The sequence below is a fragment of the Primulina huaijiensis genome, chromosome 13 (assembly GCF_012295235.1).
Source record: "Primulina huaijiensis isolate GDHJ02 chromosome 13, ASM1229523v2, whole genome shotgun sequence".
Lineage (NCBI taxonomy): Eukaryota > Viridiplantae > Streptophyta > Magnoliopsida > Lamiales > Gesneriaceae > Primulina > Primulina huaijiensis.
The window spans coordinates 7,474,682-7,618,860 of NC_133318.1; the positions used below are offsets into that span (position 1 = coordinate 7,474,682).

The 144,179-nt window shown below is 37.7% G+C and overlaps 1 protein-coding gene across 2 annotated transcripts; it reads left to right on the top strand.

Moving 5' to 3' along the window:
- The first annotated feature begins 18,926 nt into the window (after window positions 1-18,926).
- Window positions 18,927-20,905, top strand: LOC140956301 (reticulon-like protein B5). 2 transcript variants are annotated; one of them, XM_073413016.1, is made up of 6 exons: window positions 18,927-19,019; window positions 19,195-19,344; window positions 19,732-19,912; window positions 20,089-20,230; window positions 20,306-20,375; window positions 20,595-20,905. In XM_073413016.1, exons 2-6 carry the CDS (start codon window positions 19,221-19,223, stop codon window positions 20,765-20,767), a joined length of 690 nt encoding a protein of 229 aa, XP_073269117.1. In that variant the 5' UTR covers window positions 18,927-19,019; window positions 19,195-19,220; the 3' UTR covers window positions 20,768-20,905. The 2 variants fall into 2 exon arrangements, with proteins under 2 accessions (XP_073269117.1, XP_073269116.1); XM_073413015.1 differs by having other exon boundaries at window positions 18,997-19,058; window positions 19,186-19,344.
- The last annotated feature ends 123,274 nt before the right edge of the window (window positions 20,906-144,179 follow it).

Below are 144,179 nucleotides of genomic sequence, written 5' to 3' on the forward strand. Positions count from 1 at the left end.
ACAACACTTAAAATTTTTCTCTCTTATACGATTTTAGTAATTTTTTCGCTTCAATTTTTTGTAAAATTTTAAGTGTTATTTAGGATCACGAATATTGTTACCATTATCATATTGTAATTATTTTTTTTAGATTTATTAAATTATAAAAGCTAATTGTTTTTATTATCTTGAAAATATTAGCTACGGATTAAGTTTGTATACCGTCGCTAAATTAGCGACGGATTTTAAAACTATCGCTAATTTTAGCGACCATCACTAATTAGCGACGACATACAATTAGCGAGGGTTTTGGAAAATCCGTCGTTAATTAGCGACGGTTTTGGAAAATCCGTCGCAAATAAAACCTGCGACAACTGTGAAAAACCATTGTCTTCGAGCGCACTTTTTAACCACAGGGCCTTATACAACAGTTTTACTAGACCTACGACAACGGTTTTTCATCGTCGTCTTTAGACGTCTACCCGTTGTCTTTGAACGCAACATTTAACCACAGAGCCTTTAACAACGGTTTTACAAGACTTACGATAACGGTTTTTCACCGTTGTCTTTAGTCTTTTTTTGTAGTGGTTATAAATAAACTATAGATTTAATAAAATATATTTTTATCATATTTTTTCATTATATGACTAAAGCTATAGGTGTATTTTCGGTTTATAAAAAATTACACCATGACTCAAAAATGGTTATTTTAAGCATCTTATGTTTTATAATATTGTATAAATAGTTATATAGTATAGATAATATAAATTTTACATCCAAAAAATTATAAATCAAGTTTTTCTAAGGTCAACGAATTTTTTAAATCAAATATGAGTTTGATTGAAAATATGTTTTTATTGATCCACCGATAAATCCTGATCTGACTCGGATCCGAGTGTTGTATCCCATTAATCAAAGTGACATGCCGATATTAAACAACATAAGGACCAAGAAAGAAGGCTCGATAACCTACGTGGTGTCCAACTCACTTCTATCTCTGCTCGGGATATTTCTGACAAGTAAGGTTTAGGCATCTGAGCAAATTGTTGTTAAATAACTCATCACATGGCTACCAAGCATTTGAATTAAGAGCTCTCCGACCCGGATAGATGCCTGAATAAATATGAATAAAGTCCTATTTGTATAAAACCCTTAAACAAATCTTTCGTTGTAAAGTCCTGGGCCTGCCACTTATGGGCCGTGAAATCACAGTCCCTGGACCCGGATGGTACCAGGTTTCAATGATCAATGTACTTGTCCTGGAGGTCATTGGATCAAAACCTGGGAAGACACGTATACCACTGCAAGGGGTGGTGAGTTCTATGAGTAAAGTAAGCTAGGATGGGTCCAAGGACTGTGATTGCAGGGCTCATAAGTGGCAGGCCCAGGACTTTACAATAAAATACACTAGCTCAATTGGTACCGGATTTCAATGATTAACGTACTTATCATGGAGGTCATTGGATCGAAACCTGGGAAGGCATGGACTCCACTGCCAGGGTTGGAGAGTTATGTGAGTAAAGTAAGCTGGGCCGGGTCCAGGAACTGTGATTGCAGGGTCCATAAGTGGCAGGCCCAGGACTTTACAATAAAAGGCATCTTTTATTGTAAAGTCCAGGTCCTGCCATTTATGGACCGTGCAATCACAGTTCCTGGACCCGTCCGGCCCATCTTGCACTTAGCTTTTTATTGTAAGGTCCTGGTCCTGCCACTTATGGACTCTGTAATCACAGTTCCTGGACCCGGCCCAGCTTGCACTTACTCATAGGAGTCCTCCCCCCTAGCAGGGAAGTCTATGTCTCCCTAGGTTTCGATTCCATGATCTCTAGGCTAAGTACATAGATCATAGAAACCTGGTACCAATTACATAGATCATTGAAACCTTGTACTAATTGAGCCTGGAGGTCATGGGATCGAAACATGTGGAGGCACAGACTTCACTGCCAGGGGGGAAGAGTCCTGTGAGTAAGTGCAAGCCGGGTCGGGTCAAGGAACTGTGATTGAAGGGTCCATAAGTGGCAGGCCCTGAACTTTACAATAGTAGCTCAATTGGTACCAAGTTTCAAAGATATATGTACTTAGCCTGGAGGTCATAGGATCGAAACCTGGGGAGGCACAGACTTCTCTGCCAGGAGGGAGAAGTCCTGTGAGTAAGTGCAAGCTAGGTCGGGTCCAGGGACTGTGATTGCAGGGCCTATAAGTTGCAGGCCCAGGGCCTTACAATAAAAGGCGCCTTTTGTAGCTCAATTGGTACCAAGTTTCAATGATCAATGTACTTAGACTGGACGTCATGCGATCGAAACCTGGGGAGTCACAGACTACCCTGCTAGGGATTAGTCCTATGAGTAAGTGCAAGCTGGGCCGGGTACAAGGCCTTACATTCGTGATAAGAAAAGAATCCCAAAAGACAGGGATATGATATTTGAAATTATGGATAAGGAAACATCAGACACAATCTAATATTCAGGGTACCTCACCATGCTAGAAAACTTTTCATACTAGATTTCTTTTCCTTATAGAATTCTTACCATACAAGATACATAGTTTAGACTCAATATATATTAGGTTCTATTTGAACTTACATTCATTACTGACACAAGCACTATTATATTCACAGTCTTAAGTTTTCTCTCCGGACTGACTTAAGCATTAGAGGGGCTATACTAGAAGCACTTCTGTTGCCCTCTAACATTTATTCGTCCGCACAAGACCTAGCTCGGTTACAGTTAGGTTGGACATTTTCAGGTAAAACTCATCCTGACCCAGACATATCTGCTCGGATAACATGTAAACTACAAGGAACATTGAAGTATTTGGCTCACCAGACCGAAACCAAGGTACGTGAGATTTTTTTATCATCAATTGTCGTCGTCTGTGAGAAACTAAATAAACAAGAGATAAGATGATGAGAGGTAGAGAAAGACGAAATGTCAAAAGATTCTGTGACACAAATATAGAAAGTGAAAATGAAGAAAGCATTAATCAAACTCAGAGTGGAAAAAATAATGTTCCACTGCCTCCTTCGCCTTATTTGATATGGCTTAGATCACTCAGTTGGTCATTACCACTATAGATCAATTGATGGCACAAAGACAAGCCAATAACCCTCCCCCAGGCCAGAATGATGTTACGGAGGATATTAGAAGACTATGGGAAGAAGTGCAACAACTACAAGAGGCTTGGGGAGGACCTATCCACCTCCGCCCCGAGCTATCATTTTTTAAACTGAAGAACTTACAGATGCGCTCCCTATAAATTTCCGATTTCCTAGCATCAGTGAATACAATGGAAAAGGTGATCTCAACGAGCATCTAGCTCGGTTTGGTAATTTTACCTTACTAGACCAATATACAGATCCCATCAAGTGACGGGTATTTCTCATCACCATAACAGTTGTAACTTAGCAATGGTTCAATCTGATTGAGCCCAGAAGCATTAAGACATTCCAAGACTTCAGAAGGTTTTTCTTGCATATATTTTCTAGTAGCAAAAGACAACAGCTCAATACAGTGAGTTTATTCAACATGAATCAACAAGAGCAGGAGAGTTTTTCAGCATATCTCCTGAGATTCAGTGTAAAAGTGGTGGAAGTTCCCTCAGCTACGCTAGATTTACTAATCAGCATCTTTATACAAAGTTTGAGGCCAGGGGACCTCTTCAATTCACTGGTGAAAAAACCTCCTATTAAATTTTAAAGATTATTGGCCAAGTCTGAAAAATACATCAAAATGGAGGAAGCACAGAATCTCGGGAGGAAGAGCCAAAAACGTCTCCCGGCCACAGAGAGAGGCCCGTTTAGAAATCTTCGTGTAACGTACCGTACTTTTAAACTATTTAAAATTTGCGAAAAATTTTAAAATTTGCTTAAATAACTTGTGAACCTTCAAAATACGATTAAATAAACTGTACGTATCAACAGTGGACAAGAAATCTAAAAATAAAGTTTGACAAAATATTTGTTTGAATGCTTCATGACCAGTAACGTGAAATCATAGTATTTGACATTTCATAAAAACTTAAAATCTTGGGCGGTCCTCGGGTCTAGCCTTCAACTCAGTCCAAGCCAGCTCCTTGGTCCCCACCTCCAGCTTTCTCAACATACTCATCACCTGCATCGATCAAGTCTAGTGAATCTAAAGACTCAACACGTATAAACTGGAAAGTAACGAATAATACGTAATAAAACCACATGCAACTTTAAAATAAGGAGTACATACATGAAACTTGAACTTGCATAACAAAACTTGAACATACGTATATACATACATAGACGTGCCATCAATATAAAACTTTTCTTAAAACATGCTTGCATACTTGAACATACTTGAACGTACATAACTTCATCATTTTGCGTAGAGACATGTTTCAAAGCAAGTGACCCATACATAATAAATGCCTGATCAGACAAACCACAGTACTGGGCTGACAGGGACGTATCCACTGCCACATACATGAGATCCCCGTTCATGCTTTAACGCTTTCCAATCCTGATCTAAACCCGTTCATGCTTTAACGGGGTGGAGAGGTCCTCGGCCACGTTCACCGACTTCCAAACTCATTCATAATTTGGTCACAAGACATTTAGCATACCTCAAAAACTTGAAATATTTTCTTTTGCACGTCAACATACTTACTTGGCGTTGAGGGATTCGTTGGATCTCGTTTGGGGCCGTTGCCGCACTTACTAACATGAATTCCAATGCTTAATCTTGCATAAATTAGACGTAAATATCATGCTTACTTACGAGCTCTATCAAGTGCCTATCGACACCAACCGGTAACCCAAATGCCAACTCAACATCATACTAAGCATACCTATATGCAGCAACGATCGCCCGTCGATCTCCAACGAAGCCTGCAACAATAAAACTTCAAGAACGCATCAATACATAATTTTTTCGAAAAACGCTGTTTGAGCAGTCTCACAAAAAACTCCATATCTCACTCAATTTTTGTCCAAAAATTTTGAATCTTATATCAAATCGAATGTATCAAAAAGTTCTACAATTTTTATGTTAAAAGTTTCTCAGAATCACGAACAAAAAATCGCAGTATTTAAAATGACAGAAAAAACGTAAATTTATGATCCAAAATCGTTTCAAAATTGATCTAAACATGATTGCTCAAATTTCTACTCATCTCACATGAATTTTTACGCATAAATATCAACACAACGCATAATATGACGAGATCGATACAGGAACGAAAGAAGATACGTGCCTTTTTATATTCAAAATACCGTGACGACGATACCGAAGCGGGGAGCGATGCGAGGTTGATCCGGGATGATCGTGGCGCTAAAATCTTGCAACGAAATTAAAGAAAATTTGCTGGAAGGTTTGGAGGAGAGGGGCAGCCGCTTCTTAGATGAAAACTCTAGGTTTTGCACTCTCAAAAAAAAGAAAAATCTGAATTGTGATAGTGTGTGTGTGTTTTACGGTTTCGGTGTGTGTAAAAGTGTGTAAATCGTGTAGTGTGTGTGTTTGGCTAGATTAGGGGATTAAAATATTTCTTAATTAAATAATTAGTCACCAATTAAAACACTAACTTAACTAGCCAATCTAAAAAGAATACTAAGTCTCCCCTAATTAAAGTAAAATACACATTAATTTTAAATAAACTCCTTGATTCAAATAACACCCAAGAATGCAAAATTTTAAAAGTTTTAAACTCTTAAAATTACTAACTAAATGTTTTAAGCTTAAAAGAACACTAAAACTCAATAAATCATTAAATCGCCCCATCCTTAACTAAAAATAAAAATACCGCATTTTAATTTGCCAAGATCGTCACCGGTCTTTTCCTCGATTCCGCCTCGAATAATCGCCTGAAACATGAAACTTGAAAAACATTTTAACGTGCATCATATAACATAAGTAATTTAAAATAATGCATTTAAATAAATCATTCATGGTAAAAAAATCAATTAATCAAATGATTTAACAATTAAATAAATGAATGGGTTATACGTGTACAGAATTTGGGCGCTACACTTCGCAACTTGGCCTACACAGCCAACCCAACTGCCTTACTCGGAAAATTTGCTACATATACTCAGTTGAAAATGAGCAAGTCTCGAGCTCTGGTAATTTGTGAAGAGAGGAACCTCGTTCAAATACCACGAGGAATTGATAAGGGTCCTCGAGCACTGCCCTCAGACAAGTATTGTGATTTCCACAGTGATTATGTTCATACTATTGAAGAACACACACATTTGGCAAAGAAAATTGAGTGCATAATTCAAAGGGATTTGAACATGAAAGCCATATTGGCCCGCACCGAAGAAGATAATCGGCCGCCCAAGTGAGACAAGGAAGAAAGGAACTATTGCAATTGGAGAGGGAAACATAATTCTCGAGGCAGAGAATTCAAAGCCTCACTCTAAACAATCCTAGGGCACCACCCCACGCTCCACCTACCCATCGAAGAGTTATAAATATGATTTCTGGAGGACCTACTGATGGCGACTCTAACTGAGCAAGGAAGAGTAGCACCCAGATGATGAATAACCTAAAGATTGATGAGAGAAAGGTCTGAACTAGGGGTATCCAAACCCCACAACGATGCTTTAGTTATCCAAGCTATAGTAGCCAATTATGATATTGCTCATATATTTGTAGATTCGGATAACTTCGTAAACATTTTATTCAAAGAAGCCACTGACCAAATGGACTTGGGAAACTCTAAAGTAGAGCCGGTGGTGACTGCTCTGTTCGAATTAGCATGGACGCTTTTGAACACATTGGAATTATAAACTTGCTCCACTCCATAGGTGAAGTACGCAAAGTACATGCAAGGAAGACCTGAATAATCAATTTTCTCATAGTCGAAGCCCCTTCTGCATACAATGTTATATTACGTTATCCCGCTATGGCAACCTTTATGGCGGTAGCCTCGACTCTCCACCAAAAAATTAAGTTTCAGGTGCGGAACACTATCGAGAAAGTTAAGGCCGATCAAATAGTAGCTCGAAAATGCTATGTGAAAGAAGTCCGAGTGGAGTAAAAAGTGGCAAGGATTGAGCACCCGAGCCAACAGAAGCTACGTGGATATGATCACCTCAATCTAGTTGAAGAGGCTACCCAAGTAACTACTGAGGAAGAATGTGAGGAAACAATTATATTCGCTCCATCTGGTGCTGTTTGAACAAACAAAACATTAGTCGAGCCCTTGAAAGGTCCTCTACTCATCGCTTTCAAATAAACAAAGATATCTTCGCATGGTCGGCCTCTGAACTCATTGGGGTCAGACCAAATACTATAGAACATCACTTAAATGTCCTGACCGAATCCTGACCTATAATACAAAAAAAATACATTTTGGGTTGGAAATAGACGTAGTCTTACGAGATCAGTTGGAAGATTTATTGAAGGCCAATCACATAAAAGAGGTACTATCTATGAGTTGGCTATCAAATGTGGTACTCGTGCCTAACACTTCAGGAAAATGGAGAATGTACATGGATTTCCGAGATCTTATTCAAGCTTGTCCGAAATATTGTTACCCCTTATCTCGAATCAATCAACTTGTCAATTCCACTGTCGGGCATTAATTGATGTGTTTTTTTTATGCTTTCCTAGGGTACAATCAAATCCCTTTAACTGAGCAGGACAGAGCTAAATTAAATTTCATTACACCAGATTAAACTTTATGTTATGTTGTCGTCCCCTTCAGGCTCAAAAATGTTGGGGCCACATATCAAAGGCTCATGGACAAAGTCTTTACATATCAAATCGGCCGCAATGTGGAGGTATATGTGGATGACATTATGGTCAAGGAAAGAGTAGCCGAGGAGCTTATCGCTGATTTGGAATAAACCTTCGGTAATTTTTGAAGTTACCGACTGAAATTGAATTCAAACAAATGCAATTTTGGCGTTTAAACGGGAAAATTCTTGGGCTACATGATTACTTGAAGGGGTATTGAAGCTAATCCGGAGAAAATCCAAGCCCTGGACATTATGGGAAATGCCTCGAAATATTAATGAACTACAAAATCTAATGGGGCGGATTAAAGCATTGTCTACATTTATTTCTTTATCGGCTGATTGGGCATTTACTTTCTTAAAAATCCTCTTAAAAGCCTCTAATTTTTTTGGAACCTAGAAATTCAACGAGCTTTCCAAGATTTAAAGTCTTATCTAGGTGAGCTATCTATCCTGAACAAGCGTACTCGGGGAGAAGTGTTATATGTTTATTTGGCTGTCACATCCTGAGAGGTCAGCTCGGTCCTAGTATGAATAGAAGGTTTTGATCACAAATCAATCTATTTCGTTAGTCATGATCTAAAGAGAGCTGAGCTCAATTACACTACCACAGAAATTTTGGCTCTATATGTTGTCATTACGACTCGGAGATTAAGTCCATATTTCTCATCACACCATATCCTTGTGCTTACCAACAGCAATTTTGGAAATATTGTATAAAATCCAGATGCTTCAGGAAGACTGATAAAGTGGGTAACTGAACTCAGTGAGTACGATGTGAAGTTCGAGCCTCGAACAGCTATTAAGACCCAAGCATTGGCCGACTTCATAGAGGAAACTATTCAAGTAGATGAAGAGAAGTATACGAAAAGTTATGTGACGGTTCTTTTTGTCAGGTGGGCAGTGGGTTCGAAATTCAATGGGACATCAAGATAAGGGCTCTCTGTTTTGTCCTTCTAGACAACGCTTTGTACAAGAGGTATTTTTCCCGACCTCTCTTAAAATGTATGAGAGATGATGAGGTCAATTATGTGTTATGATAAATCCATGAGGTTTGTCGTGGGAATCATCTGGGCAGCATGACGCTGGCCGAAAATGCCTTGTTGTCATGGTTTCTCTGGCATACTATGAAGAAAGATGTCATGGACACAGTGAAGAAGTGTCAAAATTGTCAACAACATGCTATTTGTAGTGAAAACAAGTCGAGCTCATGAAGGTTGTGGTGTCGCGGTACCTTTTGATCAATTTGGTTTGGACATTGTAGGATCTTTTCTTACAGAGACATGGAAAAAAAAAATTTTTATTAGTAGCATTCGATTTCTTTTCCAAGTGGTAGCTGTTGAACCGTTAGATCGTATCACAAAAAGAAAAGTGTTAAGATTCATGTGTAAAAACATTGTATGTCACTTTCGCATACCAAGAAGACTTATCCCGGACAATGGAAAGCAGTTCTATGGGTCAAAAGTACAAGCGTAGTGTAGGGAAATGAAGGTTGAGTAGGTTTTCACGGTAAGTAGCCTACCCACAATGCAAAGGGCAATTAGAAGTTATCAACAGATCAATTGCTCAAGCACTTAAGATTTGGTAAGCTCGAGTAGGCCAAAGGCAAGTGGGTAAAGGAACTCCGTAGCCTCTTATGGTCTACGCACTACAGAGAGAACCGCCACAAGAGAAATTAGGTATAGCATGATTTAAGGTTTGGAATCCATCCTGCCTGTAGAGATCAGCCAAGATAGTGTTCTTCTAATAAATTATGGATTGGACAATGAAGACCTGCGAGCCATGGATATTGGTTTAACATAAGGGAGAAATAGTAGAGCAACTGTATGTCTCAACACCTATAAGAAAAGAATGGATTGAGTTTATAATAAAAGGTTTGAACTCGCGCATTTGAATAGGGAGATTTAGTTATGAAGAAAATTCAATGGCAAGGAGAAAGAGGAAAGTTGTATGTTAAGCATGAGGACCATTCTTGTAACGTCCCGAAAATTTGAAAGTCCACGGGAACCACATGCATGCAAGTTATTAAATTTCTTTGGTATTTTATTTAAAGCAGTAAATGCATGTTTATTTCATTAATTATGTGTTTAATTATTTTTATGTATTTTATGCATTATAATTGCATGATATAATTTATTTCATGAAATTTTAGAGGTTCATGCATTAATGATTTTTAAGTTGCATTTCGTGCTCGAACGAAGAACGGAAACCGGAGAATTATCAGAAAAATTATTTTATTACATGGTTTATTTTTATTAATTAATTTAAGGTGTTTTTAAGTGGTTTTTCAAAAATGGAATTTTATTGGGTATTTTTAACCGCAAAATTTTATTTTTAACGGTACGCAAATTTTATCGAATCGGGGGACGTTTTGAGAATTCGGCTAATATTTTCAAAATCTTTCCAACACGAAATATTTTTCGGGAGTATGTTTGGGTTTAATGGGCTTACTTTTAAACTTATTAGGCTTAAATATCTTTTTAAACTTTTGNATGTTTGGGTTTAATGAGCTTACTTTTAAACTTATTAGGCTTAAATATCTTTTTAAACTTTTGATTAACATTTAGGGGCCCATTATTTTTTAATTAACTATTTAAATAATACCCTAAGCTACCCTAAACCCAGCCCTACTGATATCAGCCGCCCCACCCACTCTCCAGCAGCCATATTGACGTGAAAACCAGCAGCAAAGTTTTTCCTCCATTGTTCTTTCAAGAAAGGTTCACTCCCCGCTCCTCCAGCGCCTCCCCGACGCGAAATTCTTCAAGTTTTCGAGCATAAATCATCAAGGCACGTTTGTATCTTCCGCTTTCTCTTCATACACGCCACTATATGCTGGAATTACTGTTTGTGGTCGAAAAATTCAGAGATCCTACTTGTGGTTGCTTTTTTGGCTTCATATTGTCATGAACAAGCATGCTTTTAAATTGTTGCTCACGTTTTTCATGAACTTGTGCAAGGGGCTGCATTTTTGGTTGTTAAGGGGCTGAATATGGTGACATGTTGTTCTTTTGGGGATTAAAAACGTTGCTGGTGGCTACAGGTGGAAGGGCCGAGAGGTTGTGTTCTTAGGCGATAAGGGTTTCGAGAGGTATGGTGCAAGGTAGAGTAAACTCAGCTGAGAAAGGGACTAAACCAGGCCAAGGTGCGGTCCATGAGGGTCCAACCGAGTTCCAGGGGAAGCCCCAATACAGCTGGTCACGTAGTGGAAGAAGGTATCCGAGGATAGAAGCCATCACGTCTTATGCGAGGCGTGGCCTCGTGTTTTCTTTGGTTCGAGAGGTGCGCTTCGCTGGGGCTGGGGCCGGGAGTCCAGTGTGTTCAGAGGGGTCCTAGAGTGGTCTAGGAGGGGCTGAGTCGGGGGTGGTCTCATCGGTTGTGGTGAAGGGACGGTAGAAGCTTTCTAGGGTCACGGCTAGAGTTGGGTGACGGCTTGCTGGATTTTCCAGCAGCTGTCCAGGGAGTTGTTCGAAGGTCTAAGGGGTTGGGATCGTGGTTTTAGGGCCTTTTTAGTGTTTATAAAGTGTGGTAAAAAGTTGGGAGAAATTCGGTTAAGTTTCGAGTCGATTCGGGTTAAAACTGAGACACCGGTCCAAGTTTTAAAACAAATCGGTTAAGTTGTGAATTTGGCTCGAGTTTACATCTAGGAATGTTTATAAATATGTTTTGGGACATTTTAAGGAGTTTGGTAAGATTCGGGTCAATTTTAGATGTTCAGGGGTGAAACGATAATTTTTTGGTTTCTAGGGGCAAAATGGCCATTTTGCACCCGGGGTGAGATTTTGGTCATGAGAGCGCTCTGAGCACAAACTTATGATATTGTAAATGTTTATGCATCACGTTTATGATTTTTACGAAATTATGATAGATACGGTGCATCCTTGGTTTAAATGAAAAATTATGTATATGAATGATTTTATTTAAGTGATGAATATGATGACACGTTTTGAAGGAACTGATTTAGTTGTGACTAACACGATGATATGATTGGAGATGTCGTGAGGGAAAAGGCCCCAGACGGAGCTCGTTTACGGGAGAAGGCCCAGAGGGAGCCCGACGATCGTATTTCAATTGACATGATATGATGATATGATAGGCTCGGGCTCAGTTGACAGGTGAGAGTGTCGCTGATGTCCCCCGCCGCCCAGTTCCGTGGTTACACGTTGATGGATCCATCGACTGACATGATGACATGATGATACGAAATTCACAGCTAATGAACGGAATTCAAATTAAGAAATTTAACACGTATATGCTGATACGATTATACATGCTATGATTATTAACATGTTTTGACAGGACACGTTTACGCATTCGATATGATAACATGATGGGACAGGTTTTGACACATTATGATCGTAACAAGTTACGCTCATGTTCATGTTTTTTTTAAGATTCATGAAATGTATGTTGATTATGCTATTTTTCACTGCTGTGTGCTACGTATATATATTTGTTATTACTGGTACATGTGTGTTGAGTTTTTAGACTCACTAGGCGTGTGTGATGCAGGTGAGCATTTTGATCAGGAGATAGGAGGTGCCGAGGACTGAGTAGGCAGGTGGGTGTGCAGTGACATGACCCGAGGACTGCATGTTTTCCGCATAATGTTTTACGAGATTTGAGAGGAGATGAATATTTTAATACGTTGATGATTTTAAGATTTTTATATGTTTATTTTTTTGTATGAGTTTGGATAAATTTGGTTATTTTAAACTGCACTATTTTTACTGTCAAATATTTAAGATTAATTTTAAACGTTATATTTTCAGTAGAGTGCATGCATGCGAAACATTTAAATATTATTTCGAAAATGTGAGCTTTAAAAAAAATATATATTTCCGCATTTTAAAAGGGCAGACATTACAGTTGGTATCAGAGCCAGGTTACTGTTTAGGGTTGTGCCACCGCCAGGTTCTGCCGCTCAGTCTTCAAGCCTCAAGTCCGTAAGCTTTTATGATTCAAATGTTTTAAATGTTTTTAATGCTTTCACCTGCATATTTACATGATATATGCTTTGCAGTACCTGTTTATCTGTCGTTATGTTTTGAGACGAGATGCTTTAAAAAAAAATTTATGCATGTTGCGAATTGAAATGAGAAATTATTTGATTTTCATGCATACTGGTTTTGTGGTGGAATTGGACTTGATAAGAATTTTGCTATTGGGCATTAGGAAATGTTGGAAATCATTTGACTATATTAATTTTTTGGTTAGTAGTACTAATGTTCTACTAGTGGGTCATAATTTAAACTTGACAATTATGAATGCTTTTGGGACTTGTAGATTTTCTAAGAAATTCTAATGGTTCGTGGATGCTAGTTGAGTTAATTTTGAGGAATTCCATGTAAGGATTAATGATTGGAAGACTACGACGATCTCTGGAAGTATAAAACATAGAATTTATTTAGGATGCATGTTCTACCTAGTTAGATTTAAGGGTTGAATTACATGAATTGAGAATTTTAAGGACCTAACTGTATTAACCAATAATTTGAGGACGTAAGTGTAACAAATAAAATTCTAAGGGATTATTTTCGAAATTACCAAACTTTGGGATTAAATTATGAGTTTCGAGAATTTTAAGATTTAATGAGGATAAAATCGAAAATTTTGTGTGGAAAAAAATTGCAAATTTGGAAGAGTTATAGGGCCAAAAATATAATTTTTGAGAACTTTAAGTGTCATTGCAAATTCCGAAAATTTTGAGGATTTGATTCGAATTTTGAGGAACACTTGGGTTAAATCAATAATTTTTCGAGGTTATGAGTATGGATTTTGGGTTTAATAATCTTAAGATTATTGAACTCTATATTACGAGAAACCTATAAAATGGGATTAGGAACGCCAAAAACTTATGGGTAATTGTTGGATTCTTGAGATTTAGTACAAATCGGATAATTTTTGAGGAAAGTAAGAACTAATTTTGCAATTTTTAAGAAATTTGGGGGATTTGATTAGCAATAAGTGAGAAGCGAATGGTTTAAATGACCGGAATTTTTGATGATTTAGGTTTGAAGGGACATCTAGAAGCTTGAAACAATTGGATTATAATGTTATAAGGAATCGTAATCAAGGGCATTGTAGGATGAATCGATATTAGACTTGAAATCTAAGTGTTAATGGAACAATGCTGGGAAGAACTAAGAATTTAGAGTGATGACATTATAGGGTGAAGTTGATCGGTTAGCTAAGTTATAAGAGTAGACCTTGAGTTAGTAAATTTTTGGGAATTTAACTTTGTTGTGTCATAAGCTTTAGTCATGATCTTAATAGTTAGGACTATACCTTTGTTGGAATATTATTTTTCTAGAAAGTCGGGTATGATTTATGGTTAGATTACTCGATAGACGCATGTAAGAATTGAGGCAGACACATTGTCTTGAGAAATTTTTGTTAAGTCATTAATAAACTTGGGGCTAAGATTTCTTGAGTTGAACAGCATATAGGACAATGTAATAGGTTGATGAACAATATGGGTATTGTATAAGAAAAATGAAGCGCGATAAGTTTGGACATCATTTCTAGTATGAGGAATCACGAGAAAGTCAGAAATTCAAGGACATAGAAAAATAGAACTAAGTCACTGTAAGTTGTTTTAAGTTGTGATCCACAAACGAGAATTTTGATAGGCAAATTTAATTAGGATTGAGGAGACGTAAGGACATCTTAACACTTATTTTATCAGAGTAGCGCAGCGGAAGTATGGATTATTGGGATATTAGAATTAAGAATCTACACTTTTTGATTATCGAGGATAAGTGAATTTCGGGGACGAAATTCAATTTAAGGAGGGTAGATTGTAACGTCACGAAAATTTGAAAGTCCACGGGAACCACATGCATGCAAGTTATTAAATTTCTTTGGTATTTTATTTAAAGCAGTAAATGCATGTTTATTTCATTAATTATGTGTTTAATTATTTTTATGTATTTTATGCATTATTATTGCATGATAGAATTTATTTCATGAAATTTTAGAGGTTCATGCATTAATGATTTTTAAGTTGCATTTCGCGCTCGAACGAAGAACGGAGACCGGAGAATTATCATAAAAAATATTTTATTACATGGTTTATTTTTATTAATTAGTTTAAGGTGTTTTTAAGTTTTTCAAAAATAGGATTTTATTAGGTATTTTTAACCGCAGAATTTTTTTTTAACGGTACGCAAATTTTATCGAATCGGGGGACGTTTTGAGAATTGTGCTAAAATCTTTCCAACACGAAATATTTTTCGGGAGTGTGTTTGGCTTTAATGGGCCTACTTTTAAACTTATTGGGCTTAAATATGTTTTTAAACTTTTGATTAACATTTAAGGGCCCATTATTTTGTAATTAACTATTTAAATAATACCCTAAACTACCCTAAAGCCAACCCTACTGATATCAGCCGCCCCACCCACTCTCCAGCAGCCATATTGACGTGAAAACCAGCAGCAAAGTTTTTCCTCCATTGTTCTTTCAAGAAAGGTTCACTCCCCGCTCCTCCAGCGCCTCCCTGATGCGAAATTCTTCAAGTTTTCGAGCATAAATAGTCGAGGCACGTTTGTATCTTCCGCTTTCTCTTCATACACGCCACTATATGCTGGAATTACTGTGTGTGGTCGAAAAATTCAGAGATCCTACTTGTGGTTGCGTTTTTGGCTTCATATTGTCATGAACATGCATGCTTTTAAATTGTTGCTCACGTTTTTCTTGAACATGTGCAAGGGGCTGCGGTTTTTGGTTGTTAAGGGGCTGAATATGGTGACATGTTGTTTTGGGGATTAAAAACGTTGCTGGTGGCTACAGGTGGAAGGGCCGAGAGGTTGTGTTCTTAGGCGATAAGGGTTTCGAGAGGTATGGTGCAAGGTAGAGTAGACTCGGCTGAGAAAGGGACTGAACCAGACCAAGGTGCGGTCCATGAGGGTCCAACCGAGGTCGAGGGGAAGCCCCAATACAGCTGGTCACGTAGTGGAAGAAGGTTTCCTAGGATACAAGCCATCGCGTCTTATGCGAGGCGTGGCCTCATGTTTTCTTTGGTTCGAGAGGTGCGCTTCACTGGAGCTGGGGCCAGGAGCCCAGTGTGTTCAGAGGGGTCCTAGAGTGGTCTAGGAGGGGCTGAGTCGGGGCTGGTCTCATCGGTTGTGGCGAAGGGACGGTAGAAGCTTTCTAAGGTCACGGCTAGAGTTGGGTGATGGCTTGCTGGATTTTCCAGCAGCTGTCCAGGGATTTGTTCAAAGGTCTGAGGGATTAGAATCGTGGTTTTAGGGCCTTTTTAGTGTTTATAAGGTATGGTAAAAAGTTGGGATAAATTCAGTTAAGTTTCGAGTCGATTTGGGTTAAAACCGAGACCCCGGTCCAAGTTTTAAAACCATATGTTAAGTTGTGAATTTGGCTCGAGTTAACATCTACGAATGCTTATATATATGTTTTGGGACATTTTAAGGAGTTTGGTAAGATTCGGGTCAATTTTAGAGGTTCAGGGGTGAAACGATAATTCTTGGGTTTCTAAGGGCAAAATTGCCATTTTGCACCCGGGGTGATATTTTGGTCATGACAGCGTCCTGAGCACAAATTTATGATATTTTAAATGTTTATGCATCACGTTTATGATTTTTAAAAAATTATCATAAATACGGTGCATGCTTTGTTTAAATGAAAAATTATTTATATGCATGATTTTATTTAAGTGATGAATATGATGACACGTTTTGAAAGAAGTTATTTAGTTGTGACTAGCACGACGGCACGATGATATGATTGGAGATGTCGTGAGAGAAAAGTCCCCAGAGGGAGCCCGTTTACCGGAGAAGGCCCAGAGAGAGCCTGACGATCGTATTTCCATTGACATGATATGATGATATGATAGGCCCGGGCTCAGTTGACAGGTAAGAGTGTCGCTGATGTCCACCACTGCCCGGTACCGTGGTTACACGTAGATGGATCCATCGACAGACATGATGACATGATGATACGAAAGTCACAACTAATGAACGGAATTCAAATTAAGAAATTTAACATGTATATGCTGATACGATTATACATGCTATGATTATTAACATGTTTTGATAGGACACGTTTACTCATTCGATATGATAACATGATGGGACAGGTTTTGACACGTTATGATTTTTACACGATACGCTCATATTCATGTTTTTTTTAAGATTCATGAAATGTATGTTGATTATGCTATTTTTCACTGCTGTGTGCTACGTATATGTATTTGTTATTACTGGTACAGGTGTGTTGAGTCTTTAGACTCACTAAGCCTGTGTGATGCAGGTGAGCATTTTGATCAGGAGACAGGAGGTGCCGAAGACTGAGTAGGCAGGCGGGGTGTGCAGTGACATGACCCGAGGACCGCATGTTTTGCGCATAATGTTTTATGAGATTTGAGAGGAGATGAATATTATAATACGTTGATGATTTTAAGATTTTTATACTTTTATTTTTATGTATGAGTTAGAATAAATTTGGTTATTTTAAACTGCGCTATTTTTAATGTCAAATATTTAAGATTAATTTTAAATGTTATAATTTCTGTAGAGCGCATGCATGCGAAACATTTAAATATTATTTTGAAAATGTGAGCTTTTAAAAAATATATATATTTCCGCATTTTAAAAGAGCAGATGTAACAATTCAAGAATACGGAGAAAGCTAGAGCGGTTGCATATTACTTAGAGGATGTGGAAGGAACAATGACTAAACGACTCTGGAACACTTGCCATCTCAAGAAATATTACTTATTGAAGTATCGCGGGTCAATTCAATGAAATTGACCCTTTTTTTTAATATTGTTTGCATTTTTCTAAATTGAGTTTTGTTTTGAACCTTTACATTGTTCGAATTTTTCCAATAAATTATTCTGTTCAAGGGTTTTTATTAAATCTCAAAGGAAAAATAAATGTAAGTCCAACAATGGTTGACCATCTCATAAGAATTCCCATGGGAAGAAACTTGTAAAGCTCGACTAGCTCAGCACTTTAAAGCTCAGCATAGCTTGGCACATTTCGTAAGTACAATGGATCTTGGCCAACTACAAATCCCGACCAACTTGACACTTTAAAGTCCAACACAGCTTGACACATTTCGTAGGTCCAACGGAGCTGGCCGACCAAAAACCCCAATCAGTTTTTCACTTTAAAGCCCAGCACACCTGGCACATTTCATAAGTCCAATGGAGCTTGACCGACCACAAAGCCCGACCAACTTGGAACATTAAATCTCAGCACAACCTGACACATTTAGTAAGTGTAACGGAGATTGGATTATTACAAATCCCGGCCAGCTCGACACTTTAAAGCCCAGCACAGTCTATCATATTTCACAAGTACAACAGAGGTTGACTGGCGAAAAAGCCTCACTAGATCTGCACTTTTGGCACATTTCATAAATCCAATAGAGCTTGGCCAACCACAAAGCCCAATCAGCTTGTCACTTTAATGCCCAACACAACCTGACACATTTCATAAGTCGAACGAGCTTGACGGATCACAAAAGCCCGACCAACTTTGTATTTTAAATAATAGCTCTGTCTAATCTGTCAAAATTTATACTTAGTAAAAAATTTAATACTTTTTACTTGTTCTTGGCTATTCCCCGGGCAAAAGTCCTTCTCGAGTCAATGAATTTATACTTAGTAAAATCTTATTACTTTTACTTGTTCTTGGCTATTCCTTGGGCAGAGGTCCTACTCGGGTCGATGAATTTATAGTTCGTAAAAAATTTACTACTTTTTACTAGTTCTTGGCGGGCAGAGATCCTGATCGGGTCAGTCATTTACTTATCTGATCTGATCTTAGTATATTATTCACATTGTATATTGAGTTGTTCTACACTATACCAATTTAGTTTCTTTGCGTATTAAGTTTGATTGGAAAATCAACATTAGCTGTTCACACAACTTAAAGTTCGCAAAAAAGTAGCATAATATTTTAAAAGTGTTATTCACTCATTCTCTAAACACATTTTCCATCTTACCAATGCTATTTAAAATAAAAAATTATTAATTTATCAACATCTCTAAATTATAAAATTTCATTATCCCAACATTATTAACTTATAAAGGTTTTACTGTATAGTATGTGATATTGTTTTAAACTTGAGATTCTCATGCGATGAGTTATAAACCATCCTCTTCAATCACTATTTTAATCTCATGCAAAAAGAGGAAATGAAATAAAGCATACCGATAATTTCGGGAGACATATGGTTAAGAATGACTGCCACCATAAGATGCTCGTTTTTGGTTAGGCTCTTTGAATATTTCACACTCAAGAACAATATACTTTCCTTACTTAATCTGAATCAAACTGCCACACTTCTCTTACCAAATCAGATTTAAAAGTAATCAAGATTCGTACGTTCTGAATTGTCAGCATTTCAGTTTTCTATTGTAATTGAAAAGATTGATGCATTTCTTTCATGCATCTAAGTTATTGTTTTTTAGAATTAATCTATGGAGGAGCAATCTACATGCATTCTTTACTAGGGACTGTTCATGTTATTAAAGTTTCTGCAGGGTTCGAGGATAAAAACTGATATAAGATGTCGGGTTCGGATTATTCCGAAGCGTCAGACGAAAGAGCTCGAAATGAAGATGGGGATCAAGAAAAGTTTCACCTGTTTGGGAGGCAGAAACCTGTGCACAGCTCCCTTGGTGGTGGCATTCGTACGTCTCTCTTTTATCTTGCTCTTAATATTTCCAAGAATCATGCAATATTTTAGGTTTTATGTTTCCAAATATTTGATCCAATTGACATTAAATTCGTTGTTAGTGTCTTTCTCATGCGGACCCTGATCAAAAGAGAGATAGCAGCTCTTCTTTAAATGTAAAAAACTATCAAGTTTATATCAATATTATATGTATCAAATATTTTTATTATGTTATTGGTCATTCCTGCGACAAAATCATTTTGGAAAATGGATTCCTCGATCCAAAACTAGGAAAATCTTCACAAAATTAACGTGCTTACGTACGAATGATTGCAAAAAATAAGCATGTTGAAGATACAGAGACATGAATAAAATTGAAAGTTTTTTTATTTATTGATTACAGCTGCAGATGTTATACTGTGGCGTAACAAGCAAATATCAGGAGGTTTGCTAGCTGGATCAACTGTCATATGGCTCCTCTTCGAACACATTGGCTATCATTTGATTCCATTTGTTTGTCAATCTCTAATATTCTCTCTCGCCACTTTGTTCTTGTGGTCAAACCTCTCCTTTTTCGTCAAGAAGTTAGTATACTAATTCGTGCTTATCTTCGAAACCATGCATGGACAGTACTTGAACATGAAGCCTAATTGTGCCTCGCCTTGTACCTAACTAGGCTACAGCGCGGAACCCCTTCGTCTTAGTTTGTTTTGTGTCAAATCAACTTCATATATATAAACTTCATTTGTTTGTTGGATAGGTCTGCTTTTGAGTTCCCTGAGATGTCATTACCTGAGGAATTGTGCGCGAGCATTGCGCTACTGCTAAGCGACCGCTGCAACAAGGCATTTTCCTTCTTCAGGGAAGTAGCATTGGGAAAGGATTTAAAGAAATTCTTATATGTAATATTTTTCGTTTCGTCATACACTTATTGTTCATACAATATATATTTCATGTTCTAACTTTAAAAAGGACAGACAATTCTAGGATTATGGGCGGTATCTGTCATAGGAAGCTGGTTCGACTTTTTGACTCTTGTCTATATGAGTGAGTTTCTCTCCTCCTCTCCCAAATTCGTCAAGTAATCAATTATAAGTTACATAGGACCTGCTTGGGGGCCTTTTTGTGTTGTCTTTTAGTAGTCATATGGGCTAAAATAACTGCTTACCTCTTGAATTCTCTCACTCCACCACTAATGTACATTTAATGAGTGACATTAATTATATGGACTGATTAAAGTTTTCTTCATTCTGTATCCATATATAGCCTTTGTGATGCTGTTGACCATGCCTCTATTCTATGAGAAAAACGAAGATCAAGTCGATTCTTATGCTCGAAAGGCGACAGCGAAACTCAAGAGACAATACAGCACACTGGATGAAAAGGTTCTTCAGAAGTTGCCAAAAGTTCCTTTCATAGCCGGCAGTAAGCAGCAGTGAAGAAAAATGATGAGGAAGTTGTTTGTGTTTTAGAATATTATATGCTTTATTTTTATGCTACTTCTTACGACAGTATTTATCACTTGTTCATCAAAGACATCATTTCGGTTAATAATTAATTAGTTCATAAACTTGTTATTTCCTATTGTCGCTTGTTTCATCCTTGCCTGTAAGCAAATTTTTTTTTTTAATATCTTTTACTTTATATTGAACACAAGAAGCTCAATGGTATTGATGATGATAGAGGACTTAAAAGTATGTAAATGATCACTACTGAATTTAACAAGTAAAATTAGAAGGATTTTGATTAGTGTAAACATTCTTAGTGTTAGAGTAGGTGCCAACGAGCCAACTTGTGGCTTGTACTCTATTAACTCATATGTAAAATTTACAATCTTTCTTTTAATAATATTTTATAATTTTATCCATTTATGATATTTACATTATTTGCATACTCATGTAAGTTGCATACATAAAATTCTTGAATATGCAAAAGATACCACGAGGTATGCCTCTCAACGAAAGATCATGAAACTCATTAAGAAGTGTACCGTATATTCTAAACGAGTTTATACGCGAATCAGCTGCCTTGTAAAACAAAGCTAACAACAAAATTAAATTCATGATCATAAATTAAGAATTAAAGCTAAAAAATATAATCTAAATCGAAATTAAAACCGTTCGAGAGTAAAAATTGAAGTAAATATGAAGTGGTTTGAAGAAATAGCCGTGGAGGGGTATATTTATAGGAAATTTGCGCCGGAAATTTATAATTTGTCGTGATTAGTGATGGATTAATAAATATGTCGCTAATTAACGACGGGTTTTACAACTGTCGTCGATTTATTTAGCTACAGACTCTTAAAACCGTCGCTATTGGCGACGGTTAGAACTAAACCGTTGCTAATTAGCGACGGTTTATAAAATCGTCGCCGATTTTTAGCGACAGAATTTTAAAACCGTCGCTATTAGCGACGGTTAAAACAAAACTGTTGCTAATTAGCGATAGTTTATAAAACTGTCGCCGATTTATTTAGCGACGGATGTTTGAAATAGTCGCTACTAGCAACGGTTCAAACTAAACCATCGCTAATTAGCGACGGTTTACATTTTTTTTGTAAGTTTTGTTACTTCACAATTTACATTTAATAACGAAGTAGTAAATTTAAAAGACTTCATTTTTTGTGTTATAGTGAAGTATTTAATAGAGAACGACTTCACTATTATTGAGTTGTGGTGAAGTAAATTCTTTCTTTAACTTTGACACAATTTTAATATGACGAGTTAATTTGTATTTTATTACTTCATCATTTAAGGAAAATTAATTAAAATTATGGTTCATTTTTTTACTTCACTAAATATAAATTTAAAATTTTTTTTACTTTTCACTTCATCAAAACTACTGTGTCGAAGTAAAAGATTATAAAAAATTAGAAGTGAAGCCCATGTTCTTTAAATTGTGAAGTAAAAAAATAATGTTTTACTTCGCTGGTGTTATTACCGAAGTTGATTGATATATACTACTTCATAATTCATAATCGCCGAATTAACGAGTGGCAAAATAAACCAAAAATTCTACTAGTGAATGAATAGCTTAAGTCTAATTAATTAAATAAAATCTTAAAACATACACTATCATTAAAATAAATTATTCTTTGGTTTAAATTAAATTTAGGAATATTTTTTTATTATAAATTTTATCTCAATACTCCAACTCCAGTCCGACCTCGCTTATTTAACCGAAAAGATAAAACTAAACTTCTGCGTAAAATAAATGATCATGGCTTAACAAAAATTAAAAAAAAATGAATTTAAACCCTCATGCATAAAAAAATCATTTTAATTTAAATAATAGTAATTATGCATGGCTTATACGTAATCTGATTTATCGGGTTCTAAAGTAAGGATTTACAGACTCTTTATTGGTGGCCGGGCATGAAGCGAGATATTTTGCGATTCGTCTCCGAGTGTTTGACTTATCAGCAGGTTAAGACAGAACATCAGAGACCTGCAGGGAAGCTGAGACCACTCCCTATTCCCAAGTGGAAATGGGAGAATATTACTATGGATTTCGTGACAGGGCTTCCGAGAACTACTGGAGGATTTAACGCCATCTGGGTGATTGTTGATCGACTCACTAAGTCAGCTCGTTTCTTACCGATCAGAAAGACATTCACCATGACTCAGTACGCAGAGTTGTACATCAGAGAGATAATCAGACTGCATGGGATTCAAGTTTCCATTGTGTTAGACAGCGATCCAAGATTTACGTCTGCATTCTGGAATAGTCTTCACCAGGCTTTGGGTACGAAGCTATTGTTCAGTACCGCTTTTCACCCTCAGACAGATGGTCAGTCAGAGAGGGTGATTCAGATTCTGGAGGACCTCTTACGGGCATGCATGATCGACTTCCAGGGAAGCTGGGAGCCGAAGTTACCTCTTGTGGAGTTCACGTACACCAACAGTTATCAGGCATCGATAGGTATGGCTCCATACGAGGCACTGTACGGGAGGAAGTGTAGGTCGCCAGTATACTGGGATGAGGTAGGATAGCGAGCAGAGTTGGGTCCGGATATTGTCAGACAGACAGCAGATCTAGTGGTCAGGATTAGAGACAGGACAAGGACTGCGCAGAGCCGTCAGAAGAGTTATGCTGATTAGAGACGGCGAGATCTTGAGTTCGCGGTAGGGGATCATGTGTTCGTGAAGGTCGCACCGATGAAGGGTGTGATGAGGTTCGGAAAGAAGGGTAAGCTCAGCCCTAGATTCATCGGACCATTTGAGGTCTCAGAGAGGGTTGGGACACTCGCATGCAGAGTTGCTTTACCACCAAATCTGACGGGAGTTCATAATTTGTTCCACGTCTCTATGATGCGTAAGTACATGTCAAATCCATCGCATGTGCTTAATTATGAGCCACTTCAGCTGACACCGCATTTATCATTTGAGGAGAGAATGAGACTCCGGAATATGGTGATCCAGATGATCAAAGTCAAGTGGCTGAATCACTTCGAGGAGGAGGCCACGTGGGAGACAGAGACCGAGATGAGGAGTCGCTACCCGGAGTTATTCGGTACTTTCTAATTTCGAGGACGAAATTTTAATTAAGGGGGGGAGAGTTGTAAGGTCCAAGAATTTAATTCGCGTAACCTAAGTGCATGCAATCTAGGATTTTTATTTTTATTTATGTGTTTAATTATTTTTATGCATTTTATGCATAATTCATGCATGATAGGATTTAATTCATGAAGTTTTAAAAGTTCACACATTAGGGTTTTTATGTACATTTCACGTTCGGACGAGGATCGGAGACCGGAGAATTTTAAAGAAAAGTATTTTATTACATGTTTAACTCTTATTAACTAAAACAAGGTGTTTTTAAGTGTATTTTTCAAAAATAGGAATTTTTGAGTATTTTTATCGTTGGATTTTAATTTTAACGGTACGTGAATTTTATCGAATCTGAGGACTTTTTAATTGGTTCGGCTAATATTTTCAAAACTTTTCCAACACGAAATATTTTTCAGGAGAGCGTTTGGATTTAATGGGCCTAATTTTAAGTTTATTGGGCTTAAAACCCTTTTCAAACCATTAATTATTTTATTAGGACCCATTAATTATTTGATTAACTATCTAATTATTATATATTAAACCCTTAACCTCTCGTAACACCCAACCCACAGCCGATATACGTCCCATTCCCTTCAGATTTCCAGGGTTTCAGAGCTCAAAAATTTGAAGGAGTCGGTTCTCTCTTGGGTTGCTAAAGAAAATCTTCTTCCGGGTCTCCATTGCATCGTTCGTACACTCCAAATCACCAAGGCACGCTTTGTACTCTCGTTTTTGCATCTCATACGCCATATACATGCTGTCGTGTGATTTATTTGTAGCAAACTCCCGATCCCACCAAGAACATGGAAGTTTTTTTTTGGTTTTGGTTCGCATGCTGTATTTCTTTCATTGTCACCCACGTTTTTTCTGAATTTATGTGCAAGGGACTGCTGTGTGGGCTTGGAAAGGAGAGGAACAGATCGAGAGTGAGAGCTGTAGGTGCAGGAAGGGAAATTTGATCGGGTTTTGTTCTAAGCCGTGAAGGTTGTGCAGATCGGGACTTGGTGTAGTGGTTCGGTCCTTGGATGCTTGTACACCAGCCGTGTGAGGACCTTCTCCAGACCTAGACCTGGAATGGCTCAAACAACGCTGGGGTCGAAGGATCAAAAAACCGAGCCATGTTGTGGAGAGTAGTCTCGGTAGGGAGCTTAGTGTGTTTTTCTTGAATCCTAGTGGTTAGGGGCGTGCATGGGGTCGGTGTCTTGGTTTTGTTAGATGTCTTAGAGTCTGATCAAGGTCCTAAGAAGGCTGTCTCATGGATGGGAAATCGGTTAAGCATGAGCCGTGGGTTTTTTGTAGATAATGGTGCATGAGGTGGGGTATAGAGATAGGACCGATTGTTTTGGCCAAACTCTGAAATTTTCAGCAGTGCAATTAAGGGTCCAATGATATTATTTTGGGACTATTAAATGTTGGATTAATGGAGTAAAAAGTTGGGGAAAAATTTGGTTAAGTTTCGAGTCGATTCGGATTAAAACCGGGACCTCGGTTCAAGTTTTAAAATGAATAGATTAAGTTACGAATTTGGCTCGAGTTTACGTCTAGGAATGCTTTAAAAAAAATGTTTTGGGACATCAAAAAATGTTTCGGGTTTCCAGAGGCAAAATGGTCATTTTGCACCCGGGGTGAGATTTTGGTCCTGGCAGGGCCCTGAGCAGAAATATATGATATTTTAAATGTTTATGCATCATTTTTACGATTTTTACGCAATTATGATAAATACGTTGCATGCTTGTTTTAAAGGAAAAGTTACGCATATGCATGTTTTATTTAAGTGATGAAAATGATGATATTTTTGAAGGATGGGAATTGGTTGTGTAAGGTCCAAAATTAAGACGACGTAATCCAACTGCATGCAAATCTAGGAAAAATATGAAAAATGAGTAATTAATTGATTTTAATTTCTAATTGATTATGTGACATACTTGTTTATATGCTAAATGGTATATTATTATCATCATGCATAAAATTGTATTTCTAAGGAATATTTAAGTTGCGATCGAGGAACGGAGACCGAGGGCTGAAAAACGTAAAATGTTTTCATTAAATAATTATTTTTAATTATTTTAATTAAGGGTGATGCTTTTTATTATTTTTGAAAATAAGGGGTTTTGAGGTGATTTTATACGTCTGGACGTAAATTTTATCGGTGATGGTTTTTTCAACTAAAATACGAGCTTTTTGGCAACCCGGCTAATAAATTCACAAATTTATTTTAACAAAAACTTTGTTAATATTTTATTTAAATCCTAGTTACACTAATGGGCTTAAATTAATGGCTTGATAGGCCTAAGCCTAGTTAGCAAACTAATTAGCTATTTACAGTTTTTTTAATCACCAAACCCCTCACTTTTGCATCTCAAATTCACGGCCACCCACTTTTAATTTCTGAAAACTCTCTCCCAACCACTCTTATCTCACGGCACACACAAACACACTTTGGGAAGGAAAAAACTCGAAGGGTTCAAGGAGATTCAAGCCTAGGTTGCGTCCCGTTCTTCGTCGTCAACGGTTTTTCGTGCGTAAAAAACTCAAAGGCACGCCTATTCTTCCCTTCAAACCATCATCACATCATGTTATATTTTTATGAATGAAAAGTTTTGAAATATGTAACACTTTGAATTATTTTCGTATGGATGGCTTATGTCAATATTTTTGCATGAACTTTCCTTCAAAATCCATGTGTTTGTATTGCTTAAGGGCTGCCATGACTTAAGGTATGATAACACATGGTTTAACAAGAGTTTGGAAGTCTTAGAAACCAACAAAAGCACCTCGCACCCTCGTCGATCACAATCTGGTGTATAGTTGCTGTCAAGGATGCAAGGGTGCGGTTTTATGTCTTCACAGCTGGGCTTGGTGTGGCTCCTGTCCAGGGGCTAGCCAGGGTCGTGGGGGAGTCCAGGGAAGAGTCCTAGCAAGCTTGAGGGCTTGGGAGGAGTCCTTGACAGCAAGGACTCCTACCCGAGAGTTGCGGTGAGGGACGCACAGGTTCTGTAATTTACACAGACTTGTGGGCTCGGTCCAGGGGGCCTGGGCTTGGTCAGGGGGTGTCCTTAGGGTCCTAGGTAATTGCACTAGGTGCTGGTTCAGGGGCTAGGTCGGCTGGCACGGTCCTAAGATGTTATGAAGAGTCCTTGTCCAATTGGGCACGTCTCGGCCAGCTTAGGGTAGAAGAGTAGGGGCTCGATTTTATTTTTGGGGCAGTTTCCTTTGGATCTCTGTGTCCAGTAGGGTACTCTAGGGTCTTGGTCAGGGTTTGGATCAACATGGCTCGGGGGTGCCTCGATAAAATCGAAAGATGGCTCGGGGGCGAAGATAAGGTGTCATGTTAGGGTTTCTATAATAAAATAAATTGAAAAACGGTTCACGGGGGTTGAGTCGTAGTTCATGGGGGCTAAAATAATATAAAAAGGCTAAATTTTGAATTTAAGAATTTTTTTATATTAAAATTTGGGATTTTCGGAATTTAAAATTCTTACAAAACGTCAAATTACGAATTAATTAAAAAGCCTAGTTTTTAAGCTAAATAAAATTGTGGGAATTTTAATCTAGGCTTAAATAATTATTTGGGACATGTTAGAGTTAAGAAAACCAATAAAATGTCAAAACGTAAAATGTCACGTCCAGGGGTAAAACGGTCTTTTTACACCGAAAATTTAATAAACGTCATGGCAGTGCCCTATTTGCTGTTTTATATTCTAATATGATTATGTAACATGTTTATGAATTTTTATATGTTGAAAGATGATTTTTAAATGTTCATGGAATATTAAGGGTTTATTGGACATTTAAAAGATATGTTGCATTCTTGGTTTCAAAATAAAATGATATGATATACACATTTTTATTAAGTGGTGATAACATGTTGAAGAACGTGAAGGGATTGTGACTACTACATGTTGGAAATATCGTGAGGGTTATGGTCCCAATGGGAGCCCGACGATCGAGTTTCCTTGGATACGGATACGAATACGAATTTGTTAATACGTAGGCCAGGGCCTAGTCGACCGGTGAGAGTGTTGCTGGTGTCCCCCGCCACCCAGTACTGTTGTTTTCTTTAGATGGATTCATCGCCCAATACGATCAAGAATACGAGTCACAATCACGATCTGAATTCAACAAACATGAATATGAATATGAATATGAATATGGACATGGACACGAATATGGATATGATATGAATATGTTTATGCGATTAGTTTAAGATTTTTGAAAAATGTTTAAGTTTAAAGTTTATGCATTATTAAGAAAATGATATTTTAAGTACAAGTATTTTTCACTGTTATATGTTAACTGTATTACGTATTACTTGTTATCAAAGATAGGATGTGTTGAGTCTTTAGACTCACTAGGTGTGTATGATGCAGGTGATATAAATAACTATGAGATTGGAGGTCTTGACGAGTGACTTGTTGGGCTGTCGCTGCACATAACATTATGACCAGCGCTTCTATTTCCGCATTTAAGTTTATGATCTTAAGTTAAAAGATTTTTACGACATTTTATTTATGTTTTTGAGAGATTTTGAGAGATTTAGTATGGATTACAGTTTTCAACATTTATTGCTTTTTAGGTTGGTAAAACGATTTACGATTTCGTGTTTGACTATTCCCTTGGATTTTCAATTACTAGTTGGATGCTTTATTTTAAAAATTGGGGCAAAAGTATTTTTATGTAAGGGTATAGGTATGGGCCGAAAATTGAGTAAAGAAAAAAAATATATATTTTCTAGTACTTTTTAAGAAAACGAATAAGCAAACGTTTCAGGTTGTGACTGACGATGTATATGTATACGATGACATGAGATATGATGAGCTGAGGCCCGGGCTCAGTGGGCGGGTAATGCTGTCGCTGATGTCCCCCAGCGCCGGGTACCACGGTTTTTTTATAGATGGATCCATCGATAGAGCTGATACGAAAGTTACAACTAATGAACTGAAATCAATTAAAAGAAAATTTTTAAGTTTATGATGACACGATGAGCTGTTTTGACATGTATATGATGATATGAGATGACATGAGTTGGCACGACATGATTTTATACGACACGTTTACGTTATGCTTTTAAGTTCATAAAAGGTATTTTGAGTATGATATTTTTCACTGTTGTGTGCTATGTATATATAATTGTTATTCCTAGTACAGTTGTGTTGAGTCTTTAGACTCACTAGGCGTGTGTGATGCAGGTGAGCTTCATGATGAGGAGAATGGAGGTGCCGAACTCTGAGTAGGCAGTCCTGGTGCAGTGACATGAGCCGAGGACCACATGTTTTCCTCATTATGATTTATGAAATTGAGAAGAGATGAACATTTTCTTACGATGATGATTTTATGATTTTATTCGTTTATGTTTACGTATGATTTTGAATGAGTTTGATTATTTTAAACACTATTTTTATGTTAAAATAAATATGATTATTTTAAATGTTATTTCGAAAATGTGAGCTTTATAAAAAATATATGATGAGGTCGAGACCGAGGGCGGGGACAAGTGAGCCAGCTTGGGTCAGCAGTAGTAGGAACCCGAGGACCTCACATTTCATCATTTATTATTTATGTTCAAACTCAGTTTTATTATGATGAATTATTTTTAAGTTGTGTTTTGAATACAATATTTACTTCCGCTGTTACTTTAAAGTTGAATCTATTAATCAGTTTATTTTATGAATGATGCACGTTATTTATTTAAAGAGAAAAATCTTTAATAATTCCGCAAAATTACGAATACGAAATACGGGCCTCTACACATTAGTTAATTGATCGACATTGACAAACATGATTTCCGAGTTCAGTTTGTCACTAAACTGACTCATTATTCGAAAAGAGTGTAAAATTGTCAAGGGTTTATTCAATTTCCCCCCTTCTAAAACACTTATAAATCTTCCAACAGATCTTATCAAGTGGTATCAGAGCAGTTGAAACTTGTTCCTGAATATTCCTATTTACAAACTGATTACCATTTCTTCTTCCAACAAAATCCCAATGTTTTTCAGAGAAGATTTTGACGATTGGAAAATTAGAATGCAGGCTCATCTAGCTGCATAAGATGATGACATGTGGTATGTTGTCACTGAAGGACCCATGAGAATATTGAAAGCAAACACTGCTATAAAGGCTTCTAAACTCGTGCTTGAAAATTTGCGGAAAAATTTAAAAATTTTCTTTTTCATTAATTAAAATGCTTCTTTCATAAATAAACTGATAAAATAAAGTTTGATGTTCAAAATAGCAGCGGAAGTAAATGTTTGTTTGCAAAATAATAATTTAAAATAATCCAACCACGAGAAAAATATTTGAGCCTAAAAATAGTAAATGCTAAAAAAATGAGCTCCTCGGGTTCCACTACTGCCGACCCAAGCTAGCTCACTGGTCCTCGCCCTCGGTTCCGACATCATCAGTACCTACAACAATAAAGTCTAGTGAGTCTAAAGACTCAGCATGCATATATCGTAAATAACAAGTAATAATAATAAAATCGCATGCAAGGTGAAAATATCATGTCATGAGTGAATGAAATACGTGCATAACTGAACTGAAAATCGCATCATGAATAATTAATATTACGTGCATAACTGAACTGAACTGAACTGAACTTAAAGTAGTAAGTGAAATGTTTGCTCCATAGAGCCCTGTCATAAAATAACGTGTTATAATTTTATGTTGAGATTATGTTATACGCAAGTGGCCCTCTGAACTGCACTGAACTGAACTGACGACCGGGTGAAATAATGTACGTCTAATCAGACTAATGCCGCAGTATACTGGGTGGGACCGGTAAGTAGCCACCAGGATGAACTGAACTGAACCGGTAAGTGACCATCGGGTGAAGTAATAATAACAGCGAAGTGGCCCTAAGCAATATCACATAAAACTCAAAAATGAATGTTTTACATTTTTGCACGTAATATAATTAAATATAAAATTAAATATCCTGTATAAATTTTACCATAAGGGTTGGACCATACCCAGGCTCGCTGCGACCTAATTATGTCATGAAAAATATGCAAAGGATTTACTTGACAAAACTTTGTAATTGAATCCAAAAACGAGACAATTACACTCACTGACTTAGTATTTAATCATGACTCCGAGCCAACCCGAACCAACACCGAACCAACGTTTAGTCATGATTAAAATACTCTTAAAAATGATGAAATAATGCTCCTAATTTTACAATACTCGAAATTTAGTGAATGGAGGCCAAAAACGTGAAACGCTCTTTCAAAAGTCACTTTGGCACATTGTACCGTAAATTCTCGTACGACCTCTAAACTTAACCGGATCACAAACCGCCAAAAACATGACCTTCCCAACATGATGAGGTACTGTACAGTCTAAGGCCATTGGCTAAAAGCCAACCAAGAACCCGAAATTCACCTCTGAACCGCAGCACACATGCTGTCAAAATTTACAGCAGTATGCTTGCGTTTCCTTTGTGTCGTTTGCGAGGCTACTGACCATTGAGGCTTGAACCACCAGCAAGAGTCTCTTACCAACATCCTAAGGAATGGTTTGAACCATGGCTAAGGGCATTAGCCCAGCCACAATTCGAGCCACACCCGAAAAGCGACCATACTCCCCGCCGTGAGCAACAAGCTGCACGCGTGGGTCCTTGCGTTCGTTTGCTGTCATGGGTCGTCCCAGTGGCCATTTGATTGACCATGGCACAATTTAGACATCAAGGGGTATGGTATGAACCGTGGCTAAGGGCCAGAGGCCAACCAAGATCCACTCCACACCACCAAACCGAACCCAAACTCACACACCCGAAATCAGAAAACAAAGAGAACCGAAGGGGATTTGTGTTGTTGCTGTCGAAACATCTTGGGACGTGGCTCAAGCCATTTAAGGTCAACTTGACCACGTCCTAGGCTTGCTAGGGAAGGGTCCTAGCCATGGCTATCGGCCCTTGGCCAGCCATGGCTCGAACTCTACCCCAAACAAACCATTGACAGCAAAAGAGTTTTAAAAAGAGGCACTTGTTTATGCTCGCGGATTGGAGCCTTTAACTCACGGTATTGGGGCTTAAACCCTTGATCAAACTTGACCCTAACACACCCTAGGACATGACCATAAGTAGCCTTGGGAGCCTGGACATGAGCCAACACCGGAAACAAGCAACACAAGCCAAATCGTGAAGTAGCAAGGGAAGTGAACGAAAAATCTTTGCAGAATTTGTTGTAATATTTCTGTCAAATTTCAGTTTTCATAATTCATGCTCACATAATGGTTTATAAAAATATACATACAACATGATTGAAGAGCAAGGGATGGTATATGCATGCCTGGATATTTTGTTTTGAAGAAAACAAAGAAAACGACGACGCGGCGCGGAGGAGGCGGAGTGTTCTTCGCTTCATTGTTTCTACTCGATATTTCTACCTACTTTCCTCTAGCTAGAACTCGATTTTTCTCTATTGAAGGGGACTGATTTTCAAGAATATGGAGGGGGAAAATGGTTAGGGAATGAATTGAAAGTTTACTAATAGATGGGAGATCAGAAGGGTAAGATAAAATCTTTTCGATCCTAGAGTTGAGAGATTAAGGGGGTGATTGATATAAAAAGATTTTTGAGGGATGATCAAGAGTGCACATGTTCGACTTTAGGGTCTAGGTACAAGGGAAGAATTGTTTAATTATTTAGTTGGTAGAGATTTAAAAGAGGGGAGGATATCTACCTAGAACAAGATTATGGAAAGATAATAAGGAAATGAATTGTCCAACTAATAAAATCTTTTAAAATATAAAGGAGGAGCCGATTTTTATAAATAAAGTAGGGTAGGGAAATTGCTTATTTAATAATTAATGAAGATTTAAAATGGTGAAGGATTATCTCCAAGAAAAGGTTAAGGAAAGAAATAAGGAAATGATTTGTCAAAATAATCCAAATCTTCTAAATGAAGGGGCCGAAATTTGATGATTAAAAGAGGTAAAAATATTGCTTAATTATTAATTATTGATGATTTAGTGTGATGGAATTATCTCCCAACAAAATGGATAAGGAAAGATATTAAATAATTGGATTAACAACTATTCTTAAAATAAAAGAGGGGGCCGAAAATTGCATCAAAATGGAGGGGAAATATTCCTAAATGTTGTATTTTAAATCTATAGAGTTTTAAATACCCTTTAAATATTTTAATGAATTAGTAAATTGATTATGATATAACCTTATCTTGCATGCATGGCTAAATGTTTAATTTACTTAAATAATTCTTTAAACCAGCTTCTTTCACATTAATTTAACTTTTTATTTATCTTAAATAAATTTTTGGAATGTTTTCTTAATATTAAATTTTATCTCTTTACTCCAACTCCGCTCCAGCCTCACTTATTTAACTGAAAAGCTAATAATTAAACTACTGCATAAAATAAATAAATTTAAAGAAAAGAATTTAATACTCATGCGATAAAAATCATTTTAATTTAAATACTAGGAATTATGCATGGCTTATACGTAGTCTAATTTACGGGTTCTACAATCTTCCCCCCTTAAAAGAAATTTCGTCCTCGAAATTAGCACTCACTGAATAGTTCCGGATACCGACTCCTCATCCATGGCTCAGACTCCCACGTAGCTTTCTCCTCTGAATGGTTAAGCCACTTGACTTTAACTCGCTTAACCAGCTTGTTCCGAAGCTTCTTCTCATGTCTGTCTTGGATCTGCACTGGTCTCTCCTCATAAGACAGGTTCGGAGTAAGCTGCAACGGCTCAAAGTTCAGGACATGAGAAGGATTTGCCATATACTTCCTTAGCATAGAGACGTGGAAAACATTGTGTACTCCGGCCAGATTCGGTGGAAGAGCAACACGATAAGCTAGCGTCCCAACTCTGTCAAGGATCTCAAATGGTCAAATGAATCTCGGACTGAGCTTCCCTTTCTTCCCGAATCGCATGACACCTTCATAGGTGCCACTTTCACAAAGACATGGTCGGCCACGGCGAACTCTAAATCTCTCCTCCGCTGGTCCGCATAACTCTTCTACCAACTCTGAGCAGTCCTCATCCTATCACGGATCTGGGCTACTACATTGACAGTTTGCTGAATAATCTCTGGACCCAACTCTGCTCTCTCTCTTACCTCATCCCAATGAACAGGAGATCTACACTTGCGACCATACAATGCTTCATACGGAGCCATTCCTATAGACGATTGAAAGCTGTTGTTATAGGTGAACTCCACTAATGGCAAGTTTGACTCCAAACTTCCGAAAAAATCGATAACACAAGCACGGAGAAGAACCCCCAAAATCTGAATAACTCGCTCTGACTGCCATTTTGTCTGAGGGTGGAAAGCTGTGCTAAACAACAATTTCGTACCCATCGTCGAATGCAAACTCTTCCAAAATGAGGAAGTAAATCTAGGGTCTCTGTCAGATACGATAGAAACAGGAATACCATGAAGTCGGAGTATCTCTCGGATATACAACTATGCATATTGAATCATGGTGACAGTCGTCTTGATAGGTAAGAAGTGCGCCAATTTGGTAAGACGATCAACAATCACCCAGATAGCATTTGATCCTCTGACTGAATTCGGAAAACCGGTCACGAAATCCATGGTAACAATCTCCCACTTCCACTCGAGAATAGGAAGAGGCTTGAGCAACCCTGCTGGTCTCTGATGCTCCGCCTTTACTAACTAACAAGTCAGACACTCGGATACAAAACATCTGATATCCTTCTTCATTCCAGGCCACCAGTACAATAACTGCAGGTCTTTGTACATCTTCGTACTCCCTGGATGAATAGAGTACGGCAACATATGGGCCTCTGATAGAATATCTGCTCGGATACAATCACTGCTAGGAACCCATATCCTGTCCCGGTATCTCACAATACCATCACTAACTGAATACAAGACACTGCCCTTGGCCTCATCTCTCTGCTTCAATTTTGCCAACTGCTCATCTGCTGGCTGACCAATGCGAATACGGTCAATGAGAGAAGACTGGATCGTCAAGGTGGATAGACGGGGAACTCTACCTTGAGGATATGTCTCTAGATCAAACCTCTGCATCTCAGACTGAAGAGGTCTCTGAATCGTCAGATGGGCCATCACTGCAACTTTCCTGCTCAATGCATCCGCAACTACATTAGCTTTACCCGGGTGGTAGCTAATGTCACAATCATAATCTTTCACAAGCTCCAACCATCGCCTCTGACGCATATTCAGCTCTTTCTGCGTAAAGAAGTACTTGAGGCTCTTGTGGTCGGTAAAGATCTGGCACTTCTCTCCATACAAATAATGCCTCCAGATCTTCAAAGCAAAAACAACGGCTGCCAACTCTAGATCATGGGTAGGGTAATTCTTCTCATGAGTCTTCAACTGACGAGAAGCATATGCTATCACCTTCCCATGCTGCATCAATACTGCGCCGAGACCGAGCTTCGAAGCATCGGTATACAAGACAAAATCTCCAGGCCCTGATGGCATGGCCAAAACTGGTGCTGAGATAAGAGCTTGCTTCAAAGTATCGAAGCTCTTCTGNGCGATGGAAGAAAATCCCTGAATGAACTTCCAATAATATCCTGCTAAGCCAAGAAAACTGCGAATCTCAGATGCATTTTGTGGTACAACCCAATCTCTGACCGCTGCAACTTTCGCTAGGTCTACCTCAATGCCACTGCTAGAAACAATGTGGCCTAAGAACGCCACCTTCTCCAACCAGAATTCGCACTTACTGAACTTTGCGAACAATCTGTGCTTCTGCAAGGTCTGCAACACTGTGGTCAGATGTCTGCCGTGATCCTCTTGATTCTTCGAGTAGACGAGAATGTCGTCTATGAACACTATCACAAACTGTTCAAGATACGGCTGAAATACGCGATTCATGAGATCCGTGAAGATCGCTGTCGAATTCGTCAAACCGAACGGCATCACAAGGAACTCGTAGTGGCCATAACGAGTCCTAAAAGCAGTCTTCGAAACATCAGTATCTTTCACCCTCAACTGGTGATAACCGGAACGCATATCAATCTTGGAGAATACCGAAGCTCCCTGCAACTGGTCAAATAGATCTTCAATCCTCGGAAGTGGGTATTTATTCTTCACTGTAACCCTATTCAACTCACGGTAATCCATGCAAAGTCTCATAGAGCCCTCCTTCTTCTTCACAAACAAGACTGGCGCGCCCTATGGTGAAAAACTTGGACGAATGTACTTCTTGTCAAGAAGTTCTTGAATCTGCTTCTTAAGCTCTGCCATCTCTGTCGGTGCTAGTCGGTACGGTGCTTTTGAGATTGGAACCGTACCTGGCATAAGCTCAATGGAAAACTCCACCTCTCGCTCAGGTGGCATACCAGAGACGTCCTCCAGAAAAACGTCTAGAAAATCTCTGACAACTGGGACATCTGAGGCTGACTGACTGGGTGTCTCGGGGACAGATATAAAAGTTGCTAAAAACGCTCGACACCCTCTATGCATGAGCTTCCTAGCCTTGTCATAAGGAATAATGCGCGGTAAGGGAAAGTATCTGTCCGGATCAAATAAGAACTGTGTCATCCCAGGAGGTCGGACTAGAACAGATCTCCGCTGGAAGTCTATCAACACTCTATTCCGCAATAGCCAATCCATGCCTAATATGATGTCGAACTCTGGCATCGGCAAGACAATCATATCCGCATAAACAAGGTTGTCATGAAGCTCCAGATCTATGTCTCGGATCACATTGGTGGCTGCCATCTCCTCTCCCGAAGGCAGTACCACTGAGTAGGCTACATCTAGCCCAACGGTCTTAACTTTGAGAAAATTCGCAAAGACCTCAGAAATAAATGAGTGGGTAGCCCCTGAATTTATCAAGGCTTTTGTAGCTGAGCTAGCTATAAAAATTCTCTCTGTCATAAGCATGGTATCGGGGTTCGTCTCCGCTACATGGAGAGCAAATACCTTGCCTTGGGTAGGAAGGTTCCTCTGAGGGCACTGCGGTAGCACGTGGTCTGGGCTACCGCACTTGTAACACTTCCCAGAGCCATACATACATACTCCAGGATGGCGGCGTGAGCATTTAGGACATATCGGATGTTCCATAGGCTTAGGGACTGCGCGTCCCCGCAGCTGCGGCTGCTGCCGGCCCTGTTCCTGGTTGGGCCGTGGAAAGGCCTATTATTCTGCTGCTGATGCTGCTGAAGAGGAGGGCGGTGCGGTACCTTGACTGGGCGCTTGCCCTGACGGTCTCTCTCGATATCCCGCTGATCCTGCTCTACGACTAGAGCTCTGGAGACAACGACCCCATAAGTAGTAGGGTCAGATACCCTAACATCACAACGTAAGATCGGCCGTAGACCCACCAAGAAATGCATCAACTTGGCTTTAGCATCATTCGCGATCAGGGGCACAAAATGACAACCCCTCTCAAACTTACGGATGAACTCCGTAACAGTCAAATCTCCTTGCCTCAGACTCATGAATTCCGTGGTCAACCTGGTGCGCACTTCCTCAGTAAAATAATTGGAGTAGAATACCTCCGTGAAATGCACCCAACTCAGTGTAGCCAAGTTCAGGGCTACTGATCCTCCTTCCAACCATAAGTGGGCATCTCCTCCGAATAAGTAGGTGGCACAACGAACTCTATCTGCATCTCAAAGCTCCATAAACTCGAAGATAACCTCGAGAGACTTGATGTAGCCCTCGGCAATCATGGGGTCCGTCGTCCCTGAAAACTCCTTAGGACGCATCTTCATGAATCTCTCGTAGACAGCCTCAGGCCCTGTCGGCCTGGTCGCCACAGCATTGTTCCCCACAAACTGTGCCAAGAACTGCGTCATCCCAGCCAGCATCTGGGCGTTCATATCAGGTGGAGGGGGTGGAGGTCCGTGCCTCTCTTGCCTCTGATCCTCCCTGTCCTCAAGACGAGGCTCGTCGTCTCTCACTCGCTCAACAAGGTGTCTAGGAGGCATACTGTTCCATACTTATAACCCATACGTAACCAACATGCATAATTCTATAATTTATTTAAATGTAAATAAATACTGAACAATTAAAATCTGAACGTAAAAATACTTTATGAGAACATGCAGTTAAAATAATTCTGGCTTTAAATAAAATGCCTGAATGTAAATCTTACAGACCGAAGACGTGACTTCGTGAGCTTCTCGAGGTCAATAGTAGTGCAACCCTTTACAAGAATATAGGCTCCGATACCACCTGTAAAGGCCTCTAAACTCGTGCTTGAAAATTTGCGGAAAAATTTAAAAATTTTCTTTTTCATTAATTAAAATGCCTCCTTCATAAATAAACTGATAAAATAAAGTTTGATGTTCAAAATAGCAGCGGAAGTAAATGTTTGTTTGTAAAATAATATTTTAAAATAATCCAACCACGAGAAAACTGTTTGAGCCTAAAAATAGTAAATGCTAAAAAAAATGAGGTCCTCGAGTTCCACTACTGTCGACCAAAGCTAGCTCACTGGTCCCCGCCCTCGGTTCCGACATCATCAGTACCTACAACAATCAAGTCTAGTGATTCTAAAGACTCAGCATGCATATATCGTAAATAACAAGTAATAATAATAAAATCGCATGCAAGGTGAAAATATCATGTCATGAGTAAATGAAATACGTGCATAACTGAATTGAAAATCGCATCATGAATAATTAATATTACGTGCATAACTGAACTGAACTTAACTGAAAGTAGTAAGTGAAATGTTTGCTCCGTAGAGCCCTGTCATAAAATAACGTGTAATAATTTTATGTCGAGATTATGTTATACGCAAGTGGCCCCCTGAACTGCACTGAACTGAACTGACCGGTAACTGACGATCGGGTGAAATAATGTATGTCTGATCAGACTAATGCCACAGTATACTGGGTGGGACCGGTAAGTAGCCACCGGTCTACTGTGAAAAACAAGTATCCACTTATCTATGCTATTGATGTCTCTAAAAAGGAGATTTCTTTATCTGAGATTCCTGTTGCGAAAAAATTCCCGGATGTATTTCCCGATGAGATTCCTGATTTTTCTCTTCATCGAGAAGTTGAATTTAGTATTGATCTTAAGCCAGGAACTGCGCCTATATCGAAAGCTCCTTATCACATGGCACCTCTGGAATTGAAAGAATTGAAAGAACAATTACAGGATCTTCTCGATAAGGGATATATTCGATCGACTGTATCACCTTGAGGAGCTCCAGTTTTATTTGTTCGGAAAAAAGATGGTACTATGCGAATGTGTATCGATTATAGGCAATTGAATCGGGCTACTGTGAAAAACAAGTATCCACTTCCTCGTATTGATGATCTCTTTGATCAGCTTCAGGGTACTTCTGTGTACTCGAATATTGATCTTCGTTCTGGGTATCATCAAGTACGTGTTCGAGAAGAAGATGTGCCTAAAACTTATTTCCTTACCAGGTATGGCCACTATGAGTTTTTGGTTATGCCTTTCGGTCTCACGAATGCTCCTGCTGTCTTTATGCATTTAATGAATCGTGTCTTTCGTGATTATCTTAACCGATTCGTTATTGTATTTATCGATGATATTCTTGTATATTTGAAATCGAAAAAAGAGCATGTTGAACATCTGAGACTGGTACTTCAAACTCTTCGCAATGGCCATCTACATGCTAAATTGTCTAAATGCGAATTCTGGATGGATCGAGTGGTATTTTTGGGCCATGTCATCTCGATACATGGCATATCTGTTGATCTTGCTAAGGTTGAAGCTGTATTGAATTGGCCGAGACCTACAAATGTTCCTGAGATCCGTAGTTTCATGAGTTTAGCTGGTTATTATCGTCGTTTTATTGAAGGATTTTTTAAAATAGCTAAACCTATTACTCAAATGACACAGAAGAATCAGCGATTCATTTGGTCAGATGAATGTGAAGGTAGTTTTCTTGAATTGAAGACGAAATTGACCATAGCACCTGTGCTTACTATTTCCTTAGGTACCGGAGGATTTGTAGTGTGTACAGATGCGTCTGGTAAAGGTTTGGGCTGTGTTCTGATGCAACGTGGCAAGGTGGTTGCTTATGCATCTCGTCAATTGAAATCTCATGAAACTCGTTATCCTGTTCATGATCTTTAATTGGCTGCCATTGTATTCGCGTTGAAGATGTCATTATTTGTACGGAGAAAAGTTTGTTTTCTATTCAGATCATAAGAGTGTTAAATATCGCTTTTCTCAATCTGATTTGAATATGAGGCAAGGCAGGTGGATGGATCTCCTGAAGGACTTTGATTGTGAGAATCAATATCACCTTGGATCGGTGAATGTTACTGCGGATGCACTTAGTCGTAAGATTATGTTTTAGCTTTTGCTTGTGTCGCCAAGGACATGAGGATATATGTACTTCTGGTTGGACTTTCCACTCGAATTGGAATTCTGTCAATGTCTCAGCATTGCAAATTGAGCCGAACTTGATATCGAAAATACGAAAGGCTCAACGAAGTGATGCTCAGATCCAAAATTCAAAAGAATTTGTATCTACAGGACATCAGTCTGGATTTCAGATTTCTTCTGATGGTTTTTTACGACTTAATGGTTGGCTGGTAGTCCCTAATGATTCTGATTCGAGAAGCACATTGTAGTAAATACAGTATTCACCCTGGAGGTCGAAAGATGTATTTGACATTGAGACCCCAAGTCTAGTGGCGACGTATGAAGAAGGACATTGCTGAATTTATTTCGAAATGTCTTGTCTGCCAGCAAGTGAAAGCCAAGAGAATGAAACCTGGAGGATTACTCCATAGTCTTGAAATCCCGAAATGGAATTGGGAACATATTGCTATAGATTTTGTGACTCATTTACCTCGTTCGCCTAAGGGCTGTGATACTATTTGGGTTATTATTGACCGGCTTTCGAAATCTGCACATTTTATTCCATATGAGCGAACTTATCCTTATACGAGAATGACACGTTTATACATCGAGAATATTGTGAAACTGCACGGTGTGCCAGTCTCGATTATCTCAGATCGTGATCCTAGGTTTGCTTCTTAATTCTGGGGTAGTTTCCAAGAAGCGATGGGTACTCGGTTGGCTATGAGTACTGCTTATCATCCTCAAACTGATGGCCAGACTGAGCGTACAATTCAAACGTTAGAAGATATGTTACGTGCGATTGTGATGGATTTCAGAATAGGAAATTGGGTCCATGAATCTAAGAAATAGTGAGAATTCTTGATCTCTCTCAATATCTCTCTCAATTCGAAAATCTAAGATTTGAATTGTTGGCAAGATGCTTTACCATTAGTGGAATTCTCTTATAATAATAGCTTTCAAACTACTATTGGTATGGCACCGTTTGAAGCCTTATATGGGAGACGATGTAGATCACCGTTATTCTGGGATTAAATTGGTGAAAGACAATTGACTGGACCTGAAATGATATAGGAAATGAATAATAAGGTTCAGTTGATTTGACATCGGATGAAAGCTGCTCAGAAAGGTGATAAAGTGTTTGTGAAAATATCTCCCTTCCGAGGCACCGTTCGATTTGGCATGCGAGGGAAGTTAGCTCCTCGATATGTTGGTCCATACGAGATCCTTGATCGAGTTGGGGATCTTGCTTATCGGTTAGCATTGCCACCAGCTTTATCTGCCATTCATGATGTATTTCATGTGTCTGTGTTGAGAAAGTATGAACCAGATCCATCCCATGTACTTACACCTGATGAGGTTGAACTTGATCCTTCTCTTTCCTATGTTGAACAACCTGTTTGCATTATGGATCGGAAGAAGAAAGTATTGCGTAATAAATCGATTCCGCTAGTTCGAGTGCAATGGACACGACATGGTGTGGAGGAATCAACGTGAGAATTGGAAACCAAGATGCGAGAATCATATCCGCACTTATTTGATTCTATTCCACCTGTTCCATTGTATTCAATGTATAGTGATCCATTTACTGATTTTAGTTTTGATATGTACTATAACTAGTGACATATTATATGTTTGCCAATATTATGAATATAGAGATGTTTGAGATTTCGAGGACGAAATCTTTTAAGTTGGGGAGAAATGTGAGACCACGAGACTAAAATTGTATTGATGGCATTTTAATAAATAAGTTGAAAAATATATAATTTATTTTGATGGTATTTTCGCAAATAAATTGAAAAATAATGAATTAATTGTAAGGACAAAATGGTAATTAGTGACATATCTGATGATATGAAGTCCAAATGATTTGAAATTTGGATATAACGTAGAAAACTCAAAGATATAGAAGTTTCAACCTTTCAGTTTCGGAAAATGTGATCGTTTGACTGATCCAAAAGGATATACCGATGTTAAAATGTTAAATATTATATATTATATTATATTATATTATATTATTATTAATATTATTATATGAAAAATATCAAAACAAACTTACGAGAATTCAATTCAGCAGAAGCAAATTTGACAGGAAGGTGAGAGAGAAAAGAAAATAGAGTTTTGATTTTTCTTTTCAATCTTGCGACTTATCGGTTTATCCAATTGACGAACCGACTTCAGTTCTGGGATCCTTGATACGAAGTCTTCGATTTGAGGTATAAATTTTATATTTTTGGTGTTGTTTGAAATTCGTCGATTTTTTGAATAAATCCGATAAATTGTTAAATCATACAGAAATTGAAGATTATTGAATAGTGTATGCTTTTAACGAAGAAGAGATGATTATAGTGATGTTATTTTGAATTGTTCCCTATTTATCATAATTAGGGAATTTTAATCGTTGGATTGAGATTGAAAAATTATTTGTCAGTTATCATTAATTCTGATAAATATATGCGGTAGAATAACCGACAACAAACTAAGTTTTGATGTCGGAATTGAATTATGCTATGATTTGACTTTGATATGAATTTTTGAAGTTTCAAAAGATATTTGAAACTTATTTTATTGATTTTGAATTATGTTATTGATTGAAATGAATATGTTATTGATGTAAATAGATTATTATACCGAAATCATCAAACAACATCAATTGGAGACGAAGAATTGAGGTATGTTGCGACCGGGTAACATACGACAGGTATCTGTATTATATGATATATGTTAAATTGATTGGATTAAGATTACAAGTCTATATGCCTTATGTGTTGAGTTGATGTAACGTCCCGAAAATTTAAAGGTCCACGCAAACCACATGCATGCAATTATTAAATTATCTTGTATTTTAATTAAATGTTTTAGTTGCATAAATTAATTATGTTTCGCATATTTTCATGTTTAAAATATATTTTTCTACATGGTTGCATTAAAATATATTTTTAAAGGTTATTCGAGTTGCGATCGAGGAGCGGAGACCGAATGCTGAAAAATAGAAAATTTTTTTATCAAATAATTATTTTTAAAATATGGGTGATGCTTTTTCATATTTTGAAAATAAGGGGGTTTTGAGGTGAATTTATACGCCGGGACGTAAATTTTATCGGTGTTGGTTTTTCAACAAAAATATAAACTTTTTAGCAACCCGGCTATTTAATTTACAAACTATTTTTACCAAACTATTTTTAATATTCAAATTAGATCCTAATTATGACTAATGGGCCCAAATTGTTGGCTTAACAGGCCTAAAGCCTTGTTAGTGATTAATTAGTATTTAATATATGTTAAATCTCCTAAAACCCTATAAAACTACACGGCCACAATTCTGAAAGTTGCTCTCCACCCTAGCCACGAAACACACGGCACACACCATCATCAAATAAAAAAAAATCGGTGGAACTCAAGGGAATTCAAAGCCAAGGTCTTGCTCCGTTCTTCGTCGTCGTCAAAAATTAATTGTGCGTTAAATACGCAAAGGCACGCTTATTATTTCCTTCACTACATCATCACACCATATTATTTTATGCATGAAAACATGGAAAAACAAGTGTCACTTATTTTTATTTTCGTTTTTGGTATGTAACATGGAATTTCAAGCAAGGTTTTAATTCTCAAATTCATGTTTTTGTATGCTATGAGGGCTGCCATGATGTAGGTATTGATCAAGCACTGTTCTAAGTAAATTAAGACTCCTAAAATGTCACCAAAACACCACACACGAGCCACAAGACTCAAGCTGGTGCACAGGTTGTTGTCATGGGGTACACGGTTCGGTTTTGTGTCATCACGGCTTGGCTTGGTCATGGCTTTTGTCCAAGGCTAGCCAAGGTCATAGGAGGGTCAAGGGAGGAGTCCTAGCCATGCTAGGACTCGAGCTAAGGGGCTTGGGAGGAGTCCTTGACAGCAAGGACTCCTACCCGAGAACTGTCATGGGGCGCGCAGGGTTCAGAGTTTTCCCGGGGTCGTGGGGCTCGGTCTAGGGTTTGAATGCTAGGTCAGGATGCGTCCTAAGGGTACTAGGCAAGTGATGGAGAGGTTGGTTAGAGAGCCAAGTAATGGGCTAGAGTCCTAGACAACTAAACATGAGTCCTTGTCCACTTAGGAGTTCTCGGCCACTACATGGGAGGGCTATTATGGTTCGGTTAAGTGGCTAAGGATGGTTTTCATGGGTTCCTAGGTTCCAGTAGGGTACCTAAGGGTGTTTGTCAGGGTCTGGTTCATTATGACTCGATAAAATCGAAAGTTGGCTCGGGGTCGAAGATTAGGTGTCATATTAGGGTTTCTAAAATAAAATAAATCAAAAAACAGCTCACGGGGGTCGAGTTGTGGTTAATGGGGGATAAAATAATATAAAAAGACTAAATTTAGAATTTAGGAATTTTTTATTAAATTTTGAGATTTTTCGGAATTAAAACGCCTTCAAAACGATTAATTATGAATTAATTAAAAAGCCTAGTTCTTAAGATAAATAAAATTATGGAAATTTTAATTTAGTCTTAAATAATTATTTGGGACATGCTAGAGTCAAGAAAATCAAGAAAACGTCAAAAACGTAAAATGTCACGTCCAGGGGTAAAACGGTCTTTTTACAAAAGAAAATTAGTAAACGTCATGACAATATCCTATTTGCTGTTTTATATGCTGATATGGTTATGTAACATGTTTATGAATTTTTATATGTTGAAGTATGATTTTTAAATGTTCATGAATTATTAAGGATTAAATTGGACATTAAAAAGATATGTTGCATGCTTGGTTTCAAAATAAAATGATAGGATATACATGTTTTTATTAAGTGGTGATAACGTGTTGAAGGACGTGAAGGGATTGTGACTACTACATGTTGGAAATAGCGTGAGGGTTATGGTTCCAGTGGGAGCCCGACGATCGAGTTTCCTTGGATATGGATACGAATATGAATACGAATACGAATACAAATATGTTAATACGTAGGCCAGGGCCCAGTTGACCGGTGAGAGTGTTGCTGGTGTCCCCCGCCACCCTGTACTGTGGTTTTCTTTAGATGGATCCATTGCCCAATACGATCAAGAATACGAGTCACAATCACGATCTGAATTCAGCAAACTCGAACATGAATATGAAAATGGATATGGATATGAATATGAATATGTTTATGTGATATGTTTATGTTTTTTTTGAAAATGTTTAAGTTTAAAGTTTATGCATTATTAAGAAAATGATATTTTAAGTACTAGTATTTTTTCACCGTTATGTGTTAACTGTATTACGTATTACTTGTTATCAAAGATAGGACGTATTGAGTCTTTAGACTCACTAGGTGTGTATGATGCGGGTGATATAAATAACTATGATATTGGAGGTCTTGAAAAGTGACTGGCTGGAATGTCGGTGCACATAACCCGAGGACCAGCGCTTCTATTTCCGCATTTAAGTTTATGATTTTAAGTTAAAAATTTTTACGACATATTAATTATGCTTTTTGAGAGATTTTGATAGGTTTATTATGGCTACTCTTTTCAACATTTATTGTTTTTTAGGTTTGGTAAAACGATTTACGATTTCTTGTTTTGACTATTTTCCCTTTTGATTTTCAAGTACTAGTTGGAGGTTTATTTTAAAAATGGTACAAAGGTATTTTTGTATATGTATATGTATAGACCTAATATAAAAAAAAAAAATTTTAGCACGTTTTAAGAAAACGAATAAGTAGACGTTTCAGTTGGTATCAGAGCAATGGTCCTGTAAAGGGTTGTGCCACCATCAGCGCCGGAAAGATCAGTCGTCAAGCCTCAAATTGTAAGTATACATGCTTTATATGATCTATATGTTGTTACCTGCATAATTACATGAATTATATGTTTACGTCACATGTTTAATAGCTCTTTGAAGATATATGATTTATTTGCTTTGGAATTTTTATACGTGGTACGATATGAAATAAGAAATTATTTGATTTCAACGCATGTTGGTTTTGTGGTAGAATTGGACTATGTTGATTTTTGGGTTTTAGTATTGACTTTTTACTTTTTGGGCTACAAGTTAATCATGAATATTATGAATGCTTTAGGACACGTAGATTTCCTAAAAAAATATTTATGATTCATGGTTATTAGTTGAATTGATTTTTGGGGAATTACTCATAAGTAATAATTATTCGAAGCTTGCAACTACTTTGGGAGTAAGAAAATGTATAATTTGAGATTTTAAGTTTTGATGAAAGATAAGATTGGTTATAAGAATTGATTTTTGGGTAAATAAGTTTAAATTATTGAAATTACGTTATGGGAAACCTGTAGAAGGAGATTAAGAAAGATAAAAACTTACGGGTTAATTGTAAGATTTTCGAAATTTAAGGACCAATTGGATAATTTTTGAGGAAATTTAGAATTTATTTTGTAATTTTTAAGGAATTTTGGAACTAGTTTAGCAATAAGTGATAATTGAATGGTTTAAATGATAAGAATTTTCGATGATTTAGATTTTTAAGAATATTTAGATACTAGGGATATTTTGGTTATAATGTGATAAGGAATGTTAATCAAGGATTTTTAAGATTGAATCAATATTAGGCTTGAAAATCTAAGCGTTAGCGGATGCATTTGAGATTTTAAAATTGAAATTTGATAAGTTGATGAATATTTTGGGTATAAAATAAGAAAAGTAATATACAATAAGCATGATCATCCATCTTTTAATATTGAAAATTTTAAAAAAAGTTGAAATTCGAGGTTATAATAGTAATAGTACTAAGTCATTATGGGTCTTTTTAAGTTGCAATTCGAAAATAAGGATTTAGAAGGAAAAATTTAATTGGGATCAAAGAGACATAAGGACATTCTAGAACTTAAGTTTTATCAGAGTAGCGCAGCGGAAGTGTGGATTTTTAGGATATTAGAACTAAGCCTAAACTTTGGGTTAATAAGGATAAGCAAATTTTGAGAATGAAATTCAATTTAAGGGGGGAGATTGTAACGCCCCGAAAATTTAAAGGTCCACGCAAACCACATGCATGCAATAAATAAATTATCTTGTATTTTAATTAAATGTTTTAGTTGCATAAATTAATTATGTTTCGCATATTTTCATGTTTAAAATATATTTTTCTACATGGTTGCATTAAAATATATTTTTAAAGGTTATTCGAGTTGCGATCGAGGAGCGGAGACCGAAGGCTGAAAAATATGAAATGTTTTTATCAAATAATTGTTTTTAAAATATGGGTGATGCTTTTTCATATTTTGAAAATAAGAGGGTTTTGAGGTGAATTTATATTGCGGGACGTAAATTTTATCGGTGTTGGTTTTTCAACAAAAATAAGAACTTTTTAGCAACCCGGCTATTTAATTTACAAACTATTTTTACCAAAACTATTTTTAATATTCAAATTAGATCCTAATTATGACTAATGGACCCAAATTGTTGGCTTAATAGGCCTAAAGCCTTGTTAGTGATTAATTAGTATATAATATATGTTAAATCTCCTAAAACCCTACAAAACTACACGGCCACAATTCTGAAAGTTGCTCTCTACCCTAGCCACGAAAACACACGGCACACACCATCATCAATTTAAAAAAAAAAATCGGTGGAACTCAAGGGAATTTGAAGCCAAGGTCTTGCTCCGTTCTTCGTCGTCGTCAACAATTAATCGTGCGTTAAATACGCAAAGGCACGCTTATTCTTTCCTTCACTACATCATCACACCATAATATTTTATTCATGAAAACATGGAAAAACAAGTGTCACCTATTTGTATTTTCGTTTTTGGTATGTAACATGGAATTTCAAGCAAGGTTTTGATTCTCAAATTCATGTCTTTGTATGCTATGAGGGCTGCCATGATGTAGGTATTGATCAAGCACTGTTCTACGTAAATTAAGACTCCTAAAATGTCACCTAAACACCACACACGAGCCACAAGACTCAAGCTGGTGCACATGTTGCTGTCATGGGGTACACGGTTCGATTTTGTGTCATCACGGCTTGGATTGGTCATGGCTTTTGTCCAGGGCTAGCCAAGGTCATAGGAGGGTCAAGGGAAGAGTCCTAGCCATGCTAGGACTCGAGCTAAGGGGCTTGGGAGGAGTCCTTGACAGCAAGGACTCTTACCCGAGAACTGTCATGGGGCGCGCAGGGTTCAGAGTTTTCCCGGGGTCGTGGGTCTCGGTCTAGGGTTTGAAGGCTAGGTCAGGATGCGTCCTAAGGGTCCTAGGCAAGTGCTGGAGAGGTTGGTTAGAGAGCCAAGTAATGGGCTAGTGTCCTAGACATCTAAACACGAGTCCTTGTCTACTTAGGAGTTCTCGGCCACTACATGGGAGGGCTTTTATGGTTTGGTTAAGGGGCTAAGGATGGTTTCCATGGGTTTCTAGGTTCCAGTACAGTACCTAAGGGTGTTGGTCAGGGTCTGGTTCATTATGGGTCGGGGTTGACTCGATAAAATCGAAAGTTGGCTCGGGGTCGAAGATTAGGTGTCATATTAGGGTTTCTAAAATAAAATAAATCGAAAAACGGCTCACGACGGTCGAGTCGTGGTTAATGGGGGATAAAATAATATAAAAAGACTAAATTTAGAATTTAGGAATTTTATATTAAAGTTTGGGATTTTTCGGAATTACAACGCCTTCAAAACGATTAATTACGAATTAATTAAAAAGCCTAGTTTTTAAGCTAAATAAAATAATGAGAATTTTAATTTAGGCTTAAATAATTATTTGAGACATGCTAGAGTCAAGAAAATCAAGAAAACGTCAAAAACGTAAAATGTCACGTCCAGGGGTAAAACGGTCTTTTTACATAGGAAAATTAGTAAACATCATGGCAGTGCCCTATTTGCTGTTTTATATGCTGATATGATTATGTAACATGTTTATGAATTTTTATATGTTGAAATATGATTTTTAAATGTTCATGAATTATTAAGGATTAAATTGGATATTTAAAAGATATGTTGCATGCTTGGTTTCAAAATAAAATGATACGATATACATGTTTTTATTAAGTGGTGATCCAGGCCTTGAACCACTCACTCTCACACCTTTCTAAGACTCTAAAGACTCGCCCTAGCCCAGCCCTAGACCGAGTCCTTCCACCCCTGCAAGCTGCGCGAACCCTGCGCAATTCGGTACATGCTCTCGGGGAGGAGTCCTTGTAAACAAGGACTCCTCCCCGTCCTCTAGCCCGAGTCCTAGCATGACTAGGACTCTTCCCTTGACTCAACCAAGTCCCTAGCCAGGCCTTGGTCCAACCGAACCCAGCCCAAAACCCTCACTACAAGGAACCGATCCTTATGACCCTATGACAGCCGAAATTGCTTCCAGCTTGTTTTGCTTGTTTTCCTTCGACTTTTGTGATTAGAGTGTGTGTTAGGACCTTAACTCATGTATAAACATCACCCGTGCAAGACCTATGATCATGTCAGCCCCTTTTTCATAATAAAATCATGAATTTGCATCAAAAACTCAAGTTTCCCCATGTGTGCATGCAATATTCCGAAAATAATCTTAGAAACTTTATGTTTTTCATACACACGGTATTTAAAACGATAATATGATGTGATAGATGAGAAAAGAAGATGTATGGCGTGACTTTGCGTTATATACGCACGAAAAACCGTTTACGACGAAGAACGGAGCGAAACCTTGGCTTGTGTCTCCTAGAATCCTTCGAAAATCCCTTCAACTTTGAGGTGAGAGTGTGCCGTGTGTGCTGTGAGTTTTGGGGAGAGTTTTCTGAATTTTAAAAGGTGGGAGGCGTGTAAAATAGGGTAGGGTTTTAGGTGATTAGTATATTAAATAGCTAATTAGATACTAACAAGGCTTTAGGCCTATTAAGCCTCTAAATTAAGCCCATTTGTAACGCCCCGAAAATTTAAAGGTCCGCGTAAACCACATGCATGTAATTATTAAATTCTCTTGTATTTTAAGTAATTGTTTTGATTGCATTATTTAATTATGTTGTGCATATTGACATGTTTAAAATATATTTTTCTACATGGTTGGATTAAAATGTATTTTTAAAAAGATATTCGAGTTGCGATCGAGGAATGGAGACTGGGGGACCGAAAAAGAGAAAATATTTTTTTTTAAAAAAAGGATTATTTTTACTTATTTAAATTATGATGTTATAAGTTTCAAAAATAATGTTTTTACGGTACTTTTACCCGCTGAGTCGTATTTTTAACCGCTAAACGATTTTCGACAAAAATAGAAGCTTTTTGATGACCCGATTTTCGACGAAAATAGAAGCTTTTTGATAACCCGACTAATATTTTTGAAAACTTCACGACACGAAATATTTTACTTACGTGTTAATGGGCCTAATGGGCTTATCCTACCTAAGTTATTGGGCCTAACAAAATACACAATTTTTTATGTTGAATAAGAGTTTTAAAAACGTAGAAAAGGTATCATAATTCACGTCTAGGCTGATATCTTCCCTGGCAGCCGAGCATACCCCATCACACAGAATTTTAGAGGGTTTTCATGCCATTTTTGAAGAAAAATTCCAGCAAGCGTTCCCCGGCACTCCGGCTAAATTCCTACGCGTCTAAACCGGGTTTCGAGCTTGGTACACGCAAAGGCATGCCTTAATCTCCCTTTCTTCATCTCTCACATCATATTATGCGTGTTTATATGTATTTGCATGAAATATATGTTAAGCTTCTTTATATTTTTGTTTTTAAGAATTTTTATGTTTCTGTTAGAGTAGATGCCCTGTAAACCAACTGTTGGCTGGGGAATTTATTGAATCAAGTGTAATAAACAATCTTTATTTTATTATAATTTACTTTTTAATGGTTTCGTTATACTTTATCTGCATACCCATGCATGCAGCATAGATAAAGTCCTTGATTATACTTTAATACAAATGAATCGTAATTCGATGTTGAAACTCATCTGCGAACACTGCATATTCTAAATTCGTTCCTAGTCGATTCAGCCGCCTAAAACATGGATAAAGGTCGCTTGAGCTCGAGACTAGCATCTGTGATGTTGTGTACTGCGTTTCTTGGTAAGGGCATGAAGATGTCCAAACATGCATATGGGTAGTCATATTATGATTATACCGAACAACCCTCCCTCGTACTTTCCAAGTGGTTATGATTGTACACCATTAGTCCTTACGACTCGGGACAACACTGAGGCTCTATATGCTAGGGTTGTGCTTTGACTCGTTTACCAGCTCCAGGCGAGTCATCAGGTGGCGAGGTTGGGTATAGTTGCGACACATATAGGAGCCAGTGCATTGTAGTCGGGGATTCACCGCTCACCTACGGGTGTGGATATCCTATGTGATCTGAAGTAATAATAGTGCATGGAATCTCTGGCCAGAGTATGAAATGTACGTTGGAGACGGAGTTTTCCAAATAGTACACGCGATGTCACAATTATATGTGTCACATAGTTATCGAATTAATATGCAACCCTCGATGAACGAATAGTTGCAGATTCGATCGGGATATATGAGATGAAGGGACCGTACTGTACGTTAATCATAATCTACTGGTTCTTCCAGCCACTATCAGTGATACCTAGGGGATCATGGGGCGATGCTACTAGACGCTCTTACCATGATCCGATGGGTTCAATCAGAAATGAGTTCTGACATTCTTGATCAAGGTGTTGATGAAAAGAATGGGGCTAACTAGGGTAAGCCCGAATAAGAATAAATGTTATTCTGAATCACAAAGAGTTGTGAACCCACGGCTAGCTGTATCTCTGAACCATTGAGGGTCACACAAGCACCGGATCGTTTGTTCCTGTTGAGAGAATAAATTCAAGAAGTTGGATTTATATTATGATATAGTAAATTCAATGGAGTTGAATTTATAATAACTAAATTTTGAGAAAATAAATTCAAGGAGTTTGTAAGGCCCGAGGTGTTATCATTTTAATCCGAGATTATTTAATTTATGAATTTTGAAATGTTGAGTTATATTCCATGGTTTTATGATTCCATAGGAGTGAAATTGAAGTAAAAAGAGTTGTGAGGACCAAATTTCAAATAGTGAAGATTTCAGGGGCTAAAGTGCAATTAGGGATTGAGTGGGACACTTGTCATGCATTTGATATATAAAGTTATCATTTTCCCAAGACTTTTCATGGAAGAAAACCGAAAGATTCACAGCAATTCATCCAAGTTTCTCCAAGTTTAAATATTTGATTTTGCATGCACCGGTAATCCGAATTTTGATCCAAACACAATTCTGTGATTCTCTCGTCGACAGCTACTACAGGACGTAAGTTTTATTGATGTCTGATATGATTTGAAATTCATGTATTAGAGGAATTGTGATTTGATTATTATTATGTGTTCTGGTGATATCAATAATCGTATATTCGAAATCAGATCGAAGAACAAACAGTAGATGTAATTGTTATGAATTATCAGATTATATGATTGAGAATATATAGAATTGATATTGGAATTGTATTTGTTGATTGATTATGAGTTATGAGCTTGTATATGTGATGTTGAGTTGACGGGGATATCGATATTGTGCTGTTATGCCGTCAAAACATCAGTAGATTGATATTGATCAAATTGAGTATTGAATTGAGTGGAATATTGATATTGTTATTCTCGATATGACATTTAAGATTGTATTGACTGCCTTGAATTCAGAACTTCTATTTCTTCAGACCGAGACTACAAAAAGAAAGGTATAAACCAATGTTAATCGGGAGATCGACTCGAGTTAGATTTGACTTGAGTTTCCCTAAAACCACATACTTATTTGCTATTGTTTTCAAATATTTGGAATTCATTGCATTTATATGCTTATCCTATTGATTTGTAGAAAGCATGAATTAGACGATTGATTTAAGACATAGAGTCTTTGGCAGAGGTGCCAAATTGGCAGAGGTGCCAGGTCACTGGACGTTTGGTTTATATCGATGTTTCTTAGAATGCAGATCAGCTTCTATTGCAAAGATTCGATATAGTGTACTAAAGTCTGGGAATAAGAACGTACCACTATCTAGCTGAGGAGAGTAGATAAGTTGTTGCGTTCTTATTCAATCGGGATCCCTAGATTAGGCCAGATTGAGTCGAGTAAAAGAATAAGAATCAAAGTTGAATTACTAAATTGTATCGATTATGTTTCATAGATTATGTTACATGTTTTATTTATTATGTTGCAGATTATGATACATGCTGTTAACCAATGTTTATGAATATATACATTGCATGTATACATTGTTTATACTGGGAATTATATTCTCACCGGAGTTATACGGCTGTTGTTGTGTTTGTATGTGTGCATGACAACAGGTGGGACAGAATCAGGGTCAAGAAGAGGATGAGAGATCGAGATTGGAGTGGTGATTCCGGACTTTGATGTAGATTTAGTTTCTGCACTTGATGTATAGTTGTTGAACCCTAGTTTGAATGTGTTTTGTACAAGACTTGTACTTTTATGTTGACATGTATATTAGACTGATTCCATTACATTCCGCATTTGTATAACAAAAAAAAAATTAGACCCAATTTTAATTAATTGATCCATTTATTCCCAAAGAATGATTACGGAGATTATTAGCGTCCGGGTCCCCACAACATGTGGTATCAGAGCTGTAGGTTCCAGAACTGTAGGTTCCTTAGACAGAGATAGAAGCTAGTGAGCGGGGTAGATTGAGTTTTCTTCCTTTCTTTTGAATGCTAGCATGTCTTACTGCTTTGAAATATATGTTACTTGATTTATCTGATTTAATTGGTAATATGTATTGTTTGAGAATGAATCATAACCGATTCTTGATCAGAGGTAAGATGATCAGAAGAGGACTGAGACAGAATTGTCAAATTTGATTACTAATCTTTTTGATAATCAGATATGCCTCTTCGAAGAGCCCCAGAACAGGGTAGTACCTCTGCGAATCCGATGGACGTGACAGCAACACCAATGGAAACATTGCTGAAGAGATTTCAGTCATTCCATCCACCGACTCTGAAGGGTACTGAGACTTCAGTTGACTGCGAGAGCTGGCTTGATGATATTGAGATGTTATTTGATTCACTTGACTATACTGATGAGCGCAGAGTTAGACTGATTGGGCACCAGTTGCATGACGTCGCAAAGAATTGGTGGCTCGCAACAAAGAAGGCCTTGGAGCATCGAGGTACAGTGATTACTTGGAAAGTGTTTAAAACTGAATTTTACCAAAGATTCTTTCCAGTATCATACAGAAAAGACAAGGGTGCAGAGTTTGAAAACTTGAGACAGGGTCAATTGAATATTGAAGAGTATGTGGCCAAGTTCTCTACCCTGTTACGATTTGCTCCACACGTAGCTGAGAATGACGAAGCTGTTGTTGATCAGTTCATTAATGGCCCGAATTCTGAAATCTTTACATTGGTGAACACTGGGAGATCGAATAACTTTGTTGATGCCTTGAACAGAGCAAAGGGAGCCGAAGCCGGTCTGATTAGACAGAGAGGAGCTTCGTATGTCACACCAGCACCGAGACCACAGCAACCATCCTCAATGCAGTTTCCCCAGACCCCTCCCAGATTTGAGAGTGGCAGTAGCAGCAGTAGAAAGAAAGACAATTTGAAAGCCAGAGGGAAACAGTTTAAGAGATCTGGAAGCAGTTCATCCAGTTCTAGTGGCTGACGACAGGCTGCTCAGAGCCAGAGTTATACCAGAGTTTATTGCAGAACTTGTGGTGGAAGACATCCCACAGAACAATGCCGAGGAGTTTTTGGCGTTTGCAACATTTGTAAACAGCCAGGACATTTTGCCAGAGTCTGTCCACAGAGAGATTCTCAGCGATCCAAGGGTGCGGAATTATCTGGATCAGTGGCTTAGCCTGGTAGACGACCATCTGCTGTTTACTCTTTCCAGCCACAACCCTCTACCCAGTCGCAGCCGAGGTCAGGAGGAAGCCAGACTGTTAGCCAGCCTCCTAGACAACAGGATAGAGTATTTGCTTTGACTGAGGAGCAAGCACAGGACGCACCAGATGATGTTGTTGCAGGTAACTGTACTCTTTGTGGTTATCCTGCTTATGTATTGATAGATACAGGTGCATCGCATACATTCATATCTGAGCGATTTGCATTGATGCATTCCTTGCCTGTTGAGTCATTATCTACTGTAGTATCTGTCTCTTCACCTTTAGGGAGAAGTCTTATATCAGTGACATCTGTTAGATCTTGTATACTACGGTATGATGAGCATGAGATTGAGTTAGATTGTATTGTACTTGGGTTGTTCGATTTTGATTGCATTATCGGTATTGATATGCTAACCAAGTACAGAGCTACCGTTGATTGTTTCCATAAGATTGTGAGATTCAGACCTGACATGGCTGATGAGTGGAAATTCTACGGTAAGGGTTCTAGAGCTAGAATTCCTTTGATATCTGCATTATCTATGACTCGATTGTTACAGAAAAGAGCAGAGGGATTTTTTGTCTATTCAGTTGACGTACTGAAATCGAGCCCATCATTGGCTGACTTGCCAGTGGTGTGTGAGTTTGCTGACGTCTTTCCAGATGAGATTCCGGAATTGCCTCCGATTCGAGAGATAGATTTCAGCATTGAATTGGTACAAGGTACAGTTCCGATTTCTAGAGCTCCGTACAGAATGGCACCTATTGAATTGAGAGAGTTGAAGGAGCAGTTAGAAGATTTACTGGCCAAGGGATACATTGGACCAAGTGTTTCTCCTTGGGGTGCTCCAGTGTTATTTGTGAGGAAGAAGGATGGGTCAATGAGACTTTGCATTGACTATCGGCAACTGAACAAGGCTACGGTAAAGAATAAATATCCTTTTCCTCGTATTGATGATTTATTTGATCAGTTGCAGGGTTCTTCTGTTTATTCCAAGATAGATCTGAGATCTAAATACCATCAGTTGAGAGTTAGATATTCTGATATCTCGAAGACATCGTTCAGAACCAGGTATGGACATTATGAGTTTATTGTCATGCCGTTTGGTTTGACGAATGCTCTAGCTGTTTTTATGGGTCTGATGAACCGTATGTTTCTGAAGTATCTCGATGATTTCGTGATTATTTTCATTGATGATATTCTGATATATTCGAAGAATATGATTGACCATGCTGAAAATTTGAGGACTGTGTTGAGAACTCTGAGAACTGAGAAATTGTATGCAAAACTGTCAAAATGTGAATTATGGTTGAGACATGTTGTATTTCTGGGTCACATCATATCCGGAGATGGTATTTCTGTTGATCCTAGCAAAGTTGAGGCTGTGATCAGTTGGCCGAGACCGACATCAGTACCAGAGATTCGTAGTTTTATGGGTTTGGCAGGGTATTATCGACGATTCATTAAATATTTCTCAAGTATTGCTAAACCGATTAGGCAATTGACTCAGAAGAACGCTCCATTTGTATGGTCTGAAGACTGTGAGTCCAGTTTTCTTGAGTTGAAGAAAAGACTGACCAGTGCTCTGATCTTGACTATTCCATCAGGTACTGGTGATTTTGTCGTCTATTGTGATGCTTCTCACAGAGGATTGGGATGTGTTCTGATGCAGCGGGGACATGTCATTGCCTATGCCTCGAGACAGTTGAAGCCACATGAAATTCGCTATCCAAATCACTATCCAATTCATGATCTTGAATTGGCAGCTATTGTATTTGCACTGAAGATATGGCGACACTACCTCTACGGTGAGAAGTTTGAGATTTATTCTGAGCACAAAAGCTTGAAATATCTGTTTTCATAGTCTGAATTGAATATGAGGCAACTAAGATGGCTTATTTTGTTGAAAGATTTTGATTGTGAAATCAAATATTATCCGAGAAAGTCGAATGCAGCAGCTGATGCACTGAGTCGAAAGGTATGTTCTTTATCCTTATCGACTATTGGTGTTTCAAATTTGATTGAAGATTGTTGTCTTTCTGGATTAGTATTTGAGAAAGATTGTCAACATTTGAGATTGTATGCCATTCAAGCTGAGCCAGAATTGATTGTTAGAATCAAAGAAGCACAAAAAGTGGATCAGAATGTTCAGAACTCGATGTTGATGGTTAGATCAGGTCATCAATCAGAATATCAGGTTCGTGATGATGTACTGTATGTGAATAATCGTATTGTTGTGCCGGATGTTTCAGAGTTGAGACAGCAGATATTGACAGAAGCGCACAGCAGTCGATTTAGCATTCATCCTGGTGGCAGAAAAATATATAACGATTTGAAAGAACAGTTTTGGTGGAAACAGATGAAATCAGATGTCACAGATTTTGTATCTAAATGTTTGAATTGCCAACAGGTGAAAGCAGAGAGAAAGAAACCAGGAGGTCTATTGCATAGCTTATCGATTCCAGAATGGAAATAGGATCACATTTCCATGGATTTTGTGACGCAGTTACCGCGATTCTCCCGAGGTTGTGATGCGATTTGGGTCGTTACTGACAGATTGACCAAATCAGCATGTTTTATTCCGTACAGAATGACTTACATATATGACCAGATGGCAGAGATTTATGTCAGAGAATTGGTCAGATTGCATGGTGTGCCGAAGTCGATTGTATCAGATCGTGATCCTCGATTCACTTCACACTTTTGGCATAGTTTGCAGCAGGCTCTGGGTACTACATTGCATTTGAGTACTGCATATCATCCTCAGACAGACGGTCAGTCCGAGAGGACTATCCAGACATTGGAGGATATGCTTAGAGCTGTAGTGCTAGATTTTGGCACTAGTTGGCAAGATTGTTTGCCACTTTGTGAGTTCTCTTATAACAACAGCTATCAGACGAGTATAGAGATGGCACCGTTTGAAGCGTTGTATGGAAAGAAGTGCAGATCCCCTCTCTATTGGGATGATATCTCTGAGGTACCTGAGTTTGGACCCAATATGATTAGAGATATGACGGAGAAAGTGAAGCTGATCAGAAGAGAATGAAGACAGCTCAGGACAGACAGGCCAAATATGCAAATATTCGATGCCGACCACTAGAGTTTGAGCAAGGAGATAGAGTATTTTTGAAGATTTCTCCTTTCAGAGGCGTTATCAGATTTGGCAAACGACGGAAGTTGTCTCCACGTTACATTGGTCCTTATGAGATTCTAGAGAAGATTGGTACTCGTGGTTATCGACTTGCTCTTCCTCCTTCTCTATCTGTAATACATGACGCCTTTCATGTATCTATGCTGCGGATATATCTCCCTGATGATTCTCATATTATTCAGCCAGACGAGGCAGAACTTTATGAAAGTCTGAGTTATGTTGAGAAACCTATTCAGCTTCTTGATCATAAAGAAAAGCAGCTCAGAACGAAGACTATTCCGCTTGTGAAAGTCGAGTGGAGTCGTCATGGCATTGAGGAAGCTACCTGGGAGACTGAATCAGATATGAGACAGGAATTCCCAGAGTTATTTCACTGATGTGAGTCTTTTATTTTAGCATCTGCTATTTGATTTGATTACCTGCGATTTCGAGGACGAAATCATGTCTCAGAGGGGGAGAATTGTAAGGCCCGAGGTGTTATCATTTTAATCCGAGATTATTTAATTTATGAATTTTGGAATGTTGAGTTATATTCCATGGTTTTACAATTCCATAGGAGTGAAATTGAAGTAAAAAGAGTTGTGAGGACCAAATTTTAAATAGTGAAGATTTCAGGGGCTAAAGTGCAATTAAGGATTGAGTGGGACACTTGTCATGCATTTGATATATAAAGTTATCATTTCCCCAAGACTTTTCATGGAAGAAAACCGAAAGATTCACAGCAATTCCTCCAAGTTTCTCCGAGTTTAAATATTTGATCTTGCATGCACCGGTAATCCGAATTTTGATCCGAACACAATTCTGTGATTCTTTCGTCGACAGCTATTACAGGACGTAAGTTTTATTGATGTCTTATATGATTCAAAATTCATGTATTAGAGGAATTGTGATTTGATTATTATTATGTGTTCTGGTGATATCACTAATCGTATATTCGAAATCAGATCGAAGAACAGACAGTAGATGGAACTGTTATGAATTATCAGATTATATGATTGAGAATATACAGATTTGATATTGGACTTGTATTTGTTGATTGGTTATGAGTTATGAGCTTGTATATGTGATGTTGAGTTGTCGGGGATATCGATATTGTGCTGTTATGCCGTCAAAACATCAGTAGATTGATATTGATCAAATTAAGTATTGAATTGAGTGGAATATTGATATTGTTATTCTCGATATGACATTTAAGATTGTATTGACTGCCTTGAATTCAGAACTTCTATTTCTTCAGACCGAGACTACAAAAAGAAAGGTATAAACCAATGTTAACCGAGAGATCGACTAGAGTTAGATTTGACTTGAGTTTCTTTAAAACCACATATTTATTTGCTATTGTTTTCAAATATTTGGAATTCATTGCATTTATATGCTTGTTCTATTGATTTGTAGAAAGCATGAGTTAGACGATTGATTTAAGACATAGAGTCTTTGGCAGAGGTGCCAAGTTGGCAGAGGTGCCAGGTCACTGAACGTTTGGTTTATATCGATGTTGCTTAGAATGCAGATCAGATTCTATTGCAAAGATTCGATATAGTGTACCAAAGTCTTGGAATAAGAACGTACCACTATCTAGCTGAGGAGAGTAGATAAGTTGTTATGTTCTTATTCAACCGGGATCCCTAGATTAGGCCAGATTGAGTCGAGTCAAAGAATAAGAATCAGAGTTGAATTACTAAATTGTATCGATTATGTTTCATAGATTATGTTACATGTTTTATTTATTATGTTGCAGATTATGATACATGCTGTTAACCAATGTTTATGAATATATACATTGCATGTATACATTGTTTATACTGGGAATTATATTCTCATCGGAGTTATACGGCTGTTGTTGTGTTTGTATGTGTGCATGACAACAGGTGGGACTGAATCAGGGTCAAGAAGAGGATGAGAGATCGAGATTAGAGTGGTGATTCCGGACTTTGACGTAGATTTAGTTTCAGCAGTTGATGTATAGTTGTTGAACCCTAGTTTGAATGTATTTTGTACAAGACTTGTACTTTTATGTTGACATGTATATTAGACTGATTCCATTACGTTCCGCATTTGTATAAAAAAAAAATTTAGACCCAGTTTTAATTAATTGATCCAATTATTCCCAAAGAATGATTACGGAGATTATTAGCGTCCGGGTCCCCACAGAGTTGAATTTAGGAGATAGTAAATTCAAGAAGTTGAAATTTGGAGAGAATAAATTCAAGGAGTTGAATTTATAAAATTGAGAATTTAATTTATTAAACTCAAAAGTTGAGTTTATTAAATATTTAAATTTTGGAGGTGATAAATTCAAAGAGTTGAATTTATAATTTAAATATTAAATTCAAATGTTGAATTTATAATGTATTTAATTTTTTAAGCTCAAAGGTTGAGTTTATTAAATATTAAATTAAATATAGTGGAAAGTATGTTTAATGGGCTTGTAGGAGTACAAGTCCAACATACTAAATAATTAAAGTTCTTAATGGACTTTGATTAATTAATTAAACTAGTTGCACTAGTCCAATTAATTAATAAAGTTCATTAATGTTAATTATGTTTATTAGGTTTTGGCTTAATTATAAATAGGAGTGATCAAGCCATAACCCTGGCCTCCATCTTCACAATTTTCGAAAATCACAAGTTTTTCTCTTCAAAATTTCGGCCACTTCTTCTGAAGAAAAGGTTGAGCCGTCTCTCTAACTTTGATCTCCAACAAAAAATCTCTTCTACTTTTCTAGTGCAAATTAGAAGAGGATCAAACCATCTACTCGTGGACCTAATTAGAAGAAAGGAGTCCTTGAAGAAAGTTCGTAGGTTTTTCATCAAGAACTATATCCGTTAACCCCGAATTAGTTGGAGACGTGTGATTAATTCACCAAAGGTATAAAAGTTTTAAACATCCTATGTATGTTTAATTAAAATCATACGAGTGTCCAAATATATTTTGATTGGAAAAATAAAATAAAAATTTTAAAACTTCCGCTGCGTTTGGGCGTGTAGAAAACCGAGATCCAACAGTGGTATCAGAGCCAAGGTTTTTTCTAAATCGTATGGTTTTGATATTGAATAATTTGTTTCTAACCATACAAGAAAATTTTTCAGAAAATTGTAGCACCATAAAAAATATTTTTTTCTAGAAAACAAAAAAAAAATTTGAATTTGCCCGGAACTGTTCCGTGCAGTCTTACGCGCGCAAGCGGCTTCCAGCACGCCAGCGCGCGGCGTTCCTGTGACTGCCTGAGCACAGGGCGTGCACAGGCGCGCCTACCGGTGCCCGATACGATCGGGCAGCGGGCGGGACGCGTGAGCGGGCTGCCCGTGAGTGTCTCGGGAACCATGCTGGATAATGGGCCTGAATTGTTTGGGCCTAGGGTGCGATTTTCTGATTTTTCAAAATTTTCGGCAAAATTGATCTTTTTGAAACTTGGTTCAATTTTTCTTTTGGAAAATTAATTTTTGGAAAATTAATAATTTTCTTGTAAAATATATAATTAGAATATGATTTTAATTATTTATGGTAAAAATGAGTTTTACAAGAAATCAATTATTATTGATTTAATTAGAAATTAAATAAAGGTATTTATTTAATTTATTAAATGCTTTAATAATTGTGGTGGTTAGTGATAAAATTATTAGATATATGATTTATCAGTTGATTAAATTTGTTTAATTAATTAAAGTTAATATTTGATATTAAATGCATGAAGGATGATCGAGAGCTTTGACCAATGTGTTAGGTGTATGTTAGGATATTTTACCGTATTATTCATTTTGTTAATATTTGATGATATTAAAGTGGGCTTGGTTTATTGCACGTTCCCACCCATGAGATCTATCCCTTACGTGCCATGGCTATTTAAATGTAATTATTAGAAATAGTGGGAGATCAAGACTTGAAGATGGTGGACATGGATCCATGTTTAGCTGACATGGATCTAATAGTGTTGGCTATCGATCATCCTTATTTATTGTTGAATGCCATATTATGATATATGTGATATATAGTAGTATGCTTGTATGTATATTATTAAATAATATAGTTGCATGAATCCGGCAAACATACAAACTCGTGGCACTCGATTTTAAAATTAAAATGATGAGACAATTTTAAAATTAAAATCCCTCATTTTGAATATGATTCAAAATTTATATCAAACCGTAAAAGTAAAAATTAAAAGAGTTTAATTTTTCCTTGCCTTCCATCAACCGTGGTTGCATGTTGATCGCTACCCGCGGACAGTGTCTGGCTCATATTATTGGGGAGGCCAGGACGCCGGAAAGCTGTGACTTCCACTGGACATATGATGTGAATTGAGTGGAACTCCCATGACTTCGGCTCATATTATTGGGAGAACTCATGGCAACCGTCTACTACAATTCAATATTGATGGGTCGGTTTGACACGTAAAAATAAACGGCGTCATATTATTGGGTCCTTATTAAAAGTGAGGTGAAACACGAGGAAGTGGCATAGGGATGCAATTGGATTCTACCTTTTAGAAATTATAATGGGCTGATATTATTCGAGATTATAATTGGCTAATTGGACTCTACGTGCCCACTAAGGAAATGCGATTTCCCTTTTTCATCAGAGGGTGGTGGAAATGTCAAAATAGTGAGAGGAAATTTATAAAATAAAAAATCCATATTTTATATCTTAAAATTATTTAAAATAATAAGCAACTATTATTCTGTTTCCATATCAGTATATTTTCGATTTGGTCACATAATTCCTTTCTGTTATTAACAAGCTAACCGAACATAATTTTCAAGACTGGTTGAGAAATTGTTCTGAATTCGGAGAAAATGCATACACACTAATGTCAGTCCTGTTGAACTGACATAGCAGGCAAGATGGTAGGACCATAGTATGCAAGCTAAAGTGTAACATGCTCGCTTTTATATAAAATAAACTGTAGGGACAGTTTGAGGAAATGTTTAATGCTGTTGACATTCGAATGAACTTGCAAGAGTTGCATGGTGCATGAAACTCATACGATGATGCAGACCACTTTCAAGGAGCTCATGACTACACGTATGCAAGATGGGGCTTTGGCCCATGAGCGTGGTGTACGTATGACTGGGCTTATTGAGAATGTGGTGGGCCTGGAATATGTGATTCCTAACGAGTTATAGATAACATCAATTTGTTGTCTCTCTTTTCCTCATTTGACGGGGTTATGGTTGTGGGGCCCCGGGTCCGATGACTAATACTAATAATTATAATTGTAACAAACCAAATGATCAAGTAAAATACATAATTTGTGGTTCACAAATCCACATAAACATCGTCAAAATAATTTAATGGTCTCAAATTTTTGAAATATAATTTTCAACATGCCAAAATAAAGAAATCCCAACATCATAAAATAGCTCCTAAGACCCGAGAATCCCACTCTAACTTGTATCTCCTCGCATTGAGCTGGACTCTGGCATCCCAAGCCTCGCCTCACCTACCGTCAAGCACATGAAAACAAGAGGTACCGGACATGCCGGTGAGTATAAACCCAGTATGATACAATCAATAACATATGAGAATTAAAGTGACAAATATTTCATATTAAATTCATAAAGATGCAATATAATGCAATGCATGATCAGAAGCTGTGGGCTATCAATAAATCTCAAGATCAAGTGAATCATCTGGTCATAGGGTACCCAAGGAAAGAGAATCCCCCAGCAACATCCACCGACTCATCCGCTCGAGGTGGGGTGCTGTGTTCTACAATCTCAGGACTATGGTGCTCATATAGAGAGTGTTCAGGCCATAGCTGCGACCTCCACATACACTATGCCAACTCAACTATAGCCCCATACGTCCAACAAATCAATAAATCAAGGCGACCTCCGCCATATCAAATCTGAATAAACAAGTGGCTCAATATGCAATGTAATGATGCAAATCAATATCATCATTTAGATATTATAATAAACTCATCTCAAGGCCACAATCATCATCAAATCACAAATGATTCATCGAGCCATAGAATTTTCAATTTAAAATAAAAATGATACTTTTACCTCGTATGTTACCGACCGTAACATACCTCTCAAATATTACAAAAAGAAGATCGAAATGTGTAGGTGAGAAGTCTTGAACCTTTGAATTCTACTATAACTCAAGAACTTTGATCATCTATCAAAACAGAGTAGTTTCTGTTCAAAATTCATAATTAATTCAATACTGCTTCGAATCAAGATTCGTAAATTTCTTAACCGCAATATGCCATAAAAACATTTATTGAATCATTTTATCAAACACATGACATGCGTGCTAAAAAGTTAACTCTTTTCCTTTGTCATTGGCTTCAATTCCATTTTAAACTTCAAACCAACACAATTTCAACATCTCCAACATCTCAATATCTCAAATATCAACTCAAATATCAATTCTAAACTTCAACCCATTTCCAAACTTGACTAAAATATAACATACTTACACCATCTTGAAGATCTTGAAGAGAGGAGCACAAATCTAACTTCATTTCATAATTTCCTTGAACAATTCTCCCATAGATTGAAGAAGAAATGTAGAAAATGGAAGTAAGGAGGGTTTCGTTGGAAGAGAAAGAAGAAAAATGAGGAAAATTATGATACCATTCGATTTTTATGCCTTCCCAACACCAAAACACGTTTTTCAACTTGCGGCTCGCCCGGGCGGATGTCTTTTTCCGCTCGGGCGCAGAACTCTCGGCCAAAACACCATTTTTTCCGAACAAGACCCGCCCGGGCGCACATTAATTCCTGCCCGGGCGCGCACTCTGCGCACATCCACTACAAAGATCGCTTCCGAAACGCCTCTTCCCTTCATAATTTGGAAAAGTGGTAAACGGAAAAGTTGTAGCCCTATGTCTTTGCTTGCATCTCCAATTAGCCTCATGTCATTTGGAGGTCTGAGTAAAAAGTTATGTTCAATCTCCCAACATGTGTCATTGTAGGAACGACGATACGCATGACACACTTCGGTGCGCTTTTGGCTCGTCTTCCCTAATGATTTGAACAAAACTCAAAACAAGAAAGTTATAGCCTTATGTCTTATCTTTCTAATAAAAGTGGCCTCACATTAATTGGATCAATATACAAAATATTATGCTAAAAACCACAACGACTGCCACATTTTTCATACCGTTTCTGCACTTCCATTACCTGTTTAGCTCAAATTCAACCTCTGATACTACCCATCCATTATCTTTTCCATTCTATAACATTCATTACCATTCATACCATAATGTAAGGTCATAAACCATCACAACTACTGTCACATTTTCAAAATTTGAGTATTACAATTCCTCCCCTCTAAAAATAGATTTCGTCCTCGAAATCAATCATCTCTTTCAAGTCTAACATGTAATAATCAATACTGAAAATAAAACCGAGAATAGAAGCGTACTTCATTTGAATAACTCTGCATATTTTTGTCTCATTTTATCTTCTAATTCCCAAGTTGCCTCCTCGACACCGTGTCTGTTCCACTGTACTTTAATCAACGGTATCAATTTATTTCTGAGTTGCTTATCTTTTTTGTCTAGAATTTGAATCGGTCACTCAATGTAGCTCAAATTCTGATCTAGCTCAACCTCATAGGGTGGAAGTACATGAGAAGGATCTGGATGATATTTCCTCAATATAGACACATGAAAAACATCATGAACACCTGATAATGCAGGAGGAAGAGCTAATCTATAAGCCAAATCACCAACAGTTGAAACAAGCACCTGTTACTTTTCGACAATTTTCCGTCTGGTGATTTCCTCCACAGTGGCCACATTGCAGCTTTTTCCTACCAAAGCTGTGCACCCCTGCAGAACCTGAAGAAGAAAAAGATGCAGACTTCTTGAAAGATTGACCCCTCGGTCCCAAAGAACTAGAACTTTTGCTAGCTTGCATAGCCTTCCTCCTAGCAATACTGATCTCTGCTTGACGACAACGATTCACTAATCCTTCGTATGAAGTAGGATCGTCACAGACTGAAACCCGATAAAAAATCTCCTGGTTCAAACCATTCAAAAAGTGAGAATATTTTCCTGCAGAATTCTCACTGATGTGAGAAGCGTACGGCAACAGATCCGTAAAACGCTTTTGGTAATCCTCAGTGCTCGAATCTCCTTGCTTAATGGTCAAAAGTTCCATCTCTTCCGCCAGCTGAAGCACCAAATGTAGCGCCCTTACCCGAGCCACTACTAAACAGACTAATAAGCATGCAACATTAAATCTTAATAACAACAATTAAACAGCGAAAACCAAATAACTTAATCATCTTACAACCCAAATTAAAACAGAACAAACAACAGCAGTCTTAAACATTACCATATCGAAAACATAATTCTGAACAAGAAAACGATAAACCACACATAAAACCTCCACTGGATCACCACCGAAAACCCAACTGCTCTAGCCACTGCCCTGGTCGTCCGAACCGTCCAACCTAAGACCTGCCCCGTGGAATTGGGTGCCCAAGATGAAAACAAGGACGTGAGCGACAATCGCCCAATACGAGAATGTACGAGTATACAAACTGATATGATGCATGCGAAATGCAATATGCTCGGATATCAAGGATCAAGTCAAGAATCTCATGCTCAGTCTAGAGCCGCCTGAGTGTGTAGTCTCTGATCTGCCCTAGGCATGTTTTGGCTCCCACACTCATCATCAAGACGTGGACCTACAATATCCAGGTCATCAGAGCCCGCGGGTCCCGTCGGACACTGTAGCTCTCGATGCCCCATCGTACACAATACAGAATAGGGCTGNTAATACAAACAATATGAAATCACTATCAAACCAGATTCTGAATTATTAAACATGCTATAAAGTTCTTCCTAAAGGCTTTAGGTGTTAGAGTAGGTGCACGTCGAGCCAAGTGTTGGCCGAGTGTTCACAATGATACTCTATGTATAAGCAATCTTTATTTTAATAATATTTGAAATTATTGTTTTGGCACATCTTTATCTATATACCCATGCTAGTTGCATAGATAAAGCCCTTGAATATACAAATAGTAGAAAGAATATGAGATGCTCATATGATGAGTATCATGAAACTCATATATGGAATACTATATATTCTAAACGGTTCCTAGTCGATTCAGCCGCCGCTAAGAAGGATATAGGCCGCTCGAGCTTGAGACTAGTATCTGCGATGTGAGTACCATGTTTCATTGGTAAGGGACATTATGATGTCCGAGCATGCAGATAGGTGCTCCTGGTAGAGTGCACTGAACAACCCTCCATTAAAGGACATTCCAAGTGGTTCTCACTTATCGAGTGGAAAAGTCCTAGTTTATGGTTGTACACCATTAGTCCTTATGACCCGGGACAACATTGAGACTCTATGTACTAGAATTACACTTTGACTTGTTTACCGACTCTCATGGGGTCATCAGGTGGCAAGGTTGGGTGTTCTGTCGAAACATATAGGAGTCGATGCATTGTAGTCGGGGATTCACCGCTTACCTACGGGTATGGATATCCTATGTGTTTTTCATGTATATGTAGTTTGAAATCTCTGATCAGAGTATGGTGGTAATTATGAAAGGGGTTTCATAGATTACACCATCGATGCAACTACGACATGACACATAGTATCGATTCATTGACAACTCTCGATAAACCAATGGTTGTCGAATCGGTGGGGATATATGAGATGAAGGGACCGTACTGTATGCTAATCATAATTGAATGGATCTTGCAGGCACTATCATTTGATACCTAGGAAATCATGTAAGCGATGCTGCTAGGCGTTTAACATGATTGGTTGGGTACTATCAGACTTGAGTTCTGACGTTCTTATTATCAAGGAGTTGATAAATAAGAATGGAGCAATTGGGGTATGCTCATATAAGGACATGTTTAGTCCGAATCACATGGAGATGTGAACCCACGGCTAGTTGTATCAATGAACCATTGAGGGCCACACAAGTACTAGCTTTCTAGATCCCGTTGAGAAGTAAAATAGTTCAATGTGTTGAACGGCTTATAAATGAGTTTATAGGCGTAAGGAAAAATAGAAGTATGACTTCTATGAGAGAAATGTAATTTTAATTTATGAATGTGTTCTTAAATTAAAATTTGGCCAAATAAATAATGTATTTGAAAATTGTGATTTTCATAAACATTATTATGGACTAAATTAAATTAATTCAAGTGTTGAATTAATTAAACACTAGTGGACCTAGTAGAGTCCAAATAATTAAATTAATTCAAGTGTTGAATTGATTAAATCATATTGAGTCTTGTAGAGCTCAATTTAAATAAATTATTTAACTAGTGGACTTGAGTAAATTCAAGTAATGTTTAATTAGTCTAAAAAATGTTTGAGATAATTAAATTAAGTCCATGGGTTTTTAATTTGTTAAAAACCATATAATATTTGCATGTATGGGAGGTGAAAGGTTGGGAGACAACTTTTTGTATAACCAAGGCTTGGCATGCAACTTTTTTACTTTAACTTTTCCCACAACCAAAAAAATGTCTCTCCTTCTCTCCTAGCATGAATAGTGGCCGAAAATACTATTCATTCTCTCCAATTTTTTTGTTCTTCAATGGTTGGAGAAAACATTCACTTCTCAAAGAAAAATCCTCATATTTTTCTAGTGCAAAATATGAAGGGATCTACCTAGTTGGTGGTGGGCTTTATTTTAGAGCAAGGAGTGCTCTTTGGAAGCTTGTAGAAGTTCTTGCCATACAAGAGCTAAGGTGTTTACACCTTAGTTGGAGCCATACATCAATCCTTGTGATTGATAGGTACATTTCTTAACACACTATGAATGTCATTTTGTGTTTATTGTATTTGCTACACAAGAATGTTGGTGGCCGAAAATTTTATGCTAAAATAAAAATTTTTGTGCTTCCGTTGCGTTTCCGGTCACCGTAACCGATCCCCTTTCATTAGGATTATACCTGCGTCCGTCGTCAGCCCGCTGATGATGTCTCGATCTCAGTTCACCGACCCCCCCTCGAGTCGACACTAGCTCCGAAACTTCCCGACACCAAAGTGCACTAGAAACTGGCTAGAAAACCTAAGGTAAAAGACTAGAACTCTCTTTCTGAAGGATGCGGTGTAGGAAACAAAAGAATTCGGCTTCCATTTATAGGCTGCATCCGGACTATTTCAGAAATCCGAATCAATCTTATCTGCCACGTGTCAGAATATCATTCGTCTGGTTGGATTTCTCGAGATAACGTAATCAGAAGTAGATCGGGTTATCCATTTAAAATTCGGTGGATCCAACAGATTAATCCCAAATTATCAATTCGTTAATAATACTAAATTAAAAACTCTTTAATTATCTCTTAATTAATACTTAATTCAAAATAAGAATTCGGGTCATTACAATGGTGAACTTCAATTTGAATAAGATAGATGATAGACTTGAAGAGCTAGTCAATACGCTTATGACTTATGAGATCACCATAAAAGAGAAAAAAGTTGTTTTTCTAATGGGCCTCTCGTCGGACGAAAAATGGCCCACAAAGTAAGGGAAAGAAAAGTTCTGTCCCTTACAAGAAAAACAAAACCACTAAGAGGCAAACTCTGAAGGACACTTAAATGGTCTACAAAGCCCGATAAGTCAGAACATATGTATTTTACTGCAAGAAGCTCGGACATAAGAAATTATATGCGCCAGAAATGTTCTGAAAATGATAAGTGAATGTCCAAGTAAACAGGATTTCAACAACAAACAAAAGAAAGTTAGATGATCCAAATCCCGCACAAATAAGGCACGCTAGAATATGTCACATTTCCAAAGAAGGATGCACAAGCTAGTGGGAGAATGCATGTTTGACTTGTCAGACATAGATTCTCTACTTACCCGTGATTCCTGTCTAAAAGGAAAAATGACAAAGACTCCATTCAATGGAAACGTGAAACATGCGCATGGTCTATTGCATTTGATCCACTTGGACGTTTGTGGCCCGCTAAGTGTTAGCACAAAATATGGGCGATCCTACTTCATTACCTTTACTTATGACCATTCGAGGTATTGGTATGTTTATTTGATAAAACACAAATCTGAAGCATTTCAAAAGTTCAAAGAATTCAGATCTGAAGTAGAAAATCAGCTAGAAAGAAGTATTAAAGAACTTCGATCTGATCGAGGTGGAGAATACTTGAGTGCTGAATTTTTGGGTTATCTAAAAGAGAATGTGATTCTCTCACAGTGGACTCCACCAGCAATTGAATGATGTTTCTGAACGTCGTAATCGAACCTTGTTGGACATGGTTCGATCCATGATGGGATTCACTGAATTGCCTACATCGTTTTGGGGCTTTGCGCTTGAAACTGCGGCAATGTTGTTGAATAATGTCCATATTAAAGCAGTGGATAAAATACCATATGAGATATGGATGGGAAAAATCCCAAATATTCTTACATGAGAATAGGGGATATCCTGCTTACGTGAAGCAGACTGTGGGAGACAAATTGGATAGTAGATCCACTTTGTGCTACTTTGTAGGATATCCAAATAATTATGTTGAATATTATTTCTATTATCCCAATGAAGCAAAAGTGTTTGTTTCAAGAAATGCCACATTTTTGGAAAAGAAATTTCTATTAGATAGAAAAGGCAAGATGATAGAACTTGAAGAAATTCAAGATACTTCCTCAACTATAGAAGTTGAACCTATTTCCCAACAACCAGTAGTTGAAGTACAAGCTCCTAGAAGGTCTGATAGGGCTATTAGACCACCTGCTAGGTATATGTTTCTTCATGAATGAGACCATGATGAGTCTTGTGTTGGATGTGATCCAATGAACTTCAAAGAAGCAATATCTGATACTGATTATCCAAATGGCTTAAAGCCATGCAGTCTGAGATGGACTCTATGTATTCAAACCAAGTCTAGACATTAGTGGATTCACCTGAGGGAATCGTTCCCAGAGGATGCAAATGGATCTACAAAAGAAAGCTTGGGGCGGATGGGAAGATAGTGACCTTCAAAGCAAGACTGGTTGCAAAAAGTTTATACTCAAAGGCAAGGAGTTGACTATGAGGAAATTTTTTCACAAGTTGCTATGTTTAAGTCCATTAGAATACTACTAGCCATAGCAGCATGGTATGACTATGAGATATGGCAAATGGATGTAAAGACTGCATTCCTCTATGGAGATATCAAAGAAGAAATTTATATGTCTAAACCTAAGGGATACACATCAGTGGGAAGGGAGCATAAGGTAAGTAAACTTTAGAGATCAATATATGGTCTCAAGCAGGCGTCAAGGAGTTGGAACCTCATATTTTATATCACTATCAAGGAATTTGGCTTTGATAAAAATCCCGAGTAACCATGCGTGTACAAAAAGGTTAGTGGGAGTGCAATGACATTCCTAATACTTTATGTTGATGACATACTACTCATTGAGAATGATGTAGGATTACTGCAATCAACTAAAGTATGATTAGCAAGTAAATTCTCCATGAAAGACATGGGTGAAGCATCCTTTGTATTGGGAATACAAATCTATAAAAATAGATCAAAGAGGATGCTGGGACTCACCCAAGCCACTTATATCAATACCATTCTGAAGCGATTCTCTATGGAAGAGTCCAAGAGAGGATACTTACCAATGTATCATGGTGTTACTCTATCTAAAGCCATGTGTCCCAAAACTGATGAAGAGATAGAGATGATGACATGTATTCCATATGCGTCAGCCATTGGTAGTATCATGTATGGTATGATATCGACACGTCCTGATGTTGCCTACGCTCTGAGTGTTACAAGCAGATATCAGGCAAACCCTGATCTAATGCATTAGAAAGCCGTGAAAGATATTCTGAAGTACTTGAGAAGAACTAAGAACTTGTTCATGGTCTATGGGGGTGGAGAATTGAAATTGGAAGGCTACATTGATTCTAGCTTCTAATGTGACGTAGATGATTCGAAATCGACCTCTGGTTTTGTATTCATGCTTAATGGTGCGGCTGTCTCTTGGAAGAGTTCTAAGCAAGTCACCGTTACGGATTCCACCACTGAAGCTGAATACATTGCTGCATCTGCTGCAGCCAAAGAGGCAGTTTGGATAAGGAATTTTGTCCAATAGTTGGGCGTTATTCCTAATGGAGTTGATCCAATCCCGTTACTGCGACAACACTGGTGCCATTGCGCAAGCAAAGGAACCAAGGTCTCATCAGCGATCCAAACATGTACTGAGGAAATTCCACATCATACGGGAGATTGTGGGAAGAAGAGACATATCATTCAAAAGAGTCTCCTCTGCAGATAATGTTGCTGATCCACTTACATAGCCCTTGCCAGGACCATTGTTTGAAAAGCATCGCGAAGCAATGGGATTAAAGTTTATGGGTAGTTGGCTCTAGGGCAAGTGAGAGATTGTTAGAGTAGATGCCCTGTAAGCCAACTGTTGGCTGGAGAATTTATTGACTCAAGTGTAATAAACAATCTTTATTTTAATATAATTTACTTTTTAATGGTTTCGTCATACTTTATCTGTATACCCATGCAAGCAGTATAGATAAAGTCCCTGATTATGCTTTAATACAAATGAATCGTAATTCGATGTTGAAACTCATTTGTAAACACTACATATTCTAAATTCGTTCCTAGTCGATTCAGCCGCCTAAAACAGGGATAAAGGTTGCTTGAGCTCGAGACTAGCGTCTGTGATGTCGTGTACTGCGTTTCTTGGTAAGGGCATGGAGATGTCCAAACATGCATATGGATAGTCATATGATGATTATACCGAACAACCCTCACTCGGACTTTCCAAGTGGTTATCATTCATCGAGAGGATAAGTCCGTGGTTATGATTGTACACCATTAGTCCTTACGACCCGGGACAACACTGAGGCTCTATATGCTAGGGCTGTACTTTGACTCGTTTACCGCTCCAGGAGAGTCATCAGGTGGCGAGGTTGGGTATAGTTGCGACACATATAGGAGCCAGTGCATTGGAGTCAGGGATTCACCGCTCACCTACGGGTGTGGATATCCTATGTGATCTGAAGTAATAATAGTGCATGGAATCTCTGGCCAGAGTATGAGATGTACGTTGGAGAAGGAGTTTTCCAAATAGTACACGCGATGCCACAATTATATGTGTCACATAGTTATCGAATTAACATGCAACCCTCGATGAACCAATGGTTGCAGATTTGATCGGGATATATGAGATGAAGGGACCGTACTGTACGTTAATCATAATCGACTGGTTCTTGCAGACACTATCAGTGATACCTAAGAGATCATGGGACGATGCTACTAGACGCTCTTACCATGATCCGATGGGTGCAATCAGAAATGTGTTCTGACGTTCTTGATCAAGGTGTTGATGAAAAGAATAGGGCTAACTAGGGTAAGCCCGAATAAGAATAAATGTTATTCTGAATCACAAAGAGTTGTGAACCCACGGCTAGCTGTATCTCTGAACTATTGAGGGTCACACAAGCACTGGATCGTTTGTTCCCGTTGAGAGAATAAATTTAAAAGGTTGGATTTATATTATGATATAGTAAATTCAAAGGAGTTGAATTTATGATAACTAAATTTTGAGAAAATAAATTCAAGGAGTTGAATTTAAGAGATAGTAATTCAAGAAGTTGAAATTTGGAGAGAATAAATTCAAGGAGTTGAATTTATAAAATTGAGATTTTAATTTATTAAACTCAAAAGTTGAGTTTATTAAATATTTAAATTTTGGAGCTGATAAATTCAAAGAGTTGAATTTATAATTTAAATAATAAATTCAAATGTTGAATTTATAATGTATTTAATTTATTAAGCTCAAAGGTTGAGTTTATTAAATATTAAATTAAATATAGTGGAAAGTATGTTTAATGGGCTTGTATGAGTACAAATCCAACATACTAAATAATTAAAGGGCCGATCGGTTGTGGCTTAAGGATAGGGTAGGCGCAAGCTTCTTGGGTGTTCTTGCACAGGCTGTGCATGGGTGGTTGCAGCGTGGTCATGGGACGGTCTAGGGAGTCCATTAGGGTCCTGAGTGGGCTGGTATAGGTTTGGTCCTCATGGCTCGAGGCTAAGGTCGAAGAAAAAAAGAACGGCAGCATGGTTGGGCTAGTATTGGTTCGAACCCAAAAAAAATACAGCAGGGTCTAATCAATTTCGAGGGTCCTAAACATGTTGTTTTGGGTTGGAAAAGGGTTAGTTAAGTGATGGTAGTTTAGGGTTCGAATTCGGTAAAGTTTGGGCTAGTTTCAAATTTTTTCGGGTTAAAACAGGGACTTCGGTTCAAGTTTAAAACGAATTTTCGAAATTTTAGACGAGGGCATAAGTTTACGTCTAAGAGATATTTAGGGGTTTATTTTAAGGTTATATGCTAAGTTTGGAATGATTTGGGTCGTCGTTTCGAGTTCTAAGGATAAATACGAAAAATTATGCTTCTAGGGGTAAAAATGTCTTTTTACACCTAAAAATTAGTAAACGTCATGGCAGTGCCCTGAATGTTGTTTTACATTCTAATATGATTATTTCAAATGTTCATGAGTTTTTATGACATGGATTTTAAATGTTTACGATTTATTATGTCAAAATGTTATTTTATAAGGTTATGATTTAATATGTTAAAATGTTTATTTTAAATGCATATTTTGAATGTTTATGATGTCGAAATGTATATTTAAAGGATTTATGGATTTTTATATGTTAAAAATTTTCTTTTAAAATGTTTATGGATTTTTATGAGGGAACGATAACGTTAAAAGAAATGTAGCATGCTTGTTTTTAAGAGGAAAATGATATTTAATGAATAATTTTTATAAAGTGATGAAACTGAAAAACGTTGAAGGAAGTGAAGTAATTGTGACTATTGAGGATATTATTGAAGATAGGCCAAGGCTCAGTTGACGATCTTATGTCGCTGATGTCCCTGCCGCATAGTACTTTGGTTTTATGATGATGGATTCATCGACTAATGAGGATATGAGGATATGATTGAGGATAGGCCAAGGCTCAGTTGACGATCTTATGTCGATGATGTCCCAGCCGCCCAGTACTGTGGTTTCATGTAGATGGATCCATGGACTTTTTGAGGATTGAGGAAAGTCACAATTAACGATCTGAATTCAATAAAGGAAAGGAAAAATGTTTATGGTCATGAGGAAATGATACATGTTATGAAAGGAGGAAAAGAAAAATGTTGAGGTTTATGTTATGCATATTTGTATGAATATGTTGAGGATATTATGAAAAGGTTTACGAAAATGTATATGAAAAGATTATGAAAATGTTATGTTTAAAGTTTATGTATCATGAAAATGTTTACGAAAATGTTATGTTTAAAGTTTATGCATCTTCATGAAAATGATATTTTAAGTACAAGTATTTTTCACTGTTGCATGTGATCTGTATGTGTATTATTTGTTATCAAGATTATGGTATGTTGAGTCTTTAGACTCACTAGGTGTGATTGATGCATTTGATTATGATGATTATGTTAATGGAGGTCTTGATGGTTCATCTGACTGGACTGAAGGTGCACATAACCCGTGGACCGACGCTAGTTTTTCGCACTAGTTATGATTTATGATTTTAAGTGATGTAAAAGATATTTTATGACTTTTATTTATGTTATGAGAGATTTTTGAGAGGTTATAGAAGGGGCTATCTTTTTCAATTGTTATTTTTAGGTTGAGTAAAATGATGTCAAAAATATTTTATGTTTATGCCGAATGCTATGTGAGGTTTGAAAAAAATAAAAAATTTCTAGCACTTTTTAAGAAAATGAATAGCAGAAGTTTCACCATTAGTCTTAATTAGAATTTAATATAATATTATAAAGTTTTTGTTTAAATAAATTTGTGAATTTATTAGCCGGGTTGCCAAAAAGCTCGCATTTTTAATGAACAACCTATACCGATAAAATTTACGTCCCGGCGTATAAAATCACCTTAAAACCCCTTATTTTCAAAAAAATATGAAAAACCATCAACTGTATTTTAAATAATTAAAAACAACTATTTAATAAAAACATTTTTTTTTCCGTTTTTTCAGCCCTCGGTCTCCGTTCTTCGATCGCAATTTGAATATTCCTTAAAAATACAATTTTATGCATGACGATAATAAAATCATATTTAACATATAAGCATGTATGTCATATATTCAATTAGCAATTAAAATCAGTTAATTAGTCATTTTTCATGTTTCCCAGATTCGCATGCAGTTGGATTACGTCTTCTTAATTTTGGACCTTACAGCCTATGAGTTTGAGTTTCAAACAAGGGAAGGAGAACCTTCAACACCAGCAGTTACAACAGCTTCTAGTGCTGTCAAACTGGAACCAACTGGTTCAGTTGACAAAAATGCTGATCAGTTAAGCAATGACGCAATGTTATTATTTGTCAAAAAATTTGGAAGATTTATGAGAAGAAATCAAAGCTCCTTTCAAAGACAATATCAGAGAAATAACACCAAGGAAGAACCAAATGCTTGCTACAAATGTGGCAAAACTGGACACTTTAATGCTGACTGTCCAAAGCCAAAGAAGAACAGTTGAGTATCAGCTGAAAAGAGAAAGAAATCATATGAGCACAAGAGAAGATATAAGGATGATAATAAATCATTCAGAAAGAAACATGAAGTGCTTCTAGCTGAGGAAAGTAAATCCAAATAGGCAGAAACTGACAGTGATGAATCAGAATCTGAGAGCTTGAGTAGCTTCAGCCATGATGAAGAAGTCAAGTGTCTGATGGCTGATGACACAAAACTAGAATCAACCAGTGAAAAGGTATTTGATTTTAGTTCAACTGACTTTACACGTGATGAAATTATTTCTACATTACATGACATGGTCAACGAGTATTACAAGCTTGCACTCTGTTTTGAGAAAGCCAAGGCAAAGCAAACGGATACCAATGACAATAAGACTCAAACTGAAGAATCAGTTGAACTGTTGAGTCTTAAATGTGAGATTGTTGAGCTTAATGCTGAAAGAAGTAAGAATTAATCTATGATTCAGCAGTTAACGCTTGAGAATTAAAAGCAAAATGAGCTGATTAAAGAATGGAATAAATCATCAGTTACACTAACTGAAGTGCAAGATATGCAAAAATCAGTTACTGATAAAACTGGTTTATACTTTAGCAACCATGATGAAACTTCTACAAGTAATACTCAACCAAAATTGAACATAGACAAAGAAAAATACATTCACTTTGTCAAATCAGTCATGGTGCTAGAACAACCTGAGTCGAGTAGACCAGTTAAACAGCCTATTGAAAATAATAACAAGGCTAAAAGGTATAGAATTGGTTATAGCCATAAAATTTCAAATGTTTCACGGAGCTAGTCACCTAAAAGGTTGAACAATAACTCTCCAAATGGCTATTCCAATTATCATAACTGGAAGCCAGTTCATAAAAGATATCGGCTGAACAACCAGTTGAACAAAGCTAAAGCACATATTGTTTCATCTGCACTCAACACACCAAGCACACACAAGCCGGGAAAAACCATTTGGAACACATCAACTGGAAATTCAGTTAGACTAATCCAAGTCTGGGTTCCTAAAACTAATCAGTTCAGGACCCAAATAGATATGAGTACCAAAATTATTCATTGTGTGTGATTGTAGGTGGTAGGTACAGACAAAGAATCAATCTGGTATCTGGACAGTGGATGCTCGCGACATATGTCAGGGGATGCAAAATTGCTATCCCAACTGATCAAATACACTGGTCCAAACATCAGTTTTGGAGACAACTCTAAAGGTAGAACTGTGGGTAAAGGTAAGCTTATCCATGATAACTTTACTATCAAAGTTGTGTTACTAGTTGAGAATTTGAAGTATAACTTGATAAGCATCGGTTAGTTATTTGACAATAATTTCTCAGTTCAGTTCAACATACACACTTGCTCAGTTAGAAACTCAACTGATGCGATCATCTTAACTGGCAATCGTTGTGGAAATACTTACAAAGTCAGTTGGACTGATCAACCTTTTGCACCAGTTTGTTTTATAGCTTCAAAATCTTCTAAAAACTGGTTGTGACATAAAAAGTTGAACCACCTAAATTTTAAGTCTATTGCTTATCTGAGTAACCATAATCTTGTAACTGGTTTGCTCAAAATAGATTTTTCAAAAGATAAAATTTTCTTAGCATGTCAGTTAACTAAACAAGTAAGACCTTCATTTAAAAACAAGGTAGTAAATCATCCTCCAGATGCTTAGAACTGCTACATATGGATTTTTTTGGTCCTATATCAGTCATGAGTTTAGGGGGAATGAAATACACATTAGTGTTCGTTGATGATTTTTCATGATTTACTCGGGTTATCTTTCTTAAATCAAAAGACCAAGTTGCTGCACAAATGATTAAGATTTTCAAAAGATTATTAAATGAAAAATCAATTGGTATTTACAGAATAAGATCTGATCGAGGGATTGAATTCATCAATCAAAATCTTTCACAATTTTTAGAAAATACTTGGATCAAGCATGAGCTCTCAGCAATTAGAACACCTCAGCAAAATGGTGTAGCTGAGAGAAGAAATCGAACCCTTAAAGAGGCTAGTAGAACAATTCTTGCTGATTCTTGTATTTCTTAGAGGTTTTGGACAGAGGCAGTAAACACTGCATGTTACACTCAGAACATATCAATGATTAATAAAAATCATTTGAAAATGCCATATGAGATCTGGCACGGACGTAAAAGCGTGGTATCTTATTTCAAAATATTCGACTGCAGATGTTTCATTCTCGTTAATGGCAAAAAAATTTTAAAAGCTTTTGATGCTAAATTTGAAAAGAGAATATTTCTCGATTATTCATCAGTGAGTAAAGCTTATAAAGTATTTAACAAAAGCACTCTAAATATTGAAGAATCTATTCTTTTTGCATTTGATGAATTTGTATTAACTGATAAGCGAACTGATTCACTTGAGCTAGTTGCTCACTTTACAGATGTAAGTTTGAAGGATGATAATGAAGAAGAAAATCATATCAATCGAAATATACTTTAAACACCAGAATCAGAAGTGCTAGATCAATCAGTGGTACAAGAAATTGTCCTTGATAAACAGTTGGTACAACCAAATGATAATATTCAATTACCAACTGAAGCAGTAGCAACTGAAACTGAAGAGAACATTCAGTTGCCAACTGAAACAGTTGCTGAGATGGATACACCAAATGCTAAATACAGATGGAAGAAATCACATCCACCAGAATTGGTAATTGGTAATCCATCTGATCCGGTAAGAACTCGGAATCAAATGTTTAATTTATTTATTCATTTAGCTTTCGTTTCCCATCTAGAACCAAAAGAAAACTTATGAATCTCTTGCTGATTCTAAACTAGATAAATTCTATACAAGAAGAGCTAAATCAGTTTACCCATAACAATGTCTGGAACTTAGTTCCAAGACCAGTTTCTAAAACTATTATAGGTAGAAGTGGGTTTATAGAAACAAACTGAATGAAGATGGTTCAGTTGTGTGCAACAAAGCGAGGCTTGTAACACTGGAAGCAATCAGAATGTTACTTGCTTATGCCTCATTCAAAAACTTCAAAGTCTACCAAATGGACGTGAAGAGTGAATTTCTGAATGGTCAGTTGCAGGAAGAAGTATATGTTCAACAACCACCAGGTTTTGTTAATCACTTTCTACTTGATCATGTTTACCATTTGAACAAAGCTCTATATGGTCTTAAACAAGCTCCAAGAGCTTGGTATGAAACACTTTCAAAATTCCTAACTGATCATGGCTTTACTGTTGGATCAGTTGATGAGACTATGTTCCAATTTTCAAAAAATGATCATATTTTACTTGTGCAAATATATGTTGATGATATTTTTTTTGGGTCAACTAACCCTAAATTATGTGAGAAATTTTTCAAGTTAATGCTGGAAAAATTTGAGATGAGTATGATGGGTGAACTGACATTCTTTCTCGGTCTGCAAGTGAAACAACTGGAAACTTGTACTTTTATAGGTCAAACCAAATACACGAAGGAACTGCTCAAGAAATTAGGCTTGGAAACATGTTCAACCCCAAATACTCCCATGAGCTCATCGATTAAATTAGATAATGATCAAGGGGGGATATCAGTTGAGACGACACTCTACAGAGGTTTAATTGGTTCTTTGCTATACCTAACTGCTAGTCGTCCTGATATTGTATTTGCTGTATGTATGTGTGCTAGATTTCTGGCAAATCCTAAGCAATCGCACTTTTTAGCTGCCAAAAGTATATTGAAATATCTTAAAGGTACATAAAATGTGGGCTTATAGTATGCTAAGGACTCATCTTTCAATTTAGTTGGATATTAAGATGCAGATTATGCAGGATGTAAGCTTGATCGTAAAAGCACCAGTGGATCATGTCAGTTTCTAGGAGACATAATGATCTCATGGTTCAGCAAGAAGTAAACGTCCATAGCAACTTCCACAACTGAAGCAGAATATCTAGCAGCTGGAAGCTGTTGTGCCCAAATGCTGTGGATTCAGCAACAACTGAAAGACTATGGAGTTATTGCAAAAGAATCACCAATCTTTTGGGATAATACAAGCACAATCGCGATTACATATAATCCAGTTCTTCACTCTAGGACCAAGCATATTGATGTCAGACATCACTTCATCATAGATCATGCTATAAAGAAGGCAATCAGGCTGGAATACATACCAACTAAAAAACAGGCAGCTGACATCTTCACCAAACCATTACCTGAGACTAAGTTTTCTCACTTTCGCAATAATTTTGGTTTAATTGATATGTCTTGGTTATTTTTTTGAATATTGGTTTGTCAGTTATTGCCAATTAGTGTTCAGTTAGTCAATTGTCAGTTATTGAGAATTTTTATTCAGTTAGTCCATTGTCAGTTAGTCATCTGATAATTAGTTAAGTGATATCAGGTAGTATGAAGAAAAGGAAAACTGAAATGAATCGAAACAACAACTTTATTGATGATATCTTTCACACAGTACACGAGTTATTTCTCTTTCAACGGTTTCTAGCCAAAGGGACATCCAACTAAACAATTCATTACATGAAATTTTTCTGTAGCCTTCCAAAGAGACAATCTTTTCTAGGTACTCTCTGCTCTTTCAAAAGCATCAACTCTATAAGACCTTCATCAGTGGCAAGATCTGAAGTATGGATAACATCGAGATGCCTCTTACACTTGATTTCAGTTTCCTTCTGTTTATCAGTGGCAACTAATCTGTTTTGCTGAATGGTCTGGATGTCATGTATTTTAGTCCAAGTGAACATGACTTTTTCCAAGACAAGATCCTCAATAGCCTCTTTCAAACTCTCCAAACGGCGAAGCGTTGCTGAAGGAAGAGGATTGTTGGAACTACTTTCTCTATCCATCTGTACTTAATTGTTGTTGTTAATATATAATGACAGTGATCTTATTTGTAGACAGATTCAAGAAGAAGAAATAGAAGAAGACGAAGAGAATTCAGTCAAACAATTGCACTTGACTTATTCAGACCGAGTTTCCTTTACTCTTTTATTTATACGCATTTATTGAGGGGGAATGTCGAATTTAAATGGTTAACTGATAAAACAATAGCCAGTTGGTCGTCAACTGAACTGACTCAGTTTTCAACTGATGACTTAGTTACGGACCTAACTGATCTTATCCCATAAATTAACTGATTATTCGATACATATTCTATATTAAGTGATGTCACTGTTAATTACACATTAATTGAAGTCTTTCACTAACTTGAAACGTGGTCTCTTGTGGTCTATTTAACTTCTACACACATTTTCACCACATCTACACACGATCTCATTCATTTTATATTGGACTGACACGTGTCACCAAATATTGAACAGTCACGAACATATGTACTTCAACCCGCTTCATTTCAGTTTCTTCTTTTACGCGCATTACAATTCTCAGAGCAAATCGGATACATAGAGCTTCTTTTTCTCGCAGATATTCAAGCTATAATCAATGGCAAACCAAGTCCCCGCATTCATTCTCAATGCAATGGCTATTGACTTTTAATCAGTCCTATCTATCAAGGACGCAGCTGTAAAAGAAGTTTTTCTGAAGCTTGAAGCAGCCGGACTGAAGACATTTCTGGGATTTTCATCCCAAGAGATTTATCCCAAAGATATTCAGGATATTTATGCTAACAACTTTATCTCTGCTGACAGCAAAATCACTACCACCGTCAACAGTCAAATGCTAATCATTGAAGAAGACTCTTTCAGCAATATCTTCCAACTTCCGTCTGATGGCTTGGACAACATTTCTGATGTGAAGACTTCTGATGTGGAGGAGATGCAAACACTCCTATCTGCTGATGGCCGGAAAATCAAGTTTTCCGACGCCAAGAAAGAACAAAAGCCAGAAATCCAGTTACTAGCTGACATCGTGGCCAAGGGGCTATTCGCAGAAGCAGGCTCTTTTGCTGCTTTTACCTTGGAGAACTTCCAAGTGATAATTGCTATCATGGCTGGTAAAAGACTGAAGTGTTCAGCCATTATCTTCAACATACTCAAGAACATGCTTCAGTCCTCCAAATAGTCCAAGGGATTTACAGTGCTTCTCAGCTATTTGCTGAAAACAAAAGGCTTGATGGGTGATTCATCTGAGAAGTCATCCAAGGTAAAAATCTTCAATGCGAAGAATGTTCAGCTACCAAAGCTCAAGCTAGACATATCTCTTGAACAGTTCATCAAAGTGAAGAAGGATATTGGGATGCAAGAGGCTTCCAAAACAGTCAAGAAGACAGTCCAGAAGAAAACAATCAAAAGAAAACTGATTGTCAGTGAAATCGATTCTGAGAGAAGTCCATCTCCAAAGATCGCTGAGAAGCCCAGGACTCTCAAAACAAAACCAACAGCTGTTGTGGAACCATTCTAGCTAAAAGATTGAAACCAACTGGAGCTGAACAGCCTATCAAGGCTACACTTTTGAGGGCAGTTGCAGCTGAGACTTCAACTAGAGGTCAGTTACCACCTCCAACTACTCCATCCAAGAAAATTATCACCGAATCTGGTGATAAGCAAAAACAAGAAGGAGTCAAAGCCCTACTGATCTCAATTATTGCTCCAATTTCTCTACCGTTTGCAAGGCCAAAAGGCATAGTGATAAGAGAGAAAGTGGATGCAACCATATCAGGGTTGAGTATTACTCATGACCTAACTAACCCAAAAGGGAAGGGCAAGTTGATAGAAGAGCCCCGACCAACCAATCCAATTCAAACTCATATCGACCTAATATGGAAAGAGGTGAATGAGTTATCTGAATCTAAGTTCAAAACTTACAATGAATGGGTCAGATTCAGGACTGGATTCAATTCCAAGAAACTACAGAAGGACGCAGTTTTGAAGAAATTCATTGCCTTAGAGGCTGTAGTCCTGAAGGTTGTCAAAGCAGCCTCAATTGTTCAAGCACTAGAAAGGAGGGAGCTTTGATTTGGTGGGTGTCAATAAATTGGCATAGATGCTTGCTTAGCTACGCAAAAATTATGATCCAACCAGTCCAACTTCTTTCAATGACACAGCAGTTCACAACAAGTTGGACACGGATCTCCGATTATTGTAGATGAAGATTAAAAATTGGGAAATGAATCAAGAGTTGATTATTCAAACAGACACCCAAAGTCATTCATCTGAAGAGCAAGCTGAACAATCAGTACAAAATCAAGAACCAACTGAAGAACCAGTTTCTGAATCAACTGAGATAGCAACTGCTCCGTCTTCAAAAGACATCATCTTTAGTTCCTCCATCTTCTACTGCAAATCAACAACTCTACACTGATGCTGAGTTATCACTGGCAAATATCAATGAAGTCATACAATCAGTTGCCACTGATATTCAGCTGAACATTCTATCAACAGAAGCAGTTGAAGAATAGAGCTTAACAGAACAGCCAACCTCAGAGGCTATTTTTCAACAAACTGAAGAAACAGTTCAGTCGGCTGCCATGACTGAACAATTAGTTCAAGCTGAAACTGAAATGGCTCATGTAACATCCCGAAAATTTGGAGGTTCACGTGAACCACATGCATCCAAGTTTTTAAATTCCATGTGTATTCTAATTAATTTTTTTTAATTGCTAAATTGATTATGTTGATATGTTTATACGATTTTATAGTAGTTTTCTACTTAAATGAATTAAAGTGTATTTTTAAAAGTTATTCGAGTTACGATCGAGCAACGGAGAACGATGACTGAAAAATTGGAAAATGTTTTTAATTATTTAAAATATGTTTGATGAATTTTCTTATTTTTGAAAATAAGGAGTTTTGAGGTGATTTTATACGCCGGGACGTAAATTTTATCGGTGTTGGGTTTTCAAAAAAAATACCAACGTTATGGCAACCCGGCTAATAAATTCACAAAGTTTAAACAAAATATTTTAATTAAACACTAATGGGCTAATTGAGCCTAATTAACTTTGCTAATGAGCCTAAGCTAGTGTTAGTGTTTTATTATTTATTTAAGACCTTAAAACCCTACCCCATGCCATTATATCACGCGCCCACCTCCCTTCCGCTCTCAACCTCTATTCTCTCAAATACACGACACACACACAAGGGTTTTGAAGGATGAAGAATCAATTATTAGCGAGGTTTTCAAGCCAACATCCCCTCGTCATCGTTCTAAAATCGTCAACGTATATTCGTGTGTTAAAAATGCAAAGGCACGTCATATTCTTCCATTTACTCATCCATCACACCATAGTAATTTTTTAAATATGTTTTGCATGGAAAACAAGTGACACTTTATTATTTTTTGTTTTATGCATCAACATGAATTTTAAAGTGTGGAGTTTGATCAAGAAACATGATTTTTATTTACATGAAGGGGCTGCCATGTTGTAGGATTAAAGAGGCATGTTTTCACACGAAATATAGAATCCTAAGAGGCACCACAAGCTGCACACGATGTTAGAAACAAGCTGGTACCATCTTTTTGTTATGGGTGATCATGGGGCTCGGTTTATGGGAGTGTTTCCAAGGCTTGGTCTTGGCTGGGACCATGGCTGGCTAGGGTCACGTGAGGGGTCAGGGAAGGAGTCCTAGCCATGCTAGGACTCGAGCACCAGGGCTGGGAAGGAGTCCTAGCCGAGAAGCTTCATACAAGTCGCGCATGGTGTGCAGCCGTGCAGGGAGTAGAAGTCTCGACCAGGGGGCTTTGGTTAGGGTCCTAGCAAGCCAAACGTATAGTCCTACCATGGGAGGAGTTCTCGGCCGATGCATACTGCTTTTGTGGTAGGCTTCAGTTGGGGCTAAGGTCAGGTCCTAAGGGTTCACGAGGGTCTAGGGGAGGGCTGGTTTGATGTTGGCTCAGGCCGGCTCAAGCATGGCTCGATAAAAATGGGAGATGGCTTGAGGTTAGCACATAGTGGTTCGGTTAGGGTTTCTTCTTTGAAAAAAATCCGAAACATGGCTCACGGGGGTCGAGTCATGGTTCAAAAAGGCTAAAATAATATAAAAAGTCTAAGTTTTTAATTTGAAAATTTTATATTAAAATTTGAATTAATTCGGGATTAAAACGCATTAAAAATGAATAATTAAGGAATAATTGAAAAGCTAAGAATTTAAGCTAAATAAAATTGTGATAAATTTAATTTAAGCGTAAATAATTATTTGGGATATTTTAGAGTCAATGAAATTAAGAAAGAATCAAAAACATGAAATTTTACGTTTAGGGATAAAAGGGTAATTTTACACCTGAAAATTAGTAAACGTCATGGCAGTGATCTGAATGCTGTTTTATATGTTAAAATGTTTATGTTAAATGTTTGTGGATTTTTATGATATAATATGGACGTTAAAAGACATGTTGCATGCTTGGTTTAAAAAGAAAACGCTATATGCATATTTAATTTTTATAAGTGATTGAAATACGAAATGTTGAAAGAAGTAATGTAATTGTCACTAAAACTAATACGTGATACGATGATATGTTAAAACGAAGGCCGAGGCTCAGTTGACGGGTGAGAGTGTCGTTGATGTCCCGGCCGTCCAGTACTGTGGTTACATGTAGATAGATCAATCGCCCCATACGAATACGAATTCGAAAGTCACAATTAACGATCTGAATTCAACGAAAATGAATATGGATATGTCGATATGAAAATGTTTACGAAAATGTTTATGTTTAAAGTTTATGCATCATCATGAAAATGTTATTTTACGTACAAGTATTTTCATTGTTGCATGTGATCTGTATACGTATTATGTTGTTATCAAGATTATGGTGTGTTGAGTTTTTAGACTCACCAGAAGATGTTTTAGAAATGGTTACTGCTACGACTGAATCCACTGATCGAGCCTTGATAATCTTTAATTAAGAAGACAAGGAGCAGAAACCAGAACCTGCTAGAGCTATGTCTCATGAGATATCAATGGCTACTGAATTTATGATTGAAGACATTCAGTCCAACATTCTCAATTTGCTTACATCTATTTCTGACATCAAATCAACTCAACTGCTGCACACCTTGAAGATCGATTCTATTAAGGAAAATACTATGAAGTGTTTAAAACAGGTGACGAAGGATGTTAACTCCCTATTTTTCCAAATATATCAGATAAAGAAGGACCGAGTGACGATTCAAGCTCATTTCAACGCCCAAGAGATGTTCTCAAAACGAATGGACTTCTTGCAGGACGTAGTAACCAAGAGAATGGACTTGATGCAAGAAAGTATTGTCAATGCCATATCTAATGTCACATCGGAAGTTCGTACCTTATCCAGCAAGGCTGATAAGTTTGACGAAAAAGGGAAGAAGAATAAGATCAGTAGAAGACAATTGAAGAATTCGTCAGATTTTGTAGAATTTTTAGTCAGTTAGAAGATTCTTTCGGTTAGAAGATTCTTTTATTCATTCATTCCTTGTACAAATATGTACAATGAAAGAGTTGTCATTAAAATATTATTTTTTCTACACAGAGTTCAGTTTGATCAGTTCATACCTTCTAAGTTTTGTCAAACATCTAAAAAGAGGAAATTGTTGGAAACTTAATTTCGGTGGTTTGACAAATTGAGCATAATATATTGAACTAACTGATCAAGGATACTGAAAGGAACTTATCAAAAATATGCAAAAACTGAATATTAGTGCGCAGAAAATCAACGGAAACTGAACTAAGCTAACTGAATTTTGCAGACGACTGAATGATCAGTTGGGAACTGATCAGTTACACAACAATCAGTTGAGAGAAATCAATTCATCCTTTCAACTTTGACAAAACTTATAAAACAGTTGTACACATCATTAGTTAAGGAATGTAGCCATCAACCGACAAATTGTACAAGAGCAGACTGTAACTTATTTTGAGAACACCGCATTTCAGCAATACAACAGTGTACGACTGTCAGAAAAATGTTGATGTGGCAAATAACGGATATAAAGTTTCAAATCACATTCATTGTTATCGTTGGAAGCAAAGATTATAAATAGCCCAGAAGAGCAGCGGAGAACATACAAGAACGATATACATAATCAACCAAGCTGTTATTCTGCTGAAATCTCCTCACAAACTTTCTGTTCATATTCAGAAGATTTCAAAGCTCACACTTAGCATATACATTCATAGCATTCAAGGCTATAAATTGAGGTTACAAGCACAAACACTTAAAGTTGTATTATTCGATCTATAAAGATCAGTTGTGTTAAGTAGTTTCAGTTCAATCGAGTACTGTAAACTGTACCGAAACTAAGAGTTTCAGTTTGGCATTGTTAAGTCCAAAACTGAAGTGTGTCTGTACAATTCTTTGTATTTGATCAAAGTCTTTTAGTGAATATCTTATCCCATAGATAGAAGGGGTGACGTATGAGTGATTGAAATCTCTGAACATCCATAAATCTTGTGCCTTTTAATTTCAGTTTTATTCTATCTGTCAGCCAGTTTATTTCCGTACTTTCATTAGTTAACTGATCGACATTGACAAACAAAATTACCGTGTTGAGTTTGTCACCGAACTGACTCATTATTCGAAAAGAATGTAAAATTGTCAAATGTTTATTCAACCTCCCCATTCTAAACACTTCTACACCTCCCAACTGATCCTATCATAAAAGTTCATATTTTATTTGTTATAAAATATTTAAAATAGTCGGTAATGATTATCAATTTCATAATCAGTATAATTAAGATATCGTCGTGAAATCATCTATTTGTTATAACTGCTTAAAACAAATTAACCAAACTCTAATTTTCAAAATTGGCTTAGAATAATTGTTATGAATTTACGATAAAATGACATTGAAACGTCCACTACTCGTTTTCTTAAAACGTGCTAATTTTTTTTTTTAAAATCTCACTCATTCGACCGAACCTTTTACTAATATATGTAAAATATTTTTGTCACCATTTTAAAAATAAACAACCCATTAATATTTGAAAATCAAAAGAAATAGTTTAAACATAAAACCAAACCTAAAAAACAAATAAATTGAAAAGTATAGCACATACTAAACCTCTCAAAATATCTCAAAAGCATAAATAAATAGTAGTAAACTCTTTAACATAATCAAAAAATTTAAATGCGGAAAACTAGAAGCGCTGGTCCTCGGGTCATATGAACCTCCAGTCCAGTCAGATCAGCCTTCAAGACCTCCATTAATATTATTATCATAATCACCTGCATCAATCATACTTAATGAGTCTAAAGACTCAACACATCATATTCTTGATAACAAATAATACTTATACATTCACACACAACAGTGAAAAATATTTATACTTAAAATACTATTTCATGACATGCATAAACTTCAAAATATAAACATTTTTCATAACATCTTCAACATATTCATATACATATTATCATCAACATATACGTATTTTTTTTTCTTTTGTTGAATTCAGATCGTTAATTGTGACTTTCGTGTTCGTCTACATGTTGGGCGATGGATCCATCTACATGTAACCACAGTATTGGGCGGTGGGGACACCAGGGACACTCTCACCCGTCAACTGGGCCTTGGCCTTATGCATTAACATATCATCATATTCGTATCTACGGAAATACGATCGTCGGGCATCCACTGGGACCGTCACCCTCACGATATCTCCTTCATGCATCGTATTAGTCACAATTACTTTACTTCCTTCAACGTTTCATATTTTCACCACTTAATAAAAATTAATTATGCATGTATTGTTTTTCTTTAAATCAAGCATGCAACATGTCTTTTAACGTGATCGATTCATCGTAAAATCCATAACCTTTTAAAATAACATTTTACCATCTCAAAACCCATAAACATTTTAAAATAAACATCGTAAAAATTCATAAATATTTAAAATAATCATATTAACATGTAAAACAACATTCAGGAAACTGCAATGACGTTTACTAATTTTCAGGTGTAAAATTACTGTTTTACCCTTAGACGTAAAAATCCTCGAATTTGACTTTTTTTCAATTCCATTGACTCTAACATGTCCCAAATAATTTTTTAAGCTTACATTAAATTTTCTAAAATTTTATTTAGCTTAAATACTGGGCTTTTAAATTATTTCGTAATTAGTCGTTTTGAAGGCGTTTTAATCACGAAAAATTTCAAACTTTAATATAAAATTCCTAAATTCAAAACTTAAACATTTTATAATATTTTATCCTTCGTGAACCACGACTCGACCCCCGTGAGCCGTGTTTCGATTAATTTGTTCATTGAAAACCCTAACTTGACCCGTAAGAATTAACCCCGAGTCATGGTTCGATTTTCTCGAGCCACCCCCGAACCATGCTGGACCGAACCCTGACCAACCCCTCTAGGCACCCCTCCTAGACCTTTGGAACCCATAGACTCGACCCCAGCTTGTAACGCCCCAAAAATTTGAAGGTTCACGCGAACCACATGCATGCAACTATTAAATTCATTGTGTATTTAAGTAATTGTTTTAATTGTATTAATTAATTATGTTGTGCATATTGAAATGTTTAAAATATATTTTTCTAATGATTGCATAAAACTGTATTTTTAAAGGGTTATTCGAGTTGCGATCGAAGAACTGAGACCGAGGGCCCAAAAAATAGAAAATGATTTTATTAAATAATTTTATTTAAATTATTTAAAATATGGGTGATGTTTTTTATTATTTTCGAAAATAAGGGGTTTTGAGGTAAATTTATACGTCGGGATGTAATTTTTATTGGTATTGGTTTTTCAACAAGAATGCGAACGTTTTAGCAACCCGACTAATAAATTCACAAATTTATTTAAACAAAATTATTTTTAAATCTTTTAAATATTTTTAATTAAGTACTAATGGGCTTAATGGGCCCAATTAGCTTTGTTAATGGGACAAAGCTTTGATTAGTGATTTACTTAACTATTTAAAGTGCTAATCTACCTCATAACCCATTGAAAACTCACGCCCCACTCCCCAATTTCATACAAACTCCTTCCATCAAAGTTACACGACACACACACATGATTATTCAAGAGAAGTGTTTGATAATTGCTAGGAAATTCAAGAAGTCGTCTCCTCGTCGTCGGTCTTCGTTGTCAACCTATAATCATGTGTTTAAAACAAAAGGCACGCCATATTCTTTCTTTCAAACATCTATCACACCATAGTATTAATTTCAAAATGTTTTTGCATGAAAAAATAAGTGCATCATGTTATATTTTCGTATGGACATCTTATGTGATTTGTAAAGCTTGTTTTGTCATCCAAAACCATGTTTATTATGTTGTTGAAGGGGCTGCCATGATTAGGATATGATCAAGGGTGATTTACAAAATTTTTAGAGTCATTGAAAGCAACAAAACGCTGCACAAAAACAGAAACACAAAGCTGGAACCACTTTTCTGTCAAGGGGTTTTGAGGGGCTCGTCTCTTTAAGTTTTGTTACTGGGTTTGGTTCAGTTGGGACCAGGGCCTGGCTAGGGTCCGTGAGGGGTCAGGGGAAGAGTCCTAGAGACCAGGGGCTGGGTAGGAGTCCTAGCCTGAGAATTTAAAAAAGAAGTAGCGCAGGTACAAAAGCTGGTGCAGGGGAGAGATGGCTCTGCCTTGGGGCTTTGTGCTTGGCTAGGTCGAGTCATTAGGGTTCTAGGAGGGAGCCTAAGGAGCTGGTTCAAGGGCTGGATCGTTGGGTAAGTGGTTAAGCTAGGAAACAAGTGCCCATGCCAAGTAGGAGTTCTCGGCTAGTTTGTGTTGCTGGGATGTATGGCTTCGGTTTTCAATTGGGGCTTGACTCCTATGGGTTCTATGTTAGAGTAGGTGCACGTCGAGCCAAGTGTTGGCCGAGTGTTCACAATGAAACTCTATGTATAAACAGTCTTTATTTTAATAATATTTGAAATTATTGTTTTGGCACATCTTTATCTGTATACCCATGCTAGTTGCATAGATAAAGCCCTTGAATATACAAATAGTAGAAAGAATATGGGATGCTCATATGATGAGTATCATGAAACTCATATTTGGAATACTGTATATTCTAAACGGTTCCTAGTCGATTCAGCCGCCGCTAAGAAGGATATAGGCCGCTCGAGCTTGAGACTAGTATCTGCGATGTGAGTACCATGTTTCATTGGTAGGGGACATTGTGATGTCCGAGCATGCAGATAGGTGCTCCTGGTAGAGTGCACTGAACAACCCTCCATTAAAGGACTTTCCAAGTGGTTCTCACTTATCGAGTGGAAAAGTCCTAGTTTATGGTTGTACACCATTAGTCCTTATGACCCGGGACAACATTGAGACTCTATGTGCTAGAATTACACTTTGACTTGTTTACCGACTCTCATGGGGTCATCAGGTGGCAAGGTTGGGTGTTCTGTCGAAACATATAGGAGTCGATGCATTGTAGTCGGGGATTCACCGCTTACCTACGGGTATGGATATCCTATGTGTTTTTCATGTATATGTAGTTTGAAATCTCTGATCAGAGTATGGTGGTAATTATGAAAGGGGTTTCATAGATTACACCATCGATGCAACTACGACATGACACATAGTATCGATTCATTGACAACTCTCGATAAACCAATGGTTGTCGAATCGGTCGGGATATATGAGATGAAGGGACCGTACTGTACGCTAACCATAATTGAATGGTTCTTGCAGGCACTATCATTTGATACCTAGGGAATCATGTAAGCGATGCTGCTAGACGTTTAACATGATTGGTTGGGTACTATCAGACTTGAGTTCTGACGTTCTTATTATCAAGGAGTTGATAAGTAAGAATGGAGCAATTGGGGTATGCTCGAATAAGGACATGTTTAGTCCGAATCACATGGAGATGTGAACCCGCGGCTAGTTGTATCAATGAACCATTGAGGGCCACACAAGTACTAGCTTTCTAGATCCCGATGAGAAGTAAAATAGTTCAATGTGTTGAACGGCTTATAAATGAGTTTATAAGCGTAAAGAAAATGGAAGTATGACTTCTATGAGAGAAATGTAAATTTTAATTTATGGAAGTGTTCCTAAATTAAAATTTGGCCAAGTAAATAATGTATTTGAAAATTGTGATTTTCATAAACATTATTATGGACTAAATTAAATTAATTCAAGTGTTGAATTAATTAAACACTAGTGGACCTAGTAGAGTCCAAATAATTAAATTAATTCAAGTGTTGGATTAATTAAATCATATTGAGTCTTGTAGAGCTCAATTAAAATAATTATTTAACTAGTGGGACTTGGGTAAATTCAAGTAATGTTTAATTAGTCTCAAATATGTTTGAGATAATTAAATTTAGTCCATGGTTTTTAATTTGATTAAAAACCATATAATATACATGCATGGGAGGTGAAAGGTTGGGAGACTACTTTTTGTGTTTTCAAGGCATGGCATGCAACTTTTGTTTTTGCTTTTCTCACAACCAAGACAAGAAAATTAAGACACACTCCTTCCCTCCCACTCTCCACCTTGGCCGAAATTTTCAATTTTTCTCTCCAAGTTTTTCTCTCATTTTTCTTCTTCAAGTGTTGAGGAAGAAATATTCTTCTCATTGAAAAATCTTCTTGTTTTTCTAGTGCAAAACAAGAAGGGATTTACCTAGCAAGTGGTGGGCCTAATTTTGAAGGTTGGAAGCTTGTAGATTAGTCATCCTTTGAAGAGCTAAGGTGTTTACACCTTAGTTGGAGCCATACATCAATCCTTGTGATTGATAGGTACATTTCTTAACACACTATGAATGTCATTTTATGTTTATTGTATTTGCTACACAAGAATGTTGGTGGCCGAAAATTTTATGCTAAAATCAAAATTTTTGTGCTTCCGTTGCGCTTCCGGTCACCGTAACCGATCCCCTTTCAAGTGGTATCAGAGCTATGGTTACGATTTTGTGTAGCATTTGCAAGATATTATATTGAGATTGATTTCTAACCGCATGAGTGTAATTTTTGCAACCAAAACCGAGGCATTTTGTGGGGTGTTTCGGGCAGCATGTTGCTGCCCGTTTCGGGCAGCTCGGGCTGCCCATAGTGCTGCCCGTTTCGGGAAGCAAGGGCAGCCCGAGGGGCTGCCCGAACAGCCCCTTTATATTTAATTAAAAAAAAAAAAAAATTTTTTGGCATGTTGGCCGGAATCCGGCGACGGAGCTCCGGCGACGGCGATGACGACTAGGGTTTTCAAAATGTGTTTTGAAATATCAAAGTGTCACGGGCCTTGAGTTGTTGGACCATTGGATGGCTAACACATTTGTGAAATTTTAAATGGGCCAAAATGTTTTTGGTGAAAAATGAATTTTTGGGCCCTTAAGTTTAAATTTACAAAAGTTGCAAATATTTTCTCATGAAATAAATAATTTAAGTTGGACTTTAATTATTTATAGTAAATGGTGATTTACAAGAAATTCGGTTATAAATAAATTAATTTGAAAGTAGACAAAGGTGTTTGTATACTTTGTTAATTTAGTTTATAATCGTGGCGGTTAGTGATTGGATCAAGATATATAATATTGGATCAATTAATTATTGTGATAATTAATTGATGGTGTATGATATGTGATATTATGCATGAAGGATGATCAAAAGCCCAAGCCCAATTTGCTAGGTGTATGCTAGGATATTTTGTGTTGAATGATTGTAATAATTATCAAATTTATAAAGTGGGCTTGGTTTATGGCCCGTTCCCACCCCATGAGATGTATCCCTATTTGCCATGGATATTTATTTGTAAATATTAGTATAGTGGATGATCAAGATTGGAAGATGGTGGCCATGATGATTATGAAGATCGAAGACATGTAAATATTGGAAGCTAATGTAATAGTTGCATTTGCATCCCGTGCATTTCCCTAGGATTGGACCTAGGCCCGTGTTTAGCTCACACGGGCCATTAGTGTTGGGGCGATTGATCATCCTTATTTTGTTTACTGTTTATAATATATGCATGATATGTTATAAATAATGAGTATGTGCGTTATTATTATGATAATAACAAAGTTGCATGAATCCGGCAAACATACGATCAAACATGGCGAGCTTTTAAATAAAATTAATGATGAGACCTTTCAAAATTAAAAACCCTCATTTTGAATAAGATTCAAAATTAATATCAAGCCCGAAAAGGGGAATTATAAATTTGTTTATAATTTCCATGTCTTCCATCGACAATGGGTGCATGATGAACGCTACCCGTGCTCGGGGCTCGGCTCATATTATTGGGGGGGCCTTGGGTGCCGGAAAGCTGTGACATCCATTGACATGGTGATGTGAACTACGTGGAACTCCCATGATTTCGGCTCATATTATTGAGGGAACTCATGGCGACCGTCCATTAAGGTTCAATATCGATGGGTTAGGCTTGACACGTGAAGATGAACGACGTCATATTATTGGGTCCTAATCAAACGTGAGACAAAAGTTTACGTAGAGGGTTGCATGGAGATGCAATTGGAAACTACCTTTTAGGAATTGTGATTGGCTGATATTATTCGGGATCATAATTCGCTAGTTGGACCTTACGTACCTACTGAGGAAAGGAGTTTCCCGTTTTCACTAGAGGGTAGTGAAAGATGTCAAAACAGTGGGAGCGAATATTTATAAAGTAAAAGTCCATACTTTATATCTTACTAAATATTTTGAAATAGTCATCAACATTTATCTGTTTTCACTTTTCAGTACAAATTGACAATGTCTTCGATTCGCAATCCGATATCTGCAATACTCGACAAACACATGTTAACCGGACCTAATTACCTCACTTGGCTAAGAAACCTAAAAATCGTCTTGAATTCGGAAAGGATAGCATATACACTTACTGAGTCGCCCCCTGTTGAGGCTCCGACTGACTGCACTCCTGAGGAATTGCAGACTTACAAGGAATGGTGTGACCATGACTTGAAAGCCAGGTGTTATATGCTGACTTCTATGAATGATGAGCTACAGAGGCGTTTTGAGGATGCAAAGAGTGCTGCTGACATTCATTTGCATCTCAAGGAGCTCTTTGGAGAGCAAACACGGCCTCTTCGGCATGCTACCGTCAAGGAGCTAATCACTTTACGCATGCGAGATGGGGCCTCGGTCCATGAGCATGGCCTAAAAGTGATTGGGCTCGTGGACAAGCTCGTTGGCATGGATTTGATGTTGCCTTTGGAGTTGACCACTGACGTGTTACTCTTGTCACTGCCTAGCTCGTTTGATCCTTTTGTGGTGAATTTCAATATGAACAAGATGGAGCCGACCCTTGAGGAGTTGGTGAACATGCTTGTGACCTTTGAGTCCACCATCAAGAATGAGAAGCTGGTTCTTTATGTGGGTTCTTCATCTGGTACGAAGATTGATCCACATGGGAAGGGAAAGAAGCGTTCTTTCCAACGTCCCAAGAAGAACGTGCCCTTGATGAGGCAATCTCCGAATCCCGTTGTGGCAGCCACACCAGTTAAGGCTGACAAGACTGCTGATGAATGTCATCACTGCAAGAAGCCTGGACATTGGAGGCGTAACTGCTGGGAATATCTTGCCCAGAAGGGTTCTGGAAATGGTATGTTCTTTATCGAAGTAAACATTTCAATTAACTCTACTTCTTGGGTATTAGATACCGGCTGTGGCTCACATCTCTGTAATGAGTTGCAGGTGATGGGAAGAAGTAGGAGGCTCAAGGAAGGTGAGACCTTCTTGAGAATGGGCAATGGAGCAAGAGTTGCTGCCAAGACCTTAAGAGATGTTTACTTATTGTTGAACAATGATTTTAAGTTATTTTTAAGAGATGTTTTGTTTGTACCTGATTTGGTAAGAAAACATTGTTTCCATTTCTATGTTGATAAAGATGGATATTCTTGTTTATTTGGCAAAGGTGTTTGCAATATTTACAAGAATGAATGTTTGATTGGTACTGGTGAACTTGAAGACGATCTCTATAACTTAAAATTGAAAGATATTCCACTAAATGTCCATTTAAAGGCAGACACCATATGAGATATGGATGGGTAAGTCTCCCAAATATTCTTGTCTTAGAATATGGGGGCCCTGCTTATGTGAAGCAGGTAGTGGGAGATAAAATTGGATTGTTGATCCATTTTATGTAACTTTGTGGGATATCCAAGGAATTAAGTTGGATATTGTTTCTATCATCCCCAAGAAACAAAGGTGTTTGTTTCTAAGAATGCAACCTTTTTGGAAAAGGAATTTCTATTGGATAGAAAAGGGGAGATGATAGAACTCGAAGAGGTTCGAGAGACACCCACAATTGTAGAACCCACACCCGAAGAGCCAAGAGAGGAGATACAAGCTCCTAGAAGATACGAGAGAGTCTCGAGACCACCTATGAGGTATGGTCTGCTTCTTGAAGAGGGCCATGATGAGCCTATTCATGGATGTGATCCAAGGACCTTCAAGGAAGCGTTATCTGATGCCGATTCATCCAAGTGGCTTGAAGCAATGGAATCTGAGATGAATTCCATGCATTCGAACCAAGTGTGGGATCTTATGGATCCACCTGAGGGAACGGTTCCCATAGGGACTTGGGGCGGATGGGAAGGTATTGACCTTCAAGGAGCGATTGGTGGCAAAAGGATATACTCAAAGACAAGGAGTTGACTTTGAGGAAACCTTTTCTCCAATTGCAATGTTCAAGTCTATAAGGATATTGCTAGCCATGGCTGCATGGTATGACCATGAGATATGGCAGATGGATGTCAAGACAGTCTTTCTTAATAGGGATTTTAAGAAAGTGATTTACATGTCTCAACCTGAAAGGTTTACATCTATCGGAAGTGAGCATATGGTATGCAAACTTCAGAGATCTATTTATGGTCTAAAGCAGGCATCTAGGAGTTGGAACCTCATATTCGATAATACAATCAAAGAGTTTGGTTTTACTAAGAATCCTGAGGAACCCTGTGTGTATAAGAAGGTCAGTGGGAGTGTGGTGACATTCCTTGTGCTTTATGTTGATGACATTCTACTCATTGGGAATGATGTAGGAATGTTGCAATCAACTAAGATATGGTTAGCGAGTAAGTTCTCGATGCAGGACTTGGGTGAAGCATCTTTTGTATTGGGAATACAGATCTATAGAGATAGTTCAAGAAGATTGCTTGGTCTCACCCAGTCCACATACATGATACCATCGTGAAGCGGTTCTCGATGGATGAGTCCTAGAGAGGACATCTACCAATGTGTCATGGCGTGTCCCTATCCATGTCTATGTCTCCCAAGACTGATGCAGAGATAGCGGCGATGACGAGCATTCCTTATGCATCTGCGATTGGTAGCATCATGTATGGGATGATATCTACACGTCCTGACGTGGTTTTAGCACTAAGTGTAGTGTATAGATATCAATCGAACCCTGGTCTTCCACACTTGAAAACTGTGAAAGACATCCTCAAGTAATTGAGAAGGACCAGTAAGTTGTTATTGGTCTATGGGGTGGAGAACTGAAATTGGAAGGCTATACCGACTCTAGCTTCCAAAGCGATATCGATGACTCAAAGTCAACCTCTAGGTTCGTATTCATGCTCATTGGTGCTGCTGTCTCTTGGAAGAGTTCCAAGCGAGACAGTACTGCGGATTCCACCACTGAGGCCGAATACATTGCTGCATCGGATGCAGCAAAGGAGGCTGTTTGGATAAGGAATTTCGTCCAAGCGTTGGACGTCATTCCTAATGGAGTTGCTCCTATCCCGGTGTTTTGTGAAACACGGGAGCCATAGCTCAGGCAAAGGAGCCAAGGTCTCATCAGAAATCCAAACAAGTATTGAGAAAGTACCACATCCTCGGAGAGATTGTGGAAAGAGAAGTGTCTATCGACTAAGTCGGCTCCGCAGATAATGTTGCTGATCCACTAGCTAAGCCTTTACCTGAACCATTATTCGAGATGCATCGCGAATCAATTGGTTTGAAGTATATGGGTAGTTGGCTCTAGTGCAAGTGGGAGATTGTTAGAGTAGGTGCACGTCGAGCCAAGTGTTGGCCGAGTGTTCACAATGAAACTCTATGTATAAGCAATCTTTATTTTAATAATATTTGAAATTATTGTTTTGGCACATCTTTATCTGTATACCCATGCTAGTTGCATAGATAAAGCCCTTGAATATACAAATAGTAGAAAGAATATGAGATGCTCATATGATGAGTATCATGAAACTCATATTTGGAATACTGTATATTCTAAACGGTTCCTAGTCGATTCAGCCGCCGCTAAGAAGGATATAGGCCGCTCGAGCTTGAGACTAGTATCTGCGATGTGAGTACCATGTTTCATTGGTAGGGGACATTGTGATGTCCGAGCATGCAGATAGGTGCTCCTGGTAGAGTGCACTGAACAACCCTCCATTAAAGGACTTTCCAAGTGGTTCTCACTTATCGAGTGGAAAAGTCCTAGTTTATGGTTGTACACCATTAGTCCTTATGACCCGGGACAACATTGAGACTCTATGTGCTAGAATTACACTTTGACTTGTTTACCGACTCTCATGGGGTCATCAGGTGGCAAGGTTGGGTGTTCTGTCGAAACATATAGGAGTCGATGCATTGTAGTCGGGGATTCACCGCTTACCTACGGGTATGGATATCCTATGTGTTTTTCATGTATATGTAGTTTGAAATCTCTGATCAGAGTATGGTGGTAATTATGAAAGGGGTTTCATAGATTACACCATCGATGCAACTACGACATGACACATAGTATCGATTCATTGACAACTCTCGATAAACCAATGGTTGTCGAATCGGTCGGGATATATGAGATGAAGGGACCGTACTGTACGCTAACCATAATTGAATGGTTCTTGCAGGCACTATCATTTGATACCTAGGGAATCATGTAAGCGATGCTGCTAGACGTTTAACATGATTGGTTGGGTACTATCAGACTTGAGTTCTGACGTTCTTATTATCAAGGAGTTGATAAGTAAGAATGGAGCAATTGGGGTATGCTCGAATAAGGACATGTTTAGTCCGAATCACATGGAGATGTGAACCCGCGGCTAGTTGTATCAATGAACCATTGAGGGCCACACAAGTACTAGCTTTCTAGATCCCGATGAGAAGTAAAATAGTTCAATGTGTTGAACGGCTTATAAATGAGTTTATAAGCGTAAAGAAAATGGAAGTATGACTTCTATGAGAGAAATGTAAATTTTAATTTATGGAAGTGTTCCTAAATTAAAATTTGGCCAAGTAAATAATGTATTTGAAAATTGTGATTTTCATAAACATTATTATGGACTAAATTAAATTAATTCAAGTGTTGAATTAATTAAACACTAGTGGACCTAGTAGAGTCCAAATAATTAAATTAATTCAAGTGTTGGATTAATTAAATCATATTGAGTCTTGTAGAGCTCAATTAAAATAATTATTTAACTAGTGGGACTTGGGTAAATTCAAGTAATGTTTAATTAGTCTCAAATATGTTTGAGATAATTAAATTTAGTCCATGGTTTTTAATTTGATTAAAAACCATATAATATACATGCATGGGAGGTGAAAGGTTGGGAGACTACTTTTTGTGTTTTCAAGGCATGGCATGCAACTTTTGTTTTTTGCTTTTCTCACAACCAAGACAAGGAAATTAAGACACACTCCTTCCCTCCCACTCTCCACCTTGGCCGAAACTTTCATTTTTTCTCTCCAAGTTTTTCTCTCATTTTTCTTCTTCAAGTGTTGAGGAAGAAATATTCTTCTCATTGAAAAATCTTCTTGTTTTTCTAGTGCAAAACAAGAAGGGATTTACCTAGCAAGTGGTGGGCCTAATTTTGAAGGTTGGAAGCTTGTAGATTTGTCATCCTTTGAAGAGCTAAGGTGTTTACACCTTAGTTGGAGCCATACATCAATCCTTGTGATTGATAGGTACATTTCTTAACACACTATGAATGTCATTTTGTTGTTTTTGTATTTGCTACACCAAGATATGGAGGTGGCCGAAATTTTTACTTAAAAATTTGATTTTTAAACTTCCGTTGTGCTTCCGGTCACCGTAACCGATCCCCTTTCATTCTAAGGGTCTAGGAGGGTTCTTGGTGGGTCTGGTCATGATTTGGTGTAGGGTGACTCGACGGGGCTCGAGCCAAACACAGAAAATGCGAGGGAGAAGTTCTTGGCAGCAAGTTATGCGTGAGGTTGCTGTCAAGGTTCAGGGGTTCGCTGCTCAGGTTTAGGGGCTTGGGCTGGGTCTCGATGTGGTCCAAGGATGGTTAGGGTCATGTGGGCTCGGTGATTAAGGGCTGGTAGAGTCCTAGGCAGCTAGGAGTCCCAATACAACAAAGACACTACAAACGCACACATGCATGCACTTGGGGTCGAGTTCCAGGAGGTGTTTGAGCGGGCCAGGGCTGGTTCTTTTTGCTGGGCTTGGTCAGTAGGATCCCTAGGTGGGTTGGCTATGGTTTGGCTTGAGAAGGCTTGGGCGTGGCTCGAGTAAATCGGGCGATGGATCGGGTGGTTTGTTAATGTGTGAAAAACGAGATTTTAAAGACTAAAATTGAATCCATGGGTCCACGGGGGTGGCTCATGATTTGGAAGGGTAGAATAAATAATAAAAATGTTATGTTTAAAATTTGAGAACTAAATAATGAGTTTTGGATTTATCCGGGATTTAATCGCCGCACGAAACGTTAATTAAAGAATTAATTGAAACACCTAGTTTAGGTGGAATAAAATTATGGAAAATTATAATTTAGCTCAAATAATTATTAAAACTCTAAGTTTTTAATTTTGGAATTTTATATTAAGGTTTGGTTTAATTCGTGATTAAAACGCATTAATATGTTATATTTAAAAATTAATTTAAAAGTCATCGATTGTGCTAAATAAAAATATGAGAAAATTCATGTAAGCTTAATTAATTATTTGGGACGTGTTAGAGTAATTGAAATTAAGAAAAAGTCAAAAACTTGAAGTTCTACATCTAGGGGTAAAACGATCATTTTACACCTAAAAATTAGTAAACGTAATGGCAGTGTCCTGGATAATGTTTTATGTGCTAATATGATTATTTTCAATGGTTATGGATGTTTACGGAATTTTATATGTTAAAATGATTATTTTAAATGTTTATGGAATTTTATATGTTTAAGGATTTTTGTGTCAAAATGTTTATTTTAACTGTTTATGATTTAATATGTTAAAATGATGATTTTAAGACGTTTATTGCTTTTCATGATTTTTATATGTTAAAACGTTTAATTTAAATTTTTACGGATTTTTAATATGTTTATGGATTTTATGATTTAATATGTTTGATTTATTATATTTATTGGTTTTCATGATAAAACGAAAACGTTAAAAGATATGTAGCATGCTTGGTTTAAAAGAAAAACTTATACGCATGTTTAAATATTATAAAGGGATGAGAATATGAAACGTTGAAGGAAGTGAAGTAATTGTGATTAATACGATGATATGTTGGAGATATCGTGAAGGTTATTGAAACGTCTGCCCTTTTTATTGCTTTAAAAGTACTAGAATTTTTTTTTAAACCTCCCTAGCATCGAACGAACCACAAAAGTTACATAAAATATTTTTAAACCATTTTAAAAGTAAAACAACCAACTATATATTTGAGAAATGCAGCCCATACTATAATCTCTCAAAAATCTCTCACATCATAAATTTAAATCATAAAAATATCCTTAACATAATTTAAAATTAGAAATCATAAACTAGTGCGGAAAACTAGCGTCGGTCCTCGAGTTATGTGCACCTTCAGTCCAGCAAAGTCAACCATCAAGACCTCCATAACATTTTTATCATAATCACCTGCATCAATCACACCTAGTGAGTCTTAAGACTCTACACATCATATTCTTGATAACAAGTAATACGTATAAAACCACAAGCAACAGTGAAAAAGACTTGTACTTAAAATATCGTTTTCATGAAGATGCATAAACTTCAAACATGAACATTTTCGTAAACCTTTTTATGATGCATGAACTTTAAATAAAAACATTTTCATAATGATGCATCAACTTTAAACATAAACATTTTCATCACATGCAAACATAAACCTTAACTTTTCCCTTTTTCCTCAACATGACATAACATAAAACCTTTAAACATGATCATAAACATTTTTCCTTTTTCCTTTTTCCTTTTCTTTTGTTGAATTCAGATCGTTAATTGTGACTTTCCTTAAACCTCAAAAAGTCGATGGATCCATCTACATGAAACCACAGTACTGGGCGGCGAGGACATCAGCGACACTTTCACCGGTCAACTGAGCCTTGGCCTATCCTCTTTCGAATAGAATACGATCGTCGGGGCTCCATTTGGGCCTTTTCCCATAAATGGGCTCCCTCTGGGGCCTTTTCCCCTCACGATATTCTCATTCTTACCGTTACCACATACCATTACCTCATATTCGTAATACTGGAAATACGATCGTCGGCCTCCCACTGGGACCGTCACCCTCACGAAATCTCCAACATTATCGAATTAGTTACAATTACTTCACTTCCTTCAACGTTTAAATTCTCATTACTTTATAAAAATCAGGCATAACGTATAATTTTGTTTTTGAAACCAAGCATGCAACATGTTTTTTAAATGTCAACCTTTAAATCATAAAAAATCCATGGACATTTAAAAATCATTGTTTAATCATGAACATTTCATAAACATTTAAAAATAATCATTTTAACCTCAAAACATTTAAAATAACATTTTGACATATTAAATCATAAACATATGAAATAATATGTTTAAGTCACATGTTTAAGAAATAATATGTTTATGAAACCAAGCATGCAATATGTTTTTTAAATGTCAACCTTTAAATCATAAAAAATCCATGGACATTTAAAAATCATTGTTTAATCATGAACATTTCATAAACATTTAAAAATAATCATTTTAACCTCAAAACATTTAAAATAACATTTTGACATATTAAATCATAAACATATGAAATAATATGTTTAAGTCACATGTTTATGAAATAATATGTTTATGATGTTACCTGCATGATTACATGAATAATATGTTTATGTCACATGTTTAATAGCTCTATGAGGATATATGATTTATATGCTTTAGAATTTTATGCGTGATACGATATGAAATAAGAAATTATTTGATTTCAACGCATATTGGCTTTGTGGTGGAATTGGACTATGTTGATTTTTGGGTTTTAGTATTGATGTTCTACTTTTTGGGGTCATAAATTAATCGTGAAAATTATGAATTCTTTTGGGACACGTAGATTTTTTAAGAAAGTACTGATGATTCGTGGAAACTAGCTGAATTAATTTTGAGAATTTCACCTAAGGAATAATTATTCGAGTATTGCAACGACTTTGGAAAAAAAATGTTTAAATTGGGATTTTAAGTTTTGATGAAAGGTACGATTGGTTATGGGAATAAATTTTGGGTTAATAAGTTTAAAATTTTTTAAATTATGTTATGGGAAACATGTAGAAGGAAATTAAGAATGCCAAAAACTTATGGGTTAATCATAGACTTTTTGAAAGTAAGGATCAAATGGGATGGTTTTTGAGGAATTTAAGAAATAATTTTGCAATTATTGAGGAATTTAGGGACTAGTTTAGCAATAAACGAGAATTGAATGGGTTGATTGATAAGAATTTTGTTGATTTGGGCTCGAAAAAATACTTAGAACCTTGAAGTATCTTGGTTATAATGTTATAAGGAAAGTCCATCAAGGGTTTTTAAGGATGAACCAATACTAGGCATCAAAATTTAAGCGTTAGCGGATGCGTTTGGGATTTTAATGTTGAATTATAATAAGTTGATGTACATTTTGGGTATAATATAAGAAAAGTAAAATACGATAAGTGTAGGCATCCATCTTTTAATATTGGGAATTGTAAGAAAAATTGAAATTCGAGGTTATAATAGTAACATCACTAAGTCATTATGGGTCTTTTTAAGTTACAATTCGCAAATAATGATTTAGAAGGAAAATTTAATTGGGATCAATGAGATGTAAGGACATTCTAGAATTTAAGTTTATCAGAGTAGCGCAGCAGAAGCGTGGATTTTTGGGATACTAGAACTAAGTCTAAACTTTTGATTATTAAGGATAAGCGAATTTCGAGGACGAAATTCAATTTAAGGAGGGAAGATTGTAACGCTCCAAAAATTTGAAGGTCCACGCGAACCATATGCATGCAAATATTAAATTCCTTGTGTATTTTAAGTAATTGTTTTTGTAGAACCTGAAAAACCAGATTACGTATAAGCCATGCATAATTGTTATTATTTAAATTAAAAATTAATTTTATAAATATATGAAGTGTTTAATTCATTTTTAATAATTTTTAAGTCATGATTATTTATTTTAAAAGTAGATGTTAAGTTTACCTTGTCAGGATAAATACGCGAGGCCGGACCGGAGTTTGGAGATTTGAGATAAGATTAATAATAATAAAAATATTCCTAAATTTGATTTAAGTCAAAGAATAATTTAATTTTAAAGAAAAATAATGTTTTAGGATTTATTAAATTAATTAGAGTTAAGTTATTAAATAAGTTCTTTAAGTTAATATTTAATCAAAGCTTAAATTAAAAAGTGCAAACAATTGATGATGAATTAATCTAGGAATAATATATATTCAAGAAAATAAACATAGTATTTGAATACTTAAATTTGAAACCATGCAATCCCATGCAACGTTCTATTCTAAATTGTTAATTTACTAAAATATATAATGAGTGTGTTAAACTTTAAGTAATTAAAATACAAGAATTAAAACACTACTATACCATGCAAGAATTAGTGACAACTTTCGGTCAAATAATAGACAAATTCAAATGGTTAGTAACTCCCCATTCAAGGTATTTCTAAATGGACATCAAGGTGAATTCATTCTCTCATTTAATTTTCTTTAATTAGTAATAAAATTCAAATACAATAATACACCTTAATTCTTCCTCAATTCAATGTGCTAGCAAATAAAAGAGAACATGCAACAAAAGTGAGAAAAAGAATCGGCAGCAAGGAGATTAAGGAAACAATTCAAATCCACTACACTCCTTCACTTGTAACCTCCGACCTTAATGCATATTATTACACCTTTAACACATCCTATAACACTCATATTCAGTGTCTAGCAAACCCACACTCTCACCTTCGAAAAACATCAGAAAAACAGCAGTTTAGAATTGTGACAGCAGCAGCTGAAACAAGAAAGAAATTCCACTCCGCTCCGCCGCGTCATATTCGTCGTATTGATTTGTTTTCTTCAAAACAAATTCCAGGCATGTATATATTGTTTTTTTTTTATCTTCAATCAAGTCCTATAAATATTTTTAAACATTATATGTTCAAGATTCATGAGGTATAAACGAAATTTTGACAGCAAAAATCTGTACACCTCTCGGCCTTATGCTATGTGTCACGTTTGAGTTGATTTTGTGCTTACAGGGAGTTGCTCGGTTCCAGGCACTCAAGGCTGCTCCTAGGCACAATTTAGAGTGTGTTAGAATGTTGTTGGTCCATTGGTTTTAGTCTATACACTCCAGATAAAGAAATGACAGCAACATGTACATGAGTTACAGATCGTGTCAAGATCTTTTGTCATTTGGTTGTTTAGGGTGTGTATTCGAATCCTGGCTGTCCTAGGGGCTGTAGCCATTGTTAGAACCCTCCCTTATCATGTCTAGGACGTGACCAAGTCAGTCTTTCCATGCTTGGTTTACTGCTCATCAGAAAAGTTTTACAGCAACATAGAAGGTGTCCCATGGTTTTCAAATTCTGATTTTTGTGTGAGTGACTTTCGGTTGTTGGGTGGTTGGATAGATTGTGTTTGGCTTGTAGCCCATAACCACGGTTAATACAACACTCCATCATGTCTAGATCGAGCCATGGTCAATCAAATGGCCACCGGAACGACACAAGACAGTAAAACAACTTAATACATCACACTACACCGAAAGTGGCGTTCTCGGTTTGGGAGCTGTGATTGTCCTAGGTGTTTGCTTGGGTTGTGGCTGGCTTTTAGCCCTTAGCCGTGGTCCAAGCCATGCCTTAGGATGTTGGTAAGAGTCTTTGGTTGTTGGTTCAAGCCAATGGTTATTAATTTCAGAGTTTACACCACAAACACACAAGCTGCTACTGCTGTATTTTGATAGCAGCTTTGGGTCTCGGTTTTGGTGGTGGTTTGAGTTCTTGGTTGGCTTTTATCCTATGGCCTTGGACTGGGCAATACCTTAATGAGTTAGGAAAGTGATGTTTTTGGCCGTTTGTGATTCGGTTGATTTTAGAGGTCGTACGAGAATTTACGGTGCAATGTGCCAAAATGACTCTCGAAAGAGTGTTTTATGTTTTTGGATTCCATTCACCAATTTTCGTGTACAACTATCATTATGAATATTTTTCAGTATATTAGGGGTATTTTAATCATGGTTAAACGTCAGTTTAAAGTTGGTTCGGGTTGGTACAAAGCCATGATTGAAAAATTAAGTTGTTGGTCATAAACATCTCGTTTTTGGTTCGATTGTCAAATTTTGGTCAAAATAAAATTATGTGCATGTGTCACATATTAGAATTAGGTTGCAGCTAGCCTGGGAGCGATCCAACTCATTCGGTAAAAACAAGATTATAATTATATTACGTGCATAAAAATATAAAATGTTTATTTTTGAGATATATGCGATATGTCTTGTGGCCAACTTATGTTATGGGTTTGGAAGTCGGTATGCGCAACCGAGGACCTCTCCACCCGGAGACTTACGACCGGTTTACGATTATGTATGGGTACGAATATCCAGTCCAAGGGCTGTGGTGATCTCTACCGCCCAGTATACCGTGGTTTAGTCTGATCAGGCGCTCCCGTTATGTTATGGGCCACTTGCTTAGAAACATTATCTCTACTTGAAAATTATGATATTGTATGACAGAGCTCTAATGAGCAAAGCTTTTACGTATGATTTTCATATATGCACGTAGTTATAATTATTCATGATACGACTTTCACTGTACGCTTTATGATATCATATTTTTACGTTGCATGCCATTTTATGATATATTTATTTGTTATTCACGATATATACATATTGAGTCTTTAGACTCACTAGACTTGATTGTTGTAGGTACTGAGGAGGCCGAGGCCGAGGGCGGAGACCAGTGAGTTGGCTTGCGGCAGCGGTAGTAGGAACCCGAGGATCTCATGTTTTAGTTTATGCATTTTCTTATGTTCAATCTCAGTTTTAATACGTTGGATATATTTTTAAGTTGTTGTTTGAAAACAATATTTGCTTCCGCTGTTAATTTAAAGTTAAAATTATTTACATGTTTATTTTATAAATGAGGCAATATAATTATTTATTTAGAAAATTTTTAATAATTCCGCTAAAATATGAATACGAAATACGGGCCTTTACAGTTGGTATCAGAGCCTATGTTCTTGTAAAGGGTTGTACTACTACTCATCTCAAGAAGCTCATGAAGTCACGTTTTCGGTCTGTAAGTTTTACGTTTACGAATTTCATTTAAAGCATGAAATATTTTAACAGCATGTTTTCATGAAATATTTTATGTCAAGATTATTCTTATGCAGCATTTATTTAAATTTAAAGAAAATAGTGGAATTATGCATGTTGGTTACGTATGGGTTATAATTATGGAACAGCATGCCTCCTAGACGCATTATTGATCGCACGGGCGATGCCATGAGAACGACGAGAGAGATTTACCACCACCCCCTCCACCAGACTTGAATGCCCAGATGTTAGCCGGGATGACTCAGTTCTTCGCATAGTTCGCGGGGAATAATGCTATGGTAGCCAGACAGATGGGGCCTGAGGCTGTCTGTGAGCAGTTCATGAAGATGAGGCCGAAGGAGTTCATAGGGACGTTAGATCCTTTGGTTGCAAAAGGATGGATTAAATCCCTTGAGGTTATTTTCGAGTTCATGGGGCTCGAAGATGCAGATAGGGTTCGTTGTGCGACTTACTTGTTTGGAGGAGACGCTCGCCTGTGGTGGGAAGGAGCATCTATAGCTTTGGATTTGGTTACTTTGAGCTGGACGCGCTTCACAGAGGTATTCTACTCTAAATATTTTACTGACGAGGTGCGTTCCAGGTTGACCAGGGAGTTTATGACCCTGAGGCAGGGAGACATTACTGTTACAGAATTTATCCGTAAGTTTGAGAGGGGTTGTCACTTTGTACCCCTGATTGCAAATGACGTTGGTGCCAAATTGAGGCATTTTATGGATGGTCTGCGGCCGATCTTACGCCGTGATGTTAGGGTGGCTGGCCCTACTACCTATGACGTTGCTGTTTCAAGAGCTCTAGCAGCAGAGCAAGACATGAATGATATTGAGCGCGATCGTCAGGGTAAACGACCATTTCAGGCACCACACCGTCTCTCTCAGCAGCAGCATCCGAGTAAGAAACATTTTCACAGCCCATCTAGGGGCAGAGGACAGCAGCAGCAGGGACGTGTAGTACCAAGGACAGTGGAGTATCCAGTCTGTGCAAAGTGCTCACGCCGTCATGCTGGGACTTGTATGTATGATTCGGGAAAGTGTTACAAATGTGGTAGTGCTGACCACATATTAAAGAATTGTCCTCAGAAGAATCTGCCTACCCAAGGTAGAGTTTTTGCACTCCATGCAGCGGAGACTAACCCAGAGACGATGCTCATGACAGGGAGAATCTTTATAGCCGGTTCAGCTACGAAAGCCTTGATAGATTCAGGGGCTACTCATTCGTTCATTTCAGAAACCTTTGCAAATTCTCTCAAGATCAAGACAGTTGGGTTAGACAAAGCGTATTCAATAGCATTGCCTTCTGGAGAGGAGTTGACAGCTACTAATGTGATCCGAGATACAGACCTCGAACTTCATGGTAATCTTGTGTATGTGGATCTTATCGTTCTGCCGATGCCAGAATTTGATATCATTCTGGGATGGACTGGCTATTGAGGAATAGAGTTTTAATTTATTTCCAGCGGAGATCTGTTCTAGTCCAACCGCTTGGGATGGAGCAATTCTTATTTGAACCAGACAGGTATTTTAATTTACCGCGTATAATACCTTATGTTCAGGCTAGGAAATTCATGCATCGAGGGTGCCGAGCATTTTTATCTACTCTGGTATCTATTCCCGAGACCCCCAAACAGTCACCATCCGATGTTCCAATTGTCCGGGATTTTCTAGACGTTTTTCCTGATGACGTCTCTTGTTTACCACCTATGCGAGAGGTGGAATTTTCTATTGAGCTTATGCCCCGTACTGCGCCGATCTCCAAAGCACCGTACCGATTGGCACCGACGGAGATGGCAGAACTCAAGAAACAGATTGAGGAACTTCTAGAGAAGGAATTTATTCGCCCGAGTTTTTCGCCATGGGGCGCGCCAGTCTTATTTGTGAAGAAGAAGGATGGTTCAATGAGGCTTTACATTGATTATCGGGAGTTGAGCAGAGTTACAATGAAGAACAAATACCCACTTCCGAGGATTGGAGATTTATTTGATTAATTGCAAGGAGCTTCAGTATTCTCCAAGATAGATCTGCGTTTTGGGTATCATCAGTTGCGGGTGAAAGACGCCGATGTTCTCAAGACTGCTTTTAGGACCCGTTATGGCCACTTCGAGTTTCTTGTGATGCCTTTCGGCTAGACGAATGCGCCAGCGATCTTCATGGATCTCATGAATCGCGTATTTCAATCATATCTTGATCAGTTCGTGATAGTATTCATAGACGATATTCTCGTCTACTCAAAGAATCAAGAGGATCACAGCAGACATCTAACCACATTACTGCAAATCTTGCAAAAAGCACAAGTTATTCACGAAGTTCAGTAAGTGCGGGTTCTGGTTAGAGATGGTGGCGTTCTTAGGCCACGTCGTTTCTAGAATAGGTATTGAGGTAGACCCAGCGAAAGTTGCAGCAGTCAGAGATTGGGTTATGACGCAAAATGCATCAGAGATCCGTAGTTTCCTTGGGCTAGCAGGATACTATCGGAAGTTTATTCAGGGATTCTCCTCCATCGCAGTTCCACTCACATCATTGATGAAGAAGAATGTTAAGTATGTGTGGAGCGAGGAATGTCAGAAGAGCTTCGATACATTGAAGCAAGATCTTATTTCTGCGCCAGTATTGGCCATGCCTTTGGTACCCGGAGATTTTTTTTTGTATACCGATGCTTCGAAACTTGGTTTAGTAGCAGTGTTGATGCAACATGGGAAGGTGATATCGTATGCTTCTCGTCAGTTGAAGACCCATGAGAAGAATTATCCTACCCATGATCTGGAGTTGGCAGCAGTAGTATTTGCCTTGAAGATTTGGAGGCATTATTTGTACGGAAAGAAGTGCCAGATTTTTACCGATCACAAAAGTCTCAAGTACTTCTTTACGCAGAAAGAGTTGAATATGCGTCAGAGGCGTTGGTTGGAGCTAGTAAAGGACTACGACTGTGACATTAGCTATCATCCTGGAAAAGCTAATGTAGTTGCGGACGCGTTGAGCAGGAAAGTCGCAGTGATGGCTCATTTGGTGATTTCGAGACCTCTTCAGTTTGAGATGCAGAGGTTTGATCTAGAGACATATCCTCGAGGTAGAGTTCCTCGTCTATCTACTTTGACGATTCAGTCTTCTCTTCTAGACCTTATTCGCAGTGGACAACTAGCAGATGAGCAGTTGGCAAAGTGGAGGCAGAGAGATGAGGCTAAGGGCAGTATCTTGTATACAGTTAGAGACGGTATTGTGAGCTATCGAGACAGAATGTGGGTTCCTAACAGCGATTCTATCCGAGCAGATATTTTAGCTGAGGCCCATATGTCGCCGTACTCTCTTCATCAAGGAATACGAAGATGTACAAAGATCTGCAGTTATTGTATTGGTGGCCGGGAATGAAGAAGGATATCAGACGTTTTGTATCCGAGTGTCTGACTTGCCAGCTAGTGAAGACGGAGCATCAGAGACCAGCAGGTTTGCTCAAGCCTCTTCCTATCCCCGAGTGGAAGTGGGAGAACGTCACCATGGACTTCATTGTCGGTTTGCCAAAGTCAGCAAGAGGGTCGAATGCTATATGGGTGATTGTAGATCTTCTTACGAAATCAGCTCATTTCTTGCCCATTAAGACGATTTTCTCTATGACCTAGTATGCGGAGTTATATATTCGGGAGATCGTCTGACTTCATGGTATTCCCGTTTCGATAGTATCTGACCGAGATCCTAAGTTCACTTCCTCATTTTGGAAGAGTTTGCATTCAGCGATGGGTACGAAGTTGTTGTTTAGCACATCTTTCCACCCTCAGACAAATAGTCAGTCAGAGAGAGTTATCCAGATTTTGGAAGATCTTCTTTTTGCATGTGTCCTAGATTTCTCCGGGAGTTGGGAATCAAAGCTACCGTTGGTGAGTTTACCTATAATAACAGTTTTAAGTCGTCTATAGGTATGGCTCCATATGAAGCACTGTACGGTCGTAAGTGTAGATCGCCTATTCATTGGGATGGAGTAGGGGAGAGATCAGAATTGGGTCCGGAGATTGTGCAGCAGACTGCTGATATAGTAGTCAAAATCCATGATAGAATTAGGACTGCTCAGAGTAGACAGAAGAGTTATGCGGATCAGAGGAGGAGAGATTTAGAGTTTGCTGTTGGTGACCATGTTTTCGTGAAGATAGCACCGATGAAAGGTGTCATGCGGTTCGGGAATAAAAGAAAGCTCAGTCCTAGATTAATCGGACCATTTGAGATCCTCGACAGAGTTGGGACGTTAGCTTATCGTGTTGCTCTTCCGCCGAATCTGGCCGGAGTACACGACGTATTTCACGTCTCCATGTTGAGGAAATATATGGCAAATCCATCGCATGTCTTGAATTTTGAACCGTTGCAGCTCACTCTGAACTTGTCTTATGAGAAAAGACCAGTGCAAATCCTAGACAGACAAGAGAAAAGGCTTCGGAACAAACTGGTCAAACTAGTGAAAGTCAAGTGGCTAAATCATTCGGAGGAAGCTACGTGGGAATCTGAGCCAGAGATGAAGAGTCGATATCCCGAGTTATTCGGTAAGATTTAATTTCGGGGACGAAATTTCTTTTAAGGGGGAGAGAGTTGTAGTGTAACGCCCCGAAAATTTAAAAGTCCACGCGAACCACATGCGCAAGTTATTAATTTTCTTCTGTATTTTAATTAATTGTTTTAATTGCATGAATTAATTATGTTGTGCATATTTGCATGTTTAAAATATATTTTTCTACTTGGTTGCATTAAATTGGTATTTTTAGGAATATTCAAGTGACGATCGAGGAACGAGGTCCGAAGGCTGAAAAGTAGAAAATGTTTTTATTAAATAATTATTTTTAGTTATTTAAATGTTGGTTGATCACTTTTTGAAAATAAGGAGTTTTTAGGTAATTTTATACGCCGGGACGTAAATTTTATCTGTGTTGGTTTTCAACTAAAATGCGAGCTTTTAAGCAACCCGACTATTTAATTCACGAACTTATTTTTACAAAACCATTTTTATGATTTTATTAAATTCTAATTATTACTAATGGGCTTAAAATAAGTGGCTTGATAGGCCTAGAGATTTATTAAGGATTTAATTAGAGTTTACATTAAATAAATTACACAAACCCTACACCATACACACAAAAACTCTTGCCACCCTCTTTTGCAAATCAAAAAAAAAAAACTCCTCCCAAACTCTCCAAAACTCACGACTTACACACACAGCACAGTTTTGAAGGGAAATTTCGAAATAAGGTTCAAGGAAGTAAGCCGTGTTTCGATCTGTTCTTCGACGTCAAAGGTTTCGTGCGTAATTAACACAAAGGCACGCCTAAATCTTCCTTTTCTCATCCATCATATCATATTATTGTTTTAAATATTGAATGCATGAAGATCACAAGGAAACCCTTTGAAATTTTCGGTTTTTAGCACATATATGTTGTAAACTCATGACTTTGTATTCCATAACTCGTTTTATACATGTAAGGGGCTGCCATGACGTTAGGTTATGATCTAGAGTTGCTTTTACATGAGTTTAAAAGGACCCAAACACACCAAGCCGCTGCACCGTAAGCATCACGCTGGAATAATCGATTTTTGTGCTGTCATGGGGTCATGGGTTCGGTTTCTATGGTCCAGGGGTTGGGGCATGGTTGGCTCATTCCAAGGGCTAGCCAAGGTTTTGAGTGAGTCAGGAAGGGAGTCCTAGCCAGGCTAGGACTCACGGTAAGGGCTGGGGAAGAGTACTAGCCATGCTAGGACTCTCCCGAGAACACAGCCGATAGCTGTTGCAGGGAGCGCGTGACTGCAGGGGTTCAAGGGCTTGATGCAGGGGGCACGGGCTGGGCTAGGGTGGTTCACTAGGGTCCTAAGGAGGTACACAGCAGGTGGGTTCAAGGGCAGGGGCGTCGGCTTAGGGTATAGACACCAAAACATAGAGTCCAAGCACATTGAAATTCTCGGCCACTGCATGGGCGTGATAGGGACCTTTGTTTTTGACTTTGGGTAGGGTATTTCGGTGGGTTAAGGGTCCAGTAGGGTAGTTTAAGATGTTGGTCAAGTTTTGGACCAACATGGTTTGGGGGTAACTCGATAAAATTAGGAGATGGCTCGGGGTCGAAGTTTAGGTGTCAAAATGAGTTTTAAAACAAAGAAAATTTGGAAAACGACTCACGGGGGTCGAGTCGTGATCCATAAGGGCTAAAATAATATAAAAAGACTAAATTTAGAATTTAGGAATTTTATATTAAAGTTTGGTATTTTTCGGGATTAAAACACCGTTAAAATAATTAAGAAAAGATAATTGAAAAAGTCTAAGTTTTAAGCCAAATAAAATTACGAAAAAATTCATATAAGCTTAAATAATTATTTGGGACATGTTAGAGTCATGAAATCAAGAAAAAAGTCAAAATCGTAAAATGTCGAGTCTAGGGGTAAACCGGTCTTTTACACCTAGAAATTTGTAAAGGTCATGGCAGTGCCCGAAATGCTTTTTTCATGTTAAATATGGTATTTTAAAATGTTTATGAATTTCTCATGATTTAATTATGATTTTTAAATGTCTTAGAAATTTTTATGATTTAAAGAAGACATTTAAATACATGTTGCATGCTTGGTTTCAAAAAGGGAAAAAGGTAAATATTATTAATGATTTTATAAAGTGATGTGAATGAAAAACGTTGAAGGAAGTGAAGTGATTGTGACTAGTTCGTTAATGATGGCAATATCGTGAGGGTGATGGTCCCAGTGGGAGCCCGACGATCGTGTTTCCATAGTTACGAACAGAGGATATGAGGATATGAGGATTAACGTAAGAATGAGAATATCGTGAGAGGAAAAGGCCCCAAAGGGAGCCCATTTATGGGAAAAGGTCCTAGAGGGAGCCCCGACGATCGTATTTCTATTCGATAATGCTTGGCCAGGGCCCAGTTGACCGGTGAGAGTGTCGCTGGTTTCCCTCGCCGCCCAGTACTGTGGTTACATGTAGATGGATCTATCGACTTTTGAGAATTGAGGATAGTCACAATTAACTATCTGAATTCAACTAAGGATAAAGGAAAATGTTTATGATCATGATTAAAGGATTTTTGTCATGTTGAGGATAATGTTAAAGTTTATGCATGTCATGAAATGTTATTTTACTTAAAAGTATTTTCAATGTTGCATGTGATTTTATTATTATACTACTCGTTATCAAGATTATGGTGTGTTGAGTCTTTAGACTCACTAGGTGTGATGGATGCAGGTGGTATTCAGGGAGGTCTTGATGAGTGATACTACTGGACTGAAGGTGCACACAACCCGAGTACCGGCGCTTCATTTTCCGCATTATGCTTTATGATTTAAATTAAAGATTTTAAGACTATTTATTTATGCTTTTGAGAGTTTTTGAGAGACTTAGTATGAGCTATACCTTTTCAAACTTATTACTTTTAGATTTGGCAAAACAGTAGACGCTATTGTTTTATGACTATTTCACTTGAATTTTTAAATGCTAGTGGGTTGATATTTATTTTAAAGAGGGCAAAATATTTTATAAAAATATTTTCATGTGTTAGTTTATTGGCCGAAAAAAAAAATTCTAGTACTTTTAAAGCAATAAAAAGGGCAGACGTTTCTTGTAGAACCTGAAAAATCAGATTACGTATAAGCCATGCATAATTGCTATTATTTAAATTAAAAATGAATTTTATAAATATATGAAGTGTTTAATTCATTTTTAATAATTTTTAAGTCATGATTATTTATTTTAAAAGTAGATGTTAAGTTTACCTTGTCAGGTTAAATACGCGAGGCCGGACCAGAGTTTGGAGATTTGAGATAAGATTAATAATAAGAAAAATATTCCAAAATTTGATTTAAGTCAAAGAATAATTTAATTTTAAAGAAAAAGAATGTTTTAGGATTTATTAAATTAATTAGAGTTAAGTTATTAAATAAGTTCTTTAAGTTAATATTTAATCAAAGCTTAAATTAAAAAGTGCAAACAATTGATGATGAATTAATCTAGGAATAATATATATTCAAGAAAATAAACATAGTATTTGAATACTTAAATTTGAAACCATGAAATCCCATGCAACTTTCTATTCTAAATTGTTAATTTACTAAAATATATAATGAGTGTGTTAAACTTTAAGTAATTAACATACAAGAATTAAAACACTACTATACCATGCAAGAATTAGTGACAACTTTCGGTCAAATAATAGACAAATTCAAATGGTTAGTAACTCCCCATTCAAGGCACTTCTAAATGGACATCAAGGTGAATTCATTCCCTCATTTTAATTCTTTAATTAGTAATAAAATTCAAACACAATAATACACCTTAATTCTTACTCAATTCAATGTGCTAGCAAATAAAAGAGAACATGCAACAAAAGTGAGAAAAAGAATCGGCAGCAAGGAGATTAAGGAAACAATTCAAATCCATTCCACTCCTTCACTTGTAACCTCCCAGCTTAATGCATATTATTACACCTTTAACACCTCCTATAACACTCATATTCAGTGTCTAGCAAACCCACACTCTCTCTTTTGAAAAACATCAGAAAAAAAAGCAGCTTAGAATCGTAACAGCAGCAGCTGAAACAAGAAAGAAATTCCACTCCGCTCCGTCGCGCCGTATTCGTCGTATTGATTTGTTTTCTTCAAAACAAATTCCAGGCATGTATATATTGTTTCTTTTCTCTTCAATCAAGTCCTATAAATATTTTTAAACATTATATGTTCAGGATTCATGAGGTATAAACAAAATTTTGACAGCAAAAATCTGTACACCTCTCGGCCTTATGCTATGTGTCACGGTTGAGTTGATTTTGTGCTTACAGGGAGTTACTTGGTTCCAGGCACTCAAGGCTGCTCCTAGGCACAATTTAGAGTGTGTTAGAATGTTGTTGGTCCATTGGTTTTAGTCTATACACTCCAGATAAAGAAATGACAGCAACATGTACATGAGTTACAGATTGTGTCAAGATCTTTTGTCATTTGGTTGTTTAGGGTGTGTGTTCGAATCCTGGCTGTTTTAGGGGCTGTAGCCATGGTTAGAACCCTCCCTTATCAGTCTAGGACGTGACCAAGTCAGTCTTTCCATGCTTGGTTCACGGCTCATCAGAAAATTTTTACAGCAACATAGAAGGTGTCCCACGGTTTTCAAATTCTGATTTTTGTGTGAGTGAGTTTCGGTTGTTGGGTGGTTGGATGGATTGTGGTTGGCTTGTAGCCCATAACCACGGTTAACACAACACTACATCATGTCTATATTGAGCAATGATCAATCAAATGGCCACTGAAATGACACAAGACAGTAAAACAACTTAATACATCACACTACACCGAAAGTGGCGTTCTCGGTTTGGGAGCTGTGATTGTCCTAGGTGTTTTCTTGGGTTGTGGCTGGCTTTTAGCCTTTAGCCGTGGTCCAAGACATGCCTTAGGATGTTGGTAAGAGTTTTTGGTTGGTGTTTCAAGCCAATGGTCATTAATTTCAGAGTTTACTCCACAAGCATACAAGCTGCTACTGCTGTATTTTGACAGCAGCTTTAGGTCTCAGTTTTTGTGGTGGTTTGAGTTCTTGTTTGGCTTTTAGCCTATGGCCTTGTACTGAACAATACCTTAATGCGTTAGAAAATTCATGTTTTTGGCCGTTTGTGATTCGGTTGAGTTTTGAGGTCGTATGAAAATTTACGGTGCAATGTGCCAAAATGACTATCGAAAAAGTGTTTTATGTTTTTGGATTCCATTCACCAATTTTCGTGTACAACTATCATTATGAATATTTTTCAGTATGTTAGATGTATTTTAATCATGGTTAAATGTCGGTTTAAGGTTGGTTTCGGGTTGGTACGAAGGCATGATTGAAAAATTAAGTTGTTGGTCATAATCATCTCGTTTTTGGTTCGATTGTCAAATTTGGGTCAAAATAAAATTATTTGCATGTGTCACATATTAGAATTAGGTTGCAGCAAGCCTGGGAGCGATCCAAATCATTCGGTAAAAACAAGATTATAATTATATTACGTGCATAAAAATATAAAATGTTTATTTTTGAGATATATGCGATATGTCTTGTGGCCAACTTATGTTATGGGTTTTGAAGTCAGTATGCGCAACCGAGGACCTCTCCACCCGGTGACTTACGACCGGTTTATGATTATATATGGGTACGGATATCCAGTCCAAGGGCTGTGGTGATCTCTACCGCCCAGTATACTGTGGTTTAGTCTGATCAAGCGCTTACGTTATGTTATGGGCCACTTGCTTAGAAACATTATCTCTACTTGAAAATTATGATATGGTATGACAGAGCTCTAATGAGCAAAGCTTTTACGTATGATTTTCATAAATGCACGTAGTTATAATTATTCATGATACGACTTTCACTGTACGCTTTATGATACCATATTTTTACGTTGCATGCGATTTTATGATATATTTATTTGTTATTTACGATATATACATGTTGAGTCTTTAGATTCACTAGACTTGATTGTTGTAGGTACTGAGGAGGCCGAGGCCGAGGGCAGAGACCAGTGAGTTGGCTTGAGGCAGCGGTAGTAGGAACCCGAGGACATCATGTTTTAGTTTATTCATTTTCTTATGTTCAATCTCAATTTTAATACGTTGGATATATTTTTAAGTCGTTGTTTAAAAACAATATTTGCTTCCGCTGTTGATTTAAAATTAAAATTATTTACATGTTTATTTTATAAATGAGGCAATATAATTATTTATTTAAAAATTTTTTAATAATTCCGCTAAAATATGAATACGAAATACGGGCCTTTACAGTTTTAATTGCATTAATTAATTATGTTGTGGATATTGACATGTTTAAAATATATTTTTCTATATGATTGCATAAAACTGTATTTTTTAAGGGTTATTCGAGTTGCGATCGAGGAACGTAGACCGAGGGCTAAAAAAATAGAAAATGATTTTATTAAATAAATTTTTTAAATTATTTAAAATATGGGTGATGCTTATTATTATTTTCAAAAATAAGGGGTTTTGAGGTGAATTTATACGACGGGATTAATTTTTATCGGTGTTGGTTTTTCAACAAAAATGCAAATGTTTTAGCAACCCGACTATTAAATTCACAAACTTATTTAAACAAATTTATTTTTAAGTCTTTTAAATATTTTTAATTAAGCATTGATGGGCTTAATTAACTTTGTTAATGGTCCAAGGCTTTCATTAGTGATTTACTTAACTATTTAAAGTGCTAATCTACCCCATAACCCATTGAAAACTCTAGCGCCACTCCCCAATTTCATACAAACTCCTTCCATGAAAGTTACACGATACACACATATGATTATTCAAGAGAAGTGTACGATAATCGTCGTCAACGTATAATCATGCATTTAAAACGCAAAGGAAAGCCATATTCATTCCTTCAAACATCTATCACACCATAGTATTAATTTAAAAACGTTTTTGCATGAAAAAATAAGTGCATCATGTTATATTTTCGTATGGACATCTTATGTGCTTTGTAAAGCTTGTTTTGTCATCAAAAACCATGTTTATTATGTTGTTAAAGGGGCTGTCATGATTAGGATATGATCAAGGGTGATTTACAAAAGTTTTAGAGTCATTGAAAGCAACAAAACGCTACACAAAAACAGAAACACAAAGCTGGAACTACTTTTCTGTCAAGGGGTTTTGAAAGGCTCGGTTCTTTGAGTTTGGTTGTTGGGTTTGGTTCGATTGGGACCAGGGCCTGGCTAGGGTCTGTGAAGGGTCAGGGAAGAGTCCTAGCCACACTAAGACTCGAGACCAGGGGCTGAGGAGGAGTCCTAGCCCGATAATTTGAAAGGGATGTAGCGCAGGTACAGAAGCTGGTGCAGGGGAGAGATGGCTCGGCTTGGGGGCTTTGGGCTGGGCTAGGTCGTGTCATTAGGGTCCTATGAGGGTGACTGAGGAGCTGGTTCAAGGGCTGGCTTGTTGGGTAAGTGGTTAAGCGAGGAAACTAGAGCCCATGCCAAATAGTAGTTCTCGGCTATTTTGTGTTGTTCGGATGTATGGCTTCGGTTTTCAACTGGGGCTCGAGTCCCATGGGTTCTAAGGGTCCAAGAGGGTGCCTAGAGGGTCTGGTCATGTGTTGGTGTAGGGTGGCTCGAGCCAAACACAGAAAACGTGAGGGAGAAGCTCTTGGCAGCAAGTTATGCGTGAGGTTCCTGTCAAGGTTCAGGGGTTCGCTGCTCGGGTTTAGGGGCTTGGGTTGGTTTGGGCGTGGTCCAGGGATGGTTAGGGTCGTGTGGGCTTGGTGGTTAAGGGCTGGTAGAGTCCTAGGCTGCTAAGAATCCCAATACAACCAGGACACTACAAACGCACACACGCATGCACTTGGGGTTGAGTTCCATGAGGTGTTTGAGCGAGCCAGTGATGATTCTTTGGGCTGGGCTTGGTCAGTAGGGTGGGGTTTGGCTCGAGGTGGCTCGGACGTGGCTCGAGTAAATCGGGAGATGGCTCGGGTGGTTTGTTAATGTGTGAAAAACGAGAGTTTAAAGACTAAAATTGAATCCATGTGTCCACGGGGGTGACTCATGATTTGGAAGGGTAGAATAAATAATAAAAATGTTATGTTTAAAATTGAGAACAAAATAATAAGTTTTGGATTTATCCGAGATTTAATCGTCGCACTAAACTTTAATTAAAAAATTAATTGAAACGCCTAGTTTTAAGCAGAATAAAATTATGGAAAATTATATTTAAGCTCAAATAATTATTAAAAGTATAAGTTTTTAATTTGAGAATTTTATATTAAGGTTTGGTTTAATTCAGAATTAAAACACATTAATACGTATATTTAAAGATTAATTTAAAAGTCATCGATTTAAGCTAAATAAAAATATGAGAAAATTCATGTAAGCTTAGTTAATTATTTGGGACGTGTTAGAGTCATTGAAATTAAGAAAAAGTCAAAAACGTGAAATTCTACGTCTAAGGGTAAAACGGTCACTTTACACCTAAAAATTAGTAAACGCCATGGCAGTGCCCTGAATGATGTTTTATGTGCTAATATGATTATTTTCAATGGATATAGATGTTTATGGAATTTTATATGTTAAAATGATTATTTTAAATGTTTATGTAATTTTATATGTTTAAGGATTTTTATTTCAAAATGTTTATTTTAAATCTTTATGATTTAATATGTTAAAATGATGATTTTAAGACGTTTATGGCTTATGCTGGAAACTTAATTTCTATGTTTGACAAACCTTGAGTCTAATCGATTAAATCAACTGATCAAGAAGACCGATCTCTTAACTGAAGATTAATGCGCAGTTTATTAAAGGCAAACTATAACCAGCTGAACTGGACGTCACAGACAACTGACTGATCAGTTAGACGACTGATCAGTTCAAAACTGATTAGTCGCTACAAACAGTTGTAAACTTATAGACTATTGCCTATCAGCTGATACTTCAGTTGTACACATCAAGAAAAGGACGTTCAACTGACAATAGTACAAAAGCAGACTGCAACAGATAGTGGAAACGCCGCAATTCAGCTGTAGTGTACGAATGTCAGAAAAATGTTGACATGGCAAAAAAAAGGATAAAAAGATTCAAAACCTATTAAATGTTACCGTTGAAGAGAAGCCTATAAATAGCAGAGAAGATCAGCTGAGAAGACATAGATAACACATCAAAGTTCTGAAAATCTAAACTCGTCTATTCTCTGAAAAAAATACGTTGTTACTCTGCTGAAATAAAAGCTCACGCTTATTGCATAAATTCGTTGCAATCAAGGCTACTTTTTTGAGCTTTATAGCACAGTGTTATCCTTGTAAAAATTGATCTTGTAAGAGATCAGTTGTGCTAAATTCAATTGCATACTGTGAAATATTTTGTAAACTAAGAGTTTCAGTCTTGGCAGTGTTAACTCCAAACTGAAGTGGGTAAGTACAAACTGTTGTATCGATCAAAGTCTTTTAGTGAATGTCCTATCCTCGTGATAGAAGGGGTGACGTAGGAGTGTTTGAAATCTCCGAACATCCATAAAATCTCGTGTTCTTATTTCAGTTTTTATTCTATCTATCAATTAGTTTTATTCTGCACTTTATTGTTAACTGATTGATATTGGCTGACAAGATTCTTAGTATCAGTTTATCACAGAAATGAACTCATCTTTCGAAAAGACTTGAAAAGTTGTGAGCGTTTATTCAACCCCTCCTTCTAAACACTCTTATATCCAAGTACTCGATCCTATCAAGTGGTATCAGAGCAGTTAAATCTTGTCTCATAATACTTTATCCACAAAACTGATAACAATATCTTCATTCAATAAAATTACAATGTTTTCCAGAGAAGATTTTGACGACTGAAAAATCAGAATGCAGGCTCATCTAGCTGCACAGGATGATGATATGTGGTACGTCATTACTGATGGACCCATGAAGATTTTAAAAGCCAACACAGCTGTAGCCATGTCAGATGGGGCACCACATCGTATAGAGAAACAAAGAGAAAAATGGACAGCTGAAGATAAAAAAAAAGCCAATCTAGACAATGTGGCGAAGTATATCTTATACAAAACGCTGGATAAAGTCACCTTCAGCAAAGTCAAAATGTGCAAAAATGCTAAGAAAATTTGGGAAAAACTGATCCAGATTTGTGAAGGAAATGAGCAAACCAAAGAAAACAAACTGTCAGTTGCTGTTTTGAAATTCGACAACATCAAAATGAAGGTTGATGAATCCATGCATGAATATGATGAAAGAGTCAGTGGTATTATCAATGAGCTAAATGCACTTGGAAAAGTGTATTCCAGTAAAGAGGTAGCACTGAAAGTTGTTAGATGAGAAAGTTAAAGGACCTTACAAGGTCGAGCTTCATGACTTGTTTGCTAATCTGAAGACCTATGTGTTTGAACTACAAACCATAGAAGGGGAACCTTCTACACCAGCGCCACAACTGCTTTAACTGCTGTCAGACTGAAACCAACTGGTTCAGTTGACAAATCTGCTGATTAGCTAAGCAATGACGCGTTGTCATTGTTTGTCAGAAAGTTTGGAAAATTTATGAGAAGAAATCAAGGAAATTTTCATAAACAATATTAGAAAAACTGCTTCAAAGAAGAACCTTGCTACAACTGTGGAAAAATTGGTCACTTCATTGCTGACTGTCCCAAACCAAAGAAGGACAGTCGAGGCTCAGCTGAAAGAGGAAAGAAGCCTTATGAATATAAAAGAAGAACCAAGGATGACAAAAAGTCATTCAAAAAGAAGCATGAAGTACTTCTAGCTGAGGAGAGCAAATCTAAGTAGGCGGAAACTGACAGTGAAGAGTCAGAATCTGAAAGTTTGTGATAATGAATAAGAAGTTAAGTGCTTAATGACAAATGATGCTGAACTTGAGTCAGCAAGTGAACAGGTCTTTGACTTCAGCTCTACTAATTTCACTCGTGAGGAACTAATTACCACATTGCATGACATGGTAAATGAGTATCACAAACTTGCTCGATCATTTGAGAAGATCAAAAATGAGCAAAATGATCCCAATGATGAAAAAACTTAAACTGATGAGTCAATTGAAGTGTTGAGTCTAAAAAGGGACATTGCAAAGCAAAAAACTGAAATGATTGAGAACCAAGTCTTGATATGTCAGTTATAAACTGAAATTTCAAAACACACTGAACTGATTCAGGCTTGGAACAAGTCCTCAGTTACTTTGACTGAAATGTAGAATGCACAAAAATCAGTTGATGATAAAACTGGTTTAGGTTTTAAATGTCATGTTGAAAATTCTGCAAGTAACACACAACCAAAGTTGAATGAAAGCAAAGGAAAGTACATTATCTTTGTAAAATCAACCATGGTAAATGAATTCACAGAACGAAGTAAACTAGCTGTTCAATTGACTGAAAGTAAGAACAAAGCCAAAAGGTATGGAATTGGAGACAGCCCTGAGAGTTCAACTGATTCAAGAAATTGGTCACCTAAACGACTCTGTTACAAAAGTCAGTACTCGAGGAATGACTATTACAATTACTACAATTGTAAGCCAGTTCAGAAACGGTATCAAAAGAACAATCAGTTGACAAAAAGTACAAATCATACAATTTCTTCCTCACACCACACACTGAATACCCAAAAGTAAAGAAAGACTATTTGGAAGACAACGACTGGAAAGTCAGTCAGACTGGTCCAAGTCTGGGTTCCTAAAGGACTAATAAGTTTAGGACCCAAAATGAATATGGGTACCAAGATCATATAATGTGTGTGATCGCAGATAACATGTAGAAACAAGGAATCCACCTGGTATCTAGACAGTGCATGCTCACGGCATATGATAGGGGATGCAAGTCTGCTATCTCAATTGGTCAAATACTCTGGACAAAACATCAGTTTTGGAGACAACTTCAAAGGTAAAACCGTGGGTAAGGGTAAGCTTGTCCATGGTAACTTTACTGTCAAAGATGTTTTACTATTTGAGAATTTGAAGTATAACTTGATTAGTATCAGTCAGTTATTCAACAATAAATTCTCAGTTCAATTCGAGAGACACACTTGTTCAGTTAGAGACTCAACTAATGAAGTCATCCTAACTAGAAATCGTTGTGGAAATACCTACAAAGATAGTTGGACTGATCAACCTTATGCACCAGTTTGTTTATTAACTTCCAAATATTCAAAAAACTGGTTATGGCATAAGAGGTTGAACCACCTAAACTTTAAATCTATTGCCTATCTGAGAAACCATGATCTTATAACTGGTTTGCACAAAATAGATTTCTCAAAAGATAAAATTTGTTCCGCATGTCAGTTTGGTAAGCAAGTAAGATCTTCATTCAAAAACATAGGTTGTAAATCATCCTCCCGATGCTTAGAACTGTTACATATGGATCTTTTTGGTCCAATACCGGTCATGAGTTTAGGGGGAATGAAATAAACCTTAGTTGTTGCGGATGATTTTTCAAGATTTACTTGGGTCATATTTCTCAAATCAAAAGACCAAACTGTTGCACAATTGATTAAACTCTTTAAAAGATTATTGAATGAAAAATCAGTTGGGATTGATTGAATATGGTCTGATCGAGGAACTGAATTCATCAATCAAGATCTTTCAAAGTTTTTAGAAAATACTAGGATCAAGCATGAGCTCTCAGCAGCCAGAACCCCTTACCAAAATGGTGTAGCTGAGAGAAGAAATCGGACCCTTAAAGAAGCTGCTTGAACAATGCTTGCTGATTCTGGTATTTCTCAAAGATTTTTGGGAAGAAGCAGTAAACACTGCATGTTATACTCAGAAAATATCAATAATTAATAAGAATCATTTGAAAACATCATATGAGATTTGGCATGGACGAAAAAGTGTGGTTTCATATTTCAAAATATTCACCTGCAGATGCTTTATTCTTGATAATGGCAAAAACTGTTTAAGAGCTTTTGATGCTAAATCTGCAGAGGGAATATTTCCTGGATATTCTTCAGTAAGTAAAGCTTATAGAGTTTTTAATAAAAGCTCGTTAAATGTTGAAGAATCTATACATGTAGTATTTGATGAATCTATACTAACTGATATGCCAACTGATCCAGTTGAGCAAGTTGATCGATTTACACATATCAGTTTGGAGGATGATACTGAAGAAGAAAATCATATCAATCGAAACATCCTTCAAACACCTGAACCAGAAGTTATGGATCAATAAGTTGAACAGGAAGTTGTTCCTGATAATCAGTTGATGGAGCAAATTAATGATATTCAGTTACCAACTGATACAGCTCCAACTGAAACTGAAGAACACATTCAGTTGCCAACTGAAGCAGTTGCTGATATGGATGCTATAAATGCCGATTACAGATGGAAGAAATCACATCCTCCAGAATTGGTGATTTGTAATCCATCTGATTCAATAAGAACTCGAAACCAAATGCTTAACTTATTTATTCATTCTACTTTTGTTTCACAACTGGAACCAAAGAAAACTGATGAAGCTCTTGCTGATTCTAACTGGATAAATGCAATGCAACATGAGCTAAATCTGTTTACCTATAACAATGTCTGGAGCTTAGTTCCAAGTCAGCTTGTAAAACCATTATAGGTACAAAATGGGTATTCAGAAACAAACTGAACGAATATGGTTCAGTTGCACGCAACAAAGCACGACTTGTAGCTCAAGGATACAGGCAAAAGGAAGGAATTGAGTACGATGAAATGTATGCACCAGTTGCAAGAGTGGAGGCAATCAGAATGTTCCTTGCCTATGCATCATTCAAGAATTTTAAAGTATACCAGATGGACGTGAATAGTGCCTTCCTGAATGATCAGTTACAGGAAAATGTTTATGGTGAACAACCCCCAGGTTTTATCATTCACTCTTTTCCTGATCATGTCTATAATTTGAAAAAAGTTCTATATGGTCTTAAACAAGCTCCAAGAGCTTGGTATGAGACACTCTCAAAATGTATAACTGATCATGATTTTACTGTTGGATCAGTTGATAAGACTTTGTTCAAATTTTCTAAAAATGATCACATTCTACTTGGGATGTTGGTAAGAGGTTTTGGTCGGTGGTTCAAGCCCCAATGGCCATTAGCCTCGCAATCGACGCAAGAAACCAAAGCACAGCTGCTGTATTTTTGGACAGCAACTTGCTGTGATGGTTCAGTGGCTCGTTCGAGTTCTCGGTTGGCTTTTAGCCTATGGCCATGGACTGGACAGTGCCTCATCAAGTTAGGAAGGTCATGGTTTTGGCTGTTTGTGATTCGGATCATTTTTGAGGTCGTACGAAAATTTACGGTGCGATGTGCCAAATTGACTCTCGAAAGAGCGTTTCGTGTTTTGGCCTCCATTTCACCTAGATTTCGACCCCCACCATTTATGGAGCATTATTTCATCATTTTGGGCGTATTTTAATCATGACTACATGTTAGTTCAGTGTTAGTTCAGTGTTGGTTCGGGTTGGTTCGGGGTCATGATTAAATACGGAGTCGTTGGACGTAATTGTCGCACTTTCGGGTTTAATTGCATAGTTGTACATTTTAAAACTATTGCATATTCTTCATGGCATATTTAGGTTGCAGCGAGCCTGGGAGCGATCCAATCCATTTAGTAAAATTATGATTGGATATTTAATTATGTTAATTAATTATATTACGTGCAAAAAAATACAAATTTTGAGATTTATGCGATATTGCTTGTGGTCACTCTACTATCATGATCAAATCCGGTCGCCAGTTACCGGTCTGGTCGTCAGTTACCGGTCAGTTCAGTTGTTTCACCCAGTATACTGTGGCATTAGTCTGATCAGACAACCATTATTAAACCCGGTCGCCAGTTACCGGTCAGTTTCGTTTCATCCGGTCGCCAGTTACCGGTCAGCTCAGTTCAGGGACCACTTGCGTAGACCATAATCTCCCCAGAAAATTTATTACAAGTTATTTCATGACAGGGCTCGAAGGAGCAAACATTTTCTCCATGATATGTTCAGTTCAGATATGCACGTATTAAAATTAACCATGACAAGTTATTTTTACATTATGCCTCATGATATGATAATCTCACTTGCATGCAAGCTTATTATTTATTTACTTGTTATTTACGATATATGCATGTTGAGTCTTTAGACTCACTAGACTTGATTGTTGTAGGTGCTGATGATATCGGGATCGAGAGCGGGGACCATTGAGCCAGCTCGAGTCGGCAGTAGTAGGACCCGAGGACCTCAGTTCAGCATTGATTATTATTTTTATTGTTCAAAATTTTTTTATATAGTTGGATAAACTTTTTCTGCTATTTTGCCAAGAAGTTAATTTCTTCCGCTGCTACTTTTAACATCAAACTCTATTTATCAGTTCAATTATAAATGAGGCAATTTTTAATTATTTAAAAGAAAATTTTTAAATTTTCCGCAAATTTTCAAGTACGGATTTTTAGGCCTTTAAAGCTGGTATCAGAGCAATGGTTCTGTAAAGGGTTGTACTACTACTGACCTCGATAAGCTCACAAAATCACGTCTTCGGTCTGTAAGTTTTTCATTTACGCATTTTATTTAAAGCATGAATTAATTTCAGCAACATGATTTCATGAGATATTTGCGCCCATATTTTTATTGATCACTATTTAAATGTAAATAAATTATGGAATTATGCATGTTAGTTACGTATGGGTTATGTATGGAACAATATGGCCCCTAGACGCATCCTCGAGCGTACGAGAGTGGATGAGCCTCGCCAGGAGGACCGAGATGAGCAGAGGCAGGAGAAGTACGGACCTCCACCCCCTCCTCCAGATATGAATGCCCAGATGATAGCTGGGATGACGCAGTTCTTCGCACAGTTTGCGGGGAACAATGTCGTGGCGACCAGGCCGACAGGGCCCGAAGCTGTATACGAGAGATTCATGAAGATGCGTCCAAAGGAGTTTTCAGGGACGTCTGACCCCATGATTGCCGAGGGATGGATCAAGTCACTTGAGGTTATCTTCGAGTTTATGGAGCTTGGAGATTCTGATCGAGTTCGTTGTGCTTCTTATTTGTTCGGAGGAGATGCCCGCCTATGGTGGGAGGGAGCTTCAGTAGCCCTGAACTTTGCTACACTGTCTTGGACGCGCTTCACAGAAGTGTTTTACTCCAAGTATTTTACGGATGAGGTGCGCACCCGTTTGACCACGGAGTTTATGAGCCTTAGACAGGGGGATCTGACGGTTACGGAGTTCATCCGTAAGTTCGAGAGGGGTTGTCATTTGGTACCCCTGATCGCGAACGATGCTAAAGCCAAGTTGATGCATTTCTTGGTGGGTTTACGGCCGATCTTGCGCCGTGATGTTAGGGTGTCTGACCCTACTACTTACGAGGTCGCCATCTCCAGAGCTCTGGCCGCAGAGCAGGACCAACGAGACATAGAGAGGGATCGCTTGGGGAAGCGACCAGTTCAGGTACCACACCGCCCTCCTCCTCCTCAGCAGCACCAGCACCAGCCTCAGCATAAGAGGCCGTATCATGGCCCGCCCAGGAATAGAGGAGGACCTCAGCAGCAGCAGCAGCAGGGACGTGCCATCCCGAGGACTTTTGAGCACCCAGTCTGTCCCAAGTGCTCACGTCGCCACCTTGGAGTATGCATGTTTGGTTCAGGGAAATGTTATAAGTGTGGCAGCACAGACCACATGATGCCGCAGTGCCCCCGGAAGAATCTTCCTACCCAAGGCAGAGTTTTTGCTCTCCATGCTGCGGAGACGAACCCCGATACCATGTTGATTACAGGTACCTTACAGCTTTAAGTTTATATTTGTGCATTCCAATGTTTTGGGAATCAAGATTAAGATTTTGAACTTAGAATTGCAATAGGATTGCATGCTCTACTCAGTATTATTTTCGGGATGTAGTTAGGAGAACTGTGACCTTTGCATGCCTATAAGCTTAGCTCTTATGATTATTTGGGTTCAGCTTAGTGTTCCGAACTTTCAGGGAGAATTTTCATAGCTGGCTCATCTACCAAAGCCCTGATAGATTCAGGGGCTACCCACTCATTTATTTCGGAGATCTTTGCTAATTTCCTCAAGATCAAGACCATCGGGCTAGATGTAGCCTACTCAGTAGTACTGCCTTCGGGAGAAGAGATGTCAGCCACAAATGTGATCCGAGACATAGACCTTGAGCTACATGGAAACCTTGTTTATGCGGATCTGATTGTATTGCCGATGCTAGAGTTTGACATAATATTAGGGATGGATTGGCTATTGCGGAACAGAGTGTTGATAGACTTCCAGCGGAGATATGTTCTAGTCCGACCGCCTGGGATGACGCAGTTCTTATTTGAGCCGGACAGGTACTTTCCTTTACCGCGCATTATTCCTTATGTCCAGGCTAGGAAGCTTATGCATAGAGGGTGTCCGGCATTTTTAGCAACTTTTATATCTATCCCCGAGACACCTAGTCAGTCAGCTTCAGATGTTCCGATTGTTAGAGACTTCTTAGATGTTTTTCCTGAGGACGTCTCTGGTATGCCACTCGAGAGAGAAGTGGAGTTTTCTATCGAGCTTATGCCAGGTACGGTTCCGATCTCGAAAGCACCGTACCGACTTGCACCGACAGAGATGGCAGAGCTTAAGAAGCAGATTCAGGAACTTCTTGATAAGGAGTTCATCCGCCCGAGTTTCTCACCTTGGGGCGCGCCAGTCTTGTTTGTTAAGAAGAAGGATGGCTCGATGAGGCTTTGTATTGACTAACGGGAGTTGAACAGGGTTACAGTGAAGAATAAATACCCACTTCCGAGGATTGAGGATCTGTTTGACCAGTTGCAGGGAGCTTCTATTTTCTCCAAGATAGATTTGCGTTCAGGTTATCACCAGTTGAGGGTGAGAGACGTCGATGTTTCGAAGACAGCTTTCAGGACTCGTTATGGCCACTACGAGTTCCTTGTGATGCCGTTCGATTTGACGAATGCGCCAGCGATTTTCATGGATCTCATGAATCGCGTATTCCAGCCGTACCTCGATCAGTTTGTGATAGTGTTCATAGACGACATCCTCGTCTACTCCAAGAATCAGGAGGATCACAGCAGGCATCTGACCATAGTGTTGCAGACATTGCAGAAGCACAAATTATTCGCAAAGTTCAGTAAATGCGAATTCTGGTTGGAGAAGGTGGCGTTCTTAGGCCACATTGTTTCTAGCAGTGGCATTGAGGTAGACCCAGCGAAAGTTGCAGCAGTCAGAGATTGGGTTGTGCCGCAGAATGCATCAGAGATCCGCAGTTTTCTTGGCTTAGCAGGATACTACCGGAAGTTCATTAAGGGATTTTCCTCGATTGCAGTTCCACTCACAGCACTGACTAAGAAGAATGTGAAATTTGTGTGGAGCGAGGAGTGTCAGAAGAGCCTCGATACTTTGAAGCAAGGTCTTATCTCAGCACCAGTTTTGGCCATGCCATCAGGGCCCGGTGAGTTAGTGCTATATACTGATGCTTCGAAGCTCGGTTTGGGTGCAGTATTGATGCAGCATGGGAAGGTCATAGCGTATGCTTCTCGACAGTTGAAGACTCATGAGAAGAACTACCCTACCCATGATTTATAGTTGGCCGCCGTAGTTTTTGCCTTGAAGATTTGGAGGAACTATCTGTATGGAGAGAAGTGCCAGATCTTTACCGACCACAAGAGCCTCAAGTATTTCTTTACGCAGAAGGAGCCGAACATGCGTCAGAGGCGCTGATTGGAGCTTATGAAAGACTACGATTGTGACATTAGCTACCACCCGGGTAAGGCTAATGTAGTTGCAGATGCACTGAGCAGCAAAGTTGCAGTGATGGCTCATTTGGCAGTTTCAAGACCTCTTCAGTCTGAGATGCAAAGGTTTGATCTTGAGACTTATCCTCGAGGTAGAGTTCCCCGTCTATCTACCTTGACCATTCAGTCTTCCCTTCTTTACCGTATTCGCAGTGGTCAGGCAGCAGATGAGCAGTTGGCCAAGTGGAAGCAGAGAGATGAGGCCAAGGGCAGTGTTTTGTATTCTGTCAGCGACGACATAGTGAGATACCAAGACAGGATATGGGTTCCTAGCAGTGATTCTATCCGAGCAGACATCTTATCAGAGGCCCATATGTCGCCGTACTCTATTCATCCAGGGAGTACGAAGATGTACAAAGATCTGCAGTTATTGTATTGGTGGCCTGGTATGAAGAAGGACATCAGACGGTTTGTTTCCAAGTGTCTGACTTGTCAGTTAGTGAAGGCAGAGCACTAGAGACCAGCAGGTTTGCTCAAGCCTCTTCCTATTCCCGGGTTGAAGTGTGAGAATGTTACCATGGACTTTGTGACCGGATTGCCGAAGTCAGCCAGGGGATCGAATGCTATATGGGTGATTGTAGATCGTCTTACCAAATCAGCGCACTTCTTGCCTATTAAGATGACATTCACCATGGTTCAGTATGCAGAGTTGTATATCTGAGAAATAGTCCGACTCCATGGCATTCCAGTTTCGATTGTATCTGACAGAGACCTCAGATTCAATTCCTCTTTTTGGAAGAGTTTGCATTCGATTATGGGGACAAAGTTGCTGTTTAGTACCGCTTTCCATCCGCAGACAGATGGGCAGTCAGAGCGAGTCATTCAGATTTTGGAGGATATTCTCCGTGCTTGCGTCATTGACTTCTCAGAGAGTTGGGAGTCGAACTTGCCATTGGTAGAGTTCACCTATAATAATAGCTTTCAGTCGTCTATAGGAATGGCTCCGTATGAAGCTTTGTATGGTCGCAAGTGCAGATCTCCTGTTCATTGGGATGAAGTAGGAGAGAGAGCAGAATTGGGTCCAGAGATTATTCAGCAGACTGTCAGTGTAGTAGCCCGGATCCGTGATAGAATGAGGACTGCCCAGAGTCGACAGAAGAGCTATGCAGATCAGAAGAGGAGAGATTTAGAGTTTGCTGTCGGCGACCATGTCTTTGTGAAGGTGGCACCTATGAAGGGTGTCATGAGATTTGGGAAGAAAGAGAAGCTCAGCCCGAGATTTATTGGACCGTTTGAGATCCTTGACAGAGTTGGGACACTAGCTTATCGTGTTGCTCTTCCGCCGAATCTGGCCGGAGTACACAACGTGTTCCACGTCTCCATGCTGAGGAAGTATATGGTGAATCCTTCGCATGTGCTGAATTTTGAGCCGTTGCAGCTCACTCCGAACCTATCTTATGAGGAGAGACCACTGCAGATCCTAGACAGGCAGGAGAAGAAGCTTTGGAACAAGCTCGTTAGGCGAGTCAAAGTCAAATGGCTTAACCATTCAGAGGAGGAAGCTACGTGGGAGACGGAGCCAGAGATAAGGAGTCGGTACCCCGAGCTATTCGGTGAGTCTTAATTTCGAGGACGAAATTTCTTTTAAGGGGGGAAGGATTGTAGAGCCCGTAACTTAGACTACGTATAAGCCATGCATAATTCTAGTATTTAAATTAAAATGATTTTTTATTTTCATGAGTAATTAAATTTAATTATTTTACGTAGTAGTTTAACTTTATCATTTCAGCTAATTCAGTGAGATCGGACTGGAGTTGTAGCTTTGAGATAAAATTTAAGATTCAGAAAACATTTCCAGAATTTATTTTAGCTAGCTTGTAAGTTAATTTAAGTTAAAAGGAGGTTTAGAGAATTATTTAAGCAACTTGAGGTGAGTAGGAAATTAATTCATTTAAGTTCCATAATTGAGGGGTTAGTTCACTAAATTATTTAAAAGATAGGTAAGGCTTTTAAGGGTTATAAATTTATTAAATAATTAAAATTTCCCATCCACTTAATTAATGAATTTCGGCCACCCTTAGTGTCTAGACTATTCCTTTGCCAACTCACCCTTTGAACCATTCTTTGTTATGTTAGCATGCTAATCTTTTTTTTTAGTTATTAGTCAACCTTAAATAAATTAATTAATGAGCATTATCCTAGTCTAGAGTAGCAAGAGAATTCGGCCACCTCATTCTAGAACACCCCAACAAATATTTGGTTAGCAACCAAAATTCAAAATTCAAAAGGTGGAGACTTGGTCTTGATTTGTTCCCTATACTTTGCACCCATCTCCCTCACTCCCATAACAAATATTCTCCTCCCCTATCCACCAAAATCTGAGAGCCAATTCAGTAGAAAAACCGTGGGTAGCATAACTTGAATCAAGAAGAAAAAAAAATCGAGTGAAGAAACTAGGAAAGAAAGCGCTCCACCTCCTCCTCGCCGAATCGTTTCATTCTTTCGTTTTTCATTCAAACGAAATCAAGCATGCATATATTCTTCCTTGACTCTTCAATCAAGTCCTATTATCATTATTTAACATTTCATGATCATGTTTGATAGCCAAAAACCGAAATACATCCAAGAATTTTCAGAAAATAAGCATCCAGATTTTCGGTTTTCATGATGCTTTTCACGGGTTGCCTTGCTTTGTTGGTTTCAGGTATTGAATCGATTCCAGGCTCCCAAGGCTGCTCCTAGGCATGTACTAGGACATGTTAGGAACACATTTGTCCATTGGTTTGAGTCCCATGCTAGCCGAGATCAAGAAAATGACAGCAACTCCATTTGTGTCCAATTGTGTTTCGAAAATATTATGTTGCTGTCATAAGGGATATGGATCTGATCATGGCTGCCCCAAAGCCTATAGCCATGGTTAGATCACTTCCCTAGCATGTCTAAGACATGACTAAGTCACCCTTTTGGTGGCTTGGTCCATGGTGAATCGGTTTTACAATAAAATACTCAAGAACAGTCCCAGCCCTTCGGCTTTCTCTTTTGACAGCATGAGTGTGTTTCGAAAATGGTGGAGTGGTGTGGATCTTGGTTGGCCTATGGCCCTTAGCCACGGTTCATACCATGCCCCTAGATGTCTAGATCGTGCCATGGTCAATCAAATGGCCACTGAATGACACGAGACAGCAAACGAAACACAACACCACACACGCATGTAGGGTGCTCTCGGGTGAACCCTTTTCTGATGTTTGCTGGAATACTTCGAATTGTGGTTGGCCTAGGGCCCTTAGCCATGGTTCAAATCATTCCTTGGGATGTTGGTAAGAGGTTTTGGTCGGTGGTTCAAGCCCCAATTGCCATTAGCCTCGCAATCGACGCAAGAAACCAAATTACAGCTGCTGTATTTTTGGACAGCAACTTGCTGTGATGGTTCAGTGGCGTGTTCGAGTTCTCGATTGGCTTTTAGCCTATGGCCTTGGACTGGACAGTGCCTCATCAAGTTAGTAAGGTCATTTTTTTGGCCGTTTGTGATTCGGATCATCTTTGAGGTCGTACGAGAATTTACGGTGCGATGTGCCAAATTGACTCTCGAAAGAGCGTTTCGTGTTTTGGCCTCCATTTCACCTAGATTTCGACCATCACCATTTATGGAGCATTATTTCATCATTTTGGGCGTATTTTAATCATGACTACATGTTAGTTCAGTGTTAGTGCAGTGTTGGTTCGGGTTGGTTCGGGGTCATGATTAAATACGGAGTCGTTGGACGTAATTGTCGCACTTTCGGGTTTAATTGCATAGTTGTACATTTTAAAACTATTGCATATTCTTCATGGCATATTTAGGTTGCAGCGAGACTTGGAGCGATCCAATCCATTCAGTAAAATTATGACAGGATATTTAATTATGTTAATTAATTACATTACGTGCAAAAAAATACAAATTTTGAGATTTATGCGATATTGCTTGTGGTGACTCTACTATCATGATTAAATCCGGTCGCCAGTTACCGGTCCGGTCGTCAGTTACCGGTCAGTTCAGTTGTTTCACCAATTATACTGTGGCATTAGTCTGATCAGACAACCATTATTAAACCCGGGCGCCAGTTACCGGTCAGTTCCGTTTCATCCGGTCGCCAGTTACCGGTCCGCTCAGCTCAGCTCAGGGACCACTTGCGTAGACCATAATCTCACCAGAAAATTTATTACAAGTTATTTCATGACAGGGCTCCAAGGAGCAAACATTTTCTCCATGATATGTTCAGTTCAGATATGCACGTATTAAAATTAACCATGACACGTTATTTTTACATTATGCCTCATTATATGATAATCTCACTTGCATGCAAGCTTATTATTTATTTACTTGTTATTTACGATATATGCATGTTGAGTCTTTAGACTCACTAGACTTGATTGTTGTAGGTGCTGATGATTTCGGGATCGAGGGCGTGGACCAGTGAGCCAGCTCGAGTCGGCAGTAGTAGGACCCAAGGACCTCAGTTCAGCATTGATTATTATTTTTATTGTTCAAAAATTTTTTATATCGTTGGATAAACTTTTTCTGTTATTTCGCAAAGATGTTAATTTCTTCCGCTGCTACTTTTAACATCAAAATCTATTTATCAGTTCAATTATGAATGAGGCAATTTTTAATTATTTAAAAGAAAATTTTTAAATTTTCTGCAAATTTTCAAGTACGGATTTTTAGGCCTTTACAATTTACAAGAATGAATTTTTAATTGGTACTCGAGAACTTGAAAACGATCTCTATACCTTAAAATTGAAAGATATTCTACTTAACAATGTCCAAGCTATAACAACAACAAACAAGCGAAAACAAGATACTCTAAATTCGGCACTATTGTGGCATGCTCGATTAGGACATATTTCCCTAAGAAGGATGAACAAGCTAGTGGGAGTGGGCATGTTTGATATGTCTGATATTAATGCTCTTACGACTTGTGAATCCTGTCTAAAAGGAAAGATGGCCGAAATTCCCTTTAAGGGCCATGTGGAGCGAGCCAAAGGGTTATTGGATTTGGTCCATACCGATGTGTGCGGTCCGCTTAGAATCACCACTAAGCATGGACATGCCTACTTCATCACCTTTACCGATTACTTTTCGAGGTATGGGTATGTGTATTTGATGAATTACAAGTCTGAAGCCTTTGAAAGGTTCAAAGAATTCAGAAGTGAAGTAGAGAAACAATTGGGACGAAGCATCAAGACACTTCGATCGGATCGAGGTGGTGAGTACTTGAGTGCCGAGTTCCAAGAGTATCTTAGGGAGAATGGGATTCTCTCGCAGTGGACTCCGCCCGCTACACCGCAGTTGAATGGTGTTTCAGACCATCGTAACCAAACTTTGATGGACATGGTACGGTCTATGATGGGGTTCACGGAGTTGCCGCCATCCTTTTGGGGATACGCGCTTGAGACTGCGGCACTGTTGTTGAACAATGTCCATTCAAAGGCATTTGATAAGACTCCATATGAGATATGGATGGGTAAGCCTCCCAAATATTCTTATCTTAGTATATGGGGATGCCATGCTGAGGTGAAGCAGGTGGTGGGAGATAAATTGGATAGTCGATCCATTTTATGTTACTTGGTGGGATATCCAAGGAATTCAATTGGATATTATTTCTATCATCATCAAGAAACAAAGGTGTTTGTTTCTAGGAATGCAACATTTTTGGAAAAGGAATTTCTATTGGATAGAAAAGGGAAGATGATAGAACTCGAAGAGGTTCGAGAGACACCCACAATTGTAGAACCCACACCCGAAGAGCCAAGAGAGGAGATACAAGCTCCAAGAAGATCCGAGAGAGTCTCGAGACCACCTATGAGGTATGGTCTGCTTCTTGAAGAGGGCCATGATGAGCCTATCCATGAATGTGATCCAAGGACCTTCACGGAAGCGTTATCTGATGCCGATTCATCCAAGTGGCTTGAAGCAATGGAACTTGAAATGAATTCCATGCATTCGAACAAAGTGTGGAACCTTGTGGATCCACCTGAGGGAACTGTTCCCATAAGGTGTAAATGGATTTACAAGAGGAAACTTGGGGCGGATGGGAAGGTATTGACCTTCAAGGCGCGATTGGTTGCAAAAGGATCTACTCAAAGACAAGGAGTTAACTTTGAGGAAACCTTTTCCCCAGTTGCAATGTTCAAGTCGATAAGGATATTTCTAGCCATAGCTGCATGAAATGAATATGAGATATGGCAGATGGATGTCAAGACAGCCTTTCTTAATGGGGATATTAAGGAAGAGATTTACATGTCTCAACCTAAAGGGTTTAAATCTATCGAAAGTGAGCATATGGTATGCAAACTTCAGAGATCTATTTATTGTCTAAAGCAAGCATCTAGGCGTTGGAACCTCAGATTCGATAGTACAAGCAAAGAGCTTGGTTTTACTAAGAATCCTGAGGAACCCTGTGTATATAAGAAGGTCAGTGGGAGTGCTGTGACATTCCTGGCGCTTTATGTTGATGACATTCTACTCATTGGGAATGATGTAGGAATGTTGCAATCAACTAAAATATGGTTAGCAAGTAAGTTCTCGATGCAGGACTTGGGTGAAGCATCTTTTGTATTGGGAATACAGATCTATAGAGATAGATCGAAAAGATCGCTTGGTCTCACCCAGTCCACATACATTGATACCATCGTGAAGCAGTTCTCGATGGATGAGTCAAAGAGAGGACATCTATCAATGTGTCATGGCGTGTCCCTATCCAAGTCTATGTCTCCCAAGCCTGATGCAGAGATAGCGGCGATGACAAGCATTCCATATGCATCTTCGATTGGTAGCATCATGTATGGGATGAGATCTACACGTCCTGACGTGGCTTTCGCACTAAGTGTAGTGAGTAGATATCAATCGAACCCTGGTCTTCCACATTGGAAAGCTGTGAAAGACATCCTCAAGTAGTTGAGAAGGACCAATAAGTTGTTCTTAGTCTATGGGGGTGGAGAACTGAAATTGGAAGGCTATACCGACTCTAGCTTCCAAAGCGATATAAATGACTCGAAGTCAACCTCTGGATTCATATTCATGCTCAATGGTACTGATGTCTCTTGGATGAGTTCCAAGCAAGACAGTACAGCGGATTCCACCACTGAGGCAGAATATATTGCTGCATCAGCTGCAGCAAAGGAGGCTTTTTGGATAAGGAATTTCGTCCAAGAGTTGGGCGTCATTCCTAATGGAGTTGCTCATGTCCCGGTGTTTTGTGATAACACGGGAGCCATTGCTCAAGCAAAGGAGCGGAGGTCTCATCAGAAGTCCAAACACGTATTGAGAAAGTACCACATCCGCCGAGAGATCATGGAAAGAAGAGATGGCTCGATTGACAAAGTCGGCTCCGCAGATAATGTTGCTGAGCCGCTAACTAAGCATTTACCTGGACCATTATTCGAGAAGCATCGCGAATCGATGGGTTTGAAGCATATGGGTTGTTGGCTCTAGTGCAAGTGGGAGAATGTTAGAGTAGGTGCACGTCGAGCCAAGTGTTGGCCGAGTGTTCACAATGAAACTCTATGTATAAACAGTCTTTATTTTAATAATATTTGAAATTATTGTTTTGGTTTTTCTTTATCTGTATACCCATGCTAGTTGCATAAAGTCCTTGAAAATACAAATATTAGAAAAAATATGAGATGCTCATATGATGAGTATCCTGAAACTCATATTTGCAGTACTGTATATTCTAAACAGTTCCTAGTCAATTCAGCTGCCGCTAAGAAGGATATAGGCCACTCGAGTTCGAGACTAGTATCTGCGACGTGAGTACCATGTTTCATTGGTAGGGGACATTGTGATGTCCGAGCATGCAGATAGTTGCTCCTTGTAGAATGCACTGAACAACCCTCCATAAAGGACTTTTCAAGTGGTTCTCACTTATCGAGTGAAAACGTCCTAGTTTATGGTTGTACACCATTAGTCCTTACGACCCGGGACAACATTGAGACTCTAAGTGCTAGCATTACACTTTGACTTGTTTACCGACTCTCATAGGGTCATCAGGTGGCAAGGTAGGGTGTTTTGGCGAAACATATAGGAGTCGATGCATTGTAGTCGGGGATTCACCGCTTACCTTCGGGTATGGATATCCTATGTGATCTCATGTGTATGTAGTTTAAAATCTCTGATCAGAGTATGGTGGTAATTATGAAAGGGGTTTCATAGATTACACCATCGATGCAACTACGACATGACACATAGTATCGATTCATTGACAACTCTCGATATACCAATGGTTGTCGAATCGGTCGGGATATATGAGTTGAAGGGACCGTACTGTACGCTAACCATAATTGAATGGTTCTTGCAGGCACTATCATTTGATACCTAGGGAATCATGTAAGCGATGCTGCTAGGCATTTAACATGATTGGTTGGGTACTATCAGACTTGAGTTCTGACGTTCTTATTATCAAGGAGTTGATAAGTAAGAATGGAGCCATTGGGGTATGCTCATATAAGGACATGTTTAGTCCGAATCACATGGAGATGTGAACCCACGGCTAGTTGTATCAGTGAACCATTGAGGGCCACACAAGTACTAGCTTTCTAGATCCCGTTGAGAAGTAAAATAGTTCAATTGTTGAACGGCTTATAAAGGAGTTTATAAGCGTAAGGAAAAATAGAAGTATGACTTCTATGAGAGAAATGTAACTTTTAATTTGAGGAAGTGTTCCTAAATTAAAAGGTTGGCCAAAGGAATAATGTATTTGAAAATTGTGATTTTCATAAACATTATTATGGATTAAATTAAATTAATTCAAGTGTTGAATTAATTAAACACTAGTGGGCCTAGTAGAGTCCAAATAATTAAATTAATTCAAGTGTTGAATTAATTAAACAACATTGGGCCTTGTAGAGCCCAATTAAAAATAATTATTTAGCTAGTGGACTTGAGTAAATTCAAGTAAAGTTAAATTGGCTCAAATGTGTTTGGGACATTTAAATAAAAGTCCATGGGCCTTGTAAATGTTACAATCCCACTTAAAAAAACATGCTAGGGAGGTGAAGAGTTGGGGAATACTTTTGATTAAAAAATTGCATGGCATGCAAAAGTAGAGACAACTTTTTCAAGCACCAAGACAACTCATTCACTCTCCCATTCTCACTCACCTTGGCCGAAACTTCATCACATTTTTCTCTCCATTTTTCTCTTGATTTTGGTTGAGGAATTCTTGCACTTCTCAAAGAAAAATCCTCATATTTTTCTAGTGCAAAATATGAGGGGATCTTCCTAGTTGGTGGTGGGCTTGATTTTTGAACAAGGAGTGTTCAAAAGAAGCTTGTAGAAGTTCATCCTCTAAGAGCCAAGTTGTTTACAACTTGGTTGGAGCCATCATCAATCCATTGTGATTGATAGGTAACGATTTCTCAACACCCTATGAATGTCATAGTTGTGTTTTTGTATTTGCTACACTTGAAAAATGTGGTGGCCGAAAATTTTCCTTCAAAAATTTGATTTTTAAACTTCCGTTGTGCATTCGGGCACCGTAACCGATTTTCTTTCAAAAGCCTCCCGTGCTTTCCTTGGGGCTTGACCAACCGTGTTCGCATCACCTAACTACCCAGCCCAGTGAGGCCTCGCCATAACATTACCCGGCTACTGCTTCTGATGAATGAGTCAGTGAGTGAAGTACAGATTGAGGAGCAAGGTAAGTACTACCGATCAGTAAGTAAAAGTGTCCCTGTTGACCCCACACACAACTATGGCAAATGAAGAACAGTAGTTTGCAACAACCGTTGCCAATCCTCCAATCAAGTAGTCTAGCTGTAACACCCTTACCTCATGACATTAAACTATAAATGCTATAATGCGGAAGCCATATAAAATATTTGGAGTAAATAATAATTAATAAATTTTTGGCAATGTTTGCCCATAAATATAGACTTACAAAATATTCCCAAGCAAACAAAATAAATAATTAATACAATCAATCTTTCCAAAATACACATATATTCTCAAAACCTCCATTAGACACATAGACCCCATCTACATAATTACCAAGTGTTTGACAAAAGTTAAGACAAAATTTTGTTGTTCAAAACATGAACTAAGGTACAATACTCAAAAAAGCAATCTCCAAGCTTTGGCACATGCACCTTCCATGCCTCGACACTTCTATCACTATTCCTTTTTGTCTGCATCACATGACATAACTGGAATGAGTTTACAAAACTCAGTAAGTGGAACTTTCAAGAACAATTACATATACAATAGTGTAAAGAAAGGAATCATTACAATTGAACCATAGGAAATGCCATCGTTCAATGGAATATATAGATAACAATTGTAAGATGGCATTCTATCAACCATTTCTTTCATTTTCCTTGTATGGCATTGATATGTCATCCGTCGATGGTATACATGTTAGAGTAGGCGCACGTCGAGCCAAGTGTTGGCCGAGTGTTCACAATGAAACTCTATGTATAAGCAGTCATTATTTTAATAATATTTGAAATTATTGTTTTGGCACTTCTTTATCTGTATACCCATGCATGTTGCATAGATAAAGTCCTTGAATATACAAATAGTAGAAAGAATATGAGATGCTCATATGATGAGTATCATGAAACTCATATTTGGAATACTGTATATTCTAAACAGTTCCTACTCGATTCAGGAGCAGCTAAGAAGGATATAGACCGCTCGAGTTTGAGACTAGTATCTGCGATGTGAGTACTATGTTTCATTGGTAGGGAACATTGTGATGTCTGAGCATGCAGTTAGGTGCTCTTGGTAGAGTGCATTGAACAACCCTCCATATAAGACTTTCCAAGTGGTTCTCAATTATCGAGTGGAAACGTCCTAGTTTATGGTTGTACACCATTAGTCCTTATGACCCGGGACAACATTGAGACTCTATATGATAGCATTACACTTTGACTTGTTTACCGACTCATATGGGGTCATCAGGTGCCAAGGTTGGGTGTTTTGTCGAAACATATAGGAGTCGATGCATTGTAGTCGGGGATTCACCGCTTACCTTCGGGTATGGATAACCTATGTGTATGTAGTATAAAATCTCTGATCAGAGTGTTGGTGGTAATTATAAACGGGGTTTCATAGATTACACCATCGATGCAACTACGACATGACACATAGTATCGATTCTTTGACAGCTCTCGTTATACCAATTGTTGTTGAATCGGTTGGGATATATGAGATGAAGGGACCGTACTGTACGCTAACCTTAATTGAATGGTTCTTGCAGGCACTATCATTTGATACCTAGGGAATCATGTAAGCAATGCTGCTAGGTGTTTAACATGATTGGTTGGGTACTATCAGACTTGAGTTCTGACGTTCTTATTATCAAGAAGTTGATAAGTAATAATGGAGCAATTGGGGTATGCTCATATAAGGACATGTTTAGTCCCGAATCACATGGAGATGTGAACCCACTGCTAGTTATATCAATGAACCATTGAGGGCCACACAAATACTAGCTTTCTAGATCCCGTTGAGAAATAAAATAATTCAATGTGTTGAACGGCTTATAAAGCATGACTACTATGATAGAAATGTAACTTTTAATTTGTGGAAGTGTTTCTATATTAAAAGTTGGTCAAATAAATAATGTATTTGAAAATTGTGATTTTCATAAACATTATTATGGACTAAATTAAATTAATTCAAGTGTTGAATTAATTAAACACTAGTGGGCTTATTAGAGTCCAAATAATTAAATTAATTCTAGTGTTGAATTAATTAAATAACATTGAGTCTTGTAAAGCCCAATTAGAATAATTATTTAACTAGTGGAGACAATTAAATTAAAGTCCATGGGCTTTGTAATTGTTACAAGCCCTAATAGGATTGCATGCTTGGGAGATGAAGAGTTGGAGGGAACTTTTTCAATAATCTATGCATGGCATTCACATGCTTACTTTAATTTTTTCATACACCAAGAAAAGACATCCTTCTCTCCTCCCATTCTCCTTGGCCGAAACTTCACTTTTTTTCTTTCAAAAATTTTCTCATTCAATTGTTTAGGAAAGAAAATACTTCTCAAAGAAAATCCTCTAAATTTTCTAGTGCAATATTAGAGGGATTCTAGCTTGTTGGTGGTGGGCTTAATTTTTGAGCAAGGAGTGCTCAAAGGGAAGCTTGTAGATTGTCATCCTTTGAAGGGCTTAGTTGTTTGACAACTAAGTTGGAGCCACAATCAATCTTTAAGATTGATAGGTAATTCTCTAAACACACTATGTGTGATATTTTTGTGTTTTCGTATTTGCTACACACTTTGTTGGGTGCTTGGTTTTTGTTCTTGTTAATAACAATTTTTGAAACTTCCGTTGCGCAACCGGCACCGTAACCGATCCTCTTTCAAGTGGTATTATGAGCTAAGGTTACAATTTTTGTGTAGCAAATACTTGATATTATGTTGAGGTCAATTTCTAACCGCATGAGACAATTAAAACAACAAATCGAAGGCCGGTTTTTGGGCATATTTTCGGCAGCAACTTTTCGGGCAGTGCCCGTAACGGGGAGCAAGGGCAGCCCAAGTGGCGGCCTGAACAGCCCCTCTTCAAAATTAAAAAAAAATATTTTAAGTTGGCCGGAATCCGGCAACGGAGCTCCAGCGATGGCGATGACGACTAGGGTTTCCAAAAGTGTTTTGGATTATCAGAATGTCATGGGCCTTGAAGTTGTTGGGCCATTAGATGGCTAACACAATTTGTGAAATTTAAATGGGCCAAAATGTTTTTGGTGAAAAATGATTTTTTGTGACCTTAAGTTTATATTTACAAAAGTTGTACATATTTTCTCATAAAATAAATAATTGAAGTTGAACTTTAATTATTTATAGTAAACGATGATTTACAAGAAATTCAGTTATAAATAAATTAATTAGAAAGTTGACAAAAGAGTTTGTATACTTTGTTAATTTAGTTTATAATTGTGGCGGTTAGTGATTGGATCAAGATATATAATATTGGATCAATTGATTATTGTGATAATTAATTGATGGTGTATGATATGTGATATTATTCATGAAGGATAATCAAAAACCCAAGCCCAATTTGCTAGGTGTATGCTAGGATATTTTGTGTTGAATGATTGTAATAATTATCAAATTTATAAGTGGGCATGGTTTATTGCCCGTTCCCATCCCATGAGATGTATC

Excerpts from the sequence above, each read along its gene's own strand:
- LOC140956301 (XM_073413016.1), top strand. The coding sequence starts at position 19,221 with ATGTCGGGTTCGGATTATTCCGAAGCGTCAGACGAAAGAGCTCGAAAT. Across the intron at positions 19,345-19,731 it reads CTCCCTTGGTGGTGGCATTC|CTGCAGATGTTATACTGTGG; the intron begins GTACGTCTCTCT and ends TATTGATTACAG. Across the intron at positions 19,913-20,088 it reads CTCTCCTTTTTCGTCAAGAA|GTCTGCTTTTGAGTTCCCTG; the intron begins GTTAGTATACTA and ends TTTGTTGGATAG.